We start from the raw sequence: 131,131 nt of genomic DNA on the forward strand, positions 1-131,131 counted from the left end.
GAGACCTCAGAGAGCTCCCTAGCCCCTTCTGCCACGTGAGGACACAGGGAAAAGACGATTGTTTATGAACCAGGAAGCAGATTCTCACCAGATGTCGAATCTACTGAGTGCCTTGATCTCTGCTTCTTGTGTAGGAACTAATTTTCTATTGTTTTGAAACTACCCAGTCTGTGGTATTTTGTTAAAACAGCTAAACAGACTAAGACAAGTACTGACCGGCACACCATTCCACCCAGTTATATGCTGTTGTTAGGCAAAATGATTTCTGTTGCTTGACATGACCGAGACCATCTTAAGAAGCAAGTTGTTCTCAGTGACCAATGATTCATCCCTGCAGGGGTGGGCCCGCATCACCTGAAAGGTTATGGTCTTACATAGATAAGTAGGCCCATTAAGTTGTATACTGCTTTGGAATATACAGCTCTTAACAAGCACGTGCTTCTTGGCTACAAGTCGCCTGTGGTCCTGGAGACTATACATACCAAGCCCCCATCTCTGTGTGGAGATTTACTGTCTTGCTGCCACCCGAGACTCCGCTTCTGTGCATGAGTTCCCTTAATGAGTTTTTTGTATAATTCTGAAGTTGTCAGCCTCTTTTCGGTCTCTCAGCCCCATCCTCCTTCGGAGGTTGGTTCCAGTACACCTTGGGAAACTTTCCTGACAGCTGGGATCATTAATTAATGATGTCCACCTTTTCTTAAGAATTCATCCCATATGCAAAATCACTATGATGTAGCCAGATCTAGGAACCTGTTTTTACAGCTTAGCCATTGACTTCTTCGCCTCTGATAATTGCCTGATGACCTCCTTTCAGAAGCTCCAGCAGAGAGAAGCACAGTGGGGCTCTTTAAAAGCTGGATCCCAAAGGCTGGTTATGCCAACAGATAACCACTGTTAACCGGGGCAGCCATAGTTGCCCTGGGCAATTCCGAGGCAGACGACCCACCCCTATACCATGGGCGGCTTTTCTTGAAGTGGCAGACTCTGGAAAGAACCCACCACCAGTTTTTTACTGAGGTGAGAAATAACCCCAAGAAGTTTGGCTCTCTGTGTTTGGGACAACCTAGAAATGAGTCAGCTTTCTAGAGAAAACCCTCCTTCTCGCACTCTATTTTTCACCGTCTCTACAAGGCCCCCACCCCCACACCAGTAAGACCTATTCATTTCTTTCAAGAGCATAATAATACCTTATATTTGAAAAGAACTGGAGTGCTGTACCTCTTTCAAAGTACTCGTATGTTCATTATCTCATTAGGATACCAGATTTGCTGTTTTTTCCTTCAGACTCATTAAAAAAAAAAAAAAAAAAACTCAAGTCCAGCAGAGAAATTTTTTATATGGCTTTCAATGAGCCTTGAGAGGAGAAAATCAGAATTCAATCCAAGAGTGAAGCTTTCCTAGAGCCGCAAATGTAATCCTTCTATCATATGCCAAAAATAATAAAGGGGCAGAGGCTAGATTCTAGAGGAAAGAACATTGAGTGGGAGTCGAAACCTGGGTTCTAGTTCTAAATCTGCCACTAACAGCTGTGTGACTTGGACAAGCCCCTTAATCTCTCTACACTTCAGGTTCTTCCTTTGTAAAATAGTGGCATTGAGACTCCCTGAGGAGTTTGGTCTTGATATTTTCTGAAGGCCTTTAAAGCTCTGCGGATTTATGGCTTGGGGAATTGTAGAGCCCTAAGGGAGTAATTTATAAGCAAGTTGGCACATTTTAATAAGCGCAGATGCTATTTTAGAGTGTGTGGATGAGAGCCCCTATTCAGCCCCTATCTTCTGCTAGCCAAGAGCCATGCATAGGGGGACACAGAGCTAAAGATAGCTAGCTGATTTCCCAGAGACTCCAAGCCCCTCCCTCAGGACCACTTCTGACAGCTGTGGTTGGCCGGTGGTGGTTAGATGGTTAAATGAAGGGTGAGTGCCTGACCACTCACAAAGTGCTGGCCTCTAAATAGACCAGGAAATCCTGTGGCCTGTGGGACCACAGATGTCAGATGGGTTCTTGGAACAGAAAGGAAGTGGAACCTGGCATTTTCCTGGACACATGGTCTGTGTAGGTCTTGGCAGGCCAGGTAGTAAGCCCTACTTAGCAGAGACTGGCTCCAAAATTTTTCTCACTGAGTTCAATCTTCTCTTTTCCTCAAGCAAGCACTCCCTGCCCAGTGGGGAGGTAAATGGATTTCTCACCCCTCATGAACCCCTTCTATATGACTATACTTTCCAATGTATCCTGGCTCTTCCTTTCATTTTCTTTGACTAGTTGGAGGCACTAGGATGTCGATGGTTTCTCTTATGTCACTGGAGCCTCAATTATGTACCTTTTGAGAACAGAGACTATGATAGGTCAGACTGCCTCCTACCTTACTCAGCTCTGCTGTCCCTTCCTCATTACCACACACACACCAACAATCGCCACCACTAACGACAATGAAACCCCACACCATCCCATAGGTATCTTATTCTCTTAGAAACGTTCTCTTTGTTCCTAAAGTAATTCATGCTAACGTGATGATAGCTGCTAAGGTTTCATTCTTACCCACCCCCCTGCCACTGTGGTGAATATGAATTCATATTTAATTGGATCCAGTTTGGCAGAAACACTCCCATTAAAGGAAGAGCATCGGACCTATTATGGGAGATGCTTTTGTCCTTAAGGAAGGATCTTTTTTGTTCTTCCAGTTATCAAGAAGAAGTTGGGTACTAGTGAGGTCAGGATTTTGGAGAACAGTCTGCCAATCAGACCTTCCCCTGCACTAGCAGTAACATCCTATGCATGATCAGACCTGCAATTTCAATACTCAGAACAAAATCTGACATTGCATTTGCCAGCCTCCCTGCATGTCAAAAGTTATTTTGTTGTTTCTGCGATCTTCTCTCTTCTTTCTTTAACCCTGGCTCAGCCTCAGAAGCCCCAGGCTCTGTTTGGGCTACACTGCCTAACGCTGGGATATGGAATCTTGGCAGTCTCTGAGAATTCCTAAATTTGTCTGTCCTGCACCTTTCCAACACACCATTCCTAAGCTCCTTATAGAGTCTCCCACTCAGCAACCCTTAGTCCCCCCCGAGTTTTAAACAGGACTAGAGAAAGGGACCACAATTCCAAGAAGTAAAACCAAACTTGAATTAATACCAGAAGACCGGCTGAGTCTCTGGAGCTTCCAGATCTATGTCATAAAAGGGCAACTTTCTCTCCCAGTAGTTTGCCCACTCTGGATTTGGGTCCCAGACCAGTGTTCTCTGCCACTCACCTTGTCCCACCCGACTCCCCACAACAAGGTTAGGCATGTCCCTGTGATCTGGAACTGGCCCAGTTCCCTCAACTTGGAAGTCTGCTTGATTCTTTGAGAAGAGTTAGAAGGGTCAGACTCAGCTCTGGAACGGCCTTCGGTGATCAAGTGCTCTGGTTTTTGCTAGCCTGTACTGGTGTTTGCATGCAAGCAAAGGCACACTATGAAGGAATTTCCACTGATGTGTAAACTATGGTGGCCAACCTAAAGTAATGGTGCAAATAAACAAGTACGAGGAAGGTCAAAGTCCCTCTTAAGTTTGGAATTCTGAAATAACAGGAAGTTCCACTGAAAAACCAATACCACCCCATCCACAGCCCTTTTCCACTGTCAAAGCTGGAGCTTGAGTCTTGGAGCTGGAGAGGAGGGAAAGAGCCTCTCTCCTCCAGCCCCTGATTCATCCTGCCTGGCTCTGATGGGTTCGCACCTAAGCTCTCTGGTTAGAGATGTGGTCACTTCAGTCATCTGTCCAGTCATCTTGCCCTTTCTACTCCCTAGTGTTGATTTGGTGAACGATGCAGCAAAAGCTGTGACAAGCCCTCAGGAGAGAGAAGTACCAGAACCCTCTGGGAGGTCCCAAAGTAGAGATTAGTGATTAAGCCTCGTTAATAATTAATGATTGAGAGACTTATGGGAACCATATAAAAAGAGAGATTCCTGAAGAGAAAGAAAGGAAGAGGAAGGCTACAGCTGAGGCTGAAGGAGATCTGCTAACCAGTGAGGCACATTCCAAGGTCGTCCCTGCAGCTGTGTCTGTGGTTCAGCAGATTCTTGCAGCTGGGTGGATCCAGGTGGACCTTGCCCAGCAGCCAAACTGGAGCGGCCAAACCGACTTTATTCCTAACCCCACTTCTCTCAGAGTGAAGGAGCTCTATCATCGCCTCTAGGCTTCTAAAACCTCATCACTGTTTCCCAGGTTATTACCTCAGAACCAGACCTGGGCTAACACAGGCTACAGAAAAGGCTCTTCGCTCAGTTCTCTGACTCACACATTTTCCAGCAATAGTCACCACCGCCAGCACCGACCGACACGGCAGAGTGATTCTGGGTCAGCTCTGCTTTATGCAAAACTGAAATATGGAAATTCAGACTTCCTCCCTAAATAATTAACTTGGGAGGTGATTATGTATTTTTAATTAATTAAATTACTTTTTGCTTTACTAAAGCACCTCTGAAGGGTTTTTTCAGCTTTTCTGTGGTTCTGCTTTTTTTTTTTTTAGATTATCTTTGGTATAAAATCATATAATTACCAAAAAATTGGGTGGGGAGGAATTGAAGAAAGAAAGCAATCAAACATGACTCCATCTTCCTAACGCATCCAACACCTAGCATTTGCAGGTTTTCTTTCTCATCTTTTCTCCTATACATACTTTTTTTCCTTCTACACATTAAAGGTTCATTTTGTTTTACATTTTTTTAAAAAAGTAATTCATGTCCATGATAAATAGTAACAGTCTCTCTCCTTCGCCCTTACCCCTAGTGACCACTGTTAAATCCTAAATATCTTTCCAGAAAATAGCTTTTCATATAAGATGTGTGGCTGGTGAGTGCTGTAAGGAGCTTGGGGCAAGCAGCAGATTTGCTCCTTTTAGGAGTGTAGACACATCAACCTTGTGAGCAGCCCCTTCCTGCTGTCAGAACTGCAAGATCTAAAACTTGGGAACTTCTAGGGATGGTGTTTCTGGCCATGTAACAAAAAGAAATAATAGGAGAGCTGGAGGGAGAGCCCTGGTACTACTAGAGATTTTGCATCTAGCCCTCTCTGAGGTTCATCCATGACCTTGGCCTTCCTATGATTTAGTTGTTCAACCTCTCTCAGAGTTCATGACCAATAAATTTATTTTCTGCTAAAATTTATTTGAATTGGGTAGATGTCATGTGTCAACAAATTAGCACATTCGCCGAAAGCATTTTTCTTTCTCTGTATAATCTTTATGTCCATATTTTTAAAGATAAACAATAGCCACAAGCAACAAAAAGAAAAAATAGATAAATTGGATATTATCGAAATTAAAAACTTACATGCATCAAAGGACAGCATCAAGAAAATATAAGGATAACCCACAGAATGGAACAGAATTTTTTTGTCAATCATATATGTGATAAGGTACTTGTATCTAGAATATATAAAATACTTTTACAAACAAGTAATAAAAAGATAAATAGCCCAATTTAAAAATGGGCAAAGTATTTGAATAGCCATTTCTCTAAAGGAATCATACAAATGGCCAATAAGCACATGAAAAGATGCTCAACATCACTAGCCATCAGGGAAATGCAAATCAAAGCCATAAGGAGATACCACTTCACACTCACCAGGCTGGCTGTATCCAAAAGACAAATAAGTGGTGCTGCAGATGCAGAGAAATCGGAACTCTCACATGCTCCTGATGGCAATGTAAAATGGTGCGGTTGCTTTGGAAAGCAGTCTAGTAGTTCCTCAAAAGGTTGAACATACAGTTATCATATGGTCCAACAATTTCACTCCTAGGCATATCCCCAAGAGAAATTAAAACATGTCCACGCAAACTCTTGTGCATGAATGTTGATCGCAGCAGTATTCATAATAGCCAAAAAGTAGAAACAACACAAATGTCCATCAACTGATCAATAAATAAACAAAATGGAGTATATCCATATAGTGAAATACTATTCAGCAATAAAAAGAAGTGAAGTACTGAACCAGCTGCTGAGTGAAAGAAGTCAGTCACAAAGGATCCCATATCGTATGATTCCATTTGTATAAATGTCCAGAATAGGCAAATCCATGGAGGTAGAAAGCAGATCTGTCAAGGGATGGGGGAAAATGGGGAATGACTCACTAATGGGGGTGATGAAAATGTTCTAAAATTGTGATGATAGTTTTGAAACTCTGTAAATAAACAAAACCATTGACTTGGATACTTTAAATGGAAGAATTGTATGGTATGTGAATTGTGATAAACTTTTTTTTTTTTTTAAATAACCTAATGAGTGAATATATTGATGGGATTATTTAAATAGTTGTCAGGTACAAACTAATACTGCGCTGTGTTTCGCATCATTTAACAAATATTAGCTGAGCATCAGATGTGTTGGGAATATTAAAAAGTGGAAGAGCATCTCAAGGCCCAGCCAAGGAGGCAGCGCGCATGACCAGAAGGTAAGTAACTGGACAAAGTAGCACATAATAAACGCTACCAGCTTCAGAGGCAGGCTGGCTGCCAGGGGCTGTGCACCCTAAGGAAAGCTTCAGTGAGGAAATGGAAATCACTGAATCCTAAAGGAGAAACAGGAGAAACAAAAATATAACACACTTATCATTTGTTGAGCTCTTACCCTGACGGGCAGTGTTCTAAATATGGTACAAAGAGGTTGGCACTTCCAGGATGGCAGAGTAAGGAGTTAGGTGCACCCTTTCCTGAGCAAAACAACAACTTAACTGGTAAAAACTATGAGAACAAAATGCAACACAATTATTTAAAATCCCTGGATATTGTTCTAATGGCATAGAGCAAATGGAGAAATATTATACAAGGAAACCTAAATCTTAGGAAGAACAAGAAGAATCTATGGCATTTGAGCCATGACCCTTTCTTTATTCCTTGAACCTTCTCCCCCCGACTCCTTATTATGGAAGTTCTACCTGAGAACTCTATTCTCAGCAAGATGATTCCTCCCAGTTCACAGTCTGTGGCTACGGTTTCACCCTGGGAGAGGCAGACTGTCAGGGCTTCTCATCTCCCTAGCCCTCTGTTGTAGAAACTCTAGGCATGGCAGACTGAGAACACCATAGCCCCCACCACTTTGCCTTCCCCTCAAGCCACTTTGTAGAGCGGAGGTGCTACTCTGGGAGGAACGAGTAAAGATGATCAGGAGCTTCCATCCCCACCCTCACCCATTCACAGAGCAGGGTGTCATGTCACTCCAAGAAAAGTGGGACCACACCCCCAGCTCTGATGGAGTGGCACAGGGGTTCTGCCCGGAACGAAAAGGAAATTCCCATGAGAAAGGTAAACATTTCCACACAAACACTTGTACACTTTAAGGACAAGGACCTGTAGACCTCTGCTTGAGACATTTACTTTATTGGAACAGAGCCTAGAGAACTCTGGCTAAAGATGTGTGGAAAACAAAAGACACCTTGATGTAGAACAAGTAAGAAGAGGCTGGTAGCTGCATGACACAAGCAAAATGGCAGAGCAGCTAGAAATTTAACACAGAACCAGAGAAAGAGAATGCCAAGAGGAGCCCTCCCGGAAGTGCATTTAACTCTAAGGATCAGAAGGCTGTGCACACATGCCTGACTGCACCCGCTCAGGCACAATCTGAACAGAGCATGGGCAGACTTGAAAACAGTCCCGAGGCCACACACAGGCTTGTTGACATAGGGCCCTTTATGAAATAAGAGGCTTAAATACAACTTCTGACCAAACACTGACTGAACCATAAGCTGACCAAGGGAAGCTCCTAGGAAATCAGGTTTAAAACAAAAGGCATACTCATCTCTGGCAGTCGGGATAACTGTGGGCTTGCCTGAGGCTGTACTGTATCAGGAGTGAGCAGAGAGGGAGCATTCGAGGTGCTAGGTCCTGAACGAACATGGGGCAAAAAAGCAAACTCCTCGAACTGCGATAGCAGCCTCCAAGCCAAACATGTATCCGACAACAAAGAGTAAAAATATAACTGGCTAAGGGGCCTTAAATGCAACCTTGAACCAATAAGTAGCTCATGCCAGCCCAGGGAGACCCCCAAGGTAGCCAGTCTAGAAGATAAAAACAGGAAAAAAATATCTAAGTAGGGACATCAGAGGCTGCATGCCAGAGACGAAATAAACTTTGCAAAATTAGTTCAGCCAAATAAATGATAACAATAGTCCCACCCCCTGAGTGGGAAATCAGCTGCTACAATCTATTATTTAAAATGTCTACTGTTCCATAAAAAGTTATGAGACATGCAAAAAACCAGAAAAGTGTGACCCATACACAGGAAAAAACGTAGGCAATGGAAACTGCCTTAAAAGGCCCAGAAGGTGCACTTAGCAGACAAAAACATTTATTGCAAATAAAGTCAAAGAACTAAAAGAAACCATGCTTAAAGATGTAACCATGCTTATGATGACACTGTCTCATCAAATAGAGAACAGCGGTAAAGAAAAAGAAACTATAAGAATCAAATGGAAATTCTGGAGTCGAAAAGTACAATAACGAAAATGAAATGTTTACTAAAGGGGCTTAGCAATAGATTTGATCTGTCAGAAGTAAGAATCAGTGAACTTGAAGATAGATCAATACAAGATAGATCATAAGAACAAAGAAGGGGGAAGGAGAATGAATAAAAATGAACAGAGCCTTGGAGAAATGTGGGACCACATGTGTGCACCAACATATGTGTAATGATAGTACCAGAAGGAGAAGAGAGAGAAAAAGACAAAAAAAATATTCAAAGAAGTAACGGCTGAAAAGTTCCCAAATTTGATGAAAAGCACTACTTTACGCATCCAAGCCATGGCCTGGTTTCTCCTTGTGGCTTATAGTAAAATGCAAGATGAATTGAAGTGGAAAAAAAAGAGTGAGAGAGAGATGAATTGAAAAAGGCACTGTAAAGCAACAAGGAACCAGAACTTAATGATTTGGAAAACTCTCAGCCTATCCATATTGCAAAAGATGAGAAAACATGTACTGGAGAGAACGCCAATGAAGCTTGGACAGCCACTTGCTAAAGAGATTAGGCATGTGATTTATGGATCCAATCAACCATTTCTGCAGAAGCCAGGCATAGAGATGGGTTTTTCAGGAGAACGATTGTGTCTAATGGTGTGGATCTCCTCGACATCACAGAGGACAGACAAAGTTTTTGAGACTTTCACACCAGCAGAAACTCTGACTGCCAGGAATGAAAGGGACGCAGATGGGATGAAACAGAGGAAAATGAACCTAAGGATAGCGCTGTGGAGGCAGAGACCAGAGAAAGTGGGGTCACCCTGGAGGACGCAGAGGACAAAGCATTGAGCCACAGAAGATTACTCTCAGGTCTTGAAATCTAATGGAAGTCACCTGCCGGACTGTGAACTGAAAAAGTCCCTTCCATTTTCCTCCCTTTCAGAGTGGGACTGTCTACTGTATGCCTGTCCCACAAACTGTATTTTGGAAGCAAATAACTTATTTTCTAGGTTTAACATGTTTATGGACTGAGAGAAATTTTGTCCTAGAATGGACCATACCTAGCTTCTCACTCATACTTGTTTAGATAATTCAGATTATGTGACTTGGGGTTTTTAAAGTTGATATTTAAATGAGATTTGTGACTTAGAGTTGATCCTGAAATGGATTTAGATTTTGCGAGTTCTTGGGATGAGGGGAATGTGTTTTGCACACAGGATGGATGTGAATTTACAGGACCAGAAGGTGGACTCTGCTGGGCTGAATAGTGTCCCCCAAAAATGTGTGTCCACCTAGAACTTCAGAATGTCACCTTACTTGAAAGTACAGTAGCTCCCCCTTACCCACACTTTTGCTTTTCCGCAGTTTCAGTTACCTGCAGTCAGTCAATCACAGTCTGAAAATATTAAGTGAAAAATTCCAGAAATAAAGAAATCATGAGTTTTCAATTGCACACAGTTCTGAGTAACATGATGAAATCTTGCATGATCCCTTTCCATCCCACTCAGGACAAAAATTATCCCTTCATTTAGCATATCCACACCGTATATGCTACCCATTCATTAGCCACTTAGTAGCTGCCTGGGTCATCAGATTGACTATCATGGTATATCGCAGTGCTTGTGTTCAAGTAATCCTTATTTCACTTAATAATGGCCTCTTAGCACAAGAGTAGTGATGCCGGCATTTCAGATATGCCAAAGAGAAGTGCTTCCCTTAAGTGAAAGGTATATATGTACTGGAAGAAGCATAGTATATACAGGATTTGGTGTTATCTGTGGTTTTGGTCATCCACTGGGGGTCTTGGAACATATCCCTGCAGGTAAGGAGGAGTTACAATAGGGCTTTTGAGGATGCCCTTGGTTAAAATGAGGTCATACTGGATTAGGATGAAACCTAAACCCAATAACTAGTGTCTTTATAAGAGGAAAGGACTCACAGAGGCACAAATGTATAGGGAGAGTGCAATGTGACCATGGAGGCAGAGATTGGAGTATTGCGTCTACAAACCAAAGAACATGGAGGATTGCCAGTGGCCACCAGGAGCTAGGAGAGAGACGTGGGGTGGTCTCTCCCTCAGAGACTCCAGAAGGAATCAGCCTTCCTGTTACCTTGATTTTGAACTTCTGGCCTTCTGAACTGTGAGAGAAGAAAAATGTTCTGTGGTTTTAAGCCCCTCAGCTTGTGGTAAGTTGTTATACAGGCCCTGGGAAATGAATGAACGCAAGAGCCAAGACCATAGACTTTTCAACAAATGGTGCTGAGACAACTGTATAGCCGCATGCAAAAGAATAAAGCTGGACCCCGAACTCACATCACATACAAAAATTAACTCAAAACAGATCAAAGACCTAAATATAAGAGCTAAAATTATAAAATTCTTAAAGGAAAACATAAGAGTAAATCTTCATGACATTGGATTAGGCAGTGATTTCTTAAATATGACACCAAAAGCACAAACAACAAGAGAAAAAAATAGGTAAATTGGAATTGTCTAAATTAAATTTTTTTTAATTAGAAAATTTTATGCTTTAGAGGACACCATCAAGAAAGTGGAAAGACGACACAAGAATGGGAGGAAATATTCATAAATCATATATCTGATAGAGGACTTATATCTAGAATATTTAAAGAATGACAACCCAACAACACACAGATAAATAGTCTAATTTAAAAATGAACAAAGGATTTGAATAGACATTTTCCCACAGAAGATGTACAAACAGCCAACAAGCACTAGTCATCAATAGTTATCAAAGAGTGAAATTTATGGTATTGAGTTATATCTCATTTTTTAAAAAAGCAGTGGCATAAAATAACATGTATAGAATTATACTGTTGGGCCTACAACATATACAATGCAATACATTTGAAACTAACAGCTCAAAGGAGGCAGGTGGGAACAAAGCTGTATGGGAGTGAAGAAATGATGCCAGACGTTAACTCAAATCCATAGGAAGAAATGAAGAGAAACAGGAGGGTCAGTCAGAAGGTTAATGCAACAAACTCTGTAAATACATACTTGCTCTCCCTCTCTAAGCTGCTTTAACAGTAATAATTATGATAATGTATTGTTGGATTTATAATATACCTAGAAGTAATACGTCTAACGATAATAGTGCAAAAAAGAGAGAAGAGAAAACACAGCTCTTTAGGATTGAAGTTTTTATATTTTACTGGAACTATTTAAAATGTAAATCCCTAGGTCTTTTGAATTAGAATTTCAGAGGAATGGCCAGGGCTTTCTCAGTCCATACAGTGCCTTTGTGTGATTTCAAAAGGTTCCCTTCGCACCCATCAAATGTAGCTCCATGCCTGGGCCAATGGATGAACAAGCAGAACGTGAGCTGGATGGACCATCCGCTCACGCTCGTGCACCGAGCAATCTGCACAACCTTATGAGAGAGGCGGCCCCAGGTCTGACCCCATCTATATCTTAAGACTGTTTTTCTAACAGGTGGTCGTGGGCCTGACTATGGGGCCTGTGAGTGGTGTTGCCAAGCAGCAGGGAGCTGAGGAGAGGCTTGCCCCCTGAGGTCTCAGGGCACTACCTTGGCATCTTGAAACACTTAAGTGCCAGTATTATCATGAAAAGTGGGTGACAAAAATGTCAGTAGCTTCACACATTCTGTTGCCAGATATCATGGGATCTCTTGGATAAACCCTTTTTATACCTCTTATCCCAAATGGAACATGTCTGGTATTGACATTTACCAAAACCAGAAGTCTGGGTGTGTTGATATCTGGGCCTGCTGGGCTGGCCCTGGTTGATAAGGTGGCTCGATACCTAAAAACTTTTATGGCTTAAACCATAAACAAATTCCTTCAGATAAATGGTGAGGCATGAAGAAAAAGGGGAGGATATAAATAGGATTAAAACTGGCAGGTTATTGGAGAGAGGCATACAGCAAGTCCTACCCCCAACATAAATGACACTTATCTCTACAGTCATGTACACACAGCTATAGCCATCCCCATGGGCCTCTGTGCTGTGGACAGGCCCCAGCCAGGTTCTGGGCTTGGCCAGACTGATGAGTAGGTATAGGCAGTTAGCCAGCCTACCTTTTTGTCATACCCTCAGGCCACCATCTCTGTAAGGCACCAAGCTGGTTTATAGCGCCATTATGTTCATTCCTTCCTGGAGATTTGCATACAGGTCAAATCCAGAGCCAGGAAGCAGAATTTTGTAAAAGTGAGTTTCTTTATCGTTTCCTTAGCTAAAGTGGCCATGGGCCAATGCCTGTTAGGGTTTTTTTTATTACAAATGATCCCATGAAGAATCCAGTGTAGTGAATTCTCTGCTGGGTCTTTCTGGCTACATGAGGGCACAAGGCATGTCATAGTTTCTCAGCAGGGTAGGAAAACTGAAATCATTCTATGATTTTCCTTGCCCAAAAAACAATAGGGCCTGGACAGTCAAAAAAATATGCAGTCTTAGCGGGATGCCGTAAAACTGCAGGGTCTTCGGTGGAGCTGGGAAAGTGGAGGGGAGACCCTGCGGACTTGGCCGGCGCAGGGGGAGGGTGACAACAGTGATTACAGCCTCAGAACCTTTGGCTCCGCCGGCTGCAGAAGCCGCAAGTCACCTCCGGAAGGAGAAACTTTCTTTACAATGCCCAGTTAGCCAAGTGGAGTGAATACAGAGTGCCTGTAAGCTCTTCCTTCTCGCCTGACTGGGAATCTCAGCGTTTGTGAGTTAGTTACTGAGTAACTGGTAGAGGCAGTTGATGTGACCCTAAAGCCTTTCATAGAATCAGCACTTTAAAGAGCGGCAGCCAGACAGTCCAAGGTCGAAAGTGGGGAGAAACCAAATCCTGGGCTAATTGCAGAGCTGCAAGGCAGAGAGAAAGCAGTCCAAAGCATTTATTTAATGCAGGCGGCAAGAGCAGAAGAGAAGCCAATTTGTGCAGGATTTAAATCTGCCCTCTGATTGTCTTGATACAATGGGCCATGGAGGACCCAGTCAGACTGGACATGATACGTTTTGTGCCTTTAGAGTGTCTATAAGCATAGCCCCTTGGAGTAGACTACGATTTGTCATTCCATAACTCCTCTTATCTTCTACTTGCTACCTGGGGAATATGTTAATAATTATGAGGCTCCTTTGCAAAACCTTCTAAGTGGCCATCCTGCCTTTCCCCATTGCTGTGGGCGGTTTGTGGGTCTCTTGCTCAGCGCTTAAACACATCTCGTTTTGCACTTTTCTCACTGTACTGAAAAGGTTAATTTGCATAGCTCTTTCGCCTCCCTAGACTTGTGGCTTATTGAAGGTAGAGCCGTTTCTTATTCATTTTTATTTGTTCTAGCAGTGCTTGACTTGGTACTGGGTAAAAAGTGCAAAATAAATACCCAGTGAATAAAGGACACAACCCAAGACTGAAGGCACACACGTGTTAATCTGGTCCTCCTCCCTTTCTTCAGTCTCGCTCCCATGGTAATGTTCCATTCACCCTGAGCCTGAGCTAGTAAGATCGAATTATTCCTATCTGAGGTCCCCAGTCAAGAACACATCCTCCCTTTCCACATCTTCGTGCTTTCTCTACTGCTGTCTCATAACTCTAGAATTTTCTTCATCCCTCTCTTTGTTTTTGGACATGCCACTTCACCCCTACTTCCACACTCCTGGCTGAAAGCTTCTTAAAGACAGGACTTACTTGTATTTCCAGCAGAGCCTGTCCTGTTGCTTTGCACTCAGCAGAGACTCAATAAGCATTTGCTCCTGGGGGGAAAAAATGAGTCACTTTGGCTCTGACTAAAATGACTGACCTTCTGGCCTCTGCCAGGGAGCTCCTCATTGTGTCTTGGTTAATTAACATACATTCAAGAGGATTTGCTTAGGAGAGATGAGATACATAACCACGCAATGCGAAAATTCAATGTTAAACAGGGCTTTGAGCAGGAGTGATTTGAAAATTGTTGATCTTGTGGCCAGTTACTTCCTGTTTCTCTGTGGCCATTTCTTTCCTAGTATGAAGCCATCTTGGACTTGCAACAGGGGAACTCTTGGCTCCCCCTTATTCCATGAAAGTCAAATGGATGGGAGGAAAAGGGGAATGTGGAGAGAAATCTCCAGCTCACTCTATTTTGCCCCCACTCCCTGCCCAGATTGACTCAATTGTAATGTTTGAGGTTTGGCTTTGTCTGTGTCCTACCTGTACACCTCTTTTCAGTATTTGTCTGGTTCTAACTTTTTCCCAGTTTATGGTCTAAATGTTTCTGCTCTGTTTTCATCCCTCCAGGGTAGAAGAAAGGGAGTTTGATCAATCAGTAACCAGGACTGGAAAATTTGGATGCTGGCAGAGGCCAAGGGAAACAAGCCAAGATGGTTGGCCAGGGGTCGTGACCATGACCCGATTAATGCGGCAGCTGCTTCCCTGCTATGGAACTGTGGTCCCAGGGTTGCCTGATCTTGTGTTTTGCCCCACCACCCTTGTTATGAGCCTTGGAAAAGAGCAAAAGAGATTTGTGGGTGTCCTGCCAGTGGATTGCAGGGTGTAGTCCTGGACTCTTCAGGGATTATCTAGTTCTGGAGGAATTTTCCCCTTTGATGAATAATTAGGGGAGATTATCCTGGATTATCCAGGTGGGCCTAATATAATCCTGAGGATCCTTATAAGTGAAAGAGGGAGGCAGGAGAGTGAGAGTCGGAGGTGTGACAACGAAATCAGAGAAGCCAGGGTGATGCAGAGTAAAAATGACTCAGATGACCATTACTAGCTCTGAAGATGAAGGAAGGGGACCATGAGCCCAGGAATGGAGGTGGCCTCTAGAGGGTGGAAAAAGCAAAGGAATGATTCTCCCCTGGAGCCTCCAGAGGGAACACAGCCTTGACAACACCTTGATTTTAGCCAAGTGAGACCCATTTTGAACTTTGACCTCCAACTAACTGTAAGATACTCTAATGAAACTGTAAAATAATAAATGTGTGCTGTTTTAAGCTACCAGGTTTGTGGTGATTTGTTACACCAGCAATAAAAAACTAATGCCAAGTTGTTCTACAACTGATAGTGGTAAAAATTAAGTTGTAGAAAAACAATAGCAATATAATGCTTCTTGTCCTTCTAGTAATGCAAGTGGTTTCTGTTCTTAGAACTGGAAAGATATTGTCCAGTGTGTCAAATTCTCATTTGAATGCTTTTAACATCTTGTCATTTCCTTCATTCACTCATTAAGAGTTGAACGAAATCTTTGACACATGTCAATTTTATCTTTGCATAAGTTCATGTTAATAATTTTTTAAACTATACATTAGTGTCGTTCATATGTGTTCGTATTCTATGCCCTTGTGTCTTTGATGTAAGCTCTAGTAATACTTTTAGATCCACCGTGATATCACTCACTAATATGACTTCTATTCTTTGAGCAGTCAATTATCACCAATTTCAAAGAAACATGTTGGCAAGGACTTCACTTGGAATTCCAGTGGGAAGGTATTATATCTATCAAGACTTTGGGCATGATAAGGTAAATCATTCATACTTGGGAACATGTCAAATAGTGTATTTTTTCAATAGCTAAGGCCCTAAGGGAAATTTTCGGCAGAGTCAATAGATATATGTTTTGATATTTCTTTTCTGACAGTTCATGCTAATATCTTCCATGCTGTCTATTGCCAAACACACTTATCAACAGGGACTGGGAAGACAATTGCGCAGGAGTAACTGGTCGACCTTGCAAAGTGCTGCCAGCAGGGGGCAGGCGGGGTTGGGGGTAGACGGGAAGGCTGAGTAACAAATGTGAGGGACAGAGGTTCTCTCCGTATAGCCTGCCACCGTGCAGGGGGACATACTAACCGCTACTGCTGCTGCGGGATGCAGAGGAGAAGTTGAGGCTCGGAAGCGTTAAGTGACTTGCTCAGGGTCTCACAGAGCAGGTCCGGCTGAGTGCCGAACTCGGGTTTTTCCCAGTCCAAAACCCAGCTTTTTGGTCTCATTCCACATTTCTGAACAGCAGGGATTTTGCTGTACAGAGTATGCAGCGTTCTCAGTAGGAAGGGTACTGCCCTAAGGAGTTTTGGGTTGTCAAAATGATTGGGGAACACTATTGCTATTTAGAAGACATCCCAAATGGTCCTGCAATCAACGTAAGAATCCCCAAAACGAATTGCCGGGCATCCTGTCCAACTTTTGAATGTACTCTCAGATATTCATGTAGGTGAAAAACTGCCCATAATTATCTGAGCCTAAATAAAAAATCAAAGTTCTTTTTGTATATAAGCACAAAATATTTTTTACTTGGTCTAAAAACACAGTGACTTTTTCAGGAATACAACTACTATGTAAGTTAAGAGATGATTGTACTTCGTTTTGTTCAGAATTTCACTTAAATGTGTTCAAAAACTTGGAAAATGATGTCAGGGGTGGAATTGGAGTCGTCAGTACAACCACTTGTATTCGTATTTGTGGCTGTTCGAATTTATTGTGAGTCCATTTTTAAGGAAAAGCATCTATTATTTCATTACATGTTCTAGTATAATGGTGTTTAAACATTTATTATTATTTTATTTGTAATTATATTATTATTAGCTTATTTTATTTGTAGTTACAGTAGTTGTTTATTATAAATCACTATTCTTTTAATTCTCCTTTATGCTATAGGGGTAAAATATTATCTTTTGAAATTATCTACAGATTTAATTTCATTGTAGTAAAAGGCGAATGATACAAAATATGTGTTATAAAAGGCAGAGAGATTAAATGTGTTTGAGAACCACTGTAATGGAGTGAGCACTTGACCAAGAAACGGCAAAATCTTAATTGAGGATCTTGGTTCTGCCACTTATTTCGAGCATGTCACAATATCCCTGAGACTGCCTGCTTCTCTGTAAAACAAGCATAGTATACACCTCCTACTTTTCAGAGTGCTTGTTGTATTAACCAAATGACATCATGTAAATAACGCACCAGTATAGTGAAAATCTCTCACTGTAGAGCATGAATAGAACATACTTATTTGGGATTAAATTTAATACTGAACAAGGCTCTTATCATTCCCGATGGGTTAATGTAGGCTTTAAATTGTTTGCCTTAAAGCCTTGAATAGGCACTTGACAAAAGAAGATATTCAAACCAAATGGCTGATAAGCTCATGAAAAGGTGCTCAACTTCATTGGTTATCAAGGAAATGTAAATGAAAACTACAGGTAATACCATTACCCACCCACCAGGGTGACTAAAATGAAAAACAATATATAACAAATCTCCCACACATTGCTGATGAGAATGTACAGTAGTACACCACTTTGGAAGTCCGTCGTTAACAATTGAAGCAATCTTATGACCCAGCAATTCCACTCCTAGTTATAAGGCCAACCAGAATGTGCGCATTCCCAAAAGCTGTATACAAGAATGTTCATAAGAGCCTTCTCATAATAGCCCTAAACTGGAAACATCCTAAATCTCTACCATTAATAAAATGGATGCACTGTGGTATGCTTCTACAATGGCATATTACAGCAATGAGAATGCAATAACAGATTAATTTCACAGATTAAGTTCAGCAAAAATCACACACAGAAGTACATATTGTTGGATTTTGTTTATATGAAATTGAACAGCAGACAAAAATAATCTGGTGTTAAAACTCAGACTAGTGGTGACCTTAGGGGTAAGTTGTGACTGGAAGGGGGCATGAAGGGACATTAGGGGTGCTGGTGATATTCTATTTCTTGATCTGGATGCTGGTTACACGAGTGTGCTCAATTCCAAAATTAATTGACCAAAACATTTATGATTTGTGCATTTTTCTATTCTTATTATAATTTGATTAATTTTTTAAAAGTTGATAGAACAAAAAAAACAATTGTCATCCAGGCCTATACTTCTTTGATCATATGCTTCGTTCTCTCTTCTCTTAGTGAACAAGCCTGTTAAGTTTAAGGTTCTATTTGTAACCACAGAACAGAACAAAGTTAATGGGTCCCTACAGGGCTCCAGGTCATGACCTCAGCTCCAAGGTCATGCAACACAAGAATAAAGGTGTGGTCGGGTCTATGCGAATGCAAAAAACAAGAATGGCATTTACGTAGGTTGCTATTTTTCAGTTTTTCCTTTTCATTCTGGAAGGGGAAGAGAGGTGAAGTGAAAAGGGAATGAGAATGAATCACATGAAATGATGTTTGTGAAAACACCTTGTAAGCTGCAAGGCATTATGAAAAAGTTATTGATACAGGGCAAGGATATGTGGGAGGACTGGTTTTGGATGGCCGAAAGGAAAGGCAAAGTACGAAGAGACAATGAAGAGTGTTCGTCTGGTGGTATCTTTTTTTCGTTCCATCTCTTACCTCTTTTTGAATCAAGGAAGCGTTTGGGGATGTTTCCGCCCCGCCTTTAGCGTTTTGTTCTCCTCGCCAGGTGGAGTCCCATTCTCTGCCGCAAGAGGGCGGTATGGCCACACTGAGCTGGGGTCTCAACTGTGAAACTGAGAGGATTCTGTCCTGAATGCCGGGGGAGTAGGCTAGGTTTAATTTGGTTTTGAGAACTAGATCCCAGGCTGGTCAAATCCTCCTTCTCCAAGCGACCCGTGAAGAAACTGTTGAGCGGAAGGGCAGGGAGGCATTTGCGCGCTGCATTTTATTTCCGGTGTGTTCTGAGGCATGGGGTGTGGAAGTTTGGGAGTGCTTTCTTTTCTTTTGCAGGCTGGTGGAGAGAATAAAATGTGCATTGCTTTGCAAGGAGCTCAGAGACCAACCACAGGACTCCAAGCGTCTCTGGACCAGAGTCGTGGGGGCTCTCCAAAGGGATGAATAGTGATACAATAGGCTTTTACTTTCCATCAACATTTTCCCTGTGGAGCAATTTCTGCCTCCACTTTCATTCTCCCCGTGCCTCCTGAATCAGACACGCCAGAACCAGAAGGGAACTAAAAGACTGTTTACTCTGTGTTTCTCAAATTATGGTGAATCACCGGTATCAAAATCATCTGGGTGCTTATTTAAAATTCAGACTCCAAGGCCTGATCCCAGACTTCCTGAGTTAGACCAGAAACCTGCATTTTTAAACAGGCACCCACACCGTTGCCCTGGCCGCTACATACTTGTGGTGGTGCACACTAAATATTGAGAAGTTCTTGTCTAGTTTAGCCTCCTCAATTTGCGGAGGAAAAAACAACCCAGACAAAAGTCAAGTGACTTGCCCAAGGTTACCCAGCCGGTTGGCAGCATCCTTACCACTTAAATCAAGAGCGTGAACCCTGACCTCACACCAATAGTTTTTAGTCCATGTTTCAGAGAGCCCTAGAGTTTTGAAGAGGTTCTTGAGGGGTTCTGCAAATATTTTATTGTAAAATAACCTGCTTAAAAGAAAACTGTTAGTATCTGCAACTTCTTATGGTGTGAATCAGGATTTGTAAAAATACTGTCTGCAGCTGTCATCTATTTAACATTATCGAGATCACCACAAAAGTCCCACTGTTAGTATTGACTGACTTAAATAAACTATTGAAAGTCACTTTTATCTGTTTTATGTATTACAATCCTCTGTAAAATTTCATTTGACAAAACAATTCTGCTTCTCTAGATAAAATTTATTGGGCATCCATTAAACTCCTAAACAGTGTTAAGCTCTGTGGAAACGAACAAAGGTCACTCAAATGAGAAGAAATAAAGCTGTTCGTTCAGAGCTTTTCTATAGTTAAGCAGTCAGCCACCTTGTATTTAGCAGAGATTCAAAGGCAGGCACAGGAATGGAAAAGTATTATAATAATAATAAATAATAATAATAATAATAATAAAAGGAATGCTCCAATGGGAGGTTATTGGCATGGGAAGCTGGAGGTGGGCTGACTAGAAAGGGGGCATTCTGTGGTTTGGGGAGAATACTTGGCTTTCTCTGCTTGGTCCTGAGTTGAGAGTAGGGGCAAAAATTAGGTAAGTCAGCACTTGATTCAGTCAAGTCCTGTCTGTTCTGGGCCAATTGCTTGCAGAGGTTGTGATCTGTCTTCCTGGACTGTTCGTTGCAGAGGCTGTAGGTCTGAGTTCTGCTGTCATATATGGTCTGGCCATTGTCTTTATTTTCAGTTTCTCAGCATTATATGCCGTTTCACTTAAGCCCCATCATAACCCCATGAGATTGTTAATTTATCTCAATTTTGTGAATGAGAAATAGAGATGCAGAGAAGTTAGGAAATTTGTTCAAAGTCAAACAGCTACGAAGAGGTAGAGCTGGGTCTTGAACCTGGACAGACTGATCTCTGAGCCCTAGGTTTTTCATTAATATGCTGTATTTCCGTCTCTGCCTTGCAGGAAAAAATATTGTAGAAATTGACAAATTCTCTAAAATTCATTTGAAAAAGCAAAAGCCAAAGTAACTTTGAAAGAAAATAGTAAAGTTGGAGGGCTAACATTACTGGATTTTAAAACTTCTTACAAAATAGTGGTAATCAAGGTAGTATGCCATTCAATGAGCTCCCAGGAGACATAGACTTTAAAGATCATGAACTGCCACCTGAAGACTTCGTTTGTTGGAAAAGGCATAAAATAAAAGACACTCTCCAACCTCTTTGGAAGGGACCTTATCAGGTACTTATCTGTGAATGGACATCTACTCCTGTCTACAGACATCAAAGACTCCTTGGGGACAAGAAACCACTGACACCAGAGGTAGACTGCTATCTCAAGACATCAAAAACGCCTGTATACCTGTGGATTGATACTGAACCCAGAATCCATTTTATTTGATTGTCTTTACCTGTCTGCTAATATTAGGCACAATAATAGTTATACTTTTTCTTTGGGTTTTTCTATAGCGTTTAACTGTTTATGATTGCTGAATATGTATAAGTAACTGTTGATATTATTTTCATGGCTTACATAAATGTTATATTAGATACTAAACACAGAAAAATGAGATAGAAGGCAAAACTCAGATTATGATAGTTCACAGGGTAGAAAATGATCCAGAGTGTTTTTTCCACAATGAAGTCCATAAGACCTGACTGCCTTCCATTTACCTGCTCTTCCCATTTTGGGAAAATTCAGCCTCAGCTCAGATCCCATAGTTATGACCATCTCCAATGGTCAACAAGATGCCATAGATTCTGAGACTTCCTAGGAATGAGCCTTCCTAGTATTGTGAGACCACACTATCTGACCAAAACGTTGGTCATCAATCAATCAAAAGCAGGGACTATGGATGAAAAGAGGGGTTCTATGAAGAATAGCCTCACAAGATGATTTGACCATAAATTCCTACCTGGGCATGGTGGGTAGTCACACCCCAGGTATATAACTACTAAAAGGCTTGTATTTGCCTTAAGGAAGCCCTGTCCATTATTTCTGTGCATCCAGGCTAGCACCTTTAAGAGAGCACGTAATCTTGTTAATGATCCTGAAATCTGGCCCCCGGTCTTGTTTTCTCCCACTTTCATGTTATCTTCCTAACGTTCCCTCCTTAATTTCTAAGCTTATAATGCCCTGTGCCTAGTAACAGTTGCATTCCTGTTTTATCAGACTGCTCGTCACATTACTCCTAATTATGGTTTGTGGGGGGGAGTGTGGTCATTTTGTTTTAGGTGGGCTGACCCCTTTCACTATTTCCTGTAGTGCAGGCCTTACAGTGGAGAATTCCCTCAATTCTTGTATGTCTGGAAAGGTCTTTATTTCTCCTTCATATCCAAAGGAGAACTTAGCTGGATACATTATTCTTGGCTGATAGTTCCTTTCATTTAATAATTTGAATATTTAATTCCACTCTTCTCTGGCTTGTAAGGTTTGCATTCAGAAGTCCGAGTATAATCTAATGGATTTTCCTTTATAGGTTACTGTCTTCTTTTTCCTGGCCACCCTGAGAATTCTTTGTCATTGATTTTTGATAATTTTATTACAGTGTGTCTTGGCGAAGGATTTGGGGTTGAGATAATTGGGCGTTCTATTGGCTTGAATTCTAAGCTCCAGCTCATTCCTTAGATTTGGGAAATTCTCATCGACTATGTGTCTGGAAATACTTTCTAATCCCTGCTCCTCTTCCTCCTCTTTGAGAATTCCCATTATTCTTGTATTCTCTCCTGATGGTATCAGCTAGTTCTTATATTTCTCTTTCAATATTTTTCATTCTTCAGTTTCTCTCCCTTCTGATTTATTTCCAGATTTCTGTCTTCCATATCACTGATCCTTTCTTCCATTTGGTCGATTCTATTTCCCAAGCTTGTTATTTCATTTTTCAACTCTTACAGTGTTTCTTTATCTCCAGAAGTTCTATTCGGTTCTTTATGAGGGTTTCAATCTCCTTGCTCTGCTCATCTAGTTGTTTTTTCAATTCCTGAAATTGTTGATATGATTCATTTTAGATCCCATTGAGATTTTTCAGAAGTACCCTCCTGAATTCTCTGTCATTTAAGTTGCATATGTCTACATCTGTAAGCTTATTTTGTGGAGATTTTTTTCTTTCTTTTTTAGATGTCTTGATTGTTCATCGTGTTTAATGAACTATTTCTGCCACCCCTCTCCCCCCCCCAAAGAAGATTTATTATGTAATGGTCCCTAACCTGTTGCAGAGAAGGAGGTTTTCTTTTGGTTTCCAGTAGGTGGCGTCTAAGCCTCTTGGATCTCTGCTTTATATAAAGCCTTAATGTCTTTTTTTTCCCTTATAGATGTTTAATCATGTTCACTACCCTCAGTCTCAGTTCCTGGCAGTGTTAGTGACAGTTTCAGTAGCGTTTGCTCAGATTCCCCTGGGGCTCCATGGTGGTCCGTCTCAGAGGGTATAGGGGAAGGGGCCCTCTGGGTTGGGGAACAGGGGCTGTGGCTCAGCCTCCGTTTTGCAACCGTGACTGGTAAAAATCGACTGTTGTTTCTCTGCCATCCCTGCTTTTCTGCCATTCCCGTTTCTTTGCCTTCTGCCCTGATGACTGGGCACTGCCACCAGCTGCATGGAGCTCACGGCACTCTCAGGCAGGGTTGTTCAAGGAACTCCCCTTCCTCCTACAATGAACTCCAGCTGCCAGAGGCAGCTTCTTTGTTCCTCCCAGTCCACCACCTGAAACCTGGGGTTCTGTCCTGTGGTAGTTTTTATGTGCAGATCCCACGCTCAGACATGCTGGTGTGCAGTTTGGGTGGTTTTTTTTTTTTATTGAGTTTTAGATGTTCAGCTTATTGCCGTTTCAAGGGGAGAGATCTCACTTGTCATGTTTAATCCAATCAATTGCCCCTCCTTGATTTCAAATGCATAGAAGAAGCTGCAAAACTGTTATTCCCCAGAGCACTTGAGATCTTGCTCCCTGGCATATGTCATCAGTTTGGCTCAAATAAACTCTTTAAAAAACTCAAAAACAAAAAAACCACAATGTGCTATTGACAAGATAGACAATAGAACTAAATAGAGTCTAGAGATATATATATGGATATAAATATAGATATATAGATAGATATAATAAAAATTGATTTCTGAAAAGGTCCAAAGGCAATTCAGTGGAGTAAGAATAGTTGTTTCAATGAATAAAGCTGGATATCTGTATGCAAAAAGTGAACTTTAAATCCATACCCCATGCCATATACAAAAATTAATTCAAAATAGATCATAAACCTAAACATAAAATCTAAAACTATAAAACTACTAGAAGAAAACATAGGATAAAATTATTGTGACTTTTGATTAGACAAAGATTTCACAGATATGACACCAAAAGCACAATCAATATAAGAAAAATTTGATAAATTGGACTTCAACAAAATTTAAACTTTTCTTTTTAAAAAGACACTGTGAGAAGAATGAAAAAACATGTCACAGACTGAGAGAAAATATTTGCAAAATGTATACCTGATACAGAACTTTGAAAACTCAATAAAACAGACGACTCAATGTTTAAAAGATTTGAAAGGCCATTTCACCAAAGAAGATATGTGGATGGCAAACAAGCACATGACAAGATGTTAAACATCATTAGTCATTAAGGAAATGCAAATTAAAATCACAATGAGATATTGGCACGTATCTATGAGAATGTCTGACTTAAAAAATATTCCAAGAGCTGACAAGAATGTGGATGAACCAGAATTCTCTACACTGTTGGCTGGACCTGTAAAATGATGCAAACCCTTTAGAAAACAATTTGGTAGTTTCTTAAAAAGTTAACACACCTACCATACCATTTAGCCATTCCACTCCTGTATATTTGCCTAGGAGAAAAGACAGCATATGTTTCATACAAAGATTTGAATATAAATTTCCATAGCAGCTTCATTTTTAATAGACAAAAAGTGGAAACAAACCAAATGTTCATCAGCAGGTGAATGGATAAACAAACTGCAGCATATTCATCAATAAAAAGGAATAAATTATTTTTTAGTAAGTTTTATGGTAAATTTTACCATAAAATTCACCAACTTAAAGTGTTCAAGTCAATGGTTTTTGATATATTCACAGAGTTGTGCAATCATCATCACAATCAATTTGAGGACAAAGAAACCCTGTGCTAATTAGGAATCACTTTCAATTTCCCCCTAATTCTCACCTCAGTCCTAGGCAATCATTAATCTTTTTATCTCTGTATATTTGCCAATTCTGAACATTAAATATAAAAATGAAATCATACAATATGTTATGTGTGTATGTGCCTGGCTTCTTTCACTTACCGTAATGTTGTCAAGGTTCATCCAGTTCATATCATATATCAGTGCTTCATTCCTTTAAATGACTGAATAATATTCCATTAAATGGATATATCATATTTGTTTACCCATTTATCAGTTGATAGACACCTGGGTAATTTACGCACATTAGCTATTATAAAGCTACCACCCAGAATAAGAAACAAGAGTGTTTTGGGCACCTTTCACGGCTCTTATGTACCACTCCGTGATGTCATACTGTTCTTTCCTGGAGGAAACCACTACGCTGAATTTTGGGTTATCATTCCTTTGCTTTTCCTTGTAGTTTATATCTTTAATCTGTAATTTAGTATTGTATGTTTTAAGTTGACCATAAGAAGGTTCATTAACATTTTTATGCCTTAGTTTCCTCACATACAAAATGGGCATAAAAATAGTGCTCATCTCATAGGATTTGTGTGATAATTAAATGAGTTAATATACAAAGGGTGCTTAGAGCAGTTCCTGGCACGTGGTAAGCATAGATAAATGTTTGCTATAATTCATTTTTGGAATAGGGATTTGCCAAAAATTGGGTGGACAAGTATTTCTAGAGGAGAAATAATTTTCAGGCTATTCAGGGAACAGCTTTGTCATGAGTTTCCTAGGTGGTAGGAAGGCCCTTCTCTTGTTAAAAATTTTGGTTGGTGATTTGTTGTGTATTTCCCTCCATGGCACCTATAGACACTGAGGACCGGGCTGAACCTGTTATTAAGTGGCAAGAAATTTGTTCTGAGCCTTTGCACGTCTGTTATGTGACCTTGAGGAAGAAAATTGTATGCTGAGTGCAGCAAAAGCTGGTTTTACCAGCCATTTTTTTCTGGTCAGAAATTCATTAATTCCCTAATTTCTCAGCACTGTGAGAAGGCTTATAGTTTCAGAGGTGTATAGTATTCCACTCTGTGGTTGTACCTTAATTTAACTGCCTATCAATGGATGTACATGCTGTTTCAATTTTTTACTTATGTTGGCAATATATTGTTAAATACCCTTGGGCATGCATCTTTGCTCACTAGTCAGGTTGTCAAATTAAAATAAATTCCTAGGAATGTAGTTTGTGGGTCAGAGGTTATAGATATTCAAAATTTTGGCATATGTTGCCAGAATGTCCTCCAGAACTGCAAGATAGTGCTCCTTTCCCCAAAACCTTACCAACATATGTACTGTGAATCATTTTCAATATGATAGCTGAAAGTGCTATTTTATTGCTTTTTAAATTTGCACTTCATTGACTACTAGCGAGGCTTAACAACTTTTCACACATTTCTTAGTCACTTGTTTTTCTTTAATAGCCATTTCATGCCCCTTGTAAGAGCTGCTTTTTAAAATGAGAGAAGACATAGGCAATTATAGTAAGCAAATTATTGTTTCTTCAAGTTGAAAGAGGCAGAGTCATAGAAAAAAAAATAACATCAGATAGTACAAATGTGTTTTATATTTATTTTTGAATTCAGAAACTCTTGTGTAATGAACAGAACTGTCTGGAATTAGCCCTGGAAACTCATTCGGGGTTACCTGGACGATGAGCCAGCTGGAACTGAGCCTTCTCTTAGTAGAAGGAGCTGTGCCAAACTCAGCTCCCACGGGGTGGGAAGACCTCCTCCAGCAGGATGACTGCACCATCCCACAGGACCAAGGTCTCTAAGGGCTGGGAACCTGGGGTTTCAACTCTAGGAGTTCAGATAACTCCTCTGAACACCTGAACACCTCACATCCAGCCTGCTAAGGACCCAAGCAATCCACGTGTTGTTCTCCCACTCACAGACTACTTTCTTACATTTGCTCCATAATAAGGAAGAACAGACAAGGGCAATGTCCCTTTCACAGAACCTTGACTTATCTCATGGATACAGCAGAGCAAATTGTCCCCAGAACATCCCTCTGTGGGATAATAGAAGGATGGTGACCCCTGCGTTCTCTTTGCTTGTTGACTCAGCCTTGTAAGATTTCCCTTTTCCTCAGAAAGCCTAACTCTTAACCTATGTTGAGTGACATTAAAATGCATCCTAAATCCTGGGACACAGTAGCAACAACCTAGAAAGGTCCGTACGACATGACAGAAACACACTGAAAATCATACAGTCTGTCTCGTTGTCTCAGTTCTTGTTTATTGTTGGCCTGAGGATTAGGATGATACTCCCAGAAGAAAAGTCCTTGGAGGATAATTAAAAGGTTACTATATAAACACTTTCATGAATTAAACCAAGGAAGTGTATTCAGCTCTAGCTAAATCTAGAAGCTAACCGCTTCCTTTGACTGAACCATAAGGTTATCTGTTTAATTTTTTTTTAATTTCTAAATTATTTTTTATTGCGGTAAAAAAAAATTGCATGACATAAATTTACCATCTTAACTATTTTTTACTTTAATTAGTTTCAAGTATACAGTACATTGGTTAGACATCTATATAGTTCATAAAACGATCCCCCCAATTGTTCCCTCCCTCCCCTGACCCTCTACCTAGCCAACGTATTAATGTTAAATGCATTCCCTATGCCGTGCTCCCCATCCCTGTGACCATCTATCAACTACTAATTTGTACTTCTTTAACTCGTCACCCCATTTTCCCCCCCAAGCCCTTCTCCCCTCTGTCTGTCACCAAATTGCCCACTATATTTGTGCGTCTGTTTTTGATTAGTTTGTTCTTTTTGTTCCTCAGATTCTGCATATAAGTGAAATCAAATGGTATTTATCTTTCTCTGTCTGACTTATTTCACTCAGTGTAATAACCTCTAGGTCCATCCATGTCATTAAGCATTATTATTTTTAAAATTTCCTAAAAGATGTTTGCACACCGATGTTCATAGCAGTATTATTCACGATGGCCAGGACATGGAAGCAGTCGAAGTGTCTTATGATAGATGATTGGATATAAAGCTGTGGTACACATATACAATGGAATATCACTCAGCCATAAGAAGAAATGAAATCCTGCCATTTGCAACAACATGGATGGATCTTGAAATAATCATGCTCATCGAAATAAGCCAGACAGAAAAAGTTGAAAATCATATGGTAGCACTTATATGTGGGATATAAACCTAAAAGCAACAAATAAACAGGACAAACAGAGACTCATAGACATGGACAATGGACTAGTGGTTACCAAAGAGTAGGGACAAGGGGGCAGGAGGGAGGTAGACAGGGGGTGGGGAATGTGGGCAACTCAAATAAATACATACATACATACATACATACATACATACATACATACATACATAGCAAAACAATAAAATAAAATAAAATTTCCTCCCCAGGTGGAGGAAATTCCATTTGGCCGCTAGGCACCAGTGAGAACGATAGTGACATTCAGAGAGGGGATGAGACATGGAAGCTAGAGATCTGGAAGGTGAAGTATTTGGGAACTGGAGGAAGAGGGAAGCTGGAGCATCCAAGACTGTAGAGAGAGATCTAGAGGGCTGGAGGGATAATGATGAAGGCTTTGGGTTTGTTATGGAAAGAGGCCCTGGAGTCCAGGGCCTGCAGCGTGGAACCAGAGCAGGTATGTGCTCAGTGTCTACAAAGCAGAGTGGCAGTGAGAGTTATGGTGGATCTAAATATCTAAAACCTTCAGGAAGCAGGAGCTGGCTGCTAAGCACTTTGACCCTGGGAAGCAGAAAGATGCAGGCTGTGTGACAGGTGTGACGGTGGTTACATGCACGTACTTGGCTGGTGCAGTAGCAGAGCCTTTGGCTTATTTACTCCCTCAGTACCTCATTAAACCCATTGTTCCTCCAGTATTTGTAAAGCCTGTTAGTTTTGGGTAAAAATCTGTGATTTCTAAGTATCTCAGTAAGGCCAGAAGTGATTGTTTGACTCCATATATCTGCAAAAGTATATTTAATTACTTTATTGTGTTTACACTGAGCCAATTCCAAGGAACTGTTACATGATCTTACTTGTTTTGTGTGTGTGTGTGTGTGTGTGTGTGTGTGTGTGTGTGTGTTGGATGGGTAGGTATCATGACCCCTTTTGACAGGAGAATCCAGCCAAGAAGGTAGCTACTTGGCTAGAGTCACATGGCTAGAAAGAAGTGGCGCTGGGACTGGCACCGGGAGGCCTGATTTTTAGGACAGCTCTCTTTCCACCACGCCATACAAGAGAGTTATTTCTTTCTCCCTGGACAAGTGGAGAAATGGAGGTTCTGCATTAAAGTGTCCAGCCTGGTTAGGCAACAGTTTGGTCCATATCGCACCAGCCCCAATGCATTGCTTAACACCTTAAAGTAAAACTGGGCTAAGTGTTAATAAACTGTGGATGTAATATGGCATAAAAATTAATCTTGTTGCAAGAAAGCTACTATTCCTCTCTTCTAAAGAGAAGAGCTTAACAGGAGAGGAAGAATTAGTGAGGGATAGAAGGAGGAGTCAGGGCAGCTTGGGGGACCGTTACTGAACTGTGTATGTTTTTTCTCTTCTATTGTCCCCGAGTTCTCTGTACTACTATTTCTTTTTCTGTAATGAATCTCACTTTGCTAATGATCAGAAAAATTCACATCTACTCAGTGTTTTCCCACTCCAGCATATCAGAAGTGTCCTTCAGAACATCTTTAAACAGGGCTCCTTTCGACGGTGGACAGCTAATTTGTGCTCTCACAATTCCGTAGAAATTCATGATCTCTACTCACCATCCTCCTCTCCCAGTTCCTCCCACCAGTTTGAATTTTCTTTGCACGTGAAATCACATGAAAAGCTGTTCATGACCGAGGGCAGCTCTGAGCTGGAAAGTCAAAGGCAGATGTTGTTCTCAGCCCGTGAGTCCTGAATGTGGGTTTGAGGGAAAAGAGATTTGTTTGGTGCTGGGTGTAGGGCTGTCTCCAGTTGTGCAGGTGGAGGAATTTGGGCTAGAATATGCACCCTAAGAATTGTTGAGTAGTCAGAAGTTGGGCCAGGAGAGGTTTGAGCTGTGTAGTCTTTTCTCAGAAAATGGTTATTAAGATTCAGTCGACACTGACCCCTGACGTTATGACTACTTCAAGTTTATATTGTCATTGTTTTTGAAGGGGAGGGGAAAAGCTGTGTTGTTTTTAATAAAATATTTCTTAAAGATGTAAATAATCATTCTAAAGAAAAGCCAAATAATATAAATGTTAATGCATTTATTAAATATTTATTATGTGCCTGCCATATGCCAAGCATCATTCAAAGCACTGGGGTTATAATACAGTAGGGAGGAGGCAAGAGAACTAAAGCGTTAAATCAAGCTTATATTCAGAGACTGCAATATGCTCTTCAGCACTGCAGCCAGATCACAAGGAAACCTGCAGAGCAAAGGAAGATTTCTGCTGGGGTTGCTAACAACCCATTTCCCCACACTCCGACGGGAAAACAGGAAAAACAGAGTTTTTAAGTGTTGCCCTACGCGAAGTAAAATCATTCATTCCCTATGGCTGAAACCATGGGGAAGCAATGGATCGAAGGCTGGAAATTGCCAGCAGGTCTTTCTCACTCTGCATTTTCTTGTCTTTTCATGCTATATACTCTTATCCTTCCTCACCATATGTCCATATCAAAGGAAAATAGGTAAACAAAGTCTTTAAATGTAACTCACAGGAACTAAAGAATTATATATAAACTGAATTCCCCACCCTTGGGTCCCTCTCAGTGCCTTTACCGTCTCTCTCACTGTCTCTATTGTCTGTCCCTCTGAGTCTCTCAGGCTCTCACTGTCTGCCTCTGAGAGGAGACCACGCTCTGTCTATGGAGTGTTACTCTTTCTCTAACAAACTTCCTTTTTGACTCTAACTTTGGCAGGTGCTTGAATTCTTTGCTTATGCCCTTCCAAGAACTCTCTTCTCTCTCAGTGCAGGACTTGAATTTGTCCTGTCCTGTATCAATAACAGTGACTAAAACATAAAGTCCCTGTTTGCATAGACCTTACATGTTAATGGAGGGAGTAGCCCCAAAATTAAAAAAATATATGGAATATGTCAAGTGGTGATACGTGCTATGACAAAACACACACACAGTATAAACCATTCAATTTCTTATCACCAGAGATCACCAGTGTTAACACTTTTGTCAAACATTCTTCCAGACATCTATTTTTGCCTCTATGTAAAGTTATATATAATTTCATATCAATAGTTATTTTCACATGCTGGGTCATAACCTGTATCTTTTTCCGAAATATTTCCTGACATCTTTTCATGTCAATAAATAAAAATCGACTTGATTTTTTTTTTCCAGTTTGACTTTTTTCAGTTTGGAAAATTTCAAACATAGAAAAGTAGGCAGAATAGTATAGTGAACATATTTACTTATTCCCTACATTTAACAATTGTTGACAAAATTAAACAAAATTATAGACATCTTACTGGTTTCATTTCTACCTTAACTGGGTGAATCGCAATTCAATTCTGACACTATCTACCTGGAATTAGTATCAGACTCCACAATGTAAGGGATCAGACCCCACAAGACTGCTCTCACTTCAATGTAAGCCTTATTTCAGGGGTCCCCAGGCCATCTGCACTCCTGACCAACTGGCTACAACTTCAGGGATTCCCACAACCCCTTACAATTTTGATAATTTGCTAGAACAACTCACGAAACTCAGGAAAGTGCTATCGATATGATTAAAGTTTTCTTATACAGGCTACACAAAGGGCTAGTTCTGGGAGAAAGGCAGAGTTCCCCTCTGCCTTCTCTTGGTGGGGTCAGGGTGTGTCACCCTCCTAGCACATCAATCTGTGCATTGACCAGGATGCTCCGCTGAATTTTAACGTTCAGGGTTTTGATCCTAGTTTCATTACCAGGCAGGATTGATTAAATTAGTGGTCATGTGATTAGGCTTAATTTCCAACTCTTCTCTTTTGGGGAGGTCAGTTGAGCCCAAAGTTACAATTCTCTAATTGGTCTTTCTGGCAATCGACCCTCATCCCGAAGCTATCTGGGTGCTGACTTTACTACAATAACAAAGACATTCCTATTTCTTAGGAAATTCCAAGAGTTTTTGAAGCACTGTGCCAGGAACTGGGGACAATGACCAGATATTTCCTTTATTGTACCTCATCACTCCTAAACAGTATATATCTCTAAATAAATGAGGATATTTTTTTCCTGTATAGCCAGAACACTACTATCAAAATATCTGTCGATATGAAATACCACTATAATTTTGTAACAAAATTAATAGTAGCTCTGGATTTATTTTCAATGGCCACTTAGTATTTATCTAATGTAGCCATATACTCTAAAGTTCACTTCCTTACTGATAGCTCTTCAAGATATTTCCATTTTTTCACTAGGGTAAACCACACTGGGACGAACATTCTCTTTTTTTTAATTTATTTTTTTCAATTAATTTAATTTTTTACATTCTTATACATATATCTTTTTAAACTGCAAGTGTCCTTTTACTACCTGAGAAATTTGTCATTGCTCGTTTCCAGCAGGGAGCTATAAAATCCAACCTAAGGGTATTGTCCTCTAGCTAAGAATAGCTTATCTCTGCCTCTGGCACAGACAGCCCAGCTGTGCCTGAGTTTTTACTATCAACTGTGTACCAAACAAATCTGATGTTATCTGATTCTTTTGGGTGAAGATGAGGGCCTTCTCCCAGCTCTTCAAGGCCAGTGAAGGTAATGGCAGATACCGTGGACTAAATTACATCCCTCCCACAACCAATTTATATATTAAGGTCCTAATCCCCCACCCTCCCATGAGACTGTATCTGGTAATAAGGTGATAAAGACTTTAGGAGGTAATTAAGGCTAAACGAGGTCATCAGGGTGGTGCCCTCTTCCAATAGGACTATGACCTTATAAGAAGAGGAAGATTTCTGTCTGTCTGTCTGTCTGTCTGCCTGTCTGCCTGTCTGCCTGTCTGTTTCTCTCTCCCTCTCTCCCTCCCTCTTTCCCTCTGCCATGTAAGCATACAGTGAGAATATGGTTATCTGCAAGCCAGAAGGAACCTGACCAGAACCTGACCATAGTGGCACCCTAGTCTTGAAGTTACAGCCTCCAGAATTCTAAGAAAATAAATTTCTGTCATTTGAGCCACCCAGTCTATGGTGTTTTGTTATGGCAGCCTAAACTAAGACAGCACAATATTCATCAAAATTCTTTTGATGGCAGATGACGGAAACTCAATTTGAATTGGTGGGGGGTGAGGGTGGGGAGAGTATTCCTTCAAGGAACTCTAGGAAGGTTTTGAACAACCCAAACAAGAAGATAATATGTTTAAGGGAAAACTATTGGCCTCTGCCATGCTTCTTCTTAAGAGACAGCTTCTTCCTAAAGAGCAGGGACTTGTCTCACCCTGGTATTTGGAAGATGGAGGAGCAGGGGTCAGGGGACAAGAGAAGAGAATTAAGAAGGATTTTCTGGGGCTGCAATCCATACTTAGTGTGATCTGAAGTTCACCACAAGTCACAAGCACCATCCCATGGCAGATTTAAGCTTTTATGGAAGTTTCCATTGCAGCACTGTATGAAACTGGAGAGGATCTTGTTTATTGAGGTATGACATTCAACCTTTGGGTAAGCTCGCCACTAGTGAGTAAAGGAAACACTCTCACTTTTCTTCTTTCCCTCAGGAATCCGCCCTCTTGCTTAAAGAAAATGTATTCCATTTTCTTGTCGAAGCAAGTGGGGGCCTTTTTTGTTGGGAGTGGAGTTGGGCACATCCAACTTTGCATCAGAATGCAGTGTTCCTAATAGAGCCATCGTACCAAAGGACAAAAATTATAGACATTTTGGTATTGCAAATATTTCTAGTATTCTATTTCAAATTTATTATTCTAACAATTTTTGACTTCTTTGGGGCATTTGATGCTGCTTCAAGATAAGTAATGTGCTCAAATGAGTACATGTGTTCACTATATCATTCTCTCTACTTTTCTGATCTGTCCACAGCACATTCTCCTGGTCTCCACTTTCCCCTCTGGCCACTTCTTTCTAGCCTCTACTTCTGTCGATCCTTCAGGGACCTGATTTGGTCCCTCTTCTCCACTGCTCACCTCAACCATCTCTTTGTCTTTACCCATCATGTATATATATGCTTATGACTTTCAGAGCTGTATCTTTAACCCTGTCCCTGGCTTCATTCTCACACATGCTACTGTCTGTTGGAATTGGCTGTCTCTTAGGTGCCTCAATATTCAACTTATCTAAGATTAAACTCATAATCTTTGCCCCTGCACCCCTCCTCACTACCATAAAAGCTGTTTCTTCTGGGTTCTATATTCAGGAGCATGGTTTCTCTTCCCTCTCCTCAAATTCTACACCTCAAACAATCACTATTCAATTTTTTTTCTAAATTCATCTTAAATATCACCATATACACTGCCAATAGCTCTCTTGAGGTCGCCATCACTCCTCACAAGGATTATCACAACAGTTTCTTATTTCTGTTCTTGCCACCCTCCCACCCGCTAAGGCATTTCGTGTTGCAGCTAGATAGAGCTAAGAGAAAAGTCACTTAAAACATTTACTATGTATCCACTATATATTAGACAATGGCTTGAGGGCACAAAGATGAGTGCGATACTATGTGTTTTTTTGTTGTCATTTTTTTCTAACTGTTGGCCAAACATCAATGTGGTATTTCAAAAATTTCTAATCATAGAACTTTTAAAAACGCTTTACTTGAAATATAATGCACATACCATGAAGATATATTCCTGTTTTCTTCCAAGAATTTTTAGCATATTCACAAAGTTGTGCAACCATTACTACTATCTAATTCTAGAACATTTCATCTCTCCTCTTTTCCCCTTCCCCTGACAACCACTAATTTGTTTTCATTTTCTAGAGATTCGCCTTTTCTAGACATTTCCTATAAATGGAATCATATAATATGTGGCCTTTTTTGTCTGGCTGCTTTCACTTAGCATAATGTTTTCAAGGTTTATTCATATTGTAGTATGTATCAATACTTCATTCCTTTAGTAGTACTATTCTGCTGTATGGATGTACCACATTATGTTTATCCATTCATCAGTTGAAGGCCTTGGGATTGCTACTACTTTTTGGCTATTACGAATAATCCTGGTATAAACATTTACATACAAGTGTTGGTATGGACTTATATTTTCATTTCTCATGGGTATATACCTAGGATTGGAACTGCTGGGTAATGTGGTAACTATGTTTAAACTTTGGAGGGATAATTGCTAGACTGTTTTCTAAAGCACCGACATACAATCCTACTAGGAGTATGTGAAGGTTTCAATTTTTCCATTTCCTTGTCAACATTTATCATCTATCTTTCTTATTTCAGCCATTCTAGTGAGAGTGAAGTCGTATCTCAGTATGGTTTTAATTTGAATTTCTCTGATAACTAATGACGTTAGCATCTTTTCATGTGCATTTACATATGTCCTTTGGAGAAATAGCTATCTTAATCCTTTGTGCATTAAAAAAATTGAATTTTCTTTTTATTGTTGAATTACAAAGGTTCTTTATATATTCTAGACACTAATCCCTTATCAGACATATGACTTGCAAATATTTTCTTTCATTTTGTGGGTTGTCGTTTTTAAGTGTCTTTTGACACACGGAACTTTTGATCAAGTCCAATTTATTTATTTTTCATTTTATTGTTGTGTTTTGGTGCCATATCTAAAAATAATAATAATAATAACTGCCTAATCCAAGGTCATGAAGCTATGTTCCTGTTTTCTTCCAAAAGTTTTACTGCTTACATTTAGGTTTTAGGAATTTTTTTTTTTGTTCGTATGGTACAAGGTAGGTCCAACATCATTCTTTTGCTTGTGGCTATTCACAGAACTTTTTAACTGAATTGAATTGCTTGTTTTTCTTTGCATTAGACTGTAAATTCCATGAGGGCAGACCAAGGTGGTCTTACTAAATTTCCTTTTAATGAACAGATACATTAGGTAACCAAAATATCTAAGTTTTGTTGCTTCTCTGAAATTATACCAACTGTGCAGTAACACTGTTTTCATTGTGATGTTGGCAATTAAAATCCCTTGAGAATAACAATTTTAAAAAAAACAACCCTAAATCACAGGGTAGTAGTTTAATACGCTTTAGAGTGAAACTGATTTAGATTCATATGCTGGCTTTCATTTAAGAATGGTGTAACCTTGGGCAAATTATGTTACTTCTGTAAAATGGGGATTTAGTTGGTATAGTTGTTAAAAGAATGAGATCTTATAACTACAGTGCTTTACACACTGCAAGTGTTCATTAAATAGTAGCATTTTTTATTGCAAAGGAATAACAATAAGAAATGGCTGGGAAATAATTTGACATACTGCTACCTTTTGTCCTAGATTTCTTGGTAGTACGGATTTCAAGATTTCTATTTTCTTTAGTGAATTGAGAGTTGTTAGACCATTGATTTTTTTTATTCAGAAAGAAAGGCATACACAAAAATACAATTCAATGTGAGAATGACCCTAAGGATGTATGCAAATACTCTGGAGTTCAGTTTCCTGAATAGAAATACACTTCTGGGGCCAAGAACTTTGTTGAAAGGGACTGAACAGGAATTCTAGGCATTGTGGGCTTATTTCAATGTGGTACATATTTCAAGTTTGTATAACAGTTATTTGATTACGTGTCTGTCTTCTCCACTAGAGTCAGCATAGAAATTCTGTCATAAGTCATCTTGAGATTGCCAGAACAGAAGAACTCTGATGGTTGAGTTGATGCATTTTGGGGTAGGAAAGGATTCTCTGGAAAGGGAGAAGTCTGAAGGTGAAGAAAGATCTCGGATCCACTGCCAAAGGGAGGAGAACAGCTCAGGTGTGTGACACACGTCGGTCCTAAAGCTCCGGCCGACGCAAGGAACCGAGAGAACCACATGCTACTGCTTCTTTCCGGTCCCTGTCCCTGCAGGGCCACTTCCGGGAGAGGGCGGGGAGGCAGAAGGAGGCGTGCAGAGAAGGCCGTTTGCACTGCACCGGGCGGAAGTGTACAGGAGGTATCGGTGCAGCCGCTTCCGGTCCGGGTTAACGCGGTTTAGATACGCTGCGTGGTTTGTATCGTGCGAGAATAGACTTCTGAGGGTAAGTCAGCCGGTGAAGAGGCGAGCACCGGAATCTGGTTTCAAAAGTCTAGAGTCTAGTGGGAGGATGGGAAAAAAGGCCAGGAACCTGAATACGATCTAACCTCTGTTTCCGAGGGGATAACTTCCACGGGGAACTCCTCTGCCCTGGTAACGGCCAAAGAGGAGATGGCGCCAGTTCGGGAGCGGCTGTGGCCGACACAGTGAGGAAGCGCGAAGGCGGAGCAACGGGAGAAGCCTCGGGAGAAGAGCCAGAGCCGTCGCTGCTGCCACCACCGCCACCACCATGGAAGGGGCAAAGCCGACATTGCAGCTCGTGTACCAGGCAGTGCAGGCACTATACCACGACCCAGATCCTAGCGGAAAGGAGCGCGCCTCGTTTTGGCTTGGGGAGCTGCAGCGTTCGGTGAGAGGCCCAGAGAGGCCGTTCCGCCCTGCGGAGCAAGGGCGGGGTGGGAATTAGGCTCGAGCCTGAGCTTGAGTCTGAGCCTGATCCCGAGCCCGGCGGTTGGCCTCGTGAGGTCCTCCTTGGGGAGGAGCTGTTGCCGCGGGGTGGGGCTGCGAAGCTGCATCTACGCGGCTTTTCGGAAACTACTCGCAGCTGGTCTGTCGCGAACTGGCCCTTTCCCCACCCCGTAGAATCTGATTTGTAGGTCCTATACTTTGTTGTGGCATCAATGTGTGGTTCTCTTTAAGTTTTACTCTTGCAACTTGCTTCTTAGGCCCTGCTATTCCGTTTTATCTTCCTTCAACCAAATTCAATCTCAGTCTTTCTCCATCTTCCACTTAAAGATGTTTTATCTGTCTTCTTTCGGTGTTCAAGTGTTGCGTCCAAGTTGTGTCCAAGACGTAGCCTTACACCTCACTGTTCTTGCTGATTTTTCACTCTAGTTTGAGTTAATCTCGAAACTTCTCAGGTTTCTAGATTCCTATTCACGTAAATTTTCCCCGTGTTTTGGAGTGCAACGTAATGTAAAAAAAAAAAAAAAAAATCAATTCTGGTTTCAGAAGAATCTTTGCAGTTCTCATTTTGCTGCATTTTGGTTCTCTAACCTGGTCTTTTCTGTTCCATGAGCATCATAGATGCCTTGGTAATTCCACGTAACTGTGAGTATCCATTACGGGATTTAATTGCAATTTATACCTCTTTATGCATTCTTTGATTCACGTGTCTTATGCTTCTCTAATTTTCATGCTCATCTTTACTGTGCTTTATTTCTTTATGAGTGTGCTTACTTGATTTCGCTGACTTTACCTTTCTTATTTTTGCATTTTATACACTCAAACATTTAAAAAACATTTGCTCCTCCCTTTTATTTCTTTTTTAAAACTCAATAACTGGTACTTAAAGGTGCTCTGCCCTTTTAAATCAGCTCCTAGGTTGCAAGTGCATAATATTTAAAATTTTGCAACTTTAACTCTGAATAGCACATTAAAAAAAAAATTGGGAACCCAAGTCCTGGATAACCTATGGGAAGATAAAGGAATAAAAATTTCTCAGTAGGCTACACAATAAAATCATTCACATATGGTCTTATTCAATGTTTAGTTTTTGTGATCTGAGAGGTCAGTGACAAGTTCCTGATTTTCATATAGTTTTCAAAGTATAAATAGGCGATATTTGGACATGGTTCCATAGTGTAGTGGTTAGCATGTCTGCTTTACACGCAGAAGGTCCTGGGTTCCCACCTCAGTGGAGCCACCATCCATGGTCTACTGCCATGCCACCCTGAACAAGCCCGAGGTCTGATCTCAGAAGCTAAGCAGGGTCGGGACTGGTTAGTACTTAGATGGGAGACCACCTAGAAAGACCAGGTGCTGTAGGCATAAATAATAATAAATAATAAAAAATAAATAGGGAATATTCTACACCATACCAAAGCTCTTCCTACCAAACCTGCTTATTATGTGTATTTTAAATCAGTGTTTGAGTCCTTACTATGTACCAGCAGCTGTCCTAGGCGTTGGTATATGGAAATGAACCAGACAAAAATCTCTGCTTGCCACACAGGACGTTTGTGATAATTAAATGAGTCAATACCTATAAAGAGCTTAGCAAAGTTTTTGGAAACTTGACTTCAAAATATATTAGTAATTGTTATTTAAACGGTAGTCACTTTTCTCTTATTACTTTTCACTATTCTTTGTTATAACTTTACATCATCGCCATCACCACTGTTTATAATCAGTGTCCCAACAGGAACATATAGCATACTTGAAATAGGATAATTCAAGGAGGGTTTATTTTATAAAGATACTATTTATAAAGATGCAAGTATCATGTGGTACCTAAAGGGATAGTGTGTGTAGCCAAAGGAGGGTTTATTTTATAAAGATACTATTTATAAAGGTGTGAGCATGGCGTGGTTCCTAAAGAGATAATGTGTGTCGCCAGATTGTTAACATCTTTAGAAGAGATACAATAGAGAATGGGTTACTTGAACGCTAAAGAAAACTATGGAGTTGGCCATCTTAAGAGGAGCGGTAGTTTTCTGTCTAAGGGACACAGCCAGCATGAGGCAACTTTGCAAGGAGGAAGCTTAAGGAATAAATATCTTGACCTTCTTCTAACCTCCTCCTGGGATTCCCTATTGCGCAAACCCAACCAGAAACTAGGGGACATAGGAACCTGTTGATGGAGCCCTTATAGCTCAGCATTCTGGGGCAGAAAACATGGTAGAGAGGGTGGAAAAGTGGACCCGGAAAATATCTAGCAACAGCCACATGTCGTTTTTAGGCAACTTCAGCATCTGGATTGACAACTCAGATAACACTTTGGCCCCTTAATTCCTTTACCTCTTTCTCTGAGGCACCTGTTCACAGTCATTTCTTGCATCTTGTCATTACTAAAAAGTCACCAGCCTCTCAAATTACTAACTCAACCACCTGGTCACACAGTCACACCCTGAATCTTGTCATTATTAAAAAGTCACCTAGCTCCTCAAATCGCTAATTCAGACATTCTGCCCTCAAATCACTAATTCAACCAGTTTGCTGGCTAAGAATCTCAAGTAACCTCATATAATAATTTTTATTTTTTGAAGCCTTATATAATTTTAATTATTATTAAAATTAAGTTTAATTTTTAAAAATTTAAGATTTTAACTTTTAAAAACTTTTTTAAAAAGTTCTAAAATGGAAATTTTACAAGAAAAATGCCTAGGATGAAAAAGAGCAATTATGTATAGACTTCTTCTCATGAAAGATGAGGATTTAGGCTTCCTCCATTTCCTCTTCTCTCTTTTTGATATAATTATATCACATTTTTGGTTAAGTCGGTACACATTGTGAACTGTGTAGCATGTATGCCATGGTAATGGTTCCTTTTTTGTGCAACTTTCTGATTGTAAACATTAACTTTTTCCCTTTTTTACATTTGCTTCATTTTCTATATATCTATAGGAATTCATCCCAAACTTTCTGTCAGTAAATATCCTCTTCGTATGATCAAACTGGCAATCTATTTCCTTCTCTGGTGGAAGAAAACCTTTCTTGGGAGCCTTCCATCCCCTTGCTCAAATCCAGTGTGGTTATTCTCCAGGTCTGCTGCACCATTACTCTTCTGAGATCTCTATTTAACTAGGGAATTCCCTTCACCTCTTTCTTGTGTTGTATGCACTGAATCCTGGATCCCATGGTCTATTTCTTGGATTACTCGCTCATTTGATGGGCAGTTGAGAAGGGAACCTTCACCCCTTCTCTCTCATTGTCTTTCTGTGAGTCTTTTTTTCTTGGACCACTTTACCCTGAGAGAAGTCCTCTAGTCCTTTGCCTGGGTATTATAAACTAGACTGCCAGAGGCAGGTGGGAAAATGAGCTAGGGGGCTTTAATTTAATCTCCCATTTTCACTATATGATACTCCTGTCCTTAGTTGAGTGTTGTCCAAGAGTCCGGAGTCCCTCTATTTCAATCTTTCCTAAGTAAATCTGAGTCTTCTGTGATGGTAGGAGGATAGCAGCCTCATCACTCTGAGTCAAGGAGAAAATCTAGACGTCTAACTGCTTATACACTTTGTTTTCTGTTCCTCCTGTGCATCTGTCTTCAGATGTATCTAGTATTTGTAATTTCTTAGCCTAACTGGGATTTTACAGATGTATCAATTTGCCCCTTGGTGGTATTCTCATCACATCCTCCCTCTTAGTCCCCAGGCTTATTTCAGCATTCTCAGACTTGCTGAAACAGTTAACTCTCATCTGTTAGCTTTCTAGTTTCTACAGTTGTGTTAATATCAATCATGTTTCCATTCTCTTTGTTCTTGTGGCTTCCCCCCCACCTCCCCAAACCAGCTTTTTTTTTCTTTAAATCTCTTCACTTTGATTTTAGTGGATTATTGGAAGGGACCTTAGGGCAAACATGTGTTCAAACAGTTCAGTCCTGTTAAACATAAGTCCCTGCATTTGTTTTTAAATTTCGTCAAAATCTTATTCCATTGATTGGCCTCTGCTTTTTCTTTATTAAGTCATGCCATTACTTTATCCAGTTTGGATTCCAATGTGTAACATTCTAGTCATTTTCTTAAATATACCATCAACCTTCACCTCTGATTTGGTAAAACTTCAGCATGGGTATATCCAACCGCGTCTCCTTTCTCTCTGATCTAGGTACTCTGCATCTCATTTTCTGAATTGTCAGGAACCCTGATCTTTTAGTTATCCTATGTCTCACTTGGCATCTTCAGACTCCCTCTTTACTGGGTCCTTCCCACTAGCTTTCAAATAGCTATAGTATCTCCTATAGTAAGCAGATGTTTTTGGGGGATGGAAGGTGGGGAAGGGAATGCCACCTTCGTCCAATTTTGTGATTTCTTTGACTCTTTCGTGCCCCTGTGCTTTTACTGTTATTCTTTCCCAATGCTTTCTTGAAATGAAGAAACTTATCTTTTCAAAACCCAGCCTAAATTCCACTTTCTTCTTTAAGTCTTAACTGATTCTTTTCAACCGAAAGTCATTTCTGCCCCCACTGAACACCTAGAGGACTTTATTTAATTATATTATTTATTTATTTTTCTTTCTGAAAATTTGTTTTGTCTCTTAGTAGACCGTAGGACCCTTTTGTTTGTATAATCTGATATCTGTAGTTGAAGGAATAAACCATGGTTATTAAATAGAAAGAAACAATCAAGATGCCTGACACGGGTTCTTAAAAGTGTTTGTTGAATGAATAGCAGCTTGTAGGCACCTTCAAAGGGACAGTTGGATAACTCAAATTTGTCTTTATGAATTTCATTTATTTTTGCGGCTATTCTCTACCATAGCATGAGTAATTGAAAATAAACAATATTATTCTGCCTCCTGTGTTGGTATTTTCAGTCTTTTCATCTTTTTAAAATTTTTTTTAAAAACAACCTTTATGAGATAAGTTTATATTTGCCCTCATTTTATACTTTGAAAGACTTGGGTATAGAAAGGGAGAGGAACACTTTTTGACTCAAGGCTTTTTCGAAGTAGTCACTAAGTGACATTTTAAACTGAAAATGTGTTTTAGTATAGTAATAAGCATACTGTTTTAATTATCAGTTTAATTTGATAAGGAACAATTTGGTTTGTTTTAAAACCACTTTGAATGAAGAACACACATTTGAAAACTATTATCCTTTCTACTCTCCACCCTGCTCTTTACTAATCTTAGAGTCATTAAGTATAGTTATAGAGACCTGGTGACAGTAGATTTGATAGAAGAGTATAATTTGGATATGAGTTAGCCCATAGTATGGGTTAGCATCTTTTCTCTTTCACTAATATTTGCATACAACAGCCATTTTCTGAAGAATCTGTATTAATTATTCTAAACTTTTTATCCACCAGAAATTCTTGGAAACAACCTATAGCTATGGTTTTGTTTTATTTGATAGGTGGATATTACTGTTATCTTCAAAGTGTTTTAAGAGAAAGGAATGATTTTCAGACAGATCTTAAAGGAAGCCTATCAGTAGACTATTCTAACACCCAGCAGTTTCCTTTGTCTCTCTCCAGTAACCAAAATTAATAGATAATGTAGAAAGAAATGGAAGGAAAGACCATCTTTTTATAGGATGAATGAATTATGGTACTTATTTTTTTCTGAGTTTCTAACTTACAGTATAAAGAGGAGACTACTTTAACAGAATCCAAATTAGAGTTTACTTCAAACATTCTATAGTTCAATCTGGAAACTGAAAAGGAATGGTAAACATGAAAAATGTAAATCAAATAACATCAAATCATGCTTTGATGGACTAAGTTGGCATTGTCACATTTGATTTATCACATATCCTTGGGAATTTTCTTCTAAATATCCAGAACGTCATGGGTCATGGAGTATCAGATTTAAACTTCTTTCCTAGTCATTTTCCTTTTTGGAATTTGATTTTTTAGCCTAGTTTTAAAAGGTAGGGTCTTTTCTTTCTCTAGCAATTGCAGTCATTGGTTTGATTTATTTGAAAATATAGGCTTTTTTTTTTAATGCTTATTCTTTCATTCTCCAGTCAAGTGATCCTTAAAACATAACATACTTTTGAAAGGAAAGCCTTCTATAAAACAGAAAACATTCCTAAACAACTTACATGGATCAGTTCATTGAACATAGGAATACAGTTGACCCTTGAACAATTCAGGGGTTTAGGGGCCCTGACCCATTGCATTTGGAAATCCACATGTAATTTTTGACTCCCCAAAAGCTTAACTACAAATAGCCTACTGTTGACTGGAAGTCTTACCAGTAACAGTCGATTAACACGTATTTTGTGTGTTGTATGTGTTACATACTATATTCTTACAATAAAATAAGCTAGAGAAAATAAAATAAGGAAAATATATTTATAGTATTTACTGAACAGAAACCCATGTATAAGTAGACAGTTCAACCCCATGTTGTTCAAACAGTCAACTGTGCTATATGTCTTACATTGCTAGAAACTACGAGTATGTAAGTAAATGATAAAAACCAAAGACCTTTTTCCCAAAGAGTTTACCAGTCTGGCTGTGTCATCTAATATGATAGCTAGCCATTAGCCAGCTGGCTCTTGTGGCTATTTAAATTCAAATTAATTAAAATTAAATAAAAGTTAAAATCAGGCTGTGGATAGAGTAAATATAGGCATTTTATGTCATTGGTGCATTGGAGCTTGTGAATGAGAATTTGTGACGGTATTTCTGTTGACATGTTAGTATGTTATCTGGCGGCATTTATCCATATATAGATTAGTTTATTTCATGTCTTCCCAGGACTTGGACCAGAGTAGATGATTTGATTCAGGATATGAAATTATCAAGACACTGCTCCATTTTCTAATTATAACACAATTTTCTTCCAAAGCCTTCCAGATATTTCTTCAGCGTTACTTTCTGTTGATTGCACTGATGTTTATGAGGGCAATAGAAAATATATTTAATAGATTTTTGTGGTAAAATATTAATAGCAAAATTTACCATTTTAACCATTTTTAGGTGTACAGTTCAATGACATTAAGTATATGTGCAGCTGTCACCACCACCCCATCTAAAACTTTTTTCATCTCCCCAAACTGAAACTCTGTATCTGTTAATAATTCTCCATTTCCTCCTTTCTCCAGCCCCTGCAATGCCTATTCTACTTTTTGTCTATGAATTTGTGTCCTCTAGGCACCTTATATAAGTAGAATCAGTTATACAATATTTGCCCTTTTGTATCTGGCTTATTTCACTTAGCATAATATTTTCAAGGTTCATTCGTCTCGTAGCATGTGTGAGAATTTTATTTTTTTAAAAAAATTGTGGTAAAACGTAATTTATTATTTTAACCATTTTTAAATGTACATTTCAGGGGCTTTAAAGTACATTCATGTTGTGCAACCATCGCTATCTCCAGACTTCTTTCATCTTCTAAAACGGAGACTCTGTACCCTTTAAACACAGTTAACTCCCCATTTCTCCATACCTCTAGCCCCTAGGAATTGCCATTCTGCTTTCTGTATTTCTGAAATTGAGTAGGTACCTCATTTAAGTGGAATCATACAGTATTTGTTTTTGTGTGTGTTTGTGTGACTGGCTTATTTCACTTAGCATAATATCCTCAAGGTTCATTCATGTGTATCTCGTGTCAGAATTACACCCTTTTATAATGCTGAATAATAATGTATGTGCCACATTTTGTTTATCCATTCATCTGTTAATGAACACATGGGTCACTTTCATATTTTGGCTATTATAAATAATACTATGAACATGGGTGTAAAAATAACGATCCCTGCTTTCCTTTATTTTGAGTATATATCCAGAAGGGGAATTGCTGGATCATATGGTAATTCTGTGTGTGTGTGTTTGTTTTTTTGAGAAATTGCCATACTGTTTTCCAGATTTTATAGAATTTTAAGCTCTGTTGAACTTAAAAAACAAATTTAATTCATGGGAAGTTGAGATTGCTTAGATACTTCTCCTATATTTCTCTAGCTTGTACCCTGGTACAGAAATATTACCAGAGAGTGTTTTACTGCTGTACACGTGAAGCCTTAGGTGGTAATTTTGTAGTGTTTAATATGCAGAACCTTTTAAAAATACTGATTTAATTTTCCTCTTTCTGGTAGAGTTCCCAAAATGAAAATACTATAAAACATGAATTTTATTTCTTTTGATAACAAACTAACATTATAGTTTTTACTCATTTTTTTCTCAAGCCCATAGCACAATTCTTTTCAGTTTTTCTCTGTATTTATTATTTCCTTGTTATATTTTCTGTCTCAGCCATAATGTAATTCCGTTTAAACAGACCCAAAACAGAAAGATGTATATAGTTGAAACTGGACTTGAAAATATACGTTTTTACATAAAGAGATTTTACATGAAGAGTTTTCTAACTCGTCAGTGTATTTTTACAGTACTTTAAGCTAGACACCTCACATTTTTATAAGATTGAAAAACTTGAATCTTCGGCTTGGTTTTAACATGCTGAATAGGTCTGATAATATCCTCATTCTTCTGGTTTATATGAATTGTTATAAATTGCCCAGATAGGCAGGAATGGAGACCAGTGATTAAAGGAAATACATTTTCTATATTTTTGGCTTTCAGGAAGTCCTCACATGGGTTACCCATTTGCTTCAAATGAAATGGTTTCAAACTTAGCTTTTTCTACTTTTAAAGCAGGGCTGCCTGGTGGAATAAGTAAGGCCCACAGGGAGGCTATTATTAAGGGATGAATGCTTCAGTCACTTTCTACCCAAGTGGATTTTATGGACCCAAATTTGTCTTTTTTAGGACCATTCTTCAGGTTAATATTTACATACATAGATGACTGAGAGTTTTAAATTTGGATAGAAATTCTTTATACTTGTCATGAAAAAATTTTGGCAAGATTTCTCAGTACCATTATGTGTAACCAGCGGCTACCAATTTGAGTCAAAATTCATTTGCCAAAGGTCATTACAGCATAGGATTGTTTGAAAACGCTTGTCTCAGAAACACATTTCATCAGAAACTGAGGAGACCACAGTGGGCAATGCTGTCGTTTGGTCTATTAATTTCTTTCATCGAGTTTGTTAGAACAATCATATGGGCACTATAGTCTTCCAAAGTTGTATTGAGTGTTTGAGTATTTATTTCAATAGCTTCTGGTGTTTTAAAGAATTATTTTTAGCCAGGAATCTCTTACCTCTCATCAGGGAAATAACTCCCTTTTAATTTTTCAATTATGATGAAGATGGTTGTGAAAATACAAGTTGGCTGAACTTGTCTCTATAAATGAGCTTTTTTGTTTCCAGAAAAGTTTTACACATATAGGGATAGTCTGTTGGTCTTGGAGCTTGCTAGTGGCTTTATGTTTTTGTTTGTTTACACTCTGCTTTTGGAGATGGGAGTTGTTTCCTCATTACTGCTGTGGTAAAGGAGATGCAGGATGGGGCGAACCCCGTCCATTCTCCCCTCTCCCTCGCCAATGCAGACTTAAGTCCTGTGCCGTTGAGAGAAGGTCCTTGGTTTCTTTCAAGAATGCGAGAGTGAGCCAGAGTTAAAGACAAAAAAAAAAAGTTTATTAGAGAAGGAATAACACTCCATAGACAGAGCATGGTCTCCTCTCATCCTCTCAGTCAGAGAATGAGACCCTGAGTGTTTGGCGAATTGGGTTTATATCTGTTTCTTAGTTTCTATGAAAAATTACTGATAATAAATAGGAGTAAAGAATGGAACGAATAGTTGGGTTTATCTTTAACTTTTGTAAGGTACAGCTTTAAGTCTTTGTTTTTCTGTTTTTCTTTTGTCGCATGGGTAAATAGTTGTTAGTAATCTCCGCAGAAATCTTCCTTTGTTCTGTAGGTTCCCCCACGGTCTGGCTGATCAACCAGGGTCTGAGTGTTGGCAAGTAGCAGGCCTGAATTCCACTTGCTTTAATATTTAGTTAATTCATGTAGTTCTCATGCCTCTTTCCTATATTATTCCCCCCTCAGAGATTTTATTCCCTTATTCTTAAAGGGATGTTGAGGGACGAAGATCTGTCTTTAACTTCTTTTGTAGCTACAGCTGCGATAGGGTCTGTTGGGAATAAAAATCTCTGGAAGTCTGTTCTAGGGGCCCTAGAGGTTGAGACTGTGGGGTTGTTTGAGTAATAGGAAGCTATTGGAAGCCTTACATGACCATAATCTTTATGTGGAAATTGCTGTTGCCTTTCTGATTAACTCAACAGTAGGAAGTTGCCCTCCTGTCTCAAAGGTATTAGCTAAGTTTTATTTCATCATGATTTCTGTATTTCAGGCCATCTTGCAAAACAAGTTATTTAGAAAATATCATTTTTAGGCACCGATGGTTATCTTATGAGCTCCATAGCTTATATTTTTCTTAGTATCACTTCAAGCCATTTTCTCTTCCTGGTATCTATAAAGGAACCATGAGAAAGTAAATTGTGACAGATCTAGCAATTTGTAAAATTTTTATAAAGGATTAGATACAGAAACTGATGATAGTTGACCAGTTTTTAAAAAATCACTCTATTTCAGGTAAATTGTTATTTACCTGTCTTAAGCAAATGATTTTTTTTCTCTTGATTTGAGAAATTTGGGTTTTCTAGATTTATACCACATTGTTACAGGGCATAATCTAAAACAGTGTGTTGTTTTACTGATAGTGTTTTCTTTTCACTCTGTACTCTGACCTAGTTTCCCTTCCTAAAATATACTGTAAATATTTGAAAGTAATAAATATATTGCTTAGAAAAGTACAGCAACCTGACACTTAATGTTACTTTTCAAATCTTATTGAAATATTTGTGTTTTGAGAACTTCATTTTCTGTTTTCCAGAGCTCTTCTGTTCTCTGTTAAGTATTAAGTAATTCTGCTTAATTTGAGGAGTTTTTGTGTAGGATTAACTAGCAACCCTAATCTGCTTCTAATTCTTGGCAATTAATGAATTGTTAGGAGCTCCTATTTGGGTGTGTGCTTGCATTGTTGAGGGCCTGCTCAGGGATTTTGGTTGATTCGGCACTTTTAACTGGGTGTAGAAGTGAGTCTTGGAGCAACAATACACCATAAAAGGAAAAAAAGGGGCGAGTACTTTTAGGATCTGCTGTGAAGTATAATGAAAGACTTAGAGTATGTTAGTGAAAGGATCGCTGGGCCATAGCCTGCTTCATATTCATCACATTGATATAAAGGCCTGTTCTGCTACTGCTTTGTGAAATGGGAGATTGGAATTAGATGCTTAAATGGAAAATGTTCTCTTGTTGCAGCCTCTTTGAAATGTGCTGTTAGTGGGAGCTGCAGCTTCCTCCTGCTGACTGAGCCCCAGGCTTCGGTTGAGATGGTCCTTTCAGAAATGTGGAGCTTAGTCCAAGCCTGGATTTCAGTGGGTAGCACCTGGCATCTGAGGCTAGAAAGTCCTATGAAGTTTAAGTGCTTTATTCTCTCCTTGTAAAGACCCCCTTTTCTTCCTTCTCTTCCTTTTTTCCTGCATCTTAGCAGAGGGGAGAAAAAGTGAGCACTATACTGTAGTGCCTAGAGTATCAGGATTTGGTTGTATTTTCATTATGATTCAGTGACCAAAACAAAATAACTTGGTTTGGGATGCCAACAGTTTTTAAACCTTTCTGGAATTCAAGCTACAGTCATAATTCGTGACCCTGTAACGTATAGTACTGACAGTATCATCCCGAGTAATTTTTCATTGATAGTTTACTTAGTAGCTTGTGTGATATTCAAGTTTGCCAAGTTTCTTTAGCGTCATTTCGATCTTTTGTTATTATTGTAAAATAGAAATATTTGAAAAGAGGCACATTTGACCAGTGGGTGAGGCAGCATCAAGACAAATAGATCCCTTGGAGTGAGAAGACATCTCTTTCACTTTAGTCCTACTTGTTACTTTTGCACAAGAAGCAATTTGGGATTTTTCTAAGTCCCATTCTTCATAGAATTGTCCAAGGAAATTAATATAGTAGCCACCTATATTTTCATTTAGTTAAAAAAACACACACACACCACATAATAATAGGCTTTAGAGGGTGCAAGTTTTATTTTTGGTTTACTTGCCTCCAGCTAAGTGCTGGTTTGTTTGTTTGTTTTTTTCTTTTTCAGAAATACTGGTATTTTTTTTTTTAATGGTGACATTGGTTAATGAAATCCACTAAGTTTCAGCTATGCATTTTAACAGTAAGGCATATATATATTTACACTATGTGTTCACCTCCCATAGATTTCTTTCTGTCCCCACATGGTAATGTTTTCAAGTAAGTTCGTTCCAGAAAAGACTCCCCTTCGCTGAAATTTTTCTGAAATTTTTAAATCTTCAGATTTTAGCTAGGAAAATATTGAGCTTCTCATTGCTAAAATAAAATGTATTTAAAACAAAACCAAAAAAGGCTCCATCTGTGTAAGGCAAATTAAGTTGTACAAATGAGGATTCTGAATGAAAATTGTCTCATCTTCTCAGGGACTTGTTTTCTTTATCTGTAGAGAACTGATTTGCTTGTTCTCTGTTGCCCTTTCTCTAAACATTTTAGATTCTAGTCTTAAAGCTGACTCCCAGTTCATTAAGTATCTGAACTACCTAGTAAAAAGATGGGCTTCATGTTTGGGAACACACAGACTTAGGAGATATGGTATCTTGTCATTTTGCTTTATATTTAATAATATATACTATATTTTTTATTTCATTTTTTAAAATATATACTTTAAGTACCTCTTATAGCCAAAGACTTTGAGCCGCAGAGATAATTGAGGTTCTTTATTTTTGAAGAATTTACAGTTTATTAGAAAAGATGAACAGAGGTCCAAGTAATTACAACAGAAAGTTGTAAAATTGAACTGTTACAAGTCAAGGATACGTAGGTAGTAATGTAAAAGAATTCCTGTGTCCAATATTTTCTCCTGATTTCTAGCTTTCAGGAGTTTGAGTATGATGCGTTTAGTATGTTTGATTATTTGTTAGCGTGAGAGCGTGGGGGCAGGAATGTTCTCTGTTGCCCTGGTCTGCCATCGTCCTCAGCGGTTCCATCGTCCACTGTTCTCACTGGTGGAGCTTTCTGAGTGATCCTGTCCTCCTCTCCAGCATTCACGTTCTACCTTGCATCAGGCAGGTCTTGTACAGGATAAATTTTTTTTTGCCCTTTCCTCAGTGATAGAGCTCTGATAACATTGGTATAGTAGCATGGGCTCAAGACTGTTTTATGCCCTATCCTGTAGAGCAGGAGTTCCAGGCCACAGACCAGTATCTGCATGGTCTGTTAGTAACCAGGCCGCACGGCACAGCAGGAAGTGAGTGTGAGGGGGCAGGGAGTGGGACAAGCTTCATCTGTATTTGGAGCCGCTCTCCAGCACTAGCATCACCGCTTAGGCTCCACCTTGGGTCATCGGGTACTGGTCCTGGGTGCCCAGAAGGTTGGCAGGGGGACCACTGTGTAGGGAAACAGATTTTTCTTGTACCTTTACTACAACAGCAGTGGGTCTTAACCTGTGCCTTGGGGATAACATGATTTGCTGCCCCTCCCACACAGTTTTGTTCAGCACAAGAAAGGAAGGGTACAGTCAGCTTTTTTGCACCTTTCCTGCAGCCCAGGGTGATCCTCTCCAGGAGTGAACCACCACCAAAGGAGGTTTTCTCTAGTCTCCCGTCCCACCCCCAGTCCCCCCCCCCCCCCCCAAGTATCTGGTTGAGGTCTGTGGAAAAGAGCCTGATTGGGAAGTGGTCGTGAAGTCCTCTTGTGTCTGAGTCCCAGGGGTTTTATATGCTCATGCTAGTCCACAATTAGTCTTTATAAAGTTGTTACCATTCTAGCTGAATTTTTATTACCTGGTTGTCTTGTGTCTTGCATCTTTTCTTCCTTTGTTCTGCCACAGATGAGATTTCAGTCCACTTGGATGCCCTGGGACCTCCACTTTCTGATGCATTTAAAAAAAGTTATTTTGTAGCTTCCTTATTGTTACCTTGAAAGCAGCATGATATATTTGATTTTGTTAACTTGTTCTTTCCAACTTTCTACATCTTAGGTGGATGTACAACTCTTCTCAGGTAGTTTCATTCATATATTTTAAACCTCACAAGATACTGTTTTATACAGTGCAGTGTTCATAAGAGATTTACTTTCATACTTAGCCTTTCCATGATTTTTATGTTTCCATCCAGAATTATTTTCTTTCCTCATAAAGGACATCCTTCTTTGTGGGTTTGTTGTTAGTGAACTTTTTCCTCTTTTATTTTTTTTTCCTTTTTGGTCTTAAAATGTCTTAGTTTTGTTGCATTTTGGAAGAAAGTTTTGCTGGGTTAAAATAACCGATTGGCAGTTATTTTCTTTCAGTACTTTGAAGATGCTTGGTTCCCTTTTTTTTTTGTTAACAAGTCAGCTACCAGTCTAATTGTTGTTCCTTTAAAGATGATACATCTTTTTTCGCCCTGGTTGTTAAGATTTTCCTTTTTTTTTTGGCAGTTCTTTTTTTATTATTATTTATTTTAATTAGTTTCAAGTATACAGTACATTGGTTAGATATCTATATAGTTCATAAAACGATCCCCCCAATTGCTCCCTCCCTCCCCTAACCCTCCACCTAGCCAACGTATTAATGCTAACTGCATTCCCTCTGCTGTGCTCCCCATCCCTGTGACTGTCCACCAGCTACTAATTTGTACTTCTTGAACCCTTCACCCCATTCCCTCATTCCCCCAAACCCTCCTCCCCTCTTCCTTCACCAAATTGTCCAATATATTTGTGAGTCTGTTTTTGATTAGTTTGTTCATTTTGCTCCTTAAATTCCATATATAAGTGAAATCATATAGTGTTTATATTTCTGTCTGACTTAAATACCTCTAGGTCCATCAAAGCAATATCTTTTTCCATCCCCTTCCTTTTAGTCTGTGTGTGTCTTTTAATCTGAAGTGAGTCTTTTGTAACTTTTCTTCTTAAAGAAGTCCCCCCAACATTTCCTGTAATACTGGCTTGGCGATGACAAATTCCTTTAGCTTATTTTTCTCTGGGAAGCTCTTTATCTGTCCTTCAACTCTAAATGATAGCTTTGCTGGATAAAGTATCCTTAGGCAACCCTTGGCTAACCTCACAGATTGCGAGGACCTTGTTAGCTTACAATCCCTTATTTTTTATTTTTTAAGCCTATAGCACCTGGTCTTCCTAGGTGATCTCCCATCCAAGTACCAATCAGACCCAACCCTGCTTAGCTTCCAAAATCAGACAAGATCGGGCTTGTTCAGGGTGGTATGGCCGTAGACTGGATAAAGTATCCTTGGTTATAGATCCTGGGGTCTTCATCTGTCAAGTATTTTGTGCCAGGCCCTTCTGTCCTGCATAGTTTCTTTTGAGAAATCAGCTGCCAGTCTTATGGGTGTTCCCTTTTAAGTAACTATCAGTTTTTCTCTTGCTGCTTTTAATATTCTTTCTTTGTATTTAAACTTTGGCATTTTAATTATCATGGGTCTTGGTGTGGGCCTCTTTGGATCTCTGGTTTGGGGAATTCTCTGAGCTTCCTGGGGTTGTATGTCCATTTCCTTCATTAGGTTAGGGAAGTTTTCCATCATTATTTCTAAAAACAGCTGTTCAGCATCTTGATTTCCTTCTGTTATGCTGATCAGACGGATATTTGGACTCTTAATAGAGTCCCATATTCTCCTCAAATTATTTTTATAGTCTTGGCATCTTATCTCTTGCTGTTCTGATTGCGTGTCCTTGGTTTTCCTGTCCTCTAGATAGGGGGCATTTGATCCTTTTCTTTATTCACTTTGTTTATTCCTTTGTTTAATGTACTTCTCATCTAAGATAATGTGTTCTTTATTTCAGACTGGTTCCTTTTTATAATTTCCATTTTTATGTTTTTTTTTTATCTCTTTATTGAAGTTCTCTATACTTCCCAGAAGTTCATTCAGCATCTTTATAAGCAGTGTTTTGAACTCTGCATCTGTTAGATTACTTGACTTCATTATATCTGGTTCTCTGTTCTTTTCTTTCATATGGTTTCTGCTTCTTTGTCTTCCTATTGTGGCTGCCTTTTGGTGTCTGTTTCTGTATACTAAGCGAAACTCCTAAGTCTCCTGGTCTTATTAGTGTGGATTTGTGAAGTAGGTATCCAGTGTCACAGTCCTGAGAGGGGTTCAGTTGCAGGCCAAACCTAGTCCAAGCCTCTACCCCTCCAGGGCCACCTGTTAAGATTCAGCAAGCAATTCACAAATGCTGTGCTTATAGTTGCCTCAAAAGGCCACACCAGAAACTGAGGCCAGCTGCCTCCAGTGTGAGGCGCTGCTCAGCGAGGAGCACCTGACTCACTGAGGATACACCTGTATGTGGCTTCGGTGGGGCCGCAAGTTGGGGAAGGTGGGGTTTCAGTGAATCCTCTGGGCAGAGTGACCTCTGTCATCCAGTTTGATGTCATGGCTATGGTGGTGCTGTGTCTCGTGCACTGGTATGGGGGAGGGCTCAACAGGGAACAATGTATACTGCTGGCACTTCTGTACAGAGGAGTCTCACCTCGGCCTTTAATCCAACATCTCCCTGTAAGTCCCTGGTGCACCCAGTGTGCAGCCAAATCAGCACTGGTGCTCAGAGTGAGCAGGTCCATCACCTCGAAAATCCACTTGTGGACGTAGCCCCTTTAAAAGGCGTCTGCCGCAGACACAGTCTCTGCAGCCTCCGTCCCACTCAGCCCCAGGTCCTCGTCCGGTCCCACCCTCCAGTGCTGCAGGGTGACTTCCTGTATTTCTCTCTAGCTGTATGGTTTGTTCATCTAGATCCCAGGCAACTTCTTCCCACTGCTGCCCTTTGTTTCCGTCACAACCCCAGTCTGGTTGCCAGAGGGATGAATAGAGATCCCACCATCCACGCCATTTCTTTTTCCCTCTCTCTCTCTTTTTTTTTTTAATAATCTTGTTATGATATTCCTAGGTGTGGTTTTTCTGCCCAAAGGGTTTCTAGAACTTCTTAAATTTGTAGCTTGCTGTCTTTTATAAGTTTGTAAATTTCTCAGCCATTATTTTTAGTGCTTCTGCCCCATTTTTTTCTGTTCCTTGTGGTATTTCAGTTATATGTATGTTAGACTTTTTCACTATGGATTCTTCCCATCTTTACTGTCTGTCCTTTTTTGAATTTGTGCTTCGGTGTTGTTATTTTCTGTTGGCCTCTTTTCTATTCTGGTAATCCTTTCTTCAGTTGTCTTATTTTCTGTTTAACTCTTCCATTAGGTTCTTAATTTAAACTACTATATTTTCAGTTCTAGATTTTCATTTGATTCTTTTTTATAGATTCTATTTCTTCATGGAAAGTCTCCAAAATGTCTCCTAATTCATTAAGTATATTAATCAGTTACTTTTTCCCAACTGTTCACTTTGAAAAATTCATAACTTGAAAGAATTGTACAGTGAACATTGATATACTCTTCTCAGTTTGACAGTGCCCCAATTGCTTTTTTTTATTTTAATAGTCTCTGGCCCTGTTTGTTCTCTGTATATTTTTTTAGCCTTTTGGAATTAAAGTGCAGACTTCATAATGCTGTACCGCTAAAACATTTTGACACATATCTTATAACAAGGACATTTTTCTAAACTAAAACCATTGTCACTCTCAAGAAATTTAACATTGACATAGTAGGATTATCTAATACACAGTCTATATTTCAAGTTTATCAATTGTTGCAGTTACAGATTTCTGGCTTTTAAAAAAAATTATTTTTCCTAATCCTGGATCAAGTAAAAGATAATGTATTTCTTGTAGTTTTTATGTCTCTTCAGTTCTGGGGTGTTTTTTCTTTTATGATAGTGATGTTAAAAAACAAATCCAGGCCTATTTGTCCTTGTATTTAATATGCCCCACTGTTTAGATTTGTCTAGTTGTTTTCCTATGATTGCATTCAGGTTAAAGTTTTTGGAAGAGTACTATATGGCTGATTTGTCGTTTTCAGTGAATCACATTAGAAGTCACACAAAATGTTTGTCCTATTATTGGTGATGTTACATTTATCACTTCAGTTAAGACATCCCAATTATTTTAATTCTCATTTAATAATTCCATTACCTAGATAAATTATTTCTTGTTATCTCCCCCTTCCCTTTTTTATTATCATTTAGTCTTGCTTTTGTTTAATACTGGGTATACCGTTTGTGAAAAGTTGAAGAGATTTTTTTCCTGAGGTGATATCTTTTGCTTCAAGCATATCTTTATGATAGGATGAGATCCTTTTAATCTAAAAAGGGGTTGAACAGATTCTTAAATATGTTTGTCTTTCTCTTGGTAAAATATACATAACCTAAAATTTACCATTCTAAAGTGCATAATTCAGTGACAAGTACATACACATTGCTGTACCACTGTATCACCACAGGCCATCTCCAGAACTTTTTCATCTTCTCCAACTGAAACTCTGTACCCATTAAACAGTAACTCCCCATTATTCCCTCCCCTGAACTTCTGGCAACCAAAATTCTAACTTCGTTTCTATTAATTTGACTATTCTAGGTAACTCATTTAAATGTAATCATAAATACTTGTCCTTCTGTGTCTGACTTATTTCACTTAGCATAATGTATGTCTTCAAGGTTTATCCATGTTGTAACATGTCATGGTATGAATAATGTATCTATATACCATGTTTTGTTCATCTGTCAGTGAATATCTGAGTTGTTTTCAATGTTATTGTGAATAATGCTGCAATGAACATGGGTGTGCAAATATCTTTTCAAGATCTTATTTTCAATTATTTTGGTTGTATACCCAGAAGTGGAATTGCTGGATCATATGGTAGTTCTGTTTATAATATTTCAAGGAACCTCCATACTGTTTTACATAGTGGCTGCACTGTTTACATTCCCACCAACAGTGCACAAGTGTTCCGATATCTCATCATATCTCCTCACTAATACATGTTTGTTTGTTTGTTTTTGATAGTGGCCATCATAACAGGTGCGAAGTGATATCTAATTGTGGTTTTGATTTGCATTTTCCTGATAGTGACGTGTTAAGCATCTTTTCATATGCTTATTGGCCATTTTTATATCATCTTTAGAGAAATGTCTTTTTAGGTCTTTTGCATAATTTGGGTTTTGTTGAGTTGTAGGAGTTTTTTAATAAATTCCCAATATTAAACCCTTATCAGAGAGTTTTCAAATATTTTCTCCCATTCTGTAGGTTGCTTTTTTACACTGTTGATTGTTTCCTTCTCTGGGCAGATGTTTTAAAGTTTGCTGTAGTCTCATTTGTCTATTATTGCTTTTATTTCTTGTGCTTTTGGTGTCATATCTATTCAATCATATTTAATGTTGTGAAACCCTCCCCCCGTCATGTTTTCTTCTGGGAGTTAGTTTCAGTTTTTACATTTAGGTCTTTAATCCATTTTGAGTTAATTTTTGTTATTTGATCAAACCTCTTTCTTTTGCATATGGCTATGCAGTTTTCCCAACACTATTTGTTAAAGAGACTTTTCCTTTCCTCATTGTGTAGTTTTGGCACCCTTGTCAAAGATATTTGACTACATTTGAGAGACTCTGTCATTTGTCTGTGTATCTGTCATTATGCCTGAACCATACTATTTTGATTACTGCGGTGTTATAATACATTTTTTCTTTTCTTTCTTTCTTTTTTTTTTGAGTCTAGATAAGTTTATTGTCATTCAAATGTATTATTCAAAAAGAAATACAGAAATTGGGTCAGAGTTTATGAAAAGATTAAAAAATGCAGGTTTGAATATGTTGCTTTGTTTACATCTGGGATCAGCCTCTCCCTGACATCACGCACAGCAGCTGCTGCTTTGCAGACACAGCCCTAGGCACACTGGCCACAGCCCACGGGCAGCAGCAGCTCTTCTTGCCGGAGGTGCATCTGCAGTCTTTGCATTTGCAGGAGTCAGCGCAGGTGCAGGAGCCACCAGTGGGGCAGGAGCAGCTGGGGTCCATTTCGAGGAGAGGTGAGGCAGGAGCCCCAAAGTAAGAGGTGAAGAGGAACTTGTGCTAATGCAATGCGTGGTTGTAATAAATTTTGAAATTGAGAATGTGAGACCTCCAACTTTGTGAACTCCCAGCTTTGTTCTTCTTTTTCAACATTGTTTTAGCTATTCTGGGTTCCTTGAAATTCCATGTGGATTTTCTGATGGATTTTTCTGTTTCTGCAAAAAACATTGGGATTTTGATAGGGGTTGCATTGACTCTGTAGATCACTTTGGGTAGTGTTGACAGTCCTTGAACACAGGATGTCTTTCCATTTATTGGTGTCTTTAATTCCTTTCAGTATTGTCTTGTAGTTTTCAGTACAGTATAGTCTTTTTGCCTTCTCGCTTTATTCCTATTTTGTTCTTTTTGATGCTATTATAAATGTAATTGTTTTCTTAATTTCCTTTTAAGAATCTTCATTGTTAGTGTATAAAAAGTGATTTCGGGGTGTTGATTTTGTATTTTGCAGCTTTGCTGAATTCATTTATTTAGTTGTAAGAGGTTTGGGGGGCATCTTTAGGGTTTTCTACAAATGATTGTATCATATGTGAGCAGACATCATTTTACCTCTTCCTGTCCAATTTTGATGCCTTTTATTTCTTTTTCTTGCCTAATTGGTCTGGCTAGAACTCCCAGGACTATGTTGAATAGTAGTGGCAAAATTAGGTATCCTTATTTCACTTGGGAAAGACTTCATACTAGTTCAATGTAATAGGTAATACTGAGGGGTTGTTTGTTTTGTTCTATTTTGTTTTTAAACAGATATAGAACATCACACAAAACAAATGTATAAATTGGTGGATACTGTATATAGGTACCCTTATGCCCACCACCCACGTCAAGAAATAGAACTTTACTGGCTACTCCAGAGGTCTTTCTTGTGCCCTTTATAGTTTTATCACCCAAGTAGGTATTCTTCCGCATTGTACTTCAGTCTTGCTGGTTATTTTTATTTTTAAAGTACGTCTTTTGTGCGTCTTAATCTTCAGGTTCTCTTTCTTTCTCTCTCTGTGGATTATTTATCTATTGAGAAATCTGGGCCATTCGATGTGTTGAGTTTCCTCATAATCGGGATTTTGCTGATTGCATAGTTGCGATGCGGTTCTACTTTCCTCTGTATTTCTTGCAAATTTCCAGCTGGATCCAGAGGCTTGATCCAGCTTTGAACCTCTTGTCATTGCGCTGTCCTCTTCTTTCATCAGGATGCACATACTATCCGATTGTCTTTCTCATGATCTCCTATGAAACAGATTGCCTCAGAACATAGTGACTTAAAACAAAAACTATTTCACTGTATCTCATAACTTTGTAGGTAATGAATTCAAACGGGGCTCCGTGCCGGTGTGGTGGCTCTGAGATGGCTTCATGTACATGCTTGACACTCTGGTAGGAATGGTTGTAAAGCTAGACTTAGCTGGGTTCCTTTCCATGACTTTCCAGAGACTGCCTGGTCTCTTTACGTTGTCTCTCCAGCAGAGCAGTCTGAGTTCTTAAATGGTAAATGTCAAAGTATTTGTGGACGTAAAGTAAAACCACCACAGTAACTAATAAGTATACCTTGATATATTTCTCTTTAAAGTTTTAACTTTTATCATTTATACATTAATCTTGCCTGTAATAATTATTACGGTAGTGTTCTAATGGTGATTTTCTATTTCTCCTATTCCTTCTACATTCATTAACTAGTATTCTTCCTTTAAAACGATGTCTTGTATCCTACATATAACTTCTTGCATGTTATTTATTCAATTGTTATTCACATCAATATGGATTTATGGGTATTTGTTTATTTTTGAGTAATACTCCAGTGCTATCATAATTAATTTCGTTATTCCCGGTTTTCTAGCTTCGGCCATTGGAAGCTCTTTCAGATTGGTTCCTGTGTCCTTTGGACTTTAGGCTAGTTTTTAAAATCCTTTTCTGGCTTGCTTTTCTTGTAGGGATATGATTCTATTCATTATCTCCAGTCCCATCCCCCTGCCCCGACCATGCTATATATATGGCATTTGCTTATTTTTCGTGAAATTAAATTAGTTTTCCTGAACTTTTAGGAGATGTGGTTAAGGATAGTATTTCCAACTTCGGAGAACTTCCTTTTCTGTTGTTTTCAGGTATTTATTTACAAATACAGTGGTTTTATTTCCAAGATTTCTAGCTTTGTTACCATCTCCTTTTCTTCCTTTGTCTATTGTACTTGTCCTATGTAATTTCCATACTGTTCCCAGCACTTTCTCCTTAGTTTGGAGCCCTGTCCTGGCTCTTCAGTTTCAAGAGTTAATAGAGGCTAGACTTTTTGTTCCATCTCCTTAAACCTTAGGTTAGGGAGACCTCTTCCACTCACCTCTTTTACTCACCAAAACCTCTTCCATTTGGAAATCTTATCCTCTAATTAGCTCTCTTTGCTTTTTAGTGAATACCTGTTGGCTCTTTTAGAGTTCCTCTGCTCTTATATCCCTTAGCTACCTGGTCGTTTCCCTCTGCTTCTGCTTTTACTGAAGCTGAAACTATATAGATCTTATAGATTTCACTGATTTGTCCCCAACCATGTATATTTTGGGGTTCTTGGAGATAACTAGATAACATCTAGTTTTGTTTTAAATGTCCATTGTGCTTTGGTTTTGCTCTTTAATTGCTCTGTTTTTATGAGCATTTATGGAGATTACAAAATTTTGTAGAATATTTCTGTTATTTTTTTAAATATCAGTGTGAGCCAAATATATTTTGATGGCATATTAAATCATAGATATGATTGGGTTACTGATTAAATAATAGATGGCTAAAAACTATATGGCTGGCAGATTTTTTGCAACATGCTGGGGTACAAAGTCTAAAAAAAGTAATAAAACACATTTTATCTAGAAAAAAGTTAATGTTTCCCGCTTATTTTCCACCAACTTATTGATTTAAAGTTAAACTTTATGTCAATAAACCTGTCTTAAGTTTCATGGTCTTTTTTAGTTTACTTTGGGAACTTGTACAGGCCATTTATTCTGCCTGTTTCCTTGACTTCCTGTTTATCTTTGGAAATATCTTGAAGAATCACTATGTATTACTTGTGAAGTGCTCTATCGTCATAAGAACTTGAGTAGGTAAATCTGTTATCTCTCTTCACAGTTGGCTCTATTCCTAAATTAAGATTGAAAATTTTTTTTAGTCCACCACTGCCAGTCCATTTTAGCTTTCTCCCATGAAGAGGCAGTTTGGTGTCAAATTGCTTTAGAATTTATCAGTTGTTAATTGACTGCCTATTGTGTACTATACAATTTTGTTCTCAAAGTTATTTTTCAAAATGGAATTCCCTTTTATAACTATGATGAGTTAGAGACCAGATTCTATGCTTTTGTTCTATTATTTCTGTAAATACATTTATTTTCTCCTGTGAAAACAATTTTAGTAGCATGTATAACACTTTGCCAAATATAAATACATCAAAAAATAACGAAGTATGTGAAATATTCACTTGGGGTAAGGTAGCTTTTCTTCTGTTTTATTCAGGAACTAAAGATTGAAATGTAAGCCTATTGAGACCACTATGAAATATATTCTTCTATTTATAGATATATTAAAATAGTTTCTGAGACTTAATTTGCAGAGTGAGCAGAGCTTATTTAAGTGGAAAAGAGAAGAAACATCCAACCTATAAATGAGGGTTGGAAAGTTATATAACTTTAGGGATATTTTTCTTTGTATTCTTCCCTCCACACAATTACTGACTCTCATCAGCAAGATTAGCTCTATTGTTAATTGATAACTCTTGTGACTTTCTAGAATGAGTCAGAATATTTTAGTAATATTTTTGTTGAACAGGGTCTATAAATATATAATTTGAAGTATTAGCTGAATTTATGGGTAATTTAGCTTGTCAGATTTTTAAAAATTATACTTAGGTCTAAATATGTTTGTATGTATTGAGGTTATATGATATTAAAATTATTTAGAAATATCTCTTTTATCTGATCTGCTTTTAGGTTCATGCATGGGAGATTTCAGACCAGTTGTTACAGATTCGACAGGATGTGGAATCATGCTATTTTGCTGCCCAGACCATGAAAATGAAGATTCAGACCTCTTTTTATGAGCTCCCCACAGACTCTCATGCCTCTTTACGGGACTCATTACTAACCCATATCCAGAACTTGAAAGACTTGTCACCTGTCATTGTAACACAGGTAAATTCTATGCTTCTCATTAGGGAAATGTCTAAGGCCATTTGGATTCATCAGGTTAATTTTAATTGACATTACCAGGCCATGTGAAGTAATGTGAACAACTTTCTTGTACACTAATTGCTGTATTCGTGGATAGAAAGTGAAATTTTAAACCTTTTATGTTAATCTTAGAGTTCATTTGATTTTAACTTGAATATCAGAAGCGGGGGAAGTGAATATAGTTGGTCACAGGCAGCCATGTGCCCTCCCCCTTCCCCCACACTGTTAAATTGCAGATGATATAAATACTGTACTGTTCAGGGTCAGAGGTCTGCCTTTAATTACCTTTAAAAGAATCTTTTCTGGACAAATTGGCTCGTAAAAGTCTCACAAATTATATGGTGAAGTAGTTCATTTGGCTTTTCCCCCTTAGACAGGGAAATATGGTAGGAAGGAAAACTGGAAGCTTCAGTGAATACATACTCACGTGTGTTCTCTGCCTGGCATAGAAGTGCCCTTGAAGAGGAAGGAGGCTTTTGCATAAGGCTTCAAGATGAGAAATGGAAAGAGAAGGGAAATGGCAATCCATTACTTGAGGAGTGAGTCAATGGGCTGACTTTGTCAGTAGCTTTGGCCTTTTGGCAGAGTATAATTTATCTGTCCATGAAGTTCTATGGTATTGCCAAATAAAAGTAAGTATTGATATATTCTGAGGAAAATCTACAGTCTGTTCTTGTTATTTTTTTTGTTTGTTTCTCATTGTTAAGGTTACCTTTTAAATCCCAGCAATTTGTAGTTGAGTTTACATGATACAGGTAGTTGTGGGGGTGACGGGAGGAGGAGAGTGTCAGTCTTACTTGTCATATTGTTTGGAAGAAATTTAGTTTTTTTGCTTTTCAATGAACATTGATGATAACTCTTTCTGCTCATCTGTGTTCTATTCATATATTTAATCTCTCTTCTTATTCAGCTGGCTTTAGCAATAGCTGACCTTGCCCTACAGATGCCTTCCTGGAAAGGATGTGTACAAACGTTGGTGGAAAAGTAAGTTAACTTGTATCGACTATATGCTAGCATTTGGAATTACCATTAACCTACACAGAGAAGTTTGTTAGCAATAGCTATACATTTAGACTGTTTCCCCAAACTCTTAACATAGAATTATTTATTGTTAACCTTTGCTGTGTTAAAAGAAAATCATTTAAAATTTAAATGCTACAGAAATATGTTGTGTGGGACATTAAAGACCTTTATAATTTATACACACACATATCACTTGAATTAACTGCAGTAACGTCTTTCACTGTGCCATGGATCACTCTCACTGACTGACATATCAGCAATTCTATAAAAATATTGTCATAATGTTTAAGATAATATTAAATTGAAAATTGTTATAAGAATATACGTTCTTACCAGTTGGGGGTTGTTTTATGTCTGTCAAAGGGACAATATTATTATTTGATACATGGAGCTTGCTACTTTGAATAAAGCATTTTCTCATGGTCTTAGCAGGATAATCTTGATATTAGTTTGCATTTTGGCATTTAGTCAAGAAATTATTTTTGGAAAAAGTAGATGTCCTTTTTACCTCCAACTACAGTGTGTTATTAAAGACTATATGGATAGTTTCATTTTTGTTTTAAGTAAATTTTTATTAAGAAAATTAACATGATCTTTGAAAAAATTCTAACAGTATGGAAGCTTTCAAAGAAAAAGTGAACACTTTCCTCTCTCTATATTCCTATATTTCATAAGTAACCACTATCAGTGATTGGCTATATAGCCCTCTAGACTTTCAAGTATTTTATAATAGATAGGTACATACATGTTTTAGTCTACATATGTCTGTGTATGTATTTGGTCACTCATATATAATATGTTTCATATACTTTTTTCACTTAATACATTGTGGGCATCTTTTCATGTTGTAGCATGGATATCTCATTAGAATGGCTATGTATGTTCCATTGTATGACTGTAAGCTTTTTTATCCTGTTTGATTATGGAGGACCTTCATATTTTCCCAGTATGTTTGCTATTGTAAAATAGCACTGCAGTGCCCATCTTTGTATACTTCATATGCACATGTGATTTTTTCGAAGAAGTAAGTTTTGGAAGTGAAATTGTGGGATCAAAGATTATGAAAGTCGAAATTTTGATTTTCAGATCCCTTTTCAAAAAGTTATATCTATTTTTTCTCTTTAATGGCAGTGAGAATGCTGCTATGCTGGCATAGGCATAGGTTATTCTGATGGTTGTCGTTACCTTAACGCGATTGTGTTTTCTTGAACTCTAAGTAACTTATATCTCCTCTTCTTTTCCAGATATAGCAATGATGTAACCTCCCTGCCTTTTCTGCTGGAGATCCTTACAGTGTTACCTGAAGAAGTACATAGTCGTTCCTTACGAATTGGAGCTAACCGTCGCACAGAAATTATAGAAGATTTGGCCTTCTACTCTAGTACAGTGGTATCTCTATTGGTGAGTAGGTTTGAAATGCTAAGTTGCTGCCTATGGGCAAAAAACTATAGTGGTTATTTGTAATTCATTTGCATTATTGTGAATAGCTTTCTTTTGCAAAATTTGGTAATGATATTACTGTCATTTATATAACACTTTACAACTAAAAAATACTTTCAGAAACTTTACTTTTTGAGCTTCTAAGAAATGTTTATGAGGGTGGTGTTATCTTCACTTTATAAATGAGAAACAGGCTTTAGAAATACAGAACTGTTAATTCAGAATTTGAACTTGGGCCTTATGATTACATATTCCTTGTTCTCCCTGATGCTAACTGTCAGCTCTTGATGAAGGGCCATGCTAAGGGAAGTGTGTATACATTTTCTTAAGGAAAATATCTTCTTTTAAGGATGAACCGAGATAGATTTTGATAGGGTGGTGGTACAAGACTTTACTTGATCTTTGAGCAATATCATAATTATAGATTAGCTAATATTATACCATCATTTTTAAAAGAGTTAAATGTAATCATATCCTTTTCAATTAGGTGGAAACTTTAATGCTATAGACCAGGGGTAGGCAAATTTATGATCCATGGGTTGGTTGGTCACCTAGTTTTCTAAGTAAAATTTCATTGGAGTCATGCCCATTCACTTACACATTGTGTCCATAATTTTGGGTTAAAGTGGCAGAATTGAGTAGTTTTCACAGAGATTACATATGGTCTGCAAAGCCTAAAATATTTACTGTCTGGCCCTTTATAGAAAATATTTGCTGGTTCTTGAACTTAGATGGTATTCAATTGATTATCTAGCCCACATCTTATTTTTAGGTCTTTATAGTCCAGCTCAATTTTCTCAAACATGTGGTTATAGTAAATTATTTTCAGGGATTTATATCATACCGCAACATCATAGAACTTTTAATTTGAAAAAACAGAATTTTGTTTAAAATTGTGTTCAGTTTGGTATTAGAAACTCATTGAAAAATTCTTGTAAGTTAATATAGACAAAGCAAATTAGGTTCAAGCCATCTAGAGATCATACCTTTAACCTTTTAGTACATATCTTCTGTGAACATAATGTACAGATTTTTAAAATCCAGATGAGATACTTTATCATTCTGTAGCCAGCTTTTTTAGTCATACAGCTTTATCTTTCCATTGCAGTAAATTTTTACATCATCTAATATATATCCAGGCTATATTCATATTTGTCAATGTTGACCATAAACTAAAAGTCAACCAGGTATTTTTTCTGCAAAGTGGATTTGGAAAAAAAAAAAAAAAAAGACATGGTGAGCCAGATGCACGAAAATGAAGTATGAAGAAGCAGGAAGTTCTTTTCAGAGGGGAAGATGAAATCAAGGGGAAGGGCTCTTATAACCTTAGAGAACTTTCTCAAGCTCGTGGGACCAACATGGAGTGTGAGAGCGCCTCCTGCAGGCCCTCCCAATTCCTGTCTTGGATTAAGGTCTCTGTCATAAATTTTGATATCACATATTTACAGCCTTTTTCCAAATCAGTATCCAGTCTAGAACCATTCCTTGTATCAGGTTATTCCTTTTCCTTTTTCAAAGTGACATTGATTTGTTGAAGAGATTGGACCAGTTCTATAAAATATCTGAACTTCTGAGTTTTCTGGTTGCCTTGTCTTTGTTTCATTTAGCTTATTTTTCTGTTCTCTGTAATTATTCTAATTGGAAGTTATATTTAAAGCAGCCCTTCTTATAAAGAGATTCTTTAGGAGAATTAAGCCTTAATGCTTTAAGACATCTATTGAATGTAATGAATTTTCTCCTGTGCATTAATAATAGTACCAGCTATATACCATCCTTAGGATAATTGAGAAAATAGTCACTCAAATCATTGTCTGCAGGACTTAATTCTTTCCCTGGCTGAGAAAGACTAAAAGGCTCGATGAATTAATTTTAAAAGGTAAACATTTTTGGCTGGAACACATTGCAGGTACTTCATGTGTATCTCATTGATAAATACTTTTTGGTTGATCTTCCATTAGTAATGCTAGGAGTGACTGGATTAAGATGATGACAGTCTGATTCTTGTATTTATGAAGTTAGTTTTTCCCTTTGTGTTATAATGCAGTTTGTTTGATGGTAGTTTATTTTACAAATGTCCAATTCCATATCAACCTTTTGCTTAATGGTTTTAAATTCTAGTTTATAATTGCCTGAATTTATAATTTAGTCAATAAATGTGGTTTGCAAAATAATGTTTTATTAATTGTATAATTCATTCTACTATATGTTAGTTGGCATTCTTCTGAGTCTCTACCAGAAAAGCAGAATGTCTTAATTCTTTTTTAATTTCCTGTTTTCAAATAAGGATTTGTTTTAAAGGTGCCTCAAATACTACTGTGTGTGTATATGGGATTTTTTGTTTGTTTTTGTTTTTTTCTGGCTTTCCTTTTATGGAGTATTATGGATTTTCTTTGATTCAGGGTCTCCACTAAAATCATTCTTTTGATATTTAAAATGTTATAACTTTGGCCACTGGAGCACTTTTTTTGTTTCTTAACATAAAAGATAACTAATACTCATCTCGTGACCTCCTTGTCCCAGATCTAAAATCTTTGGTTCATGTTAATATCAGTCTGGGTCCAGTTAGATGAGAGAAATCACACAGTGATATGTGGGAACATTTAATGTAAAGAATGAGTAATTCTAATAGATTACAGTAATGAAGGATTGTCTAGTAAGAAGTAAAGACAGCTCTAAAGAATATAAACAGATAACAATAAAACAAATTAATTGGGGGGAGGGAACAGATACAAGGCTAAGATAGAGTTTCCAAGGAAGACAGAAAGCCAGACCATATTGGATAGGGCATAGCCATGGTAGAGAAGTCATTGTGGTACTGCATGCTGCTAGAAAATCTGTCCTTTTGAACTTGCTGGAAATCTGCTTTTTAAGAAGCCCAAGAAAGCTGTTCAAGGGAGGTGTCTCACCAAAGATACTCTATCACAAAATCACCTGAGTGTGGGAGTACGAGGGAAAGCTGCTGGACATGGCACTGCAAGAGCCGGGCAGAGGGGTGGCAGAGGGGATAGTTGGATAGGCCTTGAAAAGAATGGACATCCCTTTCAAGGTATCTGTTTCCGATGAAGTTATTACAGGGCTTTAAATCTAAGGAAAGCTAGTCTTTAGTCTTCCCAGTCACTGGAAGGCAGGCTACTTCCACTGGTAAGGGAGACTCAGGAGTGACCTGGGGGGGCGAGGGGTCCAGATTATCAATTTCATTAGTGTCCAAGCAGATGTCTACATTCCAAACTTCAGAATCCCATTTTTTACCAATTTTCTAACTTTCTCATGAGAAACTTGGTAAAATTGTAAATTTGACTGTTTTTAATTCAACAAGCAGTACAATAACATTTTGTGTATGAGCTGTCATTGAAGCCCTCTGGTTTTCAAACTGTGACTTAAGCTGGGAATTAATGGACCTGAGCTTTTCATTTTCTTTTTGTAAGCACTCAAGTGAAGTCAAAAGAATCCAGTCGACACTACTATCTTTAAAGCCATCATTACTGATACAGTGGTCAAGTGCAGCAGCCACTTGGGCTCCCAGGACACATGCTTGACTTAGCACTTCCTCATATTTGACAACAGGTGATAGATTGATTTGTTGTGATGAAATCTGAAAAATATATCCCTGTTGTACCTAATAAAGTCTACAATTCTGTCATGTAGTTTGTTATGTTATAGAATCCAGAGGATGAAATTAGTCCAAAATTGCCAAGAAAAATAGGCATTTGTCTGTAATACCAGGTACCTTTTTCATTCAGTTAATGGTTCTATTCCATCTCATTTTCTTACCAGTATTACACTTTTGTGGTCTTTTCAGATGGACCCATTCTTAAATATTATATTAAACTTTTCAGCATTTTTAATATTGTTCACCTATAAGAATAGCTGAACTTAGCCTTGCCTCTAATATATTTTTCTTCCTTTGTTTATTCTTTACCTCTGCTGTATTTTTACTGATGAACTCTTTTGGCAGTTATCCTTCAGCTTTTGAGGCCTTACTTTGAGAGAGAGTTTTTAATATAGTTCTCAAAGAGGAACTGAAAGTAACTTCTTAGTTCTAAAGCTTTATGGTGTGGTATGGGTTTGATTTAATTAGCAGAATTTCTTCAACTACTTTTAGATATAAGGTTTTCCTAAAACTGCATCCTTATGTTGGTTGGTAGAACACACAGTCAAGTTTTTTCATTTGTAAACATGCTTCAGTAAAATTGAGATGTCATTTAGAAACCATAAAGGCCAAGCAGTTTATATCTAAAGCTTCAAAGATTTAAATGTGTATGATGTGTGTGTCATTGGTTGGTTGTGGTTTCCATGAACTTACTTGAATCATTTCATGTTTCCTCATTTCAATTCAATTCAGTACAATTCAGACTAATAAGTATGCAGTCATGATCGTCGGATGCTGCACATATAGGGAGAGCATGGCTACCTAGAAGTACAGGTGTCAGCATTTAGATCAATTCTGGATGCCATGCCCCCCATGCCTCCTACACCCCATGGCAATTATGTCTCTAACTTGTTGCCTGTAAAAGTTATTTTAAAACATGTTTTGTTTAGAAAAATTTGTATTACACTTCACTTTGGAAAAATATATTACAAAAACAGTTCGCAAAGAGAAATAGTGGTGAGTTTTCGTCTGACTTTTCATTTTATCTCTTTTTCTAAACTATCACATTTATAGTAGTGTCACTTTCTGTGTAATGGCATATTTGGTTGAGTATTCAGGTGCTGAAGCTGAAACATTAGCTTTTCATGTGGGAATATACAGCATGACTAACTTATTTCTACTCTATAGAATCAGCTGATAGATGAGTACTACTTTAAAGACAGTTCTATTGATAAGATTCCATTAATGCAGAAGTGGGATCTAAGAAAAAGTTATTTCTGAAACAATCTACCTTTGGGCAAGTCTATAACCTCTCTGTAACTTAACTTCCCAATTGAAAAAGTGGAGATATTAAAAAATACCTATCTATAGAGTTTTTGTGGGGATTAAATGAATTAAGAGTGTTGAGAACAGTCTGGCACTTACAAAGCACTTTTTAAATGTTAAATGTTACTATTGTCATCCTTTTCATTATTACATCTGTAAGGCGATCGTAATAGTGGTTTAAATATAAAGATTCACATCATTTTAATTTTTTTTCTTTTTTTCAGATGACCTGTGTAGAAAAAGCAGGAACAGATGAGAAAATGCTTATGAAGGTCTTTCGCTGTTTGGGAAGTTGGTTTAACTTAGGCGTTTTGGACAGTAACTTCATGGCTAACAATAAGTTACTAGCACTCCTTTTTGAGGTTTTGGTAAGTAATGGCTTTGTTTATGAAAGGATTCCCACCACATAGTCACAAACTGCTTAAGTAACAAACCTTCTAGGACATAACAGTGTTTTCAGATTTCTGCACAGTGGTTGGAAGGCATATAGTAGAAAAGCAGCAGTGTCCCTTGTTGCCAATACCAAATTAAGGTATTAGTTTTAATGTTCAAAACAGAATGTAGTTAGGTTTAATAGGAAAGTAGTCTTATATGTAGATCAGTGATTTACAGATTAAAATCCAAGTAACAAGAGTATTGGTTTCTTGTTTTAGAATTATAAAGTTGTGCCTTTTAATAATGTTCATTGGTTCTTTGAGACCATTATAGATCAAAATATTATCTTTGTCGCTGAGATAATTAAACATCACGGTATGTATAGGATGGATTTGGGGATTTTGAGAGTAAGAATTAATGTCTTTTTATATGCTTGTGCAATTCTTCCTTAAACTCTGAAAGTAATAATGCCTAGTAATTATGCATTCCTTTGTCTTTGTTGATAGGAGTGAGTGCGTGCTTATAATAAAACTAGTGTTAGAACAAGAAACAGCAATATCTCAAGCACAAATACTGAGCAGGTCTTTGCAGATGAGAGTGACTGTGTCTCTTTCTCCTGAATGGTTTCCATCTGTGAAAACATTTTAGTATGAAAGCTCTGTGTATGATGGTCGTATGCTAGGACACTGTCATTTAGAAGATGATAGCATGATACTAGATCGATAGCAAATTAAAGAAAGAAAGGAAAAGCACATTCTTCAAGGAGACATTTTTGGCGTTATTAGCGTCTTTTTATTTTCATTCTTTCACCAGAATAAGCCTCAGGATGCTAATAATTATTTTGCTAATGATTGGTTTTGTCTCCATGTCTGTTGATGCCCTACCTCAATAATGATAATTTTGATTCTCCTCTTACAAAATCGTGTGAAGAGTAGTCAATATAAATACATTAAAATCCCACTTTTGTTTTAAAAACTTATAAATATGTTTACATATGAATGGAGGACAGTCTAGAATACACTTTAAACTTAAAGCAGTGGTGACTTCTGGGAGTCGAGGTTAGAGTAAGAAACAAGCTAGGTACCATGCTAGGATTATATTATCTTTTCTGCTGATCCAGTGTCAAGACCCTTCTGTCAGTTAAAAGAAGAGTTTTTCTAGAATCAGTGTCAGATACATTCTCATTCATACATTCATTCAGATGTTCAACATCATGCCATATTTATTTTGTTTGGACCACAACTTTCTCATATAGTTCTTTCTCCTATAGTTATTTTAAAACTTTAAAAATTTTAATACTTGACGTATGCAAAAGAATAAATCCAAATGTTTATTTAACTTTTAAAATATAGTAATACAATTAATAGTTTTGAATTCACCACTTAATCTGAGTAACCTGATGAATAATTTGCATTTGTGTGCTTTCCTATTTGTATAGCTACCCGCCCCCCCCCTCGAGATTCTCGGTGTCCTCAATTTTTATTATTCACAAAAGATTAATATGTGTTCACTGAATTTAACCAACCTCTCAACTGTACTCTCCTGAATAGAAACCCTCTAGGCCTCCCTCCTTGAACCTTCTGATCTGCTCTAATTTGTATCAGTTGTAGGGAAACATTTCTTTTTTTTAACGCCTACAGGGCCCATCTTCCATCCAGGTACTAACCAGGCCCGACCCTGCTTATCTTCCTAGATCAGCCGGGATCAGGCATGTTTAGGGTGGCATGGCTGTAGACTGTATCAGTTGCTCTTTAGATCTGTTGTCCAGCTATCACCCTGGGACTTCTCTTTACTATGTTTCTGGAATGGATTATCTGTTTTTGAGCATTCTCAAATAAACTTCCTCAGAAGGATATGTGGGAAGTAAACTTTGAGTTTTCCCATGCTTGAGAAATATTTTTACTTTACTTTCATTCTTTCCCCACCCTCCCTTTTAATTCCCCCCTCTTCCACCCCGACACATGGATGTTGCCATTTCTCCTTAAGAACTAGATCTCTGAAGGCAGGGCATCCCCTTCCACACGCTCAAGGCAGGCATCTGGGGCCTAATGCATGGCTCCACCTGTGGCACGGACCCAGGACCTTTCGCTTGCAAAGCAGACTTCTAACCACTATACTATGGAGCCACTCCCTTACGTTCATTCTTGATTGATGCTTTAACTAGTCATAGAGTTCAGTATCCTTTTCCTTCAAACTTTTCAAGGCTGCTTTCGTGTACTGGCAGACGTCATTGCTAATGAGAAGCTAGATAACTGTCTGATTTTTGCTCCTTCCTAAGTTACCTTCTCTCTTCTCCAGGAGCTTTAAGTACCTCTTTAACCTTTATTTTCTAAAATACTACATTGTTGTGTTATGGATGGGCCCTTGATACTTGTTGGACCCTTTCAATTTAGATACTACTCAAATGTCAAAAAAAGGATGGAAAAAGTTTCCAGAGAACAAAATAGGGCAGGGAACACATGGCATTCCATTTGGAGGGACTAGTATGGGGGGAGAGGGGAACATGGGTTTTAGAAGTCATGTGACCATGGCCGAGATACTGAAAAGGCTATTTTGTCTGGCATATAGGAAAATAGAAATAGCACTGGGAAAATTGACGGATATTGTCTCATCAAAGTCCATGACTATCAGGCTGTTAGGCATTTAAATTACATGTTTGGAAACAGGCTAGAATTGTTTACATGTTGCTTGGATTTTAGCTTGATGATCATACTTATTCTCTTTTCCTACTATTTTCCAGCAACAGGATAAGACCTCATCCAACCTTCATGAAGCTGCTTCAGACTGTGTGTGCTCAGCTCTCTATGCCATTGAGAATGTAGAGACTAACTTGCCATTAGCTATGCAACTATTTCAAGGAGTCCTGACATTGGAGACTGCCTACCATATGGCTGTAGCACGTGAGGATTTAGACAAGTGAGTACTTAAAGCAGTAGTCCTGGGTTCACAAATGTAGTCTGGTATTCTTTTAAGTCACTTTTTATTATTCATCTGTGTTTTGTGATTCTTTGTGACCGTAAATATACACACGGCATCCTAAAATGCTCTTCTATTTTCATCTGAATCTAGACTGGCAAAATAGATGCAGAAGGAGAGGTGGTAATCATGGAAAGTAGTAATTTTTTGCACTTAGAACAGGTAAGGTTAGGGATGAACTTTGAAGTATCAAGTGTGATTTGATGGAATTTTATTTGAATGTTTAGTAATTGAGAATTTGAACTGACTCATGAGTCATTTGCTTATATGTATAAGACTATATTATGTAAAGAAATGTGGTTGTTATGGAGATTGAGATACAGCATAGCAAATAACCACTACATGTCCCCTGTGCCGAAAATCCTTTTATTTGATTAACTATCAGCAAGTATGTACATACAATACCCAGATTTCTGACTTGGTGCTCTCATTCTTCTTTCATCTACAGAGTTCTGAATTACTGCCGTATTTTCACTGAACTGTGTGAAACTTTTCTTGAAAAAATTGTTTGTACTCCAGGCCAAGGTCTTGGGGACCTACGAACTCTGGAACTACTTCTTATCTGTGCAGGACATCCTCAGTATGAGGTTGTATTCATACTTTATATAATAAAGCCATCTCCAGGTTTTATGTTGCATGTTATCCATATTCTGTTGTCTCCCATCCAGCTTTTTATTAGTGGGAAATTATGTTCTTTTTAATTCATGTGTATTGGGGTTTCCTCTGTATTGGGTTTAAAAAACTTATGTTTGGGCTTCTGCTTTGAATCCTTTTCTGTTTTTTTTTTGTTTTTTTTTGTTTTTTTTTGTTTTTTACCTGGGCTGACTGGTATATGTATCTCAAGAAACCAGTTAGAAAGAAAGCCTATTGCTTTTCTATTGAGCCCCCTCTCTACCTCCAGTTGTTCTTTAGAGCTTTACAGCTAAAAAAAAAAAAAACACCCCTCACCACCACACACACACACCACATCTTAACTGCACCTCCACAAGTCTTAATTTGTCTCCAAATTATGGATGGGAATGAAAAAGGGATTAGAAGGACTTAAAGAGTCTCTTTCACCTCTAAATCTGTAAGATACCCTGCCTCTTTTAAGTTTGCTAGATTTTTTTTTTTTCAATCTTTTCATTTATTCAAGTAGTTTTACTTCTTAGTAGTGTAAGTAGTGAGAAAGAACTCTCAAGTTGGGTATTGTTTTAAATAGCTCAATTTTGGATCCTTGAACAAGAAAGGAAGATATAGGGTCTGTCTTGCAGAGGACATAGTAGTCCTATGATTCTCAACCCTTTTTCTATTATCACATAAAAGGTGATATTTATTTGCTTGATATAATTTCATGAAGATTACTGCCGTATTTTCTAGATTTGAATGAAACTCAAAACGTTTTTGGAATTAAGTATAGCACTACATGATAATTATCATTCCTTTAAACAGCGCCGTAAGCAAGCTGTGGATTATGTCCCAGACTTTTTCCCTTTTTTTCTCCCATTCAAGAAAGCAGGCAAATAAAAGTGACACAAAGTTGGTATGGTCAGGGATTTTCAGATGGTTTGTCTAATTAGAGATGTTCTAATTCCAAATATAAAATGAAATGATTTCAGAATTTGGGAAAAATGACTTTAAAAGAGACTTTCATTATTCCGCCTATCTCTAAATTCAGAATCCAGTGTACTGTGGGGGAAGTTCTAAACAAGAACTATAATGCCAGTCATCCTAAATGGAATTTGGGCCTAACATGGGAAGTTAATTTGGGAGGATGATAATATATCTGCTAGAGGAAAGGTAGTTTCTTAACTGGTTTCACTTTTTTATTTAAAAGATAGCTTGTTTCCTATATGGCTCATTCCATTCCTTTTTCCTTTTAATTTAATAGGTAGTAGAAATTTCCTTTAACTTTTGGTACCGACTAGGGGAACATTTGTACAAAACTAATGATGAAGTTATTCATGGCATCTTCAAAGCTTACATTCAGAGGCTGCTTCATGCCTTAGCTCGACACTGCCAGTTGGAACCAGACCATGTAAGTTCTCTTTTCTACTTTAAATCTCAATTTTCTCCTCTTTTCAGTGCTAATTTGAAAAGGAACTTTGAGACTAAATCTAATGCAATCTTCAGGTTTTCTCTCATTCTGTAACTTAGACTGACAAAATCAATGCCAGTATAATGAGTAGTATTAAGCCTGTATAAAAAGAAATCAGTCCTGCCGAGACAGTATTTCTCCTGGGAGTTTACCTTAAATAATTCTGCAGAAGAGAAAAACAGCTACTTTATATACAAAGCATTATCTATGAAGGTAAAAAGTGATAAACCCATATACAACAGTATAAGAAGAATTACACCAATTATGTAGCAACTTGATGTACCATTATGCAGCAGTTAAAAATAATGACTTTTAAAATAGTGATAGTTGGTATGCTAAATGAAAAAAAAATCAGAATGTAAAATTTTATACTATAATAGTATAAAATCTGTGACTGGATTAAAACTAACACAAAAGTGAAATATTTGTGAGGATGTGGAAAATAATAACATGATTTCCCTCCTTTATATACACATTTGTGTTAATATTATTTATATCGACTTTATAATTTAAAAGAAAATACAGGAACAACAAAAAACAAACAATACAATTAAAAAATGGGCAGAAGACTTAAACAGATACTTTTCCAAAGAGATGGATGGCTCATAGACATATGAAAAGATACTTAAGGTCAGTAATCATCAGAGACATGCAAATTAAAACCACAATGAAGTATCACCTCACACCTGTCAGAATGGCTATCATCAATAAATCAAAAAATAACAAGTGTTGGCGAGGATACAGAGAAAAAGGAACCCTCATACATTGTTGGTGGTATTCCAAATTGGTACAGCCTCTATGGAAAACAGTATGGAGGTTTCTCAAAAAATTAAAAATGGATATACCTTTTGACCCAGCACCTGCACTCCTGGGTATTTATCCAAAGAAAACCAAAACAATTATTCATAAAGATCTACGCACTCCAGTATTCATGGCAGCACAATTTACAATAGCCAAGATATGGAATCAACCTAAATGCCCATCAACAGACAATTAGATAAAGAAATTATGGTTCGTATATACAATGGAATATTACTCAGCCATTAAAAAACAAAATGAAATCCTACCATTTGCAACAACATGGATGGACCTAGAGATTATTATGCTGAGTGAAATAAGTCAGACAGAGAAAGATAAATTCCATATGCTTTCACTTAATGCAGAATCTAAGGAACAAAAAGAACAAACTAATCAAAAACAGACACACAAATATAGTGGACAGTTTGGTGACAGACAGAAGGGAGGGGGGTTGGGGAACAGGGAGAATGGGGTAAAGGGTTAAAGAAGTACAAATTAGTAGTTGATAGTTGGTCATGGGGATGGGGAGCACGGCAGAGGGAATGCAGTTAGTATTAGTATGATGGCTAGGTGGATGGCCAGGGGAAGGAGGGAGCAATTGGGATCATTTTATGAACTATATTAGATGTTTAAGCAATGTGCTGTATACTTGAAACTAATTTAAAATTTAAAAAAAAAAAAAGAAAGAAAATATAGAAATCTATTTGTTTAGGAGAAAATATACTAGAAATATTATAAAATAGTCCATTTAGAAACTCTTCAACCTCCATTCTTGGCTTAGTCTCTTCTAATTTTACAACATTTATTTTATCCTTTTGGTAGTTTGGTTGGTTGATTGGTTTAATCAGTGTCCTTTAACTTAGGACCTGGAGCAAGTTTTTTCACATTGCTTAAAATTAAAACTGACATTTTTATGTTAACGTTTTTTGAGTCATGGTATTTTGTGTCTCCACAGAACCTTAATGATCTAGTCTAGTGGTTTTCAGCACTTTTTTTTTTTAACTGAAGAATCGTATCTTTAACTACATCTTACTTATGTAAATAAAAGCAGGGCTGCTCAGGTTTAAAATTAGACTTGATCCCCTTCTTCCCTTTGTTAGTTCCTTGGCACCATTTCCCCTGCAAGTAATTCTCTACACCTGTAGGTGTATAGTTTTCATAATTCATTATCTCATCTGAGACAGCCATCATTTTCATCATCATAACTTCTTCATCCTAAAGCAAGGAGATTGAGCTAGATCAACAATTCTCAATAGTAATAAGGGCTTTTTTTCAGATTTTATGGTCCAAGATTCTTATACATGCATTTAACCATCTCACAATTAGCCTTTGTTTACTCACAGAAATATGTTAGAATAAGAAATATTTAAGAAACATGAAATGTAAATGATCTCTGTATTTTTAAATGAAAAATTTCAGTGAGCAAAGGTGAAATGATTTTATAGTGAATATCTGCATAACTACTACCTAAATTCTACCATTAAAATTTTATACTTGTTTTGTTAAATATCTGTTCACCTATTTAAAATTCTGTTTGAAATCTAAAATTCTATTCTATATCAAGTTTGTGATGATAATGGTTGGTTTTAGTAGATCTTGAACCATAAAGCTTCAGAGGCTTATTTAGTACTAAAAAGCTGGACCTTATCAAGATAAGCTTATTAACTCTTAAATTACCACATCTTATAGGTCATTTCCCATCCCCACCACTTGGAAATAAAAAAAAAAAATGAAATCATACAATTTCTTATAGTAAAGCTGGTAGAGAATAGGTTGTACTGACTTGACATACCCTAAAAAGTTTGGGAGGTGTTCTGTAGTAAAATGTCTTTGTGATTTAGGTGACTTATCTTTTGTTCATTGGGATTGGACTGCTTAATGGCTTTTTCTTCTTTATTCTTGATTTTGTAGAGGTCAGTGAAAGTCTCAGTAAGTTTAAAATAAATGTTATCTGATTTGAAATTTCAGGAGGGGGTTCCTGAGGAGACTGATGACTTTGGGGAGTTTCGGATGAGAGTATCAGACCTGGTGAAAGACTTGATTTTCCTGATTGGGTCTATGGAGTGTTTTGCTCAGGTAAGCCCATTTGGAGATTCTTACCAGTTTTAATAATCATTTTAATTGTATTCACTTCTGTGTCTTCTGTAAATGTTCCATCTTTTTCTTCAGTCTCTATGGCTATATAGGATAATAGATATGCAGGTGCCTAGCACACTGCCTGGCATATAGTAGCTCTGTTTATTTACTATCTTAAAAACTAATTGCAGTCTGTGGATGGTTCAGTTATGGTTTGCTCTATGACTCTTGCTAATGAGAGCTGTTCCACTTGTTTAGTTGGAGTGGAAGATCATAGATAAACTTTAAAGCCCCCAGGATACTTATAGGGAATTTGGACCTAGCCAGGAAAAATAACAAGTTTTTCTGCTTTAATGATTATGTACCAACTCCTGGCAACTCTTTTAGTTATTTGGCATTTCCTTTGTCCACACTTACGGTTAGATTCCTGTGCAGTTTCATCCCAGAGGTGACTATACTAGAGTAGAAGATTCATAGTCCTGTGGTTTTCCTGACAATCAGTGAGTAACACTTTACCTCATAAGGTCGCAATCATCACCATTCCACATCACTTAACATAAGCATAATTTCAAGTGGTTTTCATATTGCTCAATCATGCTCTGGGCTCTGAAATACTACTTTTGATGCTTTGTCAACATACTGAACTAACTTAATTTTTTTGTAACCCAATCATTTTGTGTATTTCAAGGCATAATCTGATTTAGGAAGTTAATAAAATAACTATTTTCCTTTAAATTAAGCAAAACATGTTTACAGTTGTAATTACAGAGGGTTGGGGATTCTCAGAAAGCAGGTTCAGATGAACTGTGTTCAGATTTCAACTCTTTTCTCACTAGCTTTGTGGCTTTGAGCAGGTTAACTTATTCTTCTCTGGGCCTCAATATACAGATTTACATAAATCATCAATGTTGTCCAGGATGTGTTCTATGGGATACCAGTCTCATGAGATATTCTTTGGCAAAAAAAGGTTCAATTATCAATTAAAATTGGGAAACTACTGAAATAGTGGATTAAAGGCTCTGTGAAGTCCTCTAACAGAATAATTTTTCTTACTTAGCAGTTTTTGTTATTTGACTGCTGAAATGCTCTTTAGACTAATGTCCAGTCACATTCCACAGATGGATATCCCTGGGAAATTTCTGGACATCTCCGAATATTCTACTTGATCTCTACCCCCCACCCCCACCTTTTGCTTGGACATGATATTGTGATTAGGTCCTTTTAGACAGTTACTTTTTAGGAATTTAATTTATACTATTAGTGTTGATGCAGAGTAGTAGTCAAAAAACAGAAATGTAAAGCCAATGTACATATAGAGGATTTACATTGTATCTCAATTCTAAGTGTATTTATGTATTTATCAGGTATTATTAGGATCAGGAAAAGACACTCATGTAATGTGTTTTGTTTTTTCCATAATAATCATTTTTGGGGCAGACAATACTCTTGGTATACTCTTGGGAACCTAAATGGGTTTATTTCAAATATTAAATTAGTAGTTACTTATAGATTAATAATTAGCGAAGCTGCAAAAAGTGAAAATAATGTTCTCCCCTGGCTCCAAGAGACAATTAATTATTAGGTTTAGAAACAAGGGGCTGGATTTATTTTAACTTAACAGGATTTTTTGTTTTGTTTGTTTTGGAATTCTATTCTGTTTTCCTTTTAATGGATCCGTAATCCACCTCTTCTTCTCTAGTTATATTCTACTCTGAAAGAAGGCAACCCACCCTGGGAGGTGACAGAAGCGGTTCTCTTTATCATGGCTGCTATAGCAAAGAGTGTTGATCCGTGAGTGTCTAATAAGTCTTTTGCTGGGAACTCTAAATATCAAAGGAAGGAAAATTATACCATTTTTCTCATGCGGTATATATTTGGAAACTCTTAGAACTTCTGTAATTCTGTCTAGTCTTCTGACTTCCAGATCTAGTCCAGAGTAGCATGCACTGCCAATATCCATGTTTTAACCACATTTCCTAGAGTTAAAATTATTTTGTTCTTGATGCTAGGAAAAGAATGCCGATTTATTTTTCCAACCGAGGATCCTTCGTGAAAGTTGGTATAATCAAAAACATTGTTCTCCTTTTTTCTGTCTTAGATAATGATTTGTGAGTTTCAGAGAGACAAGACATAGGCACTATTTTACGTAAAAGAGTAGCAAAATCTAAAAGGCAATTATTTTTGTTATTGTCATTGGGAAATTTTAAATTATTAGAATTTGATTTCTAATTGCTTGGCATAGAAATTCTGTTTATGATTTTAACCCGACTTCCTAAAAACAGTTTACTTTGTGCCATGAGTTTTTAAATTGATGCTAATATTTGTCAAGTTTTCTTATATTATAATCAGATACCTGCAGTCGAGTTCTCTATCCAGGGCCTTGATTTGAGAGATGGATAAAGCATGTATTTGTGTAAAATACAGTATTTCTTTCTTATCTACCTTATAAGGCCTAGTTAATGAAATCTTATATTGTTTCTAATCCCGTAAATATTCAAGGACACAGGGTAGGTTTGTTTTTCTCTATTAAAAAGTTCTGGTCCTGAATTACATACTATACTATTGGCTCTTAAACCCATTTCGGTGTCTTTTGAAACCTTCAATGACAGCCTGAAGATTATTAAAATCACTACTGTTCTAACTGATAAGTGTTGTTGTGAAAAAGGATAAGCAGAGGGTATCAATAATTACCTTAGTGTCCCTAGGAAATAAATGACACTAGATTTTATTTTGATTTTTGCTTATCTACATTTCAAGCCAACTGCATGATTGTAATTTTAATGTTTATAAAGGACTTAAAAGACTTAGTTTATCAGCAGGGAATGCTCTTGCTCTAATCTAGGATATTATTTATATTTTAAACATCTTTCATTTCTGGATTGTGTTCTACCTCTTTGAAGGCGTCCTCTACTCTGCTTAAAGAACTTCTGCTAGTATTCTTGGGGAATGAAAAAAGAGGGAAGGAAAAATTAACTTCATGGAGCTGTGGAAAGTTTTTGGTTAACTTTAGTTTTCCCTCATACTTCAAGTCAGGGTACCTTTACCTGTTCTTGCAGCTTGTGTTCTTGTTCCTTTAGTTAGTGCGCTGGCCCACCATGCTTACCTGTTCTTTGAAGTTTCCAGTATCCAGCTTTAAGAAATCTTTTGTAATAGAAGATAATCTATGAGAACTATTCATTATTTAGCCATTCAGCAATATTTATTGAGTGCCCACTATGTGCCAGGCACTGTTCTAGGTGCTGCAGATATAGTAATAAATAAAACGGGTTCTTTAAAAGAAGACATTCATCCACAATAAATGCCTGCTTCTCTAATTCGAAGAGCCTTATCTGATAGCAGGCTGTGTCTTTAGAGACTTCACTGGCATTTAGAAGATTGAGCAGTATGCTTCTCCTAAAACAAAGATATCTTCCATTTCTTTCTTTTCCCCTTTTTTGAGGATTTAAAAAACTTTCATACCAAGTGTTAACACTTATATCCAAATGATTATTTATTTAGTAAGAAGCCCGTTAGCAATGATTTGTGTCATTGCAGCCTGTTACTTGGCCAGAACCTAACCTCTGAAATCAATAACTGTGAGTGCTTGCCTTCTGTACTCAGGGAGAATAATCCAACACTTGTGGAGGTCTTAGAAGGAGTCGTTCGTCTCCCAGAAACTGTACATACAGCTGTGCGATACACCAGCATTGAATTGGTTGGAGAGATGAGCGAAGTGGTTGATCGAAATCCTCAGTTCCTTGGTATGTGTGAACTGTCTCCTAAGCAGCTGCTGCTTCTGATTTTTCTGATTTTCTTCTTCCTCTCTTATTTTTGCTCTTGTTTCCCTGCTTTCTCTTTTTACTGATAGGTAGAATGTTTTTAGATGCCAAGAGTAAATACTCTAAGTTATTGCTTAGTTGATAAAACATAATATGATCAGACTTTGAAAAAAGGACCTTTGAAAAATTAAATCTCTAGATAGGAGAAAGTTCACTGCCAGTTCCCTGCTTCAGAATGAACATTTCTGCCTTTTTAGCCTTTGGTATATACTTGAGCTAATCAGACTCTTGTATGCGTCTAACTTATAAGCAACTAATATGCTGAAAAGGAGACGGGTTTTCAGTGTTAAATACGCAATTTGATGTGCTTCCTCTTCTTATCTTTATTAAATCACCACCTTTTGACTTGATTTTATTTTACACGTGATCTTTTTATTGACTGAAACTCTTGCTTAAAAAGTGACATGTTTCTTTTTTTGTTTCTGTACATGATTTTTCATAGAAAAACATTTTTGTAAAGCAAGGTAAAAAATAAGTAGGATTTGCTTTATAGTAATTCACCTTAATAATCCATTTTCTTGGAACACTTATTTACATTTGGTAAAACAAAATGAATGAATTCTTCTAGAAGTGCTAAAGATCCATCTGCAAGTTTTTAAGGCCTTTTATAACTATAAAGAAGTAAGTATAAAAGTGTCAGCTTTGAGTAACTATCATTGTCCTGATTAATGTAGGCTGTTTTTACAAAGTGATTCGTCTCTGAATATAGTGGTACCTCTCTTGAGTTTTACATTCTTTCTTTCATTACCCTGTTCTTAATACTTGGATGATCATAATCTACCAATGGTTTTCAAACTGTTCTGTGAGGCCCTAACAACGAGCAGTAGTGGACTGTCATGAGAAAAGAAATGGAAGATGTATAGATAAGACTTGGGGCTCTCTGACACTATGTCAGTGAGATCAGTTCTATTTTTATATGTTTTATATATTGGGGTTTGAACACATTTTATTGTTAAAAAATAGTTCTTTTGCTTTAGAAGGAAATGAAAACCTCTGTTCTCACTAGAAGTTTTCCTTAAGTTTCAAATATGTAATCTCTACTATATGGCTTTTCTCCTTAGACCCTGTGTTGGGCTATTTGATGAAAGGCCTGTGTGAAAAGCCTCTGGCTTCTGCTGCAGCCAAAGCCATTCATAACATTTGCTCTGTCTGCCGAGACCACATGGCTCAGCACTTTAATGGACTCCTGGAGATTGCACGTTCCCTTGATTCCTTCATGTTGTCTCCAGAAGCTGCTGTGGGCTTGCTAAAAGGTACTTACTTAAGCTATTAACCAGGAACAGTCTCCTCTAAGCGACTTCTGGGAGTTGCTTTACATCAGTCATGTCCTGGTTTTTCAGTTGCAATGTACTTAAGTGATGGGGAAGGTGGTTTTTCCACTCAAGAAGGAAGGATGTTGATTATGTGTACATGCATTCTTAGAGTATTTCAAAGCTATATAACTAATTCAAACTGCTTACAGTATGTATAACGCAGACCTAGATTTTGGGTGGATGGAGATAACACATTCAAACTAAAAATAGTTCCTTTTTGAGTTGGAGGAAGAACAAAGAGGGAGATCATATAAGCATTGCCATACCAAAGAGGTAAGTGGAAATTTAAAGGTAGTGTGCTTGGATCAGTTCTGTAAGTAGAAGCCAAAGGTCCTGGTCTCTTCAATGGTCTTTAACCATTACTGATGAGCTTAGTAATTGCCTATCTAGAGGCAGAGTGGTGGTGAGGCTCAGAGTAATAGAGGAGCTCAAGATATTAAGGTTAGGAGAAAAGACTTAGAAGAGACTTGAAACATGATGGCTATTTTTAAATATTCAAAAATTATGTTATAAAAAAGGGAATAGATTTATTCTATGAGTGAGTGATCAACTGTTGACAGTTTACTGGCTCCTAGAAAGAAAATGCTTTCTAACTAAAATTTCTGAAAACAGATTGGGGTATCTTGAGAGGTAGTAAAGTGTTTACAGCTGGTAGTTGAGAGAGGACTGGGGTATAGCGAATAAAAGACTGGGTAATATGATCTGTGCAGCATCTTTTAAACCTCTGTGAGTGGCAAACAGCCTTGGCAAGACTGGATGACCTTACATGTGAACTAGCTCTGTTCTTTCTCACTTCTATGTCTAGGTTACTTTACAGCCAGTGTAACTGCATTTTCTAAGACAGATCTTTTTTTTTTTGGTAGCATGAGTTTTTGTTGTTTCCCTTCATAGGTATAGGTAATAAGGCATTAAATCAGATTCAGATATTCTTCGTAACTACTACTGTGGTTATCATTGCTATTTTGTCAGTTTCTAGTGAAATTTAACCTTGATGCTCAAGTGATGTCAAACCTTTAATAGAGTATGGCATCCCAGTTTTCTTCTAGATAATACAAAACATTTTTAGTTAGCATTCTTTTATGTAGGAATGAATGTAAAGGAGAAAAATCATATTTCAGTTAGATTTTCTCCCCTTGAGTTTTAAATAAAAGTCTACACATCCATGGCTAGTAGACTGTCAGGAAAAATCAGTTCAGTTTTTTATTTAGGTTTGAAGATTTACGGATTGATTACTGTTTTGTCAAATGGAATTGTAGGAGATGAGAAAAATCATACTGAAGGGATTTTTGTCCTAGAAGGGACCTAGTCTCATATGTCATCCTTTGGATTTGGAGGAGGTGCTTTAGCACCATTTTATAGATAAAGAAACTGATGCCTAGAGAGACTGCGTTACCCAGTTCATAGATTCTTTTACGATAAAACTATAATTAAATCTCATTTCAACCCATTGTTTTCAAAAAAAAATTGTATTTCTCCAACTTCTCTATAAGGATTAATTATGGTGCTTATCAAAAATAAAGGCTCTCTTCGACCCACTAAATCAATCTCTGGGAAGTTTGATAATCATTGTACTGTGCTATATAAAAATAGCTTTGGGATTGGCTTTATGAAGGATATTTTAAGTCTTTGAAGAATTGAAAGGGGAAATATATTTAAACATTTTTAAACTGATAAGCTGCCAAAAAGAAATAATTTAATATTAACTTAAGTTGTAAATGTCAGTGTGAAAGTCAATATAGTTGGCTATACCAAATAAAGAAAAACCAACCACCAGTAACAAAATATTGTGATTTGAAAAAACAGTGCTGATTATTTAAAGAATGGGATTAGTCAGCCTTTTCCATTAACCATATGATGTAGACCAATGAATTACTTTAATTCAGCTTTTATTTTCCTCATTTGTATCTTCCTTTGTCTTTTAGGGACAGCACTTGTTCTAGCCAGGTTACCTTTGGATAAGATTACTGAATGTCTTAGTGAACTATGTTCTGTTCAGGTTATGGCGTTGAAAAAGGTGAGTCAAATTAAGTAAGGGGGCGGGAAACAAAATATGTTTACATGTTAGGAAAAGACAATTATTATACAAGTTATCTTTTATCTACCTAGAAAAGCCAAGAGGATGAACAGAAAAGTTACTAAATTAAAAAGTCTATCAAAGCTGTATACATGGAATAAGTAGTCTATAAGTCAGTAGATTTTCACTATACCAGTAATACTATTTAAAAGATATAATGGAGAAAATACCATTTAGGTTAGCACTTAAAACCATTGCCTACCCAATATCCATGGAGAATATTGTAAAGATGTCAGCTTTTCTTAAATTTCATTATAGTTCATTAACAGTGAACACACCAATGGGATTTTTAGGAGACTATGACAAAATGATTCTAAAGTTCATCTCTAATGTTATACTGGTGGAGGTATTTTAAAGAAATTTTAGGAAAGAAGAATAAGGGGCAACTTGCTTTATCTCTTGAAATATAAAACTATAATTTTAAAGCTTTATAATAGAAAGTGAAATGTGAATATAATAGATTATGTAATACATGTTGTATGTAATTTATAATTTAATATAGAACATGTAGTATCTTAATCATAATAAAGTAAATGGGAAAAAAATTAAATGATGTTTTCTACTACAGAATGATCATATAGTAAAATGTTAGTAATATTTACTCTTGGTTAGGAAGCAGTAAGATGGAGGAAAGTAATTTGGCAATATTAATTCAAAGTTTGCACCGTTTGAGTAACTTTCAAGAAAAAAAACAGATTGAGACAGAAGTTGATGTATAAGGGTATATTTTGCCATGTTTCCAGGTATAACAACCATGTGTTAATGTCTGTCTCTTCAGCTTTTGTCTCAGGAGCCCAGCAACGGCATATCCTCAGATCCCACTGTGTTCTTAGATCGTCTTGCAGTAATATTTAGGTAAGAAGGCCTGCCTTGGGTTAAGACCATTTATTAAAGTTAGCAAGTGTTGTTTTTTTTTCCTCAAATTTCCATGTACCTCCTATAATCTGTCAGGAGACTAAGTTTTGGGCCAAAGGCAAATTTTAGGAATTTGTTCTTGGTAGACCTTTATCAAAAGACCTTTAAAATGTAATTAATTCTTCTGGTCTCTAGATAAGTGATTCTCAAATTTTAATGTGCACCGGAGTCACCATTAGGACTTATCAAAACAGATTGCTAGGTCCTGTTCCCAGAGTATTTGATTGATTGGATCTTGGATAGGACCCAAGAAATTACATTACTAGTAACTTGACAGGTGATACTGCTGCTGCTTGCTATTTTAAGGACCACAGTCAGACACACAGTATAGTGTGTGGGTACAAAGAAATAAGCCTCTTCAGTGACCAGGAGAAATTAATCCTTCTTTGAAGTCAAGAGGAACCTCATGATTAAAAAAGCATTTGAATGACAATGTTCAAAGAGTGATCTTGAGTTACATAATTTATAATTTGTGAGACCCGCAGGTTTAACAGGGATATCAGGATAATAGTTGCATAAAAGCTTTTGTGAAATACATCAAAATAAGCATTGTTTTAGCTCATTAGTTCTTGTCAACAGGTATCTTTTTCTGAGTTGTTGTAATGCTTTCCTTGTATAAAGAGTTTCTTTCATTTATAATGAGGTTGGTAATCAATCATACAGTTTTTCCTCCTGCTTTCCTTCAAATTAGTGGATCCTAGAACTAGACAAATAGTTGGATTTAACATATTGCAGGTGGGCCCGTATTGTGTATCCTTGGGATCAGACTAGAATCCTGAGAAACATCTTTGGTAGACTGTAGAGTTCCTAAAGCTTTTGACTTAATGCTGGGGATGGATAAGTTCTTGGTTTCTCAGTGGATGTGAAGAGACTTTGGAAGAGACTTTATATTCAGGTTTATAAAGGGAAAAAAATGAAAAAGAGTCGTTAAGTGCCCCACTGTCACAATTCATGACTCAGTTAGTTTGAGTTTACATGTTTTGGTAGAAGTAGCTTAAAGGTGGCCAAAAAAAAAAAAAAAAAAGGATGATTTAAACTATGTGCTCATGTCTGTTTCAGTGGAATAGAAAGAAAAGGCATTGAGTCATAGAAATAACTTTACTATCTGTTTTTTTGTTTGTTTGTTTTGGTGAAATTGGTACTAAATAAACTAATGGGCAGGGCTTTGGGTCCTCAGTGAAATTGCTCTTCTTTCACTGATTTGAGCTGTTGCCTTCCACCAGACACACCAATCCCATTGTGGAAAATGGACAGAATCATCCATGCCAAAAAGTCATACAGGAAGTAAGTGCTAACATATGCCTATGGAACAAGGCTTTTTTCCTTTTTCTTTACAATATTGTGGCTAACTAAAGTGAAAAGGTACTTTCTTCTAGGTTCAGAGGAAGATTCAATTTGTTGATACGGTTTAAATACTAATGAAAAGAGAAATAGAACAATCTAAATAAATGTTTTTGATTTTAGGTTTTATAGAAAAAAACAGTCTGTGGTGAAATACATTGAGAGGCCAAAGAAGTAGAGAGAGATGAACTATGAAAATCCTAGAGTTACTAGGGGGCCTGATCAAGACTAGCAGAAATTTTTTGACAAAGCCAATTAACCTTCATGGCTTTGATTTCCCCACCAATAACTTATTTCCCTTATGCTTTTTCCACTAAGGGTAATGTGAGGATCAAAAGGCATATTTTGAGAAATGTTTTTCAGATTCTGGGGGAAAACACCAGATATCCTTAAGTGTTCAGCGATATCAAAAAATGTCATTTTCTTAATTCTAGTTCTCTTGTTCAAGGTCTTCCATCCCTTAGAACTATCTTTCAACATCTCTTCCTCTGTAATTCATACCAATTCTTCCTATCCTAAATCAGGAAGTTGAAAGTTTAGGAAAATGTGTATCTTTATTTTTTGGTAAAGATACACATGTTCTAAAGATTTACCATGCTTCTCATAAGAAATGGTTGTGTTTTAGTGATAAATAATGTATTGGACCTCTGCACATGTGTATACTTACCCATCAGCCAGAATCAGGCCTATAAAAGGAAGCTTTTTTCCAAATTATTTAAAAGCCAAACTAAATGTTACTAGTTTGGGAGCATTTTTTTTTTTTCAGCTCTTAGTTGTTCATTATTTTCTGTCTTGTGCTGTTTTACCTTTGACTCAGATATGGCCAGTTTTATCTGAGACTCTAAATAAGCACCGGGCTGATAATCGGATTGTAGAGCGTTGTTGCAGATGCCTCCGCTTTGCTGTTCGCTGTGTAGGCAAAGGATCTGCAGCCTTGCTACAGCCACTAGTCACACAGGTAAGTTCTCCACAAGAGGAAAAGTGTAAAGTATGCAGAATGAAATAAGAGCCTTTAGAACAAAAACTCTGCTGATAAAATGAGTGAAATACTTTGTATTTATCAAATAAGAATGAAAAAATATTTGAAAGAGATAAGTAGTGGCTGTGGTAGGTGTATTGTCTTCTGAGGGAAACAACCTGTATATGCTGTATATGGATAGTCTAATTAGCAGTACATTCCAGTGTAAAATTAGGAAAAGAGAATGACTTTAATGCTCAACTCTTATATAGCAATGATAAACATTTTTATTTTGATTTCCTTTTTTAAAATGTGGCAAGTCATATTTTGACCCAAAGGGATTTCCTTCTATCTTGACTGTAGGCAATTTGTTCCCATAAGTCTCTTATTTGTCAGGATATAAATTTGACTCTTTTAATCACTAAGATTGATGTGTAATAATGATGGTGACTCAACTATATGAGGTTCTCTTAAGATCACATCTATACTTTCTCTATATAAGACACCCATCCATGGCTAGTGACTTAGTTCACTAAGTAATTTGTGTTGATGTTGACCTTATGGCAGAACCAGAACAAGATTGAGGCAGGTGAAGTGCAAGGGGCACAAAATTGAGGGAGGCAAGACTGGGTACCAGTCTTTCATTTGCAGGACTCTGAGCAAGGACCTTCTTAAATTTTGCACTCATTCTGTGAGGAAAACGACAAGGCTTTGGGCTAGACTGCACCCACCCAACCTGGAGTGACCTTTCTCCATTTTGGCAGGCACCAAAGTGCAGATTTTAGGAGGCAAATACTCTCAGGAGCTGACCCTGATAGTGCCCCTTTAAATTCTGCACTTTTAAGGAAAAACTCACCCTCAGTCAGGGTCATGCTAGTTCAGTGTTAGTTGGCACTTATACAACCATGCCTCCTTAAATTGTAGATTTGATTAAAGTTTGCACAGGTATTTAATTTCTGGTGATTTTCCATATTTACTATGCTGAGTACAACAGTATATGTTTGTATTTAGGCTGTGTCTACCTCTGGTCAAGGGTCCTCTTCAGTGAAATACATTCTGGGTTCAGTATAACTTGATTTAATGCGCCTTTGCTGTTAGAGGATACCTCACGACTTTAATTTTTTCCTGCTAATTAAATATGTGACCAACCCAATAGAGTAGGGTAACATGTTATACAGAAGTGTGTTCTAAAGTCAGCACATGTGACAAAAATGAAAATTAAAAGTACCATAAATCAAAGATCAGCAGACTACAGCCAGTGGGCCTATAGTTTATAAATAGATTTTGTAAATAAAGTTTCACTGAGGGATAGCTATACTTATTCATTTATGTATTGTCCATTGCCCATTTTTGTGCTTCAGTGGCAAAGTTGAGTAGTTAAAAAATTGTATGGCCAGCAAAACCTAAAACTTTACTATTTGCCCCTTTAAGAAAAAATTTGCCAACCCTTGGCTTAAATCATTATTCATTAAGTAGAGCATATAGGTTTTGAGTATAGAACAATGAACAGATGGATAGTTCTCATCTTATGTTCTTTTCATGGTATATGCTGGTAAGAGTCAGTTACTCTACCCTTCAGCCCCTATCAAGTTCATAGAGTTGAATTTATATAATAAAATCAGTACATGTGTTATAATGGCATTACAAATAGGTGCGTGTGTAGAAAAGCCTTTTAATTTTGGGAGGATAGTAGGGTAAAATTCCTAAACAAATTATTCAATTTAAATTCAATTTAAATTATTCAATTTAAATTGTATTAAAATTTCTATTCTTTTGAAATTCAGTTATCTTAATTGGAAACACTGTTTTTTTACTTAAAAGATTGAATGGAGGGGTTTAAGAGTAACAATTTAAACAACACTTTCACAGTCTCCTCTGAGTTGAGGGTATTTGATATTTTTGTCCCTGCTATGTCTATACTAATTTTTTAAAGTTATTTTTAATGCACATAAGAGCAACCTTTAGATGTTAGAAAATTAGAGTATACTATGCTGTGATGTTATAAATATAACACAAGCCTTGGATAATAGTTCTTTAATTGCTTCTAGCTTGAAGTATTATATAATTCTGTTGTAACATTGTTTTGGCAAGATTAAAGGTCAAAGGCTCAAAAGTAGTCTAGAGTACTTGGAAATTATTGAGGAAGTGAGCCCTGTTTCAATTTCAAAAAATGTTGCCAACAAGCTTTAGTATGTTGTCTTAAAGAGAAGAGACCTATCTATTTTAAAATTTCTTCTTCCAGACAGCTTTCTAAGTTAATATTTATTGAGAAGTAAAGAATTTAACTGATTGGTTTTTCCCTTGTCAGATGGTGAATGTGTACCATGTGCATCAGCATTCCTGTTTCCTGTACCTTGGCAGTATCCTTGTGGATGAGTATGGCATGGAAGAGGGCTGTCGGCAGGGACTCCTAGACATGCTTCAGGTGTATTTTCTTTGGAGAGTACAGATGTGTTGGGCTTGGAGGGTCTAAAGGCCCAGCAGTGTGTTCTTCACCTGTCTTTAATTCTGTTGTTGTTTTGCCCCCTCACCCCCAGGCATGTTGATTTCCTAATAACAGGGAGGTATAAAAACGTCCTAGTTGTTCTGTGGACAGACCTGCTTAGGAGAATGAGAGAGATTGACCACACAAATGTAATGATCATTACAGATATTAGCACCTAATTTATGCACTCCAGAGATACATGTTTGTGGGGAGTGGGGAGGTAGGCAAATGGATTTAAAATAAAGGATCTTTAAGCTCAAGCATGATTTTATTTTTAATTTCCTGCCTGAAACAGCCAGTGAAGTAGTTTACTTAGCAGGGGTGAACTTAGGGTAAATAGCAAGCATTGGAAAAGACTCCTCATGTACTTCTTTTTCCCCCCTCTTAGTTGCAGAAGGGGAAAAATATATTAGGGAATTAAATTACGATGCTCTTTTTCCCAAGATATTTTTCCCTTTAAAACTTCATCTGTTATTTCATTTTTACGATTAAAATTTCACATCTATTCCCTTAATGGACTAACCATATCTAGAATATATGCATAGTCTTTACTTAGAAACTTCTAAAACTTCGAAGTGACATTTATCCACTTTCATCAACTAATATTTATACCCTCTACCATTTCTGAAATGTGGATTTCATATGTGAAAACTATTTATATCAACTGAGAAAGATTTCTCTCTTCCTTTTCGTGATCTGATTCTCATCACAGTCTTTGTCTTTTCCTGTCCTTGCTTCCCCTCCTTATTCCCTTTGGATATGTTGTGACATTTAGGAGGTCTGAATGCTGTGGCACTTATATACAAAGCATTTGTTTTAAAATCACTTCTGTTTTAGGCACTGTGCATCCCCACATTTCAGCTCCTAGAACAGCAGAATGGGCTCCAGAATCACCCTGACACCGTGGATGACCTGTTCAGGCTAGCCACCAGGTCAGTCCTTCTAAAGAACAACCCTTTCTTTTGTTGTTCATCTCCCTCACTGCATAGTCTTGTCAGCTAACACTGACTGTTGTTTCTTTCTCTGTGAAATGAGGTAGATTAATAATTCATAACTCAGAGTTAAATTTTGAACCAGAATACCGATAGCCCTAAGTGAGGAAGAGGAGTTGGTTGGGAGCAGAGGTAGGTAGCTGAGTTCCTGTCATGAACAGGACACATGCACAAGACAATAAAAATAAGCTTGGTAGAAACATTTGACTAGATAGTCTCTAAAATCTCCTGTAGTTGTAACTTTTTATGCTGCTGTGATGTCATGCTTCACCTCAACTTTTTCATTGAGGAGCTTAGCATCATTCCTTACCTCCTTCCTCCCTTCCTCCCTTCCTCCCTTCCTTTCTTCCTTCTTTCCTTCCTTCCTTCCTTATTTCTCTTCCTCCCTCCCTCCTTCCTTCCTTCCTTCCTTCCTTCCTTTCTTTCCTTCCTTCCTACCTGCCCGCCCTCCTTCCTTCCTTCCTTCCTTCCTTCCTTCCTTCCTTCCTTCCTTCCTTCCTTCCTTCCTTCCTTCGTTTATTTATTTGTTTAATTTTTAAATTATTGGAAGTTAAAAGATCTAAGAAGCCTGTGGAAAACTGAGTAGAGAGTATAGAGTTTCCATATATCTCCTGTTTCTCCCACCCCAGTCCTTCCTTACTATCAGCATCCTTCACTGGAGTGGTTTATTCGTTAGAATTGACGAACCTACATGGACACATCATTATCACCCAAAGTCTGTGGTTTACATTAGTGTTTACCCACAGAAGGCACATTGGTGTTGTGCCTTCTGTGGGTTTGGACAAATGTATGACATGTATCCACCATTATAGTATCATACAGAATAGTTTTACTACCCTAAAAATCCCTTGTGCTCCACCGATTCATCCCTTCCTCCCCAACAACCCTAAACCCTAGCAACTGTGATCTTTTTACTGTCTCCACAGTTTTGCCTTTTACCCTGGCTACTTTTATAACTGTCATTTATACGTAGCCTGTTTTTTCACACCAGGTTTATTCAGCGCAGCCCTGTTACCTTGCTGAGGAGCCAGGTGGTCATCCCTATCTTACAGTGGGCCATTGCCTCTACTACCCTGGACCACCGTGATGCCAATTGTAGCGTCATGCGGTTCCTACGAGACCTCATCCATACAGGGGTAGCCAATGATGTGAGTATAAACATTGTGCCTTTTCTACTTTTCAGGTCACTATCTTCTCATATTTCTTCTTCTTTTCCTGCACTGGTTGGCATGTAGTATAGTAGATCATTCACTAACAAAAACATCATCTGTTAGATTTAAGACAACCTATACTAAATGCAATAAGTTGTATAAAACAGTCTAAAATTATCTCTGTTACCAAGCCATTTGTTGTCTAGTTGAAGGGATTAAGACAACAAGAAGGCAGTGTTTGATTGTCAGATGAGTTGATAAGTCATGATTGCTATGAGATCAGAGAGAGGAAAAAGCTCTTTGGAAAGAAGTGGGTTGAGATAACTTTGTGGCAGAGGAGGGACCTCAGTGGCACCATAAACTATATGTAGAATTTGGATGGATTGGAGTGGAAAGGATAGTCTGACTGGGTATAAATCATGAGCAAAGAAAGTCAGGATAGCACTAAGTGTTTTAGTAGATAATTAAGAGACCTGTTTGGCTGGAGTACTAAAGTGGTTCACAAAATTTTCAAAGGTAGATTTGGCTAGATAAGGAGCAGAATTGAGGATGAGGGAGAACAGTGAACAAGTAAGCAAGTATGTGACTAGGCTTAATTATTATTAAGAAGTTTGGCAATAAAAGGAGAGAGAAATAAAAATAGCTAGAATAAAAAAGTAAAATTATTTTTTTCAATATGTTAGAAATATGTGTGTATTCAAAGACTATAAAAAGGAAAAAAATAAGATGTATTCGATACCTGATACAAGTCTTCGATTCTTATTTCAGTTGGTTTTTAAAAAGGAAAAAGGGGTACTTTGTTATTTTTTCACAGAAAGAAATGATTAGGGAAATTGCTACCCTTCATCTTTAACCACTGTTTGTCTTCTGCCTTCTATGCACGAAGAATCTAAAGGTTAACATCATCTCAGCTGAAACCCGTGCCCATTTCCTTGATACTAAACTCTTAACATTTTTTCCTAATGACAAGACATTTAGTGGATTTTGTGAATCCAAATGTTTTATAATATACTTTCTTATCCAGGAAAGAGATATTGCAAGGCTAAAGGAGAAAGAGTACTTGGTCTTTGGAAAGTTAAAATTAAAACTCACCCAGGGCTCCTGTTTTCTTACAGCATGAAGAAGATTTTGAGTTACGGAAAGAACTGATTGGACAGGTGATGAACCAGCTTGGACAGCAGCTTGTAAGCCAGCTGCTCCACACATGCTGCTTTTGTCTGCCCCCCTATACCCTACCAGATGTGGCCGAAGTGCTGTGGGAAATCATGCAGGTTGACAGACCGGTAAGGTTATTTTCGTAAGGAATCCATTCTCCTAGTCCTCAATTTTGGTTCATTGACACCGACAATAACTTTGAAACTAGCCCTATTGTACGTTGTAGAACCCAATTTAGGCATATTGCTAGGTTTAATTGTTAGATGAAGGGGCCTTTAGAGGGACAGTAATTTATCATTGGGTTCTCGAAAGTGTATTCGTATCACTGTCGTAGGGTGTATTTATTATCAGAAATGAATACTAAGCATTGAAATTAGCTGGTAGCTGGCTAGTGAGAAATTTGTTCACTTGTGGGACATGCCCGCATTATTAATTATATAGTGTTAACAGATTATTCAGGAAGTGTTCACTTCAGGCTCCTTACATAGCACTGTATGATTCCCTAGCCAGAGCATTTGGAGGCATATAGGTATAAAACTAGCCCTCGATACGTAGTTGGATTTGTTTCCCCTTTGGATTTATTTGCTTTTTGTTTCAGTTCTTAAACCAGGTTTTTCTGGTTCTTTATCACCTGAGCATGGAAATTTTTTTAGGCTATCCAATAATCTCCAAGTAGTTTCAGTCCTGGGCCATGTGATCATAAATCAGGTTATGTGTACTACATGAAAGTTTTGAGCATAGCAGTAAAGTATACCATAGCCTATAACTTATTTTTAAAATCAGATTTGCTGTTTTTAATATTAATATAAAGCAGTTCAGAAAAGTACACAGTTGGATCTAGTTAAAAGTGAGCTGTCTTCCAGAACAGAAAAGTCCAGGTACATAAGTAACTTACAACTTTTAAGTCCATGTATATCCTAATGGGTGCTGTCTCCTACTTTATATCCTCAATGGCAGTTCTTAGCCTCAATTTCAGCAGTTTCACAAAATGGAGTGCACTTTTACTGCTGGACTCTGATATGACTGAACCAGAAGTTCTGCCTAGTCTTGGATTTGTGTGTTCATCTCCAAAATGCTGTTGTGACTGGTGTATATTGTCTTAGTCAGCATATGTTTTACTTGATCTTTGGCTCATCAGAAAAAAAAACAGTCACATGTAAGGGCATTTTAATAGGTTTCTAACATTTTCTTTGGGTTTATACTTTAGGAACAGCCACGTGAAATTTAATCTTACACATCAAACTCTGAGGCTCCTGTGTTACTTTGGTTTTATCAAATAGCTCTGCAGATCTTCCATATAAGTTCAAGTACTTCAGGAATGAATAGTACCAATAGTTTCCATTGCTAGTTGTTCAATATATATATATTCTCTTTCAGTATAATACAGCAATATTTTTGTGCTTTCCTGAAATTCCTCTGCGAGCCACAGAGATCGATAAGTTCAACCCCCAAAGTCCTTGACATGAAAATTAAAATTTCTATACTTTTTCACTTTTTTACAAATATATTTGGTTCCTAGGTAATAAAAGACATATAAATTTAATTTAAAAAAACATTCTCGATTTGTAAACATAGTTATGTGCTAATGAACAAGAAAATGAAAATAGCCAATTTGGGCAGGAATAGAAACCAGGTAGCCATGTGTTCTTAAGAGTTTATTATGTACCCACAACTTACCAAGTAATTTAAAGTGATTGTTTTCTATAAAATCGACTACAACTGAGTTTTTCTAAAGGAACTCATAAATTTGGGTTGTCTGTACCCTACAAACCAATTGATATTGTAATTAAGGATTTAAGTCTAAAGAAAATTTACATTCTTGAGCACTTTATCTTAATTGCACCATTTTCAAAGTTCAACACAAATTTTTCAGTAGAAAATAACATACCAACTTTGTCTCTTCACTCGAATGAACTATTAAAATTAAAGCCCTTTATTCTGTTTCCTCCTTTCTTTGTTATATACCCATCTGTAACAAATTTATTCAGTATTTTCAACCAAATTTCTCAGATTTATTTACTGGAGAATGATAAGACCCATTATATGCTAGCTAATTAGTTTTTTGCTTTTTAGTTTATTGTTTTTGTTTGGGGGGATACTATAGTTAAAAATCATGCTTGGTTTTTGGATGGTAAAACGTTGTCAGTTAAGAGTTCTTCCTGAATCTTTTATACCTTGTTTTTGTCTGAGTTGTTGTCTCCTTTGGGGGCAGCATTTGGAGAATTATGCAGTACTTTTAAAAAGCATTTATAGTGGAATATTTACTTTTGCTCTGGTCTATTATGATCATAAGTTAACATAATGGGAAAATATATAATGTAAAAAAAAATAGCTAAAAATTATGACCAAACTGTACTATACTACTTAAGAAAGGTGTGAAGAAAAATTAGAGCTGACTTAAAGAACAATTTAGCTAAAAATAAGAACCCAGAGGAAGTCTCTAGAATTTTAATTTTTAGTTTGAAGAGGAAGGAAGTAATGGAGAGAGGGGTGAGGACAAGCAATTTTTGTGCATATGAAAGATATAAAGAAACTATACTTGGATATAAATAAATTCTTTTAAATAGCAACAAGAGTGAGCCACAAAAATTTTCTAGCCTGACGAACGATCAGTTATCACAAAGGATCTTACCAATATGACTTCTGAGGGAGATGACCTTAAAAGCCTTAAGATTCTGAATTTATATTACATACATACTTTTTGACATGTTTACATACTCAACTTTCTGCTCTTTCTAGTAACTGACCTTTGTTTGGGGTTGCCTTTGATCTTTACACTCAAGAGTTTTCTGGCTGCTGTTTAATTTTAGAATATTACATAAGTTTAATGACAGGTACAGAACAATAGCACCATCCGGAAGAGTCTTCCCTTCCAAGGTAGAAGGGCTCTGTCTGAAATGATGCCTGCTGCCCCTTTGAAGGGAAGTCTAGGCACGCCTTTATAAATTATTCCAACCCCCAGAGGGTTTGAAAGTCTAAAGATAGTACTTTTATTAATTCCTTTCCTTGGTTTCAGGTCTGGGGGAACTAATGCTACTAAGGAAAACCTGTGGGGTTTTGTTGCTACCTGTAGAATAATTCTTGCCTCCTTTTAAAACTGTCATTTCTTCTCGGTACAGACCTTTTGTCGATGGTTAGAGAATTCCTTGAAAGGTTTGCCAAAGGAGACAACTGTTGGAGCTGTCACAGTGACACACAAACAATTAACGGATTTCCACAAACAGGTCACTAGGTGAGTGATGCTGGTGTGGGTTCTTTTCGTTTTGTTTGGTTTTGTTTTTTAAAGAATGTTAACAGCCACTGGGGTATGTAGAAACAATATATCTTTGTTTCTTATACCATCTTAGTTATAGGTCTGCCCAGGAGTATATTTGTATGTTCATATTTTAGTATCCATGTAGCCTTGACTTGCACAAATTAGCATTGGAAACCAATCTCGGGGAAAATACCACAGTACAGTATATGTGCTTGTAATTTTTTTGTACATATGTATTAATTGGTATAAGATCTTAATGGGTAAGTGGAAGCATTATTTCTTCCAAAAGAAAGATGAACTGTATAGCCCATTACTCTGTAGGAGATCGGTCTTTTCCTTTTTGAAGTCCTTCTCAGTTCTCATCCATATTCAGAGGTCAAGAATGCCGGTGCCTACATAGGGGAAGCATTGGTTGTAAAACATTATAGAGTGATATAAACTGCAAGAAATTGGAGAATTTTCACCATGCATAAAGATACTCAAATTCACATTTCATGCAGACTAAACAAAGCACCTCTCTGGGATGCATTAGGCCCATAAGCCACTTCTTTACAGCTTTATTAAAATTTTAAGTGTATATAAGTATTTTTTTACTGTGAACATAATAAACATTTTAAATAATAGCTACATAAGTCTTCTTAATTACTATTTTATACAGGTGCTGCTTGATTTCCTTACAGAATGCCTCTATTAATAGGCATTTGTTTTCTATTTTGGTTTGTTTGTTTTTATTTGTTTCATTTTTTCAGTATTACAGATAATATAGAAAGTCTAGCCTTTTCCTTTTGACTGTTTTCCTCAAAATCACTAAATCAAAGGTTATGAACTTTGATAATATTAATGACAGCCATTTAAATTGGATTTTGTAACTTTGTGTTACCTTGCCTGATATTCCTTTTTCTATCTACAGTCTTAAAAATTTGGACTGAATTTTGGGCAATGGCTTATATTCATACCGTTTGAATGACTTATAGGTCCAAGAATGAGTGTTGCAATGAAGTTGGTAATAGTGAGGGAAAAAAACCTGGAAATATTCTGATTGCCCATCAAAAGAGGATAGTTAAATAATTAACAGTATATACTAGTAAGTAACACTAAAAAAGAAGTAAAAAATGCACGATACAGAAAAACATAAGATATATTATAAAGGGCAAAAGTAACAGTATTGTATGACCCAACTGATACTAAAGTGTTTTTAATTTTGATAAAATACAAATTTATCATCTTAGCCATTTTAAGTGTGCTGTTCAATAGTGTTAAGTACAATTCACATTGTTGTGAATCTCCAGAATTTTTCATCTTGCAAAACTGAAAGTATATACCCATTAAACAATAACATCCCATTCCCTCCTCCCGCCTGCCCCTGGCAACCATCATTCTGCTTTCTATTTTTATGAATTTGACTACTCTCAGTACTTCATATAAGTGAAATCATACAGTATTTATTTGTTCTTTTTTGGCTCACTTAGCATAATGTCCTCAAGGTTCATCTGTGTTGTAGCATGTGTTAATTTCCTTCCTTCTTAATGCTACATAAAATTTCATTGTGCGTATATACTACATTTTATTTATCCATTCATGGACATTTGGGTTGCTTCCATGTCTTGGCTATTTTGAATAATGCTGCAGTGTACACTTATCTCTTTAAGACCCTGTTTTCAGTTCTTTTAGATAGATACCTGGAAGTGGAATTGCTGGATTATGTGGCAATTCTATGTTTAATTATTTGAGGAACCTCCAAACTCCTTTCTATAGTGGCTGTACCAGTTCATATTCCTATCAGTAGTACAAAAGGTTCTCATTTCTCCATATCTATTTTTACTTTTGTTGCCTGTGCTTTTGGTGTCATATCCAAGAAAACCTTACCATATCTAATGTCATGAAACTTTTTCCATGTTTTCTTCTAAGAGTTTTATAGTTTTAGGTCTCACATTTAGGTCTTCGGTCCATTTTGAGTTAGGGTTTGTATATGATATATGTTAAGGGTCCAACTTCATTCTTTTGCATGTGAATATCCAGGTTTCCCAGCATTGCCATTTTATGTATTGAATGACATCTTTATTGAAAATCATTTGACCATGTATGTGAGGGTTTAATTTCCGGGCTCTGTTCTATTCCATTGGTCCCATCTGTCTGTCTGTCTGTCTTTTTGCCAGTGCCATATCATGTTGATTACTATGGCTTTGTAATAAGTTTTGAATTTGGGCAATATGAGACCTTCAGCATTGTTCTTTTTCAAGATTATTTTGGCTGTTCAAGGTCCCTTGAGTTTCCATATGAATTTTAGGAGATTTTTCTATTTCTACAAAAAAAAAAAGAAAGAAATTAGTTGGGATTTTTAATAGGGATTGCATTGAATCCGTAGATCACTTTGGATAGTATTAACATAACAATATTGAGTCTTCCAACTATTGAACACAAATTGTTTATCCATTTATTGGTGACTTCAATTTATTGCAGCAACATTTTGTAGTTTAAACATTTTATTCTTTTTGATGCTATTGTAAATGAACCAACATGCACTTTTAAAAGCTGTTTTATTATAAATTTTATATCTGTACAGGCTACTTTTCTGGGAAGATCAGGATGAGAGGGGAGGGAGACTTTCCCTTTTCTCAGCCTCCATACTGTTTGCATTTCTTTCATGAGCATGTGGTATACTTTTATAATTAAAACCAGACCAAGTTTTTAAAAGGGAGAGAGAATAAATTTTAGATAGTGGTGTAAGAGCTAATCTTTTCTCAGAATTGATTTCTTAATGTCACTTTATAAATTAGTTTACTTTCTCACCTCCCAGATTATTTATAATAATTTCGTTAAAGTTAAAATACGAAACCTTTTGAGTGCTATCTTATAGCTCACTAAGTTGCTTAATTTCATACCCCAGAAGGAATTGACTTTTGGCCATAGATCAAGTGACGTGCATGACTGGAAAACAGCATGTGACTGCCTGCCTTCATGACACATTTTTCCAGAAGAGGGGATTTCCCCTCTACTAGGTAGGCATATATTGGCTGGGATGACCTTACAAAATTATTTTATTTCTTTATGTTATGAATCCTCCCAGTATAAGTAGTATTCCATCTACAAGCTGTCTCAGGGAGGAAAAAATTAACAGTTGTTTCTCCCTGCTTTTGCTCTTTCCCATCTAGTGTTGATCAGTCAGAGGGCAGAGTTCTATTGGCTCTGATTTCCTGAACAAATGGGAGCCTGCAGAGAACCCGCAAAGTACTGGGCTTAGAGTCAAGGATGCTAGTTGGAATGTTCCCACTTACTTCAGCTTATTCATCTGTAGGATAGGGTTAGTAATTCCTATCTCAGATGGTTATTTTCAGTTACTAAGTAGAAATCTAAAGATCTGGCACGTAGTAGGTAATCAGTGAATGTTAACTTTCTCTTTGGAAAGGAACCTGCCAGAATGTCATACTTGCAAAACTAGATGGAGCTTGTCTCTTGCCAGCTCTAAGGCAACCACCCACACATTCCCCACCAAGCCCATATTTCCTCATCTGGGCTAATATACATGACAGAACAATAGAGTAAGTCTGAAATAAAAGTATGGACAGTCTCTAAGTTAAGTAAAATCTTGGGGCAGAGGAGAGGAACCCAAATAATGCAATGCTTCGAAGAAAAATATCAGTGATCTTTGTCCTGTGGTACGGGAAAATAAGGTGCACTACCAACCTGGCCTACTTGATCTTTTATTGCTAAACAAGTTTTGCAGCTCCTTATAGTAAGCTATGCTATAATGGTGGGAAATGAACAGAAGTAAGAATAGTGTTAGGTGCTAGAGGAAGGGTTCGAGGTTGCTCACCTCCCCTTAATAATTCTCTCTCTTTAGTGTGTGTGTTGCCCTTGAACCTTCTACTCCACGAATGACTCAGTCTCCCTTTTGGTTTTAAGGTCCTATAACTCCTGCCTCAACATGCTGCTTTGTTTGCCATCCTAGCAGGGAGGGTGAACTGGTTCAGTTTCATTTCAGCAAGTCCAAGCCTGTTTTTCAAATGATGCTAGTAATTAATTCCTTAGTGTTTTTAGTTGGTCAACTTGTAGAAAGCTGGGAATTTTCATTCAGAAATACCATTTTTGCTTTCCAGACACCACTAATTATGACTAGAAGAAATTGTGCCATCATTTTCCATTTCTCTGTCCTGGTGTTTATTCTGACTCTTATCAAAGTGTGAGGAATGGATTGGGATTATGAGAATAAAGGCCAGAAAATACAGCCTAGAAAAATAGTGACAGCTTTAAATGAATAGAGATAGAAAAAGGATTAAAGCAGAAAGCAGAAAATACTTCTAGATTTTAGGAGTTTTGTGTTTTGTTTTTATTCACTTCTTTGGGTTTAATCACCAGGGACACTTAAGTTCAACATTTGGCTGAAGCTCTTGACACTAAAGCAGTTGCTGACAGGAGCTGAGTTGATTTGGGGATATTGTGGCCTGTCCCTCATTTCATCTAGTTCTCCTGCACTTGCATTTGGTTTCAATACTTTTTCTCATGTGTCACAAAAGAACCTATGGATGGAGTGATCATTTCCCTTCCAGATTAAACCACGATCTCTGGTGGAAGGATAGAATTTAAAACATGCAAGGCATTAGGATAGCAAAAGAATCTTGATTCCCCAGCCCTGTCCCAAGGTTAACTGTATCCTACCATCCTCATCCCTTAAAACACCACACAGTGGCTTCTCTCGGGTTCCGTATCTTCCTCCTCCATGACATTGGGAGCAGGAATGATAAGGGCTCACCCACCCTGGCTATGTCCTTAACAGTCATTATCGATTTGGAGATACACTGAGAAATGTAGTACCTTTACTGAAGCATGTTAAATTCATGAAGAGCAAATGGCAGGATTCAAGACCTTCATTTTCATGACATTTTTCAGAAGAGCAACTAAAAGAAAGTGTTTAGGATATTCTGTTGAATCAAATCCTGGAGTCTTAATCAAGGTTCTTAATGATGTTTCAGACTTATAGTAGGTAGGGAAATCCAGATGTGGGCACTTACGGGGGTAGCTCTCATTTCTCCTTTTCTGTTGGATCACTGTTAGCACTTCCCTCCGCTGATGTTTAATCATTATGAGGAGAGAGAGCTTTCTTACACTGAATTCTACCTAGGCTGCAGGCTGTAGTCCCTAAGTTTTTCCGAACCAGAGATGGTCACAGAAGGGTGAGCATCTTAGGAAGAGCTTTCTTTTCCACTGTGTGGACAAAGGAAGCTTTCGGAAGAAACAGGGTCAGATGAATATTGGGCTATTTATTCTGCCTAGGCATCTCAGTGCTTGCCTGAGGACTAAGTTCTGCTTCCTCCTCCTCCCTTTCTACAGGCCTTAACCCTTTCCTCTCTCCTCTACCTCCTCCTCCCACAGGAGGAAACCCTGAGCAGCCTGTTCAACTAGAAAATCGATGACTGATAGAGGCTTAGTTGCTGGACTGGGCTTTGTAAACAAAATCTGCCTTTGGAAGAGAATGAGGAAACCAGGGTACCTAAGTTAGCTCAGCTCATAGAATTAAAATAATCAGCCTTAGGTGAATATGCTTACTTTTTTTACTTTGGTGTTTCTGGCTTACTTGTTTTTATGTCAAAGATTTTAACCAGGTGGTGGTGGTGGTGGTGTAGCAGCAACCTACATGTGTTGAATACTATTTTGTTCACTGCTCTATTATCCTAAGCATTTTGCATATATGACCTGATTGAATGCTCAGAACATTATGAGGTGGATAATAGATGAGGGAACTGAGGCAGATTGGTAACTTGCCCAAGGACACAGTGGAGCCAAGATTCAAACGTAGGCAGTTTTTCTATAAGCCCATTTTTTAAGGACCGCACGGCTGGCTTATAATTATTCTCATATCCTATAGTTAATATTTACCCTTGAGTTATGGAAAAATTGGAAGCAGAGTCATATGTTGCTGTTGTTTTTCAGCGTATTGCATCTCTCTCATCAGTCAGGGACCAACCTCCCTTTTCTTTTCTAGTGCTGAGGAATGTAAACAAGTTTGCTGGGCCTTGCGAGACTTCACCAGGTTGTTTCGATAGCTCACTCCTGCACTGTGCCTGTCACCCAGGTGAGTGGTATGTCGTTCCCAGCTTTCCCCTGGCTGCCAGGAGTGCTTGGGTTGGGGGCGGGCATACGTTTTAATGCCCATCATGGGACTAGTACTATAGCTAGAGTCAGGGAAGGACCTAACAATTTAACCCTGCTGTACAGTTGGGAGATGCAGGGCCTTGATTTTCTTGAGCCATGGCAGCCAGGTAATTGTCAGCTTCTTTTGGATGCCCTTTTCACTTGTATAAGAAAGTTACTGCAATATCTCAAAAAAGAAAGAAAAAAAAAATTCTCCTTTCTTTACCTTACAGACACTTCTAGGGTGGTGAGTGTGTATGGTTAACAAACAAGTATTTTTTTTTAACAGTGCTGATCTAAAGTTGACCGTGGTACATGGCACAACTCACCTAAAACTGACCTTTCAGATTTAATGAGCAAAGATGTTTATTCCTATCACTTTTACAGTTTGAACACTGAAATGCCAGGTTTTGACTCAGGCAGGAGGTATAGGAAAGGAGCTGACATCTCTGTCTAGCTCCTAATCATCATTTTTCTCCATATGCTTCCTATCTCCTGATTTCGGAAGCAAAACAAGCTGAGCTAAGGAAAGAAAGGACTGAGTAGAGGGACTTGGGTATCAGTTTCTTGACTGAGAGAACAAAGGCAGCTTTCCTCTAATCCCACCTTTTGACGTTTTGAGCAGAATTTTTTCTGTCAGGAGGCAGTTCTTGATGCATGTATAGGACTCTGGTGATCTCTGTGATTAAAGGCATTAGTAGGTGAAGGTGTGTTCAGCAGTGCCTCACTACACCAGAAATTATTTCTATGCTTTGATTCTTTAATGAATAGTGATAGCCTTTTGGATCCTCAGGTTTCACAGTGTCTATAAAAGGTAACGTTGATGCACATCAGGTGAACAGTGAATGTTAATAGCAAATATTCTTGGAGCCCTTACTGTATATCAGATACTACTCTAAGCAATGTATGTGTTTTAACTAAAATAACCCTCACCCAGTTCCCTGGGTTAGTTACTGTTATTATTTCCATTTTACGAATGAGGAAATTGAGCTTCTAAGATTTGCTTGATGTCACAGTCAGTAACTGATAGAGCCACAATTCATATGTAGACATTCTGGTGCCAGAGTCCTCATTTTTAACCACTCTGTTTAGCACTTTACAGTAGTACTCTTTCCAGAGAGTCTAAATCATGGGTTTTTAAACTTTTGTTTGTGAAACCCTAATATTTAAATTAACCGAAGTGGAGATTTTTTGGTTGGTTTAGAGTGGGTAGCCTGGACCTACTGGCTCACCTTTTACCCCCACATATCATTCTAAATTTTCACAAGACCCTCAGGATTGGAAAAGCACTGCAGATAGTATTTCATTAAAGCAGTAGCTCCCTTCACATCACAAGTAAAACTTGAACGTCTTCTTTTTGCCGACTTCTAATGGCAGAGACCAGAATAAGGTACGTGAGCAAGTACAGGAACTTCTGCCTTGACTTTATAAAATGCTTACTAACACCAGGACCACAGGTATTGACTGTCTTCTCTCTTTTGTCAGGAATGTCTTTTTTAATTAGAAGACAGGAAGAAAACAAAAACCAGACTGTGTCCCACAATCAGAAACCTCCATTGTGGCAGAGGGGCCTTCACCGCCACCAGGGCGCCCACCAGACAGGGAGAGACTCCAGCCTTCCGAGGCTATCCCGAGGAGTTCCTGTTTGGGGGTGTGAGAGAAATTCAGCACGGTTTTTAAAAAGATGGCTGCGGGCCTGTCCAGCGTGGTGGGAGGGGAGCTGGTTTCCTGGTGAGCTTATTTCTAAAAGGAAAAAATAATTTTAAGGAAATAAAAAAGGAAAACTAAACTTAAACCAGAACTGAAACATTCGCTTGGTAGCAAATGACACACACACACACACACACATACACATATCCACGCACACGCATGCTGACACGTGTGTGTGCACACAGAAAAAGTACAGCCTTTCTGTGAAACAAGAAAAACAGTTGCTTAGGGAAAATGGGAATTCAGATGAGACAAATAGCTGCAATGGAAGATAAGGGTCAGGATCACCTTACGGTTCTTTCTTGTTTTGCCCGCTCTCTCATCCTCCCTTCTTTCCTGTTTCCCCTCCTCTTTTAACAAAGCGAATAGAAATTTCCTCCGTCCTCCCCAGGCACTTGTTACCACCTTTAGAGCTGTTCGAACAGGGAGGAGTAAGTACAGAGCCTGTTCTGTTTTATATCATGGTCACATCAGTGATAGTAAGACCTGCCAGGGCCAAAATTCATGTATGTCCCACCTCTGACCGCCCTCTCCAGTCTCTGATCCACTTCCAATCCACATTGGGTTGTTGTCAGCCTTGGAGAAAAGAGCCAAAATTGGGGTGAATGGGATATAAATGTATATTTTAAGTTTTAGCTTTTTTAAGATTTTTTTTTTTTTTTTTTAGTTCACTCACGGACATGAAAGAAAAAAAAAAGAGGGTGGGAATATGGAAAAAAGTGTTTGCAAGACTAACTGTATTTTACTAAAAAATGTGGAAATTATTTGACTCTATGAGGATGAGGCGGGAAAGGGAAGCCCAAAGCCGATCTTAATGTTTTAAAGGCACTGCAGCCCTGCACAGGCACTAAACATGAGGGCACTGTTCTGTCTGGTGTTGTAGCCATCTCAAGAACAAATCAACAACAACAAAAAAAAAAAAAGAAAGAAAAAAGAAAAAAATAAATTTTTAAAATTTAATCAGTGTTGGTTTTATTTCCTTTCACTGCCTCATAGTTTCGAAATGGTACGACTGGACCACTTCAGTGAGCGGTCTCGGTCGTTATCACATAGTCCGTGTTGGGAGTTTAAAAGGCAGGCCCCTGTCCTTCACGCCACAAACACCTCACATAGCAGGGGAGCAGCTCATTCTGCATCTTTTATTCTAGTTCGCCCCAAAACTCTTCCATATTACGTTGTATCTTTTCATATAGCCTCAGTGGAAAAGAGAATGGGTCTCTTCAGCACGTTAAACAGCAATGTGGTGTATTCTTTCCACAGTGGCCACCGAGTAGATTGATGTTTACTAACCTACTGAGTATTTGGTCTTTAAAAAAAAACCTGTGCTGAAGTATAATTGACATACAGTAAGCTGCACATATTTAAGGTATGCAGTTGATAAACTTTGACAATAGGATACACCCATGAAATCATTAACAATCAAGACAGTGAACCTGTTTACTCCCAAGTTTCCTCGTGCCTCTCCCCATTCTCCTCCATGCCCAAGTAGCCACAGGTCTGCTTTGTAGATTAGTTTCCATTTTCTCGAGTTTTAAATAAATGGGATCATATAGTATGTTACAGTAATTGGACTTTGAGCTAGTAAACTTGACTGCAGAGCTGCATCTGCTGTTTGGAATTGGTGAAACTTTCCTGCTTAACATCCATGGTACTCAGAGTTTTACTCTCTAAAGAGGCATTATTGGAGGGAAAAACTTGAACGTAAAACAGTGTTTCTAGTGAGATTATCAAATTCGGGGCATCAGCACAGTACCCCAGCCATCTCTCATTTTCTAGGTAAACAAAACTTTGAAGCCTGGTCCAATCCTAGGTTCTTTTAACAGCCAGTTGACTTTGCTCTGTTTGCTTTGTTTAAGGATTTCGCTTTTATCACAGAAAGTTGTATCTGGGACTGGAAAAACATGTAGAAGACTTGACATAATTCTCCCTGGCCACTGAAAAATTGCACATGGAATGCATCATATCCCAGTTATATTAAGAATATCTCCATAGCTATAGCTTTGGAAAACAGAACTCATAGCTCATTAATGGTGTCAGGGCCTCACTACTTACTGTAAGTTACAGATCACTTCAGAATAGTTCTTATAAACTAATTTTTGGCATAACAAGAATACCCGCCTAAATTTTAAGTTAAAAGGGAACTTCGGGATCAGGTCCCCTCAGTGTTTTCCTGCATGTCTAGTGGAAGAATGAGAGTCTTGCCCCTGAGCTTACCTAAGGCATAAGTGCTCACACAACTGTCGATATTCCCTGATTTCCGCATTGGCATAGTCAGGGAATTTTAGTCATGATTATGTGGACCATAGATCACCCACTGGGGCTATACCCAGCTAGATTAATACTAAAGAAAAGTAACTTATAATTTTTATGTTCATGTTCTATGGGGATCGGTAACTCAGAATATAGGACAAATGAGACATTAGGGAACCTGAGCTTTCGAATGGCATCAGTACCTCATGAATGCAGTGTACGTGTCCGCCTCGCGTGGCCCCAGTTTAACTGAATCATTCTGCAAAGGCGAAAGCCATAATCTGTGATTATGCAGTAAGGCATGCCTGATTTTTTGAGACACGTTGTCAGCAAATGAGAAAGCTGCTTCCAAGAATGTTCCTCTTACAAAAATGAAAAAAGCCCATCAGTATCCTCTCCTACTCTATGAATAATGAAAATTTCTTTATGTCAATGAAAAGCTGAATTAGAGGAAGGAGTCTTGAATTAGAAGGGAATATTGAGTTGGATACAAGGATGAACTCTGTTGGGAGGGAGGGTTTGGAGGAAGGAAGTGAGGGGGAAATTTTCTGTTGGTTGCTAGAGGGATGTGTTTATCCCCAGGGCCACAGACATCAGTGTTCTAATGGATTCCAGCTTCAACCCTAGCAGAGGCCACCAGCACAGTCAAAGGCCAGCACCAAGCAGAATTCTAGCAGAGCTAGGGAGCAGTAAATTGCAACACACATTCTCCTGCCTTTAACCTCTGGAATGAGTTAACATCTGTCACTTATTTGGGGTGGCGTTCATCCACAACAAGCTACTGCAACACAGATATGTAGGAAATGACTGCCAGGTATGCTGTTTTTTCATTTTCATTTAAGAAGTCAAAAAGTAAGTAGAAGCCCAAAGAGGATTTTCAGCAACCACTGAGCTTCCTGCAGTATTGGAGAAGTCCGTCTACAAGTAGTCACCTACTGCAGATCTTCCTTCCAAGATTCCGTAATTCGTCTGTTCTCGGGCTCCCCGCTCCACTGTTCACCAAGGGTTTGCAAACCCAAATGCCTTTGGGGACAAGGCAGTGAACGGAGTGAAGCAGGCTGGGAGAGGGCTGTACTGAACTCGCCCATCTAAAGTTGCAGCTCATTATCGCTATTGGGGAATGTAATGGGAATGCTTCTATATTTGCCAATTCCCTGAAAGAAGCTGGAAATCAGGTGGGTGACATCTACTAATCTTAAAGTGTTGACAGCTTATTTCAATCTAAAGAAGAAATAGAGCTACACAGGCCAGTGGGGAAAAGTGCTAACCTTGGTAAATGAAAACTAAAGACAAGAGGAACTGTACATAAGCACTGTGTTCTAGTTGGTAAAGTTTCTTAAAAGGTATGGATTAACAATTCTGAAACCTCTGTGTGTGTGTGCAGTATGGAAAAGATGGGAAGAGGAGTCACCTATGGTAGAGAAACCAGACAAACACTGTCTTAGCCAAGTGATCACAAAAAAATCACGGTGGTAGTATGTGCCCTCAGTATGACGATGTAAGAATGATACTTCACCTCTGTGGTCTTCCTTACAAAAGCCATGAGAAACACAAGAGATAAACCCAAAATAGGGGACTTTCTAAGGTGTGCCCTCAAAGTCAAAAACAAGGAACGTTGAGAAATTGTCAGCCAGTGGAGGCAAAGGAGACATGACTAAATGTAATGTGATAACTTGGATGGGATCCTGGAACAGAAAAAGGATGTTAGATAAAAACTAATTAAATCTGAATAAAGATTGGAATTTAGTCAATAATAGTGTATTCATACAGTTTCATTAGTTGTGACAAATATACCATAGTAATATAAGGTTTTAGCAATTGGGGAAAAGGTATGAGGTATATAGGAACTCTCAAGTAACTTGTCTGTAACTCTGAACTATTCTAAAATTTTTTACAAATCTGCACAGGTCACTTAACCATACAAAGATGCTCAGCCTTTCTCATAATGAGAAGTGGCACGAAGATACTATTTTTCATGTCAGGTTGGCAAAAGTCCAGAAAGTTAGTATAGTTTGTTGGTGTGATTGGGGAAACAGGCACACTCAGGTTTAACAGGATTTTGCCAATATCTAGAAAAATTACATATTTTTCCTTTGGCCCAGAAATCCCATTTCTGGGGCTCCATCCCCAAAGATACACTGACAAAAATATGAAAAGATGAGTATGCACAAGCCTCTTCACTGTAGCATGATGTATAATAATTAAAGATGGAGATGAATACCTAAAACTAGGTAGTCGAAACAAAAAAGATGCATTCAATTGAGCCTCTAGAATTCAGAGTCTAGATCAAAGTACCAATTTACAGGAAATACAGAAGACAAAATACGTTAATAGCAGAGCCGCCAGCATCTAGGCAAAAGCAGAATGGAGAACAATTCGATTTCTTCCACAATTAAACTGCAATACAATTTACCTAATGTCTTAAATTTTTAAACAATAGGTGTTTTATAAAAGTTAATGTCTTCACATTAGATGTGATGATATCGTTTTGTTTTTTCAGGATGTCCCTGTCTTTTTTAGAGATACATGCTGACAATACAAAATGTTATGTGTGGGTAGGATTTGCTTCAAAATAACCTCAGGGTAGTGGTGTGGATGGTAGTTTAGATGAGAAAGACAATGAATTGACAATTGTTGAAGTTACTACATGGGGATTTCATATCATTCTCCCTACTTTCACAAACGTTTAAAATCTTCCATAATAAAAAGATAAACAAAATTATTCAAGCCAGAAAATTATATCTATGAGCCAGATTCAAACAATGAGCTACCAATTTACATTCATTGTCCTAATGTATTTAATAGCGTGCAAATGTACAGAAGGATAAAGATTGTGATATAATTGAAATACCAGCTCTTTTTCATCATTTCTTACGGGAAAATTGATTTGGACAGGATTTTATATTCTGCACACATTTAAAAGCCCATACCCTTGCTTTAGTCAGCTTCCTCGTGGAAAGCAGCCAGCCAGGTGAGTGTTTATGAAGGCCCCACTGACTCACCAGCCTGGAAGGCAGGCCCTCTCTGTGTCAATGGCACCAGAGATGAAGGGCAGGTGCTAGGAGAAAGGGCCAGCTGGCATCAGAGACGGGGTCTGGTAGAATAGCAAGCAAGCAACTGGTGCTGGAAAAAGTAAAAGAATAGCTGCATGTTTTTAACATTTATTAATCCAAAAATATATAAAACTCCACTTTCTACCCCAGGTTCTTGGACTCTCAAGAAGAGGTAGCTGCCAGCCTTAAGTATCTGATATAATACCTAAGTGCTATATCTGTCTCAGGAAGGAGAAAGATGAAGTTAGGCTCAAACTAGAGGCCCTGCGAGGGGGACCGGGCCCAGAGCACTTGGCTCTTTCTGCCAGAGGAAATGAGGGCATGCTGGGGCAATTCCCTCTGGACAGCTGGGGTCCCGGAGTCAAGACAGTTCCTTGCCTGCTCACTGGTGTTGATGGCTGAGTTATTCCAGAGCCAGGAGACCAGGGCTAGCAGAGGAGAGGCATGTCCAGAAGACACAGCTCCCATAGCAAAACTGGCTTCCAGCTTCCTTCGCCTTCTGTCTGCAGGGAGAACCTGGAATTCGGGCCTCTCTTTCCTCCTTTTTGGCCCAAATCCACCTCCGGGAGACCCAGAGACAGGACCCTGCAGCCAGTCAGGTGCCCCCTGGGGCCGTCACACCTCCACATCAATCCATGTAGCCACCCAAGAAGCCTAGTTCAGTCACTCTCTGCAACCTCATTGCATGCCAGCTGGGTGCATGGGCCAGGCCCCGCCAGCAGGAGGGGCCTGGGCCACTGGCTGCAACTGCTGCTGAGACTGCCAGATGTGATGGAGCTCCTTGAACTGTTCCACCATGTGGTCTTTGAGGTCTGGGTTTGAGATCTGTAGCCGGATACTATCAGCCGACCAAGAAAGCTCCCCTGAGAACATCTCCAGCAACAACCGAGCCGCTACGGGTACCACCTGGGGGAGCAAAGAAGATCCAGGAGAGGGAGAACCTTGTCAGGGTGGTCAAATCCAGTTGTGCGTGAGGGCATCCACCCGGGGACAGGTGGTGGGCCACATACACCAGGAAGAAGCGGCACCAGTATCTACTTCGGACAAAGGCTACTTATGTGTGGGCAGCCCTGGGCCTTGATGACCTCCAGCCACCAAGTTCACACTGCCCAGAGAGCCCTGAGTCTCCACTGTGGGGTGAGGGCTTGCCCCAGGAGTCCCCTTTACTCAAGCCAAAGCAGATTTGGGGGGTTGGGGGGGGGGGGGTTGGGAGATGGTAGTATACCTGTACAGTGATGAGCTTCTTCTCTCGGGGTTTGCGGTCAGGCCACTCCTCCCCAAAGCAGAAGAAGATTTCAAATGGTGGTGGGGTGTCGGTCTGGCCCTTCTGGAACAGGATGAGCCCTAGGGCGAGATCAAGACCCTCAGAGGCTAGACCCGTGCCCCTGATGACGGGAGCCCCGTAGGAACGCAATGTGGGGCCCTCACCGTTGAGAAAATTCTCCAGGCTGAAGAGCTTGGTCTTGACCTCTCGCTGGATGGGGTTGGGGTGTGACCCCTGAGCGAAGGCGCAGGGCCCACTCCAGAACACCTTGCACTGGCACAGGCGGATGGCATACAGATCCTGACCTTGCAACTGGAGGATGAGCCCGCGGTCCAGGACATCCAGCAGCTGGTTCGTGTAGAAGCGCTGCTTGTCACTGGGGATGTCCTCGGGGCTGGGGAAGCGCACTTGCTCCAAGCTCACAGGGCCAAAGAGCTCCACCTGCTCCTGGGTGGCCTCTAGCTGGCTGTAGAAGAGCCGGCAGCCATGTGGGTTGCTGATGGTGAGGGCACGGGGTGGCCGCCCCCGGTACTGGAACTTGATCTCCAGGTCAGTCACTGTGGGGCAGAGGGGCAGGACTCCCTGGTCTGTAAGCCCCATACCCCCCATTCTGCAGTTCGACTGACTTTCTGCCCAGTGGCTAAGTCGTCTGCTCAGCACTCCCACTTACTCCCCCCCACCCAAGGAGGGACTGGCATGGGCATCTTTGTTCTTTTCTTCACCATCATCCATCCTCTTTGCAAACCAACCCCTACCCCCCACCACCACCACCCCCTGCACTGCTTTACCCTGCCCAGCCAGCCCCTGGGTCCTTACGAGGCAGCATGTGGGGGCTGATCAGCAGGTCGGGCAGGAGTTGTTCGCTTGCAGGGGGCAGGCTGGCAGCCAGGGCCCCATGCTGCAGGCTCGGCAGGACCTCAGGGATAAGCTCCCCATAGGCGGGGGCAGGGCCCATGAGGTTGGGGTTTGGAGCAGGGGGGCCCAGCACCACAGGCGGCTGGAGCGTAGGTGGCCACTTGACATCCTCTTTGGGTAAAGAATAGGGTGCCATGGAGGGACCGGGCTGCACTGCTTCTACAGAGGGTAGGGGTGGAGAGAGCTTTAATGCAGCTTCTAGGAGCTGCCTCCCAGGCTCGCCTACTCCCTCCCCACCCATACCCTCCCATCAACCCCCTCCCAGGTACCTATGGTACCTGCAGCTTCTCCTTATACTAGACCCCCAACCGTTCCACCTCCCAGCCCCACCTGTGAGGCTCAGGCTTGGTAACATCCTCTGGAGCTGAAGGGAAGACACAGGCAAAGGAGGAGGGAAGAGGCCAGAGAGAGAGAAGGGAGGACAGGTTATTAAATTGATCTGATGCTAAAGAAAACACATGAGAACCGCAAGGCAATTCCCTGGTCCTCAGCTTAGCCGAGGCCAGACCCTGCCTCCAGCCCCAGGTCTGCCATCGCAGGCAGGTCAGTGAGCCGCTCAGTCCCTCAGTTTCCACATCTGCCCTCTGAACAGGTATAGCACCTTACTAAGCTCCAACTTATGTGAGGGTCAATCAAAGTGTGAGCACGTGTTGTACCGACAAAGCCCCCGAGGGTTCAAGTTGGTGACTTTGGTTCTATCCTCAGAATCCCGGAGAAGAAACTCAAGAGTAGAGCTGCAGGGAGAGCAGCAAGGCTCCAGAGGAAGGGGCCGCCCGGTCCTAGAGCAGCGGACAAGAGAAACGCCCCTGCCAGGCCCACGTCAGGGCAGGCAGAGCTCCCGCTCACCTCTTCCTCTTCCTCCTCCTCCTCCTCCTCTCCTGCACCACGAGTGTGGTCCTCGCTGGGCTGTGACTCTGCAGATGGAGGGAGAGAAAAAGGAAGACGGGAAAGGAGTCAGCAGAAGAGGAGCAGGAGGGCCACCGGGGCTCCACATGGCAGCTCCTGCTGTAGCTGCACAGCCATCGGGAATCAGCAGGAACCTCTCAGACCCCGTGGCGCTCAGCTCCCTAGGCCACCAAACCTGTACTGGGAGCCGAGAGCGAAGAACAAAGGCTGGCTAAGGAAGATGGACCTAAGGCCCTGGTCCATGCCGAGCCTCCTGGCCCCACGAACGGCCTATCCCCAGCCACTCCTTGGGAGCACATGCCCGACCACTGCACAATGGAGGGCACTGGGCCTCCCTGCACCGCCTCCTACGTGGCCCACACAGGGAGGCACGGATACCTGTGGGAGCAGGGCCATTGGAGCAGACCTCGTAGATCTTGTAGGGCTGAGGCGGCATGTCCCGAGGCCCGTCATAGATGAGGCGGAAGTCACGGCTCTTGTTAAGGGCACAGCGCAGGTTGGCCTTCCACTTGGCCGGATCGGCCTCGTCCACCCCCTCGGTGTACTTCCCCGTCTCCTTGGCCCAGGCCTGGGGCAGCGAGAGAAGACAGGCAACCACGGAGAACCTCGCCCCTCACCAAAGCCTAGCCCCTCCTGGCTGATGGGAGTTGCTGCTGTGCGGGGAGACCATGGCCACACTGAGTGCCCCTTTGCAAGGTGGGAGATAAGACCCCAGACCTTCCCAGCCCTCAGGGAAATCGAGGTGCTTTGAAAGGCACTGCATTCTCCACTCCTGCAAGCGTGAGTAGGTTTAATCTCTAAGGAGGAGAGTACAACATGGTGGACAAGAGTGTGGGTCTGGAGCAGGACGGGGTCTGAATCCGGACCCTGCCCCCCGCCAGCTGTGCGCCAGCGGCACATCACTTTGCCTCTCTTTGCTTTGGTCTCCCCATCATAGCACCCACCTCACAGGGCGGTCGTGAAGACTCGAGGGCCCATAAAGCTCTCAGAACTAACTGCGCCTGCATTAGGATGGGCTCCGTACACTTCAACTATTGGTATCATTATTTTGGAGGGCACTTTGGTTGCTGTCAGGATCACAAATGTTTCTGCCCTTTAACCCAGCCATTTGACTTCTAGGAATTTATCCTATAGATCTAGAAGCATCGACACAATTCTGCATATACAAGGTTATTCACTGCAGCACACCATTTGTGAAAGTAAAAGACCCCAGATAACTGAAGTGCCCATCAATGGGTGCCAGTTAAATTATGACCCATTCTAAGAATGAAATACTAGTTTAAAAAAAGAGGGCACTTTTGTTATATCTTCAAAAAATACAAGCTATGCAAGAATATGCATACATCTCTTATTCTGTGGAAAGTGGAAGAAATTTTATTTGCTCGTCTATGTACAAAAAACTCTCACAAAGGATAAACAAGTAACTGATAATACTTATTGCCTCCAGAGAGGGAGTGGCTGGCTGGGGACAGGGACAGGAAGGAGACTTTTTCCTGCAAACTAGTCTATGTTTTTTAAATTTCAAGTTGTATAACTGGGTTATCTATTCAAAAATAAGCAGATTTAAAAGAATCTTGAAAGGGTAACTGTCAAGTGCAAAACCTAAAAAACACACATCCAAAGCTTTAAAAGTAAGCGTTCTCTTTGACTCAGCAATGTTTAACTCTAGGAACTAACCCCAAAGAAAATCATTTCAGATGTACAAAGGGTAAGAGTTTAGAGGGTAAACCTGGCAATGTGGTCTTCAACACTGAAATACTAAAAGCATCCCAAACCGGGGACTGGGTGACTAAACTGTGCTAAACTCCTCCAAAGGAAATTTCGGCAGTCCCTAAAAGTGACGTGGCATATATTGGAGAGAAGATTTGGTCCCGATGTTGGGTGAAAAATGCGGGTTACAAAATAGAATACGCAGTCTGATTCTATGTTTGTATCTCGTGAATACACATGTGAAGAAGACCGAAACTATGAGCAAAAAATAATCATAGTAGTTACCTCTTAGTGTTAGGACTACAGGGGAATTCTGTTGTCTACGTTCAGCACAGGTACACCAAAGCGCACACGTACTCACGTGTAATAAGAACGAGACAAGAAGGAGGGGGAGGAGGAGTTACAGGAAGGTCTCTTGGGGACCTCTCAGTCCCCACCTTGCTCTGGGGAGCAAGCAAGAAAAGATATACCCTGTGGTTATGCCTGGGTCCCCTAAGTCCACGCACAGGACCACCTGCAGCAAGGCAACTGAGTGGCCAGTCTGAGATTTGGGAGTGGGGTCCTCTTCTAGGGAAGGGGTGCCTCAGAGGTCCAGGCAGTCCCTCATCCAAGGCTCACCTTGAAGATGGTGTTATCTCCATCCTGGCTTGGGCCGTGCCGCGTGGCATGTCGCCAGGGGATGTAGAAGAATTTCCTCTCACCATTGACCCACTGGAGCCCTGGGTACTGGCAGCTGTTCACCTGGGCCACCAGCCAGGGCTTCAGCCGCACACGGCGGGGCGGCGGGAGGGCAGCTGGGGCAGGCTGGTTCATGGTCTGCAGGAGAAAGCAGGGCAGGGCATCAGCAGATTCGCAGCTCAATGCTCCTCTGGCAGAGGAGTGTGGGGGCGCTCGGGGGGCCCAGCCAGTGGCTGTTGGGGCTTTCATTTCCTCCCAGCACCGGGGGCTGGAGTCTCTCCAGTCCCTCAGGTGCTCAAGACCAAGTCCCTTTTCCAGCCTTCAGCTTTCTTGTCACAGGGTCCCTGCACCTATGCCGTGTTTGGGGACAAAGGAAGGAGGGCATTACAGCTGAAGTGGATGCTGTGGGTGCCCCGCCCAGAGGTCCTTTACCAGGCAGGGTATCACTTCCCCAGCTGCTGTGAGGCTGGCACAGCCCAGAGCCATAGAGCTGTCCATTGCGAGACCTGCCCTCACTGCCCGACTCCAGGCTAGGCCCACCCCTCCCCACAGGGGACAGCCAGTAGCCAGTGAGTGACTGACACACAGGGACAAAAGGCCAGTCTCCTTGCTTCAGGTGGAACAAACTGGGCTCCAGAGCTTCCCGAGGGGTCAGGCTGAAGCCAGCCCCCAGCTGGGTCCACATGCTTGCTTAGCTTTCTCCCTGCTCCCCTCCCTCACTAAAGCACCCTCTAGGAAACCTGGCCCAAGACCGAGCAGACATCTGAATGGAGGGAGGGTTTCCACACCCAGTCCTCAGAGCCTCCTTTCTTCCTCAGTTTCCCCCAGAAATCAAGCTTTCCCCACCTGGACATCTTGAGGAAAATCTCATCAGTCAACTCAGTCTACTTCCTGTGTCACCAGGACAGTGGCCACCATACTTAGAGCCTATCCTTCTAAAGCCATCAAATTCCTAGACTCCGGTCCCTCCCGCTGACCATTCAGCGAATAGTAAGCACCTAATATTTGCCAGGCCCTGCGCTGAGCTGCAGCAACTACAGAGGCGAGGTCTAACGGCTGCCCACAGGGACCCGGTGCCACCTCTTCAGGCCAGTCTCTGCCTCCCTAGGCAGAGGCCAGCGGGCCACATGGAACCCATGCCTCCTTCCTCCATCTGCCAGGCCTTCTCCATACCTGACATTTCTCCTCACTGTCCTGAGGCCCCTCCTGCTCAGTTCCACCCTGGGTGGTTTCTCTCCTGCCCGTGCCCTTAACACACAAGCCCAGAATCGGAAGTGGAAAGGACTGAGCCATCACAGAGCCACCCCTCCTAAGACCAAGGGGAATTTGTCACTGGGCAAGTAAAGAACAAAGGGCTGAGCAGGATGACATACAAGGCTGCCTCCATGCCGGGCTCTGGTGGGTGAGTCGGTGGCTGGCGCGTGTGTGTGTGAGAGGGCACACTGCCCCGGGACCATGCTTCTCTCTCACATCCTTGGTACCTCCATCCCCTCAAAAGACCCTCACAAGTAAGGAGAGGGCGTGGTGGCAATGAGGGTGGCACAGGGATGGGCGGGCATGTTGCCTGGAAGGGTGGTGTGCAGACAGGTGCCGATACTTGCCCTCGTGGGGTGGGCACCCCAGCATTCACATCGCACTCTCCGTGGCACCATGGGTGGCCCTGAACTCTTTTCATTGAGATCAGTGGGTTTGGGACTCTTACTCCGCCTCGCACTGACCCTCCCCCCATCTCGTATCCCTTCCAGGTGGGCAGGCAGCCTCCTCAAGGGTAGGGCTGTCTCCTGCTCTCTCCTCCCACACACTCCCCCCACCCCAGCACCCTACCATTCACTGAACCAAAGTAGGCCTTAAGAAATACCAGCCAACTGGTACACCCCAGATGCTAGAAGCATTCTGTCCTCCAGCTGATCTCCCGCCACCAGCCCTGCTCTCTCCAGGACCCTCCTCCGGGTCAAAGGGAGTGAGACTGGACCCAGGAGGAAGGCTGCTGAGGCTCCAGTGCCTGCTAGGGTCCAAGGCCGGCAGGCCTCACAGGGAAGGAATGGCCGAAGGAAATGGGGTATCCGGCTTGGTGAAGTGAACACTCGGGGGTTGGGGAGGGGGATGAGAGCTATCCGTAATGTTTGAGGTACCACTGTATGCAAAGGGACTAGGGTTTGAGTCAAACCAGGATAGCCTGCACTGAGGAAGACGACCCAGGCTGAAGAACTTTCTAACAGCTAAAGCCATCCAACCAGGGCCGGGCTGCAGCCTGGGAGGTCCTGAAACCCCAACGGTTTCCTGGCCGGCCTGGGTTGACTGCCCTCTGTTGTTCCAGGTCCACTTTGGCCTTGGAACAATGAGCCTCAGTTTCCCCTGAAATTCTCTGCCTGGTACCTTTTTGGGTTGTGGCTGCTAAGTGCCACATCCTGCTAAGAAGTCTCCATCCTTAGAGCAGTGCCCAGCTCCAGGCCTGGCCAGGGAGGGTGGGAAAGCTCCTGCCCTGCCCCCGGGCCTCAGAAGATGGATGGCTCAGTTCCCCTTTCTTCATCAGCCTCCACCCAGCCCCAGGGGAAATGAAAGTGGCCAGACAAGACAACTCAGGAACCTGACTCACTGTGAGCTGGGGGAGGGAAGGGACATGGAGATAAATTCTCATTTGGGTCCCCCAGACCAAATTCTCAATCTCTCACCCCGTAGCCCATCCCCCAACCCCCAAGTCTGCTGGCGGTCACCATACGTTTAGTGTGTTTCATGGCATTGGGTAGCCTTCCTCCCAAAGGCCTTGGTCTTAGAACAGAGGGCCGATAGTCACCAGTAACAGGCAATTCCAGCTAAGTGAAGGTGGATGGAAGAAAGCTCTGTTGACACAGAGGGAAGGCAATCTTCCCCCAAAGACCCCGCACACGTGGTTGGGCCCGCACCTGTGCCAGGGGTGGTGCGGCTGAGAGGCCAGAAAGGCCGACTCCTGTGCCCAGGGCAAGGAGGAAATCTGGGTGAGTCCCACTGCCTGGCCGGCCCAGCACTGCTGTTCAATGCGAAGGTTTTTAGCTTATAATTCTGGCCTCATGTCAGTATGGCACAGCCCCTTCAGGCAGGCCAGCCTGGGCCAAGGCAGGGCCTGCGCAGCAAACCACAGAAAGGTGTTGCCTGAAGCCAGGTGTAGCAGGACCAGGGTCAGCATCAGCTTCCCAAGGTGGCTTCCTCCTTCCCCAAGGTGGGTTTAGATTTGATTCAGACCATCCTAGTGCCAGGAATTCCGAATTTTAATGCCTTTGTGCCCTATCCCTATTTTCCCTCCAGATGGAAACAGTTGCCCAGATTTCCAGGGGACCCCAAAAGTTATAGGGCAGCCCTGAGGAAGTGCCTCCTACATCCGGCCTCACTGCTAGAAAGGGATGTAGAAGGGCAGGGCCGGTCAGGGGTCTGCTGGACTCCTGCGGCAGAAGAGGTCTGCAATCCCAGGAGTGAAACTTCTGCAGCCTCAGATCTACCTTTGTGGATTTGAATCCTGGGAAGTGGGAAAAGTCAGCAGTGCCTGCATCGGCTTCCATGGGAAGTGGATGCTGAGGACCGGAGGGCGTCCCCATACAGGAAGCATCTAGTGGGGCAGCCAACAGCCTCTCTGGGGTCAGGGTGGTCCCACAACTCATGCCAGGGCCCTGACGTCCCAGGAGCCAGCGACTTGAGTCTGGAACACTGTGAGCACCACGGGCCCCTAGAAGAGGAAGTACTGCAGCCCCCGGTTGTGGGCAGAGCTGCAAACCCCTTGCCACCATCCGAGTTTGATTCACATCCTCTCTCTCCCCAAACCCTACACCAAGCTGAGGGAGGAGGCATGGGGGTTCCTGCACTCTCGATATCCTACATTCCGCCCCCTCCAGGTGAGTCGGTCACACCCGCAGACCAGCGAAGGCTGGGGGCAACAGCTGCCACAGGAAGAAGCCTCTCTCAGTCTCCTCCCAGGGCATTGTGGGGGAAGGCCAAAGCGCAGGGGGAAACCCCAGAGTCGGGCCTTTCAGTAAGAAAAGGTGGTTTCCAAGTGCCTCCTTAGACTTGCTGGGAGTCCCCGCGCCCCGGGCCGATAGTGCAGGGGAGGTCGAGGCCTCTGCCTCTGACCTGGCTGCTCTCTCCGGAGGGCCTCTAGCTTCCTCCATCTGCCCTACCCCGCGTCTTTGCTCCACCTGGTGACTTATAGTCCAGGCCCTGCACTGAGGACAGCCCTGCAGGTTCCGCCCGCAGCGGATTGCCCGCGGAGCCACCCCGGGACGCTGGTTCGGGGTCTGCCTCTCGGACAGCTGCTCTGGCGGGTGACACCTCCGCCCACGGTGGTGGCGAGGCCAGGAAAGTTCCCCCCTCCCCGCCCCGGGTCCGGGGCACCCGCTCCCGCCCTTGGGGGTCCTGGAGATCACCGCGCGGGGTCGGGCGCGCGTATTCGCCGTTTCTCACTGCACATCGCGGCCACACTGGCCTCTTTCCCTCCATTCTGAGATTCTTAATTGTTTCGGTTTTAAGTTCGAGAGAAAGACGAAGAGAAACTAGTCCAAGAAGTATCAGGCCCCGTGGTTCCTCCTCTGCTAGGAGGGTCGGAGCCTTCTTTTGTGGGCCACAAGTCAAAAAACCGCGCCTCTACCTGACGCCGTCTTCCCACGCACCCTCTGCCCGAATTCCTGCCATTGGCCTTGAGATCCGGGGAGGACGAACTCTTTAAACCTCATCCTCTTACCCGAAAAGGTGAGGGGTGCCCGGGGGAGCGCACAGAAAGGAGAAATCGGGGTTCTCTCCATGATCCAGGACGCTCCAGCCGGGCGCCCAGGCGCTCCCCATCCTCGCCAGCGCGAGCCGGAGGGAGGGAGCCGCAGAGCCGGCGCCGCCGCCGGGCCTCGGGGCTCCCGCGGCGCCTGCGGATCAAAGGCTGCTGGTGCGGGGCAGCCTGCGGTGATCGGGACGGGAGAGACGCCCCGGAGGCGGCCACGCCGTCGGGGCGCGCCCTGCGTTCAGCGCCCACCCGAGCTCCGGCTCCAGGCGGGCGGGACGCCGACCCCTCCCGCGCGCCCGTCCCACTCCGGTCCCCGCCCGCCGCCGGCAGGCGCCCCGCGGGCGCGCGGAGGCGCGCGGGGTGGTCGGGACCTACCTGTCCGCGGCGCGCCCGCGCGGCTGCGCCCAGGAGCACCGGCTGCGCGGCGGGGCCGACTGCGCCGTCCGCGAGCGGCGCCTGCCACCCGCCAGCCCGGCACTTCCGCGTCCCGCCCCCGCCCCTCCGCGGAGGCCGCCGAGCTCCGCGCGCGGGGTGCGCCCCGCCCCGCCCCACGGGGCCGCCCGGTGCCCCGCACTGACCCGGGGACCGCGGGCCCGGGCGCGGCTTCAGGCCAGACTGGGGCCCCTGCAGCGCATGGCCTCCGGGGGGACGCCAGGCAGAGCAGGCGCCTGGCCGACGGCCGAGGACCTGCAACATGGTCATGCGACACCCCCAGCCCCCCACTCTGCTTCGGGGCTCAGGCGGGCCCGGGAATTTCCCCAGCCCGCCCCCTCCGGGAGCTCAAATCCGTGCAGACCCAAGCCATCAACCGAGCCTCGGACGGGCGCGCGCGGTGGGGCGACAGATAAGCTCCGAGGGTCGCCCCGGCCCCCAAGCGCTGGCGCCCGGGCCCCGACGCCGCGTCCTGGACGAGCCTGCAGATAGGGATCCTCGGGCTACTCTGCCCCTTGCTAACTCTCAACCCCCACACCTGCCTGCCGCAGCTCCCCTCCCTGGTCGCCGGCAAGGCCTCTCGCTCAGCGCCACACTCGCCGGTCCCGCCTCACTCACCGCTACCTTGACCGTCTGCTGTCCCCGATGTTCTAACGTTCTTAAGTGGGCCTAGCTCGCGGGCCTCGACCCTCACACGCCCTGTGCCTCCTCGTGGAACATTCTATGTTTCAAGTTTTGTTTCAGCATCGCCTTCCTTGGAAAGCTTCTCCTCCTGGGTCAGTTTCCCGAGCTCCCAAGTCCGTCCTCGCTGGTTTCACTTATGGTTTTAATGTCTGATTCCCACTGGATTCAACTTACTCAGGGACCATTCCTATTTTCATTGATTGCTATAGTAATTTTCAATAAAAATATTTTTTAATGAAGAACATTTCCAAATTAACTGATTGAAGTTGAGATAACGACTAACATATATATATAAGTTCTAGAAAGTACGATTTGCCCTTTAGAGCCCGTGTTTATGACAAATACTTTGACCTTCCCTTAACCTCTCCCTCCCTCTAGGAAAATCTGGCTTGGTCTTTACCCTTGGATCTGGAACATCACTCATTGCCAGTTGCCTTTTTACTTCTGCCTCTCTCCCCCTCTTCCTCACTCCTTGTAGCTCTAATATATGCTGAGTATTTCACCATTTCATATTTTTAAAATGTGAAGTGTCAGTGGGGAGAAGGTAGATAGGTAGATTGTTTTGTATTCCTTTCTTTAAAAATAAAACTGCTATTTAATTAAAGATGGGAACCTTTTTCATTGGAGGCTGTTAATGCTTAATAGAAAATATGATTTGCTGGACTAGAAAATATAGCTAGAACGATAGTCAAGAAGAACCTTCTTTTATTGTCAAATACCCCCCACATGGTCTGAGGGATCGGGAGACTAGGATTCTGCATTCTGCCAGTCCCATACACTGTCCCCCTTCCTCAGGTGAGGTCCCACCCTTAGAGACTCTGAACTTCATTAAGAACCTTGCAGGGCTGTGTAGAGGGGAAGGCGCACCGTACTTGAGCTTGCATCTGGCTCTGTTGTGTTCAAGTTAAGTGACCTTAGGCTAGTCCTGTGCGCCTCATTTCCTGTCTGTAAAGAGATGATGTTACTGTGCCCACAGTTTTGGTGCGAGGCTCCAGGGATGGGGGCTATTCAGGGTCTCTGCTTGACTGGGGACCTACCTTTCCCATACTAGGGGAACCAAAGCCAAGAAGCATAGGCAGAGAGCATCACTTCCAAAATGGAAGGTCCCCATGCATCCTGATGCTTATGGTGAAGCACAATTATATTTTCTAGTCCAATGAACAGCATTTTATTAAATTGAGATCACTTCCAGTTTCTCCCTGGGGCACATGGGAAACAGGGAGATGTGGCCTCCACAGCCCTGAGAGCTTCAACAGAGATGTGTGTCCAGGCCTCTCACTCCCAGTGGTGCGACAGTCCCTGCCCCCACTTCCCCTGGCTGGGGCGTCAGATCGAGGGTGTGGTGAAAGGCTTGATTCCCTTAGAGGCCTGTGTGTGCATGTGTGTGTGGCAGAATATCACCAAATAGAACTGAAAGAAGTCCAGTGGTAGAGAGAGAAGACAGATGTCTAAGCTAGACAAGACCTCCCCCCATTCAACTCTGTACCTGCCCCCTTCAATGCAGGCCTGTGTAGATGACAGCTGCCTTTACCTGAAACTTGCCCTCCAGGAGACCCACCCCCTCAGACCCTGGTTCTTGGGGTTCCCCAGGCTGGCCTGTTCCTCAGATACCCCCTATTTTCCCGGAACTTGTTGGCTAGACACTGGGGTCTGGAGGCCGACAGTGCTGAGTCACACTCTGGTTCCAGGACTCAGGCATTGTGTGACCTTGAACAAATCACAGACCCTCTGGGAAGCCCCATTTCCAGCCTATCAAGTGAGAATAATAACACTTTCACAGATTGGCCTAAATTCAGCAAATGCTCCATGAGCACTTCTACATGCCAGGATAAAGTGGCAAACAAAACGTCTATTTTGTCTAACCCCACCCCCCTTGCCCTTTTGAAACTTCTGTTCTATGGAGCGAAGTATACAGCAGATGCATTAGTAATGAAAGGAGCAGATGCCTCCTGGGTCGTATAGGCTAAGCAGAGCACGGTATGGTCTGAAGTAGGTTTATCTCAGCTACTCTGGCTCCTGCAAAGGGCCTACCATTTCTGATATATAAGTATTAACTTAATTATTATCCATGACCAAGACACCACAGCTGGGACTTCCTCCCCTGTGCTTACTAACTGCCGCCTCCTCAGCGCTTTCTTGGGCACGACTTGGAAGTCCCCCACTTGGCCAGCGCTGTCACATGGTCTCTAGACCTCATGTCCCCCTCTCCCAATGTGCAGCTCTTTTGATCTCTTCCCATGGTCTGAGGCCCAGGAAGTTGGGCAGATGCCCTCATTCTTCTCAGGCCCTGGTCCTCTGCTCCTTTGGCCCTGTTAAGAATAAATACTACTTCTGTTTTTCCTTCCTGGTCAGCACCTTTCCTCTCTCTGATCCCCTGCAACTGGACTCCCAAACTTTTCCATAGATTCTGCCCTGGACTTTGCACCCACAGCTCCAACAGGCCCTGAAACCCTCAGGAACTGTTCAAAAACTCTGGTCTCTGTGTCTCTTTCTCATTTAAACTCTCAGATCCTGGAGTTTCACTGCTGCCTGGGTTTCTCGCTGTCCTCTTTAAATAACTGTGGCGGAAACTTCTGTGGTGGAGACTTCTCACGTAGCCCTGGGATTCCACTCCTTCCTCAGTTCCTCACCCTACCCTACCTCTGAGTGCAATCATCACTGGTCCTTCTGCTGACTTTTCCCCCACTCACATCCTCCATCTAGACATCTTCATTACCCCCCTGTCCCTATTGGCTGCTCTTGGGCTGATTCAAATACTCCTAAAATCTGCTTAGCTCAGCGTTTCACTCAAACCACTTCCCTCTACTGGGCTCTATCACGGAAGGGGTCAAGCCCCTCATCCTTCCTGCCTGTCTGAAGGACTTGATACAGCCCACGAGACACCTAGAGAAGAAATAAAAGAAAGAGGAGGAATTCTGCTCTAGAAAGCCCAGCCTTTCAGGGGCCCCCACAATCGGAATGGCTGGGCCCTGCTTTGTGGGGACAGAGGCCACCCTGTCAACACAGGATCCTACTGTGGACCTCAGTGTCCTCTCTTGTCCCAAACAGATCTGGTTTGGGACAAGAGTTCATAGGTGTCACCCCAGGGAGAGGGGTCCCATCCAGGTGCATGAAGTCCACCCCCCATTGATGCAGGTACAAGGGGCCACAGGCTCTGAAGTGCTTATCAAACAGATTCATCTTAAGCCCCTGTAGCTTAGGACCAAGGCTTAGGATCCTCCTCAGACAGTTCTTTCACCCCTCTGAGGTAGGTAAAAGAGGCGGCTTAATTCTGTCCAGGATGTCAGGGTCAGCCCAAGGGCACAGCTCACATGAGGATCTCAGGGTGGTGGAGAGATGACAGAGGCACTCTGGATGGGAGGGGACTTCAGGAGAGGCTCTGGGTCCCTGCAGAAAGCTGGCCTGGAGTAGCGAGGTCATGGGAGAAGGCAACGGGGCATGACATCTGCCCCCACGAGGCTCCTCAGCACCTTTCTGTGGGAGGAGGATGGCCCAGCTGCCCTGCTCTGGCCTCCTAAGACGCGGGCTGTGCGTGTGGTAGAGGAAGGGGCTGACAGCCAAACAGAACTCCTGTGACAGGTGGTTTGGTTCCTGCCAGCCAGGGGCCTGGAGGCCAATGCTACATAACCTTGTGGGAGTCAGGCCTAGAGACACTGGGTGGGGCATTCCCCAGGCTGCTCCGCTGCTCCTGTAGCCTCTGATGCTGCGGTGGACCGTCAAGAAAGCAGAGACGCCTGGGGACTCAAAGACCGTGGGAGGCCCAGAGGGCAAGGCCCACTCTGCTCTCTTGGGCCCTCCCAGGGAAGAGGAGGTGTCAGGACTGGATGGAGGGGAGTCTTGGGAAAATTCTTACCGTGCCAGTGTCCTGGAACCTCAGTGTTTCAAAGCTCTCCGAGCCAGGAGCCATCTAGAACCCAGATGCCCACCCAGCCTCCCGTGCTGGGCAGACTGGGCCATGCCGGTGCTGGGGGGCATGTGGGATTCGGGGGTCTCTGCTGGTCTGTGCCGGTCTGAACACTATGTCTTCCCCATTTCCCTCCCCCAGTCCTCCTTCCTCTCTCCTGGAGCGGCACCTCCACAGCCGCAGAGACCGACATGGCCTCATAGCTTGTCTGAGGGCCATCGTGGGGGTGCAGGTTAGGGCAAGATGGGAGGAGGAAAGAGGTCCATGCTCATGCTTAGTGGGGGCCAATACAACCAGATAACACTAACGAGGCCTTAATACATGCTAGACAGCACTACGCACTTTTCACATGTTATTGCATTTAATTGCCATAACCAGTAGGCATTAGTAGTATCTCCATTTACAAAGAAGCAAGCTGAGTAACTTGCTAACCTCTTGAACTTGAACGAATTGGTCAGCTTACTTCTTTGTATTCTTTGTTTTATTTTTGGTGTTCCTGGTTTGGCTTATAGAAGCATCGCCCTGATTTCTGCCTTCATCTTCACATGGGCTTTCCCTATGTCATAGCTCTACATCCAAATTTCTTCTTTTCATAAGGACATCAGTCATATTGGATCAGGGCCCACCCCGATGACTTCATCTTAACTCATTACATCTGCAATGGCTTTATTCCAAAAAGGCCACATTGTGAGGTAGCATGGTTTAGGACTTCACCCTTTGAATTCGGAGTGCAGGGGAATGCAGTTCAACCCAAAACACTATTTAATGTGCAATGTGCTCTGCACCAAACATTGCGGTCACATTTGACTTCCATGACAACTGCACAAGGCAGGAGTATGTATTACTTTCATTTTTATAGATGAAGACTCTGAAGTTCAGAAGAGTGAAGCAGTTCACCCCACGGCACAACTAGTAAACTGAGGCACTGGAATTTGAACCAGACTAAACCATGAATGACATGCGATCACTTTGGTGTCAGAGGGTGCCTGGGGGAGGGGGTGGCAAGGTGGAGAGAAACCAGAGCCATGGGGAAGGGGGTGCTCTCATGGTGGAATGAGGGGCAAACCCTGGGTCCATGGCTACCTTGGTCATCTCCTCAGGGAGTTTCTTCCAGGCTGGGAATTTCTGAATGAATGAATGAATGAATGAATGATCTGGAAATGGATGAGTGATGGAATGAATGGGAAGGGGTCAGTTCCTACCAACACTAACAACAAAGTGGCTCTTTTTCCCCAGGATTCCCACTTTTCCAGGTCTTTCGGGACTATTTCTTAAGTGCCCACTTCAGGGACCTATATAGGACCCTGAGTGAGGGAAGCAGAGGTATGGGGTGGGCAGGATGGGGGCAGGGTGAGCCACCAGGCCACATGCTCCTGCAGGGTAAGAGGCATTGCTCCTCTTCACCTCCTCCCCTGAAACCTACTCAGGGGCTGCTCCCCCTGGCCCCACCTTCTTCATCTGGGCCACTAGGGGACACAGGCTAGGTTCACAGGGTTCAGTAAGGTATTGGTGCTGCAGGGGAAGGTGCAGGACAGCAGGGTGGAGACCGAGGGACTTGTCACCCTGATTAGTGCACTGAACACATCTGCAGAGCAATTGCCATGTTCCCTGATGCGGGCCCCCTGGTGGGAGGAGCAGAGCCTTGGGACTGAGCTTGTTGTCAGAGTGCCCTGGGAGGTGGGGCTGGTGGCAGTGGATGCGGAAGGGGAGGCCTTCCCTCAGCCACTGGCAGGGCCCGGAGAGCCCTGTGCATGTGCGTTCTGTCCCACACAACTCACCCTGGTCCGGCCACCCCTCCTGCACCCTGAGCACTCCTCCGTGGGGCTAGGGATTTGGCAAAGACTGCTGTAGAGTCAAGGTTGCAGAGGCAGAGAGTTGGGGAGACCCGAATCTCACAGGGAAGACCTTACTAGGAGGAGCTCAGAGTCTCTGAGGTGCAAGAGCCAGCATTGGGGTTGGGCTGAAGGTCTCTTCTGAGAATTCTCAGACATCGTACCCTCCACCTCTACATAGGACTGGAGCTTGGCAGGCAGCAACTCGGCTACTGGGCATCAGCTAGGGTGAGGGGCAGCAGCCTGAGATGAGGGTTAAAGGGTAGAGCGCCCCTCATTATGCTTCAGCTTTGCCTCCACCACCAAGGGCTGAACTCTGACCTCCAAAACACCCAGTCTGGGCCCCTGTGGAATTCTGAGTGAGTGTCAGGAGGCCCATCCCTAGTGAGAGAACCGACCCCTGGTGTGTAGGGAACCCTGGGTCTTCACCTCGTCCTGGGCTCTATCTGCTCCCTACTCCCAGGTTTATTTCTGATGATTTCCAGGTGCACTCACAGTAGGATTCCAATAGGAACCCCTCTACTTCCTCATCAGGGTCGCTGGCTGAACCAGAAAGGCAGAAGTCTTCAGTATCCCTCCACTCCCAAAGCTTCCTCATCTTCAGATCCCTGACTCCACACTTCATCCCTTTGTCTGCCTTCCAGCTGGTCCCTCTAGGAAGGGAAGGGTAGCCACCATTCCCGCTGGGCCCTGCCGCACAGCTTGTTGGTCCCTGGGGCCAGAGGGGAAGTGGGCCAGCTCTGGGGTCTGCACTGGAGGTATTCGAGGTGCAGGATGGAGCAGTAGGGGCAGTTGCCAGGCAACCTGACCACAGGGATGCCCATAAGCTGTGCCCAGACCTTAGAATATGTGTTCTCCTGGACCCAAACATCTGTCCTGACTCATAAAATCCAAGGTGACCCCAGGGCTGTGCAACCCCACAAAGCTCCAGCAAAGCTGCAGCCTCCGTATGACTCACTGGGGCCACCGTGTGGCCAGCCCAGTGCCTCAATCCTGTTTCCCTGTGGCCTCCTGGTCCAAGGCCATCCTTCCTCAGGCAACTTTCCTGCCCACAGGCTGTACTCAAGCTCTTTCCTAGGGACAGCTTACCAGGATGGGACCGGAAGGCAGTATAGTAAGCTGTCCACAGGTAAACTATAGAGCAGCCACTAAAAAACTAACTCAAAAATATAGTAATAAGAATAATTTAAATGTTACACTAGAAAATATTCACTTAATGCTAAAGAAAGCAATCTAGAAGAAACAGGGGAACAAAAAATATCAAATATTTATAGAAAACAAGTAATAAAATAGCCAATGTAAATACAATTCTGTCAGTAATGTGAATGAATTAAATGGTTCAATCAAATGGCAGAGATCATCAGACCAGATTAAAAAACAAGATCCAACAATATATTGTCCATAGGGTACGCATTTTAGATTTAAAACAAATTAAAAGGGGTGGTTCCATAGAGTAGTGGTTAGCGTGTCTGCTTTACATGCAGACAGTCCTGGGTTCCAGCCCCAGTGGAACCATGGCCCATACCCCAGGTGTGCCAGGCTCCAGGTGTGCCAGGCTCCAGGTGTGCCAGGCTCCAGGTGTGCCAGGCTCCGGGTGTGCCAGGTCCCGGGAGCTCACCCCGGGTGTATGGGAAGAAACACCCCGCCTTCAGAGATCCAGTTCTGAGGGGGAGACGGCAACATCCGTAGGTCAGGGGTAGAAGTTGGGGGGGGCAGTCAAAAGTAAATAAATAAATAGATAGCTAGATAAATAAATAAACAAACAAACAAATAAAATGAAGTAAAAAGACAGAAAAAGCTATATCATGCAAACAGCAACCATAATAAAACTCGACGGGCTATACTAATATCAGACAAAATAGATTTTGAAGCAAAAAAGGTACTAAAGATAAAGAGGGACATTTTATAATGATAAAAGGAAGGTGACAATTATAAACATATATGCGCCTAACAACAGAACCATAGCTTACACCACATACAAAAATTAACTCAAAATGGATGGAAAACCGGAATCTAAGAGCTAATACAATAAAACTCTTATAAGAAAACATAGGGATAAAATTGTCTAAAGTTCGTTTAGGCAGTGGTTCTTTAAATGGGACACCAAAAGTACAAACGACAAAAGAAAAATAGAGATAAATTGGACTTCATCAAATTTAAAACTTTTGCGCTGCAAAAGATGCCATGAAAGAACAGGAGGAGATATTGCCTAGCCAGCCATATACCCGGTAAGGGATTGCTATCTGGAATATATAAAGAACTCTTATGACTGAATAGTAAGAAGATAAATAACTCAAAACAAGTAACCCATTAAAAATGGGCCAACTATTTGAATAGGCGTTTCTCAAGAGACAATATGTAAATGACTAATAAGCACAAGGAAAGATGTTCGACATCATGAGTCATTAGGGAACTACAAATCAAAACCACAATGAGATATCACTTCACATTCACTTGGGTGACTGCAATGAAAGAGTCAGATAATAATAAGTGTTGTTAAGGAAGTGGAGAAATTGGAACCTGCATGTATTGCTGGTGGGAATGTAAAATGGCGTATCGGCTTTGGAAAACAACTTGGCAGTTCCTCAAAAGATAAAGATAGAGTTACCATATGATGCAGCAATTCTACTCCTGGTTATATACTCAAGAGATGTCGAAGCATATGTTCACACAAAAACTTGTGCATGAATGTTCATAAAAGCATTATTCATAACAGTCAAAAAGTGGAAACAACCCAAATGTCTATCCATTGAAGAATGGATAAATTAAATATGGTATATACATACGATGGAATATTATTTGGCAATTAAAAGGAATCAAGTACTGATACATGGTTCGACATGAATAAACCTTAAAACATTATGCTAAGTAAAAGAAGTCAGACGCAAAGGACCACGTTTTGTATGATTCATTTATGTGAAATGTCCAGAATAGGCAAATCCATGGAGAAATCGTGTGGACAAGTGCTTGCCTAAGGCTGGGGAATGGGTGGTGATGGAAAATAGGGGTGAATGTGAAAGGGTACAGGGTTTCTTTTTGGGATGAATGAAATGTTCTAAAATTGATTGTGGTGATGGTTGCACAACTCTGTGAATGTATTAAACAGTTGAACTATATATTATAAATGAGTGGATTAATAGTATATGAATTATATCTCAATAAAGTTGTTTTTTTTTTTAAAAAAAAAAAAAAGGGGAGATCACTGAGGTCACTATTAGGAGCCAGGACGTCTGATACCTCAAGAAACCCAGCTGTGGTTTTGATATGCTGGCCTCTGCCCCCTTGCCACCTGACCCCTCTCTTCATATTACCTGGAAGGAGCAGCCACCATCCTCCCCTCCCCCCTCCCTCAGCTCCTGTCTCGAGTCTTGTTTGTCTCTAAACTGCGGGCTGGGGCTATGGTGCTGGTTGAGAGCAGGCCCTTGCCCAGACGTCCTTTGGCCCAAACTCCTGTGAGATAGTGTTTCCTCTTGCCTGAGTGCGTGGAAAGGCAGCTCCAAGCCTAACTGCCAAGGGAGCCAGGGGAATGAATGCCTGAGGGGTGCCGAGCTAACCCAAAGCAGAGCCCTGGGCGAGTGCAGAGCTCCCACCAGCCTCCATCCTGCCCCTCAGAACCACAGAGTTGGGCCATTTTGGAGGCAGACTGCTCAACCCCGCTAGGCCTTGCCTTTGTCTGGGATCTGAATCCTGAGGCCCAAACCGGGATCACAAGGACAGGGGCCAAAGGAACCTCTGAGGCTCAGCAGCCCCCACCCAATCCTTGGATTTTATAGTGGGATCGAGGCAATGAGACGGGAGACCCCTGAGTGTGTCTACCTACTGGTACCTGCCAAACAACCCCCGTAGCTATACCCTGAGATTAAAGCAAGGAGGGGCAGAGCTGGCAAGGTCCACCTACCCTCGGGGCACTCCCAGCCTCATGAGCAAGGGAGAGTAAGCCTGAATTGTGTAACTGAGCGAAGACCCAGGGCTGCTGCAGATGGAGGGCACGGAGAAGCTGTTCTCAGCATGCAGAAAAGTCATGGGTGGTGGGAGAGGAGCAGGCACAGCCCTCTGCAGTGGTTTCGGGTCAGAGCCGGAGTGGAGTGCCAGTTTCTCTACTCTCCAGCTGAGTGACCTTGGTGGAGCTGCTTAAACTCTCCAAGCCCTAGTTTCCTTACCCGTAAAACGGGGGCCATCCGAGTATCTACTTCCTAGAGCATTGTCAGCATTAACCCGATAATCTGTGTGACCAACCTGGCCAGTGC

General features: G+C 40.4%; 2 protein-coding genes and 1 pseudogene across 5 annotated transcripts; 1 reads left to right on the top strand and 2 right to left on the bottom strand.

The window, feature by feature from the left end:
• The first annotated feature begins 36,902 nt into the window (after positions 1-36,902).
• TNPO3 (transportin 3) lies at positions 36,903-105,182 on the top strand. Of its 2 annotated transcripts, XM_016148670.2 has the most exons (24): positions 37,286-37,392; positions 60,292-60,422; positions 61,302-61,502; positions 62,452-62,525; positions 63,809-63,965; positions 69,144-69,287; positions 72,035-72,210; positions 72,719-72,857; positions 74,141-74,287; positions 77,114-77,221; positions 78,921-79,012; positions 80,822-80,961; positions 82,101-82,292; positions 84,275-84,366; positions 85,205-85,281; positions 86,565-86,625; positions 87,500-87,640; positions 89,949-90,065; positions 90,963-91,057; positions 92,109-92,265; positions 93,384-93,551; positions 96,543-96,655; positions 102,660-102,749; positions 104,294-105,182. In XM_016148670.2, the coding sequence occupies exons 3-23, from the start codon at positions 61,380-61,382 to the stop codon at positions 102,718-102,720; spliced, it is 2,574 nt and encodes an 857-aa protein (XP_016004156.1). In that variant the 5' UTR covers positions 37,286-37,392; positions 60,292-60,422; positions 61,302-61,379; the 3' UTR covers positions 102,721-102,749; positions 104,294-105,182. The 2 variants fall into 2 exon arrangements, with proteins under 2 accessions (XP_016004155.1, XP_016004156.1); XM_016148669.2 differs by lacking the exon at positions 60,292-60,422 and having other exon boundaries at positions 36,903-37,392.
• Positions 52,520-52,638, bottom strand: LOC118610988 (annotated as a pseudogene).
• IRF5 (interferon regulatory factor 5) lies at positions 102,919-120,464 on the bottom strand. Of its 3 annotated transcripts, none has more exons than XM_016148675.2 (9): positions 120,408-120,464; positions 115,235-115,432; positions 113,285-113,474; positions 112,847-112,914; positions 112,331-112,364; positions 111,902-112,159; positions 111,250-111,642; positions 111,047-111,165; positions 102,919-110,727 (listed from the first exon to the last, which is right to left on the bottom strand). In XM_016148675.2, exons 2-9 carry the CDS (start codon positions 115,427-115,429, stop codon positions 110,500-110,502), a joined length of 1,485 nt encoding a protein of 494 aa, XP_016004161.2. In that variant the 5' UTR covers positions 115,430-115,432; positions 120,408-120,464; the 3' UTR covers positions 102,919-110,499. The 3 variants fall into 3 exon arrangements, with proteins under 3 accessions (XP_016004161.2, XP_016004162.2, XP_016004160.2); XM_016148676.2 differs by lacking the exon at positions 120,408-120,464 and adding an exon at positions 120,000-120,121; XM_016148674.2 differs by lacking the exon at positions 120,408-120,464 and having other exon boundaries at positions 115,235-120,118.
• Between the last annotated feature and the right edge of the window lie 10,667 nt (positions 120,465-131,131).

The sequence above is a fragment of the Rousettus aegyptiacus genome, unplaced genomic scaffold (genome assembly GCF_014176215.1).
Source record: "Rousettus aegyptiacus isolate mRouAeg1 unplaced genomic scaffold, mRouAeg1.p scaffold_m13_p_13, whole genome shotgun sequence".
Classification (NCBI taxonomy): domain Eukaryota; kingdom Metazoa; phylum Chordata; class Mammalia; order Chiroptera; family Pteropodidae; genus Rousettus; species Rousettus aegyptiacus.

What these genes read in the sequence shown, in the direction of transcription:
- TNPO3 (XM_016148669.2), top strand. Translation starts at nt 37,273, where the DNA reads ATGGAAGGGGCAAAGCCGACATTGCAGCTCGTGTACCAGGCAGTGCAG. An exon ending in GTACAAACGTTGGTGGAAAA is followed by an intron (nt 62,526 to 63,808) that starts GTAAGTTAACTT and finishes CTTCTTTTCCAG; the next exon opens with ATATAGCAATGATGTAACCT. An exon ending in ATACAGGGGTAGCCAATGAT is followed by an intron (nt 92,266 to 93,383) that starts GTGAGTATAAAC and finishes GTTTTCTTACAG; the next exon opens with CATGAAGAAGATTTTGAGTT.
- IRF5 (XM_016148674.2), bottom strand. Translation starts at nt 115,543, where the DNA reads ATGAAAGCCCCAACAGCCACTGGCTGGGCCCCCCGAGCGCCCCCACAC. An exon ending in GAGATAACACCATCTTCAAG is followed by an intron (nt 113,475 to 115,234) that starts GTGAGCCTTGGA and finishes TCGCTGCCCCAG; the next exon opens with GCCTGGGCCAAGGAGACGGG. An exon ending in ACCAAGCCTGAGCCTCACAG is followed by an intron (nt 112,160 to 112,330) that starts GTGGGGCTGGGA and finishes TACCCTCTGTAG; the next exon opens with AAGCAGTGCAGCCCGGTCCC.